General features: G+C 61.3%; 11 protein-coding genes across 18 annotated transcripts; 8 read left to right on the top strand and 3 right to left on the bottom strand.

Annotated features, from left to right (window-relative positions):
• The first annotated feature begins 1,202 nt into the window (after positions 1-1,202).
• On the top strand, positions 1,203-3,569 carry LOC137666057 (GTPase IMAP family member 1-like). The gene is made up of 2 exons (XM_068405638.1): positions 1,203-1,898; positions 3,537-3,569. The coding sequence occupies exons 1-2, from the start codon at positions 1,203-1,205 to the stop codon at positions 3,567-3,569; spliced, it is 729 nt and encodes a 242-aa protein (XP_068261739.1).
• A 1,987-nt stretch (positions 3,570-5,556) lies between these two features.
• LOC137665439 (uncharacterized) lies at positions 5,557-9,262 on the top strand. The gene is made up of 5 exons (XM_068404421.1): positions 5,557-5,635; positions 6,171-6,297; positions 6,977-7,090; positions 7,439-7,531; positions 7,715-9,262. Exons 1-5 carry the CDS (start codon positions 5,618-5,620, stop codon positions 8,923-8,925), a joined length of 1,563 nt encoding a protein of 520 aa, XP_068260522.1. The 5' UTR covers positions 5,557-5,617; the 3' UTR covers positions 8,926-9,262.
• A 10,395-nt stretch (positions 9,263-19,657) lies between these two features.
• Positions 19,658-28,556, top strand: LOC137665428 (zinc finger protein 783-like). Its single transcript, XM_068404402.1, has 7 exons — positions 19,658-19,688; positions 20,066-20,362; positions 20,707-20,833; positions 21,625-21,813; positions 22,873-23,625; positions 24,376-24,489; positions 25,441-28,556. The coding sequence occupies exons 1-7, from the start codon at positions 19,665-19,667 to the stop codon at positions 26,505-26,507; spliced, it is 2,571 nt and encodes an 856-aa protein (XP_068260503.1). The 5' UTR covers positions 19,658-19,664; the 3' UTR covers positions 26,508-28,556.
• On the bottom strand, positions 27,768-38,729 carry LOC137666056 (zinc finger protein 135-like). Its single transcript, XM_068405637.1, has 9 exons — positions 38,597-38,729; positions 37,894-38,020; positions 36,943-37,056; positions 36,533-36,661; positions 34,906-35,797; positions 33,634-34,138; positions 32,188-32,314; positions 31,632-31,748; positions 27,768-30,799 (listed from the first exon to the last, which is right to left on the bottom strand). Exons 1-9 carry the CDS (start codon positions 38,696-38,698, stop codon positions 29,742-29,744), a joined length of 3,171 nt encoding a protein of 1,056 aa, XP_068261738.1. The 5' UTR covers positions 38,699-38,729; the 3' UTR covers positions 27,768-29,741.
• Positions 38,730-39,151: 422 nt separating this feature from the next.
• Positions 39,152-55,932, top strand: LOC137665433 (zinc finger protein 777-like). Of its 8 annotated transcripts, XM_068404415.1 has the most exons (10): positions 39,158-39,184; positions 39,405-39,888; positions 40,725-40,842; positions 41,586-41,693; positions 41,878-41,982; positions 42,217-42,321; positions 50,155-50,250; positions 51,151-51,267; positions 51,446-51,559; positions 53,810-55,932. In XM_068404415.1, exons 2-10 carry the CDS (start codon positions 39,508-39,510, stop codon positions 54,841-54,843), a joined length of 2,178 nt encoding a protein of 725 aa, XP_068260516.1. In that variant the 5' UTR covers positions 39,158-39,184; positions 39,405-39,507; the 3' UTR covers positions 54,844-55,932. The 8 variants fall into 8 exon arrangements, with proteins under 8 accessions (XP_068260515.1, XP_068260516.1, XP_068260513.1 ...); XM_068404414.1 differs by lacking the exons at positions 50,155-50,250; positions 51,151-51,267; positions 51,446-51,559; positions 53,810-55,932 and adding an exon at positions 42,912-45,993 and having other exon boundaries at positions 39,152-39,184; positions 39,408-39,888; positions 40,719-40,842; XM_068404412.1 differs by lacking the exons at positions 50,155-50,250; positions 51,151-51,267; positions 51,446-51,559; positions 53,810-55,932 and adding an exon at positions 42,912-45,993.
• Positions 55,933-67,765: 11,833 nt separating this feature from the next.
• LOC137665435 (zinc finger protein 282-like) lies at positions 67,766-72,131 on the top strand. Its single transcript, XM_068404418.1, has 7 exons — positions 67,766-67,824; positions 68,832-69,233; positions 69,312-69,438; positions 69,914-70,027; positions 70,568-70,678; positions 70,797-70,916; positions 71,051-72,131. The coding sequence occupies exons 1-7, from the start codon at positions 67,801-67,803 to the stop codon at positions 71,788-71,790; spliced, it is 1,638 nt and encodes a 545-aa protein (XP_068260519.1). The 5' UTR covers positions 67,766-67,800; the 3' UTR covers positions 71,791-72,131.
• A 3,093-nt stretch (positions 72,132-75,224) lies between these two features.
• LOC137665438 (uncharacterized) lies at positions 75,225-81,197 on the bottom strand. Its single transcript, XM_068404420.1, has 4 exons — positions 81,179-81,197; positions 78,315-78,713; positions 77,163-77,366; positions 75,225-76,721 (listed from the first exon to the last, which is right to left on the bottom strand). Exons 2-4 carry the CDS (start codon positions 78,700-78,702, stop codon positions 75,703-75,705), a joined length of 1,611 nt encoding a protein of 536 aa, XP_068260521.1. The 5' UTR covers positions 78,703-78,713; positions 81,179-81,197; the 3' UTR covers positions 75,225-75,702.
• Positions 81,198-83,107: 1,910 nt separating this feature from the next.
• On the bottom strand, positions 83,108-86,175 carry LOC137665430 (tigger transposable element-derived protein 3-like). The gene is made up of 3 exons (XM_068404405.1): positions 85,960-86,175; positions 85,548-85,676; positions 83,108-85,442 (listed from the first exon to the last, which is right to left on the bottom strand). Exons 1-3 carry the CDS (start codon positions 85,991-85,993, stop codon positions 83,617-83,619), a joined length of 1,989 nt encoding a protein of 662 aa, XP_068260506.1. The 5' UTR covers positions 85,994-86,175; the 3' UTR covers positions 83,108-83,616.
• A 415-nt stretch (positions 86,176-86,590) lies between these two features.
• Positions 86,591-107,692, top strand: LOC137666055 (zinc finger protein 850-like). Its single transcript, XM_068405635.1, has 12 exons — positions 86,591-86,652; positions 86,813-87,211; positions 87,844-87,970; positions 89,679-89,792; positions 90,079-90,189; positions 92,334-93,243; positions 98,499-99,063; positions 99,877-100,269; positions 101,342-101,468; positions 102,300-102,413; positions 103,139-103,393; positions 105,430-107,692. Exons 1-12 carry the CDS (start codon positions 86,629-86,631, stop codon positions 106,521-106,523), a joined length of 4,233 nt encoding a protein of 1,410 aa, XP_068261736.1. The 5' UTR covers positions 86,591-86,628; the 3' UTR covers positions 106,524-107,692.
• A 2,107-nt stretch (positions 107,693-109,799) lies between these two features.
• Positions 109,800-115,193, top strand: LOC137665441 (E3 ubiquitin-protein ligase TRIM7-like). The gene is made up of 7 exons (XM_068404424.1): positions 109,800-110,253; positions 111,695-111,781; positions 112,121-112,351; positions 112,682-112,704; positions 113,011-113,126; positions 113,342-113,374; positions 114,497-115,193. Exons 1-7 carry the CDS (start codon positions 109,846-109,848, stop codon positions 115,006-115,008), a joined length of 1,410 nt encoding a protein of 469 aa, XP_068260525.1. The 5' UTR covers positions 109,800-109,845; the 3' UTR covers positions 115,009-115,193.
• A 1,832-nt stretch (positions 115,194-117,025) lies between these two features.
• CDC25A (cell division cycle 25A) lies at positions 117,026-129,956 on the top strand. Its single transcript, XM_068404422.1, is given in 16 exon segments — positions 117,026-117,171; positions 119,885-119,970; positions 121,638-121,692; positions 122,083-122,118; positions 122,264-122,300; positions 122,604-122,705; positions 123,262-123,378; positions 124,224-124,370; positions 125,227-125,301; positions 125,979-126,131; positions 126,423-126,515; positions 126,807-126,869; positions 127,000-127,098; positions 127,355-127,485; positions 128,381-128,492; positions 129,816-129,956. Coding segments are annotated over 16 exon segments (1,593 nt in total).
• The last annotated feature ends 2,013 nt before the right edge of the window (positions 129,957-131,969 follow it).

The raw sequence follows: 131,969 nt of genomic DNA, 5'->3' as shown, positions 1-131,969 counted from the left end.
CTCCAGGGGCCCCGGCAGTGCCCGAGGCCAAGCACGGCTCCTCTGCGGTGGGAAACGGGTCCCGTGGAGAGATGCCAGCAGCTGCCCGGCAGAGCAGTCCCCCGTCCCCTCCCACCCTGCGGGCACCGGGGCACCGAGCATCCCTCCCTTGGGGCATCAGCCCATCCCTTGGGGTACGGCTCTGGGGACAGCGGGGCTGTGCTGGCTGTGCCCAGGAGCTGCCGTGGCCCCGCTGGCACCCACGGCGGCACTTGGAGCATGGTGTGGGCACCGACAGCGGCGTGCAGAGGTACCGGGCGTGAGCCAGGGCTCCGGGGCACACCAGTCCTGCCCACCCCACATCTTTCGCTCCTGATCATCACGTCAGACGTGCGGCCGCGGGCCGGAGGTTCGTGGGCGGCGCGGGGCCACCATACGGGTTGAGGCGAGGGGCAGGAAGGAGGGGGGGGCTGTCTGGTGAGCCTTCCCCCCCGTCTGCCCTTTTAGGGCCCGTTCTCCCACAGCGTTTCGGCACCCTGTGCCCTGGGGAGGAGCTGGTGCCACGAAGGGTCTGCGTGCTGCTGCCATCACCGCGCGCGGGCACTTCCCGGTGGCTCCGACAGCCTCCGAGGGGACATGGTCTCTGCCACCCCCCAGCTCTCTGCCCGCTCGCCCAGGAAGGAGCCCGAGCCCCAGTCCTGCAGGCAGAGCAAGCCCCAGCCCGGCCTCGCTCCGTGCGCCGGCAGAGAGGCACCGGGAGAAGGGACGAGGTCTGCGGCTGCACGGGGGAACTCCTGCCTCGGCACTGGCACCAGCCAGGCAGCGCAAAGGTACCGGACTGGAGGGGCAGGGGAGGGAGATGTGTGAGGCTTTACGCTGACTGGGAGGGTTTTTGGGGGGAGGAAGGGAGTCCAGGCATGCCCAGGCAGCCAGAAGAGCCTGCACAAAGCTGGTGCTGTGCCCATTTCACAGGTGGGAAGACCTGGGTGGAGCAGGCTGTGCCAGAGAGCTTGAGGGTGCCCGGGGGGTGTTAGTGGTGTCCCCAGCTGCCCCAGCCCTCGCAGGCAGCCCCGGGGAGGGTCTCCTGGGGGGACAGCCCATGCGGACACCCAGGGCAACAAGCACCAGGGCACTGAGTTGCGTACGTCTGCTTCTGCCCGTGCAGCGTGGCCATCCAGCACGCTCCCATCCCCACACCGCCCGGGGACGACTGGGGCTCGGGGATGAGGCTCCTCGTGGTCGGGAAGAGCGGGGCCGGGAAAAGCGCCACCGGCAACACCCTCCTGGGAGAGCGTGTGTTCAAGTCCAAGTTGGCCACCGCGCCGGTGACCGCGAGCTGCGCGCAAGCACGAGGGCTCTGTGGTGGCGAGGACGTCACGGTCATCGACACGGCGGATATTTTGGACCCAAGAGCTGCTGTCACTGAGGTGTACAAAGAAATTGCTCACTGCATCAGGCTGTCCTCCCCGGGCCCCCACGCGCTGCTGCTGGTCGCTGCGCTGGGCCAGTTCACCGAGGAGGATGAGGAGGCCACGCGGAGGATGCAAGACGTTTTTGGAGCTGCTGTCTTGAGGCACACCATCGTCGTGCTCACCCACGCGGGAGTCCTGGCGGGGAGGTCGCTGCAGGATTACCTGCGGCGTTGTGGCAACGGAGCGCTCCAGGACCTGATCCTGCGCTGCGGAGGCAGGTGCTGCGGCTTCAACACCAGGGCAGTCGGTGCCCAACGGGACCAGCAGGTCGCCAGGCTGATGGGGATGGTCTGCCACGTGGTGCGGGAGAACGGGGGCAAGTGGTACAGCAACGACATGTTCCTGGAGCCCAGTTTAACGGAGGAGAGAGTGGAGGAGCACGTGAGGAGGCACAAAGCAGAGAGGAAAAGGAGGGAGCGGTCCAGAGCTATGCCGCGCAGGATAATCGTGGGGTGTGGGATAATTCTCCTTGTCCTTGCTCTGTTTTCCCTGATTTTCCTTATTTTTCCTGATTTGCTTATTTTGTGGTAGTGATGAGTCACAGAGTCGTTAGAACGTCGAGGCTGGCTGGGACCCGGCAACCAGCGCTAGGACAAGAGGACACAGCCTCAAGCTTGGCCAGGGGAGGTTCAGGTTGGACATCAGGAAGCATTTCTTCTCAGCAAGGGTCATTAGCCATTGGAAGGGGCTGCCCAGGGAGGTGGTGGAGTCACCATCTCTGGAGGGGTTTAAGAAAAGACTGGACTTGTCACCCATCCCCAGCAGCCAGTGTCCATCAGGGAGCTGCAACTGGGGTCAGCCGGGCAGGGGACACGTTCTCCTCCCCAGGTCAGTGACAATCTGACAGCCTGGGCGCCCTGACAGGGGCTTTCCATCCGCGCCTGGGGCACTGGGGCCTCTCCCTGCTGTCTTGGGGCTCTCAGCTCTGTCCTGCAGCGCTGGCCCCAGGGCTATGGGCATGGGAGGCGACAGCGGACCCCTGCCAGCTCCCCCGAGAGGGAGGATGCCCTTCCCCGGCCTGTGGCCCAGGACACCCCTCACAGCGCGGTGCCTGCTGAGCTCGCAGGGCTCCAACAGAACTATTGTCTTCTCTTCTCTTCTCTTCTCTTCTCTTCTCTTCTCTTCTCTTCTCTTCTCTTCTCTTCTCTTCTCTTCTCTTCTCTTCTCTCCTCTCCTCTCTCCTCTTCTCTTCTCTTCTCTTCTCTTCTCTTCTCTTCTCTTCTCTTCTCTTCTCTTCTCTTCTCTCCTCTCCTCTCTCTCTTCTCTTCTCTTCTCTTCTCTTCTCTTCTCTTCTCTTCTCTTCTCTTCTCTTCTCTTCTCTTCTCTTCTCTTCTTCTCTTCTCTCCTCTTTTTCTCTCCTCTCCTCTCCTCTCCTCTCCTCTCCTCTCCTCTCCTCTCCTCTCCTCTCCTCTCCTCTCCTCTCTCTCTTCTCTTCTCTTCTCTCTTCTCTTCTCTTTTCTTTCTCTTTTCTCTTCTTTCCTCTCCCCTCTCCTCCCCTCTCCCTCCCCTCCCCTCCCTTCCCCTCCGCTCTCTCACTCTATTCTAATTCTACCCTACACTATTTCTATTCTCATTTCTTTTCTGCAAAACAAGAATTAAAAAAGGCTGAAATAACCAGAAAGTGACAGACTCATGTGACAAGTTTAGAGGAAAACAGCTTTAAAAACTTCACGAGTTCAAATAAAGGAATTTCCTTCTAAAAACATCCCAGCAGCACAGAGAGAGAACTGCTTTTTCATCCCTTTGACCCGGGGATTCGTAGGGTGCAGATAACCAGGTCAGTGCTCCTGTACCACCAGCACAGAGACACTTGAAAGCCAGGAGTTCGTTAAACTCCTGTTACGGAAATGCAAACAAAAATTCCACCTCTGTCCACTTTCAGTTCTCATTTGGAAAGAAACATCGGCCAACACTCCTTATTCATGAAAATCACAACCCCAAAGCAGGTTTTACCACCTGGCTTTTTATTCTTCCCCTCTGGAATAACAGGAGCTGAATTTAAAACAATTGGCCAAAGGCACCCGTGCACTTTGTCCCGGAGTCTGAGGTTTGCAGCTTCTGCTGGTTGTGGTTTCTCTTCTCCAGGTGCAACGGCTGGAGTTCACGCGCTGCCTGTGAAGTCATTCAGCGAGAGCTGGGGGAGAGGAACCTCATGGAGTTCAACCAAGGCAAGTGTAGGGTCTGCACCTGGGGAGGAATAACCCCACGCACCAGTACAGGTTGGGGCTGATCTACTGGAGAGCAGCTCTGCAGGGAAGGACCTGGGGGTTCTGGGGGACAACAAGTTCCCCATGAGCCAACAATGTGCCCTTGGGGCCAGGAAGGCCAGTGGTGTCCTGGGGTGTGTGAGGAAGAGTGTGGGCAGCAGGTCGAGGGAGGTTCTCCTGCCCCTCTACACGGCCCTGGTGAGGCCACACCTGGAATAACTGTGTGCAGTTCTGGGCCCCCCAGTTCAAGACAGACAAGGAGCTACTGGAGAGAGTCCAGCGGAGGGGTACGGAGATGGTCAGAGGGCTGGAGCATCTCTGCTGCGAGGAGAGGCTGAGGGAGCTGGGGCTGTTCAGCTGGAGAAGAGCAGACTGAGGGGGGATCTTATCAATGCTCACAGATACCTCAGGGGGGGGTGTCAAGGGGATGGGGCCAGAGTCTTCTCAGTGGTGCCCAGCGACAGGACAAGGGGCAACGGGCACAAGCTGAAACACGGGAAGTTCCATCTGAATGTGAGGAGGAACTTCTTTGGTGTGAGGGTGCCAGAGCCCCGGCACAGGCTGCCCAGGGAAAATATCCCCTCCTCCCTGTGGGATGCGCTTCAGTGGGGTATTTCTTCCCCCCACTGCTCCAGGCCCACAGCCCAACACACCACCTCTGTCTTCCTCCTCCACACACGAGCAGGGCTGCCAACATTCCTGGCTCATCAGACTGAAGAGGCTTTTAGTAGAACAAGTTTTGGCTCCCAGGTTTCCAGGCTGGGTGGCCACACACCAACATATAAAGGCTATTCATGAAGTAGCTGCACCTCCAGTGAGGCTGGGCACTCGGAAACGCTCTCGTTTCCCAGGTGAAAACGCTGAATCCCGAGGTCCATCCAGTGGCTGCTCCCTGAATGCAGAGCTGGGGGCAATTGTGCTGTTAGGGGACTCTCCTTTCAGGCAGTTGTAGAGAGCGAGAAGGTCTCCCCTCAGCCTCCTTTTCTCCAGGCTAAACCCCCCCAGGTCCCTCAGCCGCTCCCCATCACACTTGTGCTCCAGACCCTTCCCCAGCCCCGTTGCCCTTCTCTGGACTCGCTCCAGCACCTCAAGGTCTTTCTTGTCGTGAGGGGCCCAAAACTGCACCCAGGATTCGAGGTGCGGCCTCCCCGGTGCCGAGCACAGGGGGACGATCCCTGCCCTGGTCCTGCTGGCCACACTAGTGCTGACAGAAGCCAGGATGCTGGTGGCCTTCTTGGCCACCTGGGCACACTGCTGGCTCATGTTCAGCCGCCATCGGCCAACACCCCCAGGTCCTTTTCCCCCAGGCACTTTCCAGCCCCTCTCCCCCAGCCTGTAGCGGTGCAGGGGGCTGTTGTACCCCAAGGGCAGGACCCGACACTTGGCCTGGTTGCCCCTCACACAGTGGCCTCGGCCCATGGATCCAGCCTGTCCAGACCCCTCTGCAGAGCCTCCTGCCCTCCAGCACATCAACACTCCCACCCAATCGGGAATACCCTGAGGGTGTTCACCATGAATAAATAATTAGCGCTCATTAGCACAGAACAGGGCCGCTAATCATTAGCAGTGAGGCAGAACCGTAGGGCTCTGGGCAGGGGGCGCCACGGCCGACCAGGCCGCACCGGAAGCCGCCCCCCCCCCCGCGGCCGCCCCGACGGACCAATGGCGGCGCCGCTGCCGATCACGTGAGGGGGGAGCGTTCAAAATGGCGGCGCCGACATCACCCCGCGGCGCGCGGCCCGGCCCGCGGGTCACGTGCGCACCGGCCGCACTTCCGGCCGGCGCTGACCGCTTCCGGGAGGGGGCGGGGCTACGGCCGGAAGCACGTGAGGAGGCGAAGATGGTGGCGCCGAAACCGCGCGGGGGCTTCCGGGGCGGGGCGTCGCGCGGCCTACTTCCGGTACGGAGCCTGCGGCCGGCAGGCCGCGGCCCCCCGCAGCGGGGCCCGGCCCGGGCTCCATGGCAACGTGGACGCAGGTAGGAGCCGGGCCCCAGCGGGGTGGGGGGGCTCGGTATGGCCCCCCGGGCCCTCACGGCTCTCTGGGGCCGCTCCCCCTCAGCAGCCGCCATTGCGGCGCTCGCTGGCTTCCTCCTTCCCCCGTCACGGCATCCCCCCCAGGACGCTTCTCCCCCTCCGGCCCCTCCACCACGTTGTCCCCCTCGAGCTCCCCCGTGACATTAACCACCCTCCAGCCCTCTGCACTGCTCCCCCCCGGTGACGTTGCCCCCCTCCAGCCCATCCCTGTCGACAGCCACGAGGCCGAGCGAAGCCACGACGGCCGCGATCCGTAGGGCGTCGGTGGGTGGGTGGTGCAGGGGCGCCCGCTCTGCGCTGCCCTGGACGTAGACCCGAGCTCCAGGTAAAAACGTCTCGTTGCGAGGCTGTTCTGTGAGGATCCGTAATCCCCCGCCCCGGGGTGCAAATACCGCCTGGAAATTAAAGCTTATATGAACTCTGCTCCCCCGCGGCCGTGGGCCTCCGCGCGTGACCGAGGGTGCTGTCCCGTGGCAGGAACCGGTGACCTTCGAGGACGTCGCCGTCTACCTGAGCCGCGCCGAGTGGGACGCCACCGCGGCGGGGCAGAGGGAGCTGTACCGCAGCGTCATGCTGGACAACTACCAGCTCTTGACGTCCCTGGGTAAACCTGCGGCTCTAACGCCCGGGCTCGGGTCTCGGCCTGGGGGGGCACGGCTGGGGCGGGGAGGGGTCCGTCGTGTTTGACTCCATCGCACTCCCGGGAGTTCAGTGCTGGGAAAACGCAGCGTTTGGGTCTCTCTGAGCTGATGGCGCCTCTGAAAATGGGGTGAGCTGCCTGCCCTGAGGTCAGGCAGGGACCTCCTGGGGGTCCTGGCCATGGGCCAACCACGCTGTCCCCTCCCCTGGGTGCTCAAGCTGCAGCGCGGCAGGAGCAGCACATACCAGGTGAGGTGCAGGGGAGTGCCCTGAACCAGCAAGGTCCCCTCAGAGGACTTGCCCGCTGCCACCAGGACAGGACGGAGATCTCTGATGACCTGGGAGGACATCCCACGCCCAGGAGCTGCTCCTGGGATGAGCAGCAGATAACTCCTCGCTGGGAAACCCTGTCAGCGGAGATGGGAGTCGGTTCCCGTGCTCCCATCAGGGCTCTGCCCTTGTCCTTGGCAGCAGCTCTGGTGTCTCTCTTGCTTTCTTCCATATTTCTGTGGTGTTTCTGCCTGGGCTTTTCTGGTCAGGGTGAAGCCCAGCTTGGCGTGTCACAGAGACAACCTTTATTTTCTCATGCTAACAATTTATTCCTACAGTCTGTATTAGAACACGCTCTCTGCTCCACCCCGCAGGCTACCCAGGCCCCAAACCTGATGTTTTATACAGGCTGGAGCGTGGGGAGGAGCCGTGGGTCTGCACCCCGCAGAGCCCGGTGAGGTGGGAGGGACCCGGCAGCCCCTCTCCAGGTGAGCAGGAACAATCCAACCCCTGTAGGACCACCTGCCTCGGGGACGTGGAGCGTGTTCCCAAGCTCCTCTAGCTGTGACCAGCACGTCTCTGGGCTTCCCACTTGCCCTCCTGTCCAAGTCCCTCCCCTCCTCGCTGCCTGGTTTGAGGCGTCTCCCCCATCTCCCTCTGGCCCTGCAGCTCCCCAGAGACGTTGCTGAGCTGCTGCTGCTCGTCCCTCTTGACCCATGGAGAACCCTCCCCTGTTCAGTCTCCTGAGCAGGCTCATGGCTTCCTGGTTGCTTCCTCCTCCAGAGCAGAAGGGCTTCCCCCACCAGGACGGTGACACCCGTCTGGTTTCCCTGCAGGTCAGGACGGGGACAGGAACTGGCTGGAGGAGCCTCCCTCAGGCTGGTGGCCCGGTGCTGGCGTGGAGGAGAGGACACAGACCCCCTGCCAAGGTGAGTCCTGGTCCTCCCCCTTCCTCACCACCAGCCTCTGGAGCAAAGAGGCCCCCAGGCAGCCCCTGAACTGGGGAGAGCGGGTTTTTCTTACTGGCTGTCAGCATCTCCCCATTCCTTCAGCACGGTCCCTCTCTCCCTGCCCCATGACAAGGCAAACTCTTCCCCACCCTCTCTCGGCAGGAGGACGGCGCGTGCACTGGCGGCTCCGCTCTAGACGGCTGCTGAACAAGCTCAGGTGTGTCGGGGGCAGGAGTGAGTTGCCAGCAGAGGTGGCCAGCGGAGGAGTGGGGCCAGTGGAGAGCCGAGAGCAGGCCCCGACCATCTCCTGGCTGCAGAAGGAAGGAGAAGTAGAGGATAAACAAGGGGTGAGGGCAAACGTAACCCAAAGCAGAGGGTGCCTGCTGCATCCAGCGATGGCAGAGAACAAAAAGGCAGATCCTCAGGAGCGTCTGCACGGCGGCCCCGGGGAGACGTGTGTGGGGAGCGCCCCAGAGTGCGCCTCGGGAGAACCAACGCGTGTCCAGGGAAGTCCAGAACTGTCTGTGGAGGAGCTGAACGAGACTGTGCTGAGAGAGCACTGCTACTGCGCTGAGACACAGCCCTGGCGTCCTCTGAGGGAGCACAACTACTGCAGGGAGCGCACGGCCGGCGCCTTGGCGCTCAGGGACCACAGATACTGCCACGTGCAAAGCAGCCCTTGTCAGGGCAGGGGTAATCAAGTTGTTCTCCTCTCTCGTAAGGCTCGGGCGCTGCTTCAGGGGCTGGCGAAGCGAAAATCCCAGGCAGGGAGAATCATCCAGAAAGCCAAGCTTATCGCGTGGCGTTACACGCCGTGTGTCAGCAAGAGGCTGGAGTTTCCTCAGGGTTCCTCTGGCACCGGGTGTGTGTCTGAACCTGCTGCCCCTCCTGCTGAGGCAGACGACGCCACGAAGGGAATGTGTGGGGCATTTTGTGGGGCATTTTGTGGGGCATTTTGTGGGGCATTTTGTTCTCCTGCAAAGCAGGAGGCCGTGCCCTCCCCGTCTCAGAGTGAGGGTATCTCCCACGGGGGGACATCAGAAGCACTTTGCACCCCTGTGGTGTCTGCTGAACGGGGGGCTGCGCCCCCACCCTCAAATGCAGCTGCTGAGGTGAAGAGGGAAGCGACGCACCCCGAGGAGTCTTCACCCTGTGAGGCACAGAGGGCAGAGCTGATCTGGAGCCCTGATGCTAAGCAAGATGTTGAAGGACACGAACTCGTTAATTCAAATCACGTATCGCTGCACGACGCGTATGAAATGGTGCTGCGGACTGTGGGCCACGTGCTGGGCTCCGTGTGCCACAACTTGGAGCTCGGGGGCTACTCTCAGCTGAAGGACCTCTGGCCCGTCGTCGTTCAGACAGACAGCTGATCCTCGGCGCGACGTTGAGGTGAACGGGCGGCAAAACCCCCTGAAGTGCTTTGAGGGAAGAAACGCCGTGAGAGGCGTGCGGAGGCGGATTGGTGGGTATAAAACTCGGTACGGACACTGGGATTGTCTGGGAGGCCTCGGGGAAGAGGCCAAGGGAAAGGGAATCCCAGAATCACTCAGGCTGGAAGAGCCCTCTGGGCTCATCGAGTCCAACCATTGCCCTGACACCACCATGGCAACTAGACCAGGGCACTAAGTGCCATGGCCAGGCTTTTCTTAAACCCCTCCAGAGATGGTGACTCCACCACCTCCCTGGGCAGCCCCTTCCAATGGCTAATGACCCTTGCTGAGAAGAAATGCTTCCTCATGTCCAACCTGACCCTCCCCTGGCCAAGCTTGAGGCTGTGTCCTCTTGTCCTATCGCTGGTTGCCTGGGAGAAGAGGCCGACTCCCACTGCGCTCCAACCTCCCTTCAGGTAGTTGTAGACTGCACTAAGGTCACCTCTGAGCCTCCTCTTCTCCAGGCTAAACACCCCCAGCTCCCTCAGCCGTTCCTCGCAGGTCAGACCCTCCAGACCCTTCCCCAGCTTGGTCGCCCTCCTCTGCACTCGCTCCAGCACCTCAACATCGGTGGCCGTGCAGGACGCCGGCGAGGGAAGCGGCAGCAGCTGCGGGCAGCACTGCGGGGGCAGCTGGGCATCGCTGGCGGTCAGGGGGAGCTGAACCCCTGTGGGATCTGCTCCTCAATACGCCTCGCCTCCCCCTTCGGCGTTGTCTCAGAGACCGTCCTACCCCACATGCTCGGACACCATCTTCTGGGATGAAGGACTGCCTGACCTGGAGGGCATCTCCTGAGGCGAGGAATTAGCTACGTTGTCCTATCGTTGGAAGCAATAAAGCCCAAGGTTACGTTTACCGATACCGTGCCTTGGTTGTGCTTTGTCTGAGCTTAAGGGTCTCAGATCTATTTTATTTTCAGTCAGGATTTTGGGTTTGGTTTGAATCACACCGTGTGATTCAAAGGTGGGTCCCAAGCAGGACTGACTGCGTTGGATTTAGTTGGTGTTGCTGTCAAGGGCCAAGGGCCGGGCAACTGTTGGAGCTCTGGTTTCGCTGCGGTAGGCGACAAGCTTGATTCGGAACCTGACAGGTGAGGGAAGGGGGGACTGGGGCCTTCTGGAGAGGAGAGTCTTGCCAGGCAACCAGTGCTCAGGGAACCACAACGCTCATTCACAGAATCCCAGAATCAATGAGGTTGGAAGAGCCCTCTGGGCTCATCGAGTCCAACCGTTGCCCTGACACCACCATGGCAACTAGACCAGGGCACTAAGTGCCATGGCCAGGCTTTTCTTAAACCCCTCCAGAGATGGTGACTCCACCACCTCCCTGGGCAGCCCCTTCCAATGGCTAATGACCCTTGCTGAGAAGAAATGCTTCCTGATGGCCAACATGACCCTCCACTCCAGAACATGCTGAGATTATGCTGGTGGTATCAGAAAAGCCAAATTCGGGTGTAAGCAAAACTGGGATGAATTTGTAATATTTTATATCAGCACTAGCGTGGCCAGCAGGACTAGGGCAGGGATTGTCCCCACTGGGGAGGCCGCACCTCGAATCCCATGCTCAGTTTTGGGCCCCTCAAGACAAGAAAGACCTTGAGGTGCTGGAGCGAGTCCAGAGAAGGGCAACGGGGCTGGGGAAGGGTCTGGAGCTAGGGAAAGACCCTTAAGACCATTCGAGTTCAACAATAAACCTAACATTGCCAAGGCCACCACTAACCCATGTCCCTCAGCACCACATCTACACGGCTTTTAAATCCCTCCAGGGATGGTGTCCTGGTTTCACTGGGATTTGGTTTCAGTCTGTGGCCAGCCATGGTGATCAAGGCCCTCAGCAGTTAAACCCAGGGCAGCTGGCCCAGGCTGGCCCACAGGTGTGTTCTATCTCATTGACATCAAGCTCACTATAAAAGAGAGGGTTTGCTGGGAAGAGCTGGGGCTCTCCCTCCTCTCCTCATGGTGATTGTTGGAGCAACTTGCTGGTGATCTGCAGATAAGTAAGTACACTCTTGTCTGTATTGTGTTGTCATTTATATCTATTTCTTCATTTAATTGAATCTGATTAACTTCAGCCTACAAGTCTCCCTCTTTTTTTCCAATTCCCTTCCTCACTTGGGGAAGGGACATTGGGTGAGAGAAAAACTGCTCTTGTTTAGCCCCGGGTGTGGGCTAAATGTAGACAGACGGGGACTCCACCACTGCCCTGGGCAGCCTGTGCCAGCGCTTGACAACCCTTTCCATGAAGAAATTGTCCCTGATCTCCAATCTAAACCTCCCCTGGCACAACTTGAGGCCGGTTCCTCTCGTCCCATCGCTTGTGACCTGGGAGAAGAGACCGACCCCCCCTCGCTACACCCTCCTTTCAGGCAGTTGTAGAGAGCGAGAAGGTCTCCCCTCAGCCTCCTTTTCTCCAGGCTAAACCCCCCCAGCTCCCTCAGCCGCTCCTCATGGTGATACCAGACGGTTCAGTTCAGCAATGGTTTAGCAAGAGCAGGCCTCAGAGTAGGCTCTAAAGGCCTGCTCTGTGTTACCTCGACACAGAACAAACTTTCCTGTCAATAATTTTCCTTTTAGCTGGAATAATAGAGAATAACAACAGGTTCTGAAGCAAACTGCATGTTTTGTAGATAGAGTTTGTTCATGGGGTTGATAACAAGGTTCTAGTAGACAACGATTCATGGTGTTTACGCTTAGTTTTAGAAAAACTAATTATAAAAGGTGTTGCAGCACCGCCCAATGGCAGAGCGCCCCCGGGGTCACGGGGGCCGCCGCGGGCAGGCCTGGCCGGAGGCCGCGCCGCAAAATGGCGCCGCCGATGAGAGCAGCCAATGGCGGGGGCCGGCGGGTGTCACGTGGGATGGGGCGACGCAGGGGGTTCTGGGACAGCCGTACGACTTCCGGATCACGGGAGCGTGACGAGAGAGGTGGGGCTCTCCACCGGAAGTGCGTCAGCGGATGTTTACAAGGGAGAACACGCCCCTTCCGGCGCGGTTGCCGTGGTAATGCGGGGCGCCCCCTGCTGGCGCCGCCATTAGCGGGGGGCGGGGCTTCTTCCTCCACCTTAATTAGAAATAGAAGAAGTAAATGGCTTCGCCAGCCCGTTTTATTGTCTGTATTCCCTCTGTTTTCCCCTCGGTCCGTCAGGGACCTTCCCCCACCTCTGGGCCGTCCCCTCTGCATAGAGTCACAGCCTGGTTTGGGTTGGAAGGGACCTCAAAGCCCATCCAGTCCCACCCCCCTGCCACGGGCAGGGACACCTTCCACCAGACCAGGTTGCTCCCAGCCCCATCCAACCTGGCCTTGAACACTGCCAGGGAGGGGGCAGCCACAGCTGCTCTGGGCAACCTGGGCCAGGGTCTCACCACCCTCACAGCCAAGAATTTCTTCCTCACATCTCATCTCAATCTCCCCTCTCTCAGTTTAAAACCGTTCCCCCTCGTCCCATCACTCCATGCCCTTGTCAAAAGCCCCTCTCCAGCTTTCCTGTAGCCCCTTCAGGCACTGGAAGGTGCTAGAAGGTCTCCCCGGAGCCTTCTCTTCTCCAGGCTGAACAGCCCCAGCTCTCTCAGCCTGTCTCCAGAGCAGAGGGGCTCCAGCCCTCGGAGCATCTCCGTGGCCTCCTCTGGACTCGCTCCAACAGCTCCATGTCCATGTTGGTGGCCCCAGAGCTGGACGCAGCACTGCAGGGGGGTCTCACGAGAGCGGGGCAGAGGGGCAGAATCCCCTCCCTCGCCCTGCTGGCCACGCTGCTGGGGATGCAGCCCAGGACACGGGTGGCTTTGGGCTGCCAGCGCACGTTGCCGGCTCATGGTGAGCTTCTCGTCACCCATCACCCCCAAGGCCTTCTCCTCAGGGCTGCTCTCAATCCATTCTCCACCCAGCCTGTGTTTGTGCTTGGGATTGTCTGTCTTTGCTCCTCTGCCCCTTTGTGTTCGTGGAGATCAGCCTTTAGCCACACAACCTAACGGTAAATATTTCTGGAAACCAGGAAATCTGCAGGATCAGGAGCAGCAGGCCAGGAAAGGTGCCTGCAATCACCCCGCTGCAGCTGCAAACCTCTGTGTGAGCCAAAACTCAAAGTAATAAATTCAAATGAGGTCAAGAGAGATGCAGCCAGTGCTGAAGCCTCGGTGGGTTTGCAGTGGAAGGAGGAACTGGCCACGGAGGAGGTTTTCCGGAGCGGCGATGGTTTCTTGAAGCCCCGCAGGCTCAGGCTGGAGACCCCCCCTCAGCCGGGCCCCGCGGCCACGCTCGCTTCCGCCGCGACAGGATGAGACACGTGGGCTGGGTTAGACTAGGAGTTGGGCTCAATGGACAGACTGACTCTGCTGGCATCAGTCTGCTAGACCCCAACTACGAAGAACCAAGAATAATCCTGGAAATGACTTCCTGTGCCTGAGGAAACGCTCCGACTTCTCCAGTTTGGGATTAAAACAGCACATGAGCTAGAAAATCTCCTTTTCTGAGGCAGCCGGACACGCTGCAGCCTCCTCTTTATCTAAAAGGTGGTTGGTTCTCCTGATAATCACAAAATCTGTGGTTTCTCGCTAGAAATAAGCTTAGATCTAACGCTGAGAGGCCTCCAGGCTCAGGGCTGTTTCTAACTCATGTCCCAGTTCCGCGCCGAGGCCAGTGCTCGTGTTTCCCAGCTGGTCTCTCGGCAGCTCTCTTTGCTCTGGCTTCTGTGGAAACGCTTCTCTGGGTTTCTTTGTTTTCTTTGGTAAAGACAAACTTCCTAAACTGACAGAGGGGAGACTGAGATGAGATGTGAGGAAGAAATTGTTTGCTGTGAGGGGGGTGAGAGCCTGGCCCAGGTTGCCCAGAGCAGCTGTGGCTGCCCCCTCCCTGGCAGTGTTCAAGGCCAGGTTGGATGGGGCTGGGAGCAACCTGGTCTGGTGGAAGGTGTCCCTGCCCGTGGCAGGGGGCTGGAACTGGATGGGCTTTAAGGTCCCTTCAACCCAAACCAGTCTGACTCTGTGATTCTATTCCTAAAGATCCCGTGTGGTTCCTCCATAACCGAATTCTTTTTCCCATGACGTTGTGGAGCTCTTCTCTCAGTTTACCCTCTCTTTAGTTCCTCTTGCTGGTGGTACTCGTTACTCTGCCTGTGGCATTCACATCCCAGCACCGGCAAGCTCAGAACATTGTTTTGGGGCGCTCGGGGCTCCCCTGGCACCGGGAACTGCTCCAAGACCCCGGTTGTTTGATGCCTGGGATTGCAGATGGGATGAAGAGGTGGGTAGAGGAAGAAGAGGACCCCCAAGACACCAGTTCTGGGGAGATGTTTCCTCCAACCCATCCCACCCAACCTTTGGTGTAGCAGAGGGGGCTCTGCCCTGTCCCTTGTCCACAAGTGACGGTGCTGCCCACACCGGCCCATCCCTCCGGCCCCACCGAGGTCCTTCGCTCTCCCCGGCGCCCCGCGGCCACAGCTCGCTCCGATCGACCCCGACGGCCTCCGCCGCTGACATCAGGGGCCAAGGTCCAGGCAGGGCAGCACACGGCGGCACCGGGACAGCCCGAGCCGTGCAGCCGTGCCCCCCGCGCAGCGCCATGAGGCTGTGGCTGCTCTGCGGCTTCGCTGCCGCCGTGGCCCTCGTGGCCGTGGCTGAAGCCGACCGCGGCGACTCGAAGAAGGTCGCACGGGGGAGAGAGGTGGGTTGTGTGCGGAGGGGGGTGAAGCTGGGGGAATAACGGGGCCAGGAGGGGGGGAGACTGTGTGGAAAGCACCATGGGGAGGGGGGAACGGCATGGCACCGCTCTGGCACCGCGGGAAGCAAACCTTGTCCCCGGGGGGCACCGGCTGCTCCGTCACCAGCACCCTGCGCCGAGCCCCGGTACAGAGGGAGGCCAAATCCCGGGAGAGCAGCTTTTCCAGCCTCCCTGTTCCCCGTGGGCACCGGTGGGGCTGAGGACGGGCTCGGGGCACCCTGGTCCAGCCAAGCCCTTCAGCCCCGATGCCGCGGGGGGGCTGCGCTCTGCCGGCGTGCCGGGGGCTGCGTGCTCTGCCAGGGCCCCTCCTGCAGCCACGGCGCTTGCACAACCCGCAGACATTTTATCAGGGGGTGGCGAGGGGCTGAGGGGGAGGAGGAGGGAGGCGGCGGCGGTCGCGGGGGGACGGGGGCTACGGCACGGGACGGCGGCTTCACCGCGCCGGCGGAAAGCTGGGGGTGGGGAAGGAGGGTGGGAGCGGGTTGTGTCCACAACGGCCCAACAGGGATCCAGTGCCTGAGCAGGGATGGAGCGGGGAAAGCTGGGGAGGGCCTGGGCACCACCGGGCACCAGTGGGCACGGCCACAATGCTGTCCCCATCCCGGGGCGGCAGCGAAGGCGGCTACGCGGCAGTTTACCCCTCAGCTCCTGCTCCCTGGGGTGCTCCCTGCCCGCACCTCCCTGCCCACGCTCCTGCCACCCCGCCTGGACTCGGGGGTGCTTATGCAGCGCCAAAGGGACCCCGGGTGGCAGCGGGCTCTGGCAGAGCCATAACGACCCTTCCCTCCGCAGGGGATGGGCAGCGGGGGCCGGCGCCGGCCCTACAGGCCCTGCTCGGGGTGCTTCTCCGTGCTGAGCGAGGTGAGCCGGGGGTGAGCCCCAGGGGCCGGGGGGAGCGGTGTGTGGGGAGGGGGGGAGACACGGTGCCGCCGACTCCTCGGTGTCACCCCGATGGCACCGGCCGCTCCTGCACCCGCGTCCCTCCCCGCAGGAGTCGCGGTCCTGGCGCACCAGCGAGGACGAGGAGGGTCGGCCGGGCAGGCGGGTGCGTACGGAGCCAGGGTGAAAGGGATGGAGGTGCCACAATGCACCCGCCAGTGCCAGCCCCCCGCCCTGGCACTGCCCAGGGGGTCACCGCACCGTGTCACCCGTGTCCCCCACCCCGGGCCAGGCTGGCCCCCCGCCTCCCCATCGCCCAGGGCCTGGCATGACGCTGTGCTCGCTCCCACAGGAGAGGGACAGGAGGGAGGATGAGGAACCGGCACGGCCCGCGAGACCCCACGGCAGCGTCCCGCGGCCGCCACAGGTAACGGCGGAGCCCCGGGGGGATCCCCCTTCGCTGGCAGCAGCGAGAGCCGGGGACGGGGACCCCGGCCCTCGCTGGGACCCCCCCGCAGACCCCGCTGTGTCTTGCAGGAGGCGCTGAGTGCCCGGACGGCGCGGCGAGGAGCGGTGCCAGCGGCTGGGCACAGCCCCACGCCAGGAGAGAGCCGGTGGCCTGGCCACCCCCAGGCCGTGCCATAGAGCCCACCCGCCCCCTCCCAGCCCTGAAGCAGCCAGGGGGGCCTGTGCCCCCCACCCAGGGCACAAGCGAGCCGGTGCCTGTGCCAGCTCAGCCCCACCGCCAGCCCCACGCACCCCCAAAGTGCTGCTCAGGGGCAGCTCCCCCCTCGCTTTGCCAAGCCACCAAATAAAGCCAGCGAGCCGGAGGGAGTGGGTGTGTTTGGGGGGGGGGACACGGTGGGTGACCCTCCGATGGGGTGACCCCGGCTCTGGGGATGCTGCCCAGGGTGGGGTGCCTGTCCCAGCGCCCGCTGCCCCTTGTCCCCAGCCCCCACCGTCCTGCCCAGCACCCCAAAACCAGCGGCGAGGAGGGGCAGAACAGGAGGGCACGGGGACAGCCCGGCCTCACGCGTGGCACCCAGCTGGCGGCACGCTGGCCCCGGCTGGGCGGAGGAGGACAGGGAGTCCCACATCCTGCCCAATTAGCGTTAACGAAGACAATAACCAGAAGCAAACGGGCGTAGCCATGCTGCTCTATGGGCAACGGCAGCAACCGAGTGCCGGGGGGGACACGCAGGGGCAGGGAAGTGCCGTGTGCCCTGTCCGTGTGCCCTGTCTGCATGTCTCTGGGGCACGAGCTCACCTTCGCTGCAATGGGGAAGGTGGCAGCCATGTCCCCCAGCCAGGGCAGTGACACCGGGCACCGGGCAGGGCTCCAGTGGCCAGGATGGAGGGTCCTGGCTGGGGCAATTGAGGACAGCGGCTCCTGACGTCCCTTACAGACCATACTGGGCGCTGCTGGTCTGTACTGGGCTCCTGCAGCCGGGCGGGAGGGTCCTGGCTGGGGCTGCTGGAGGCGGCAGCTCCTGACACCCCTTAGGAGCGGGCACGGGGCTGCTGGCTCCGACCCACCCTGTCCATGGCCAGCTGCAGGGCAGTGACCCCCCGGCGCAGCCCGGGAGCTGCAGCAAGTGCCAAGCGCTGAGTCTGGCACCCACCCCGTCTTGGCGGGCTCGGCACCAGCACCCCGCGTCCTGCCACCACCCCAGGGCACAGAGCACACCCCACGAGGGACATGGGGTGGTACCTGAACCCCAGCACCAGCAAGCACGGAGTCCGGGAGCAGGGAGCCAGCGGGATGCCCGGTACGGGATGCCCGCACCCCCTCGCCCCTGTGCCAGGGTCCCCGGCCCCGTGGCTCACCCACTGCACGCACCGTCCCCCGCTCCACCGCGAGGCTCCGGCAGCTCCCAGCGCAGCCCAGCTCCATGGGGGCCGGGGTCTGCTGGGGGGCTCATCCCGCGGGCAGGCTGGCACCGGGGAGACCCCTCCCCTGCAGCAACACCTGTGCCGGCGTCGGGAGAACCCCCTGCTCGGGGCTGGCTGCTCCCGGGGTGCCAGGAAGGGCAGCCCCCCGCCAGACACCGAGCTCTGCCCGACGGGGGGAGCGGGACCCCTGCGCTGTCCGCACTCCGGCTGGGACAAGCACCGTGCCAGGGCCCTGCCATGGGAAGCCAGCAGCCGGGATGTCCCCTCTGTCACCTCCTGCTCCCGCTGCCATCCCTCCAGCAGATCCCACTCCTCCGCCAAGAACCGGACTGCCATGTCCTTGAACGTCACCGGAGCCTGCGGGGACACGACCAGGGGGTCCCTGCCCAGCTCCTGCTGGGGCAGCAGAGCCAGGAACAAACCACAGGTGTCTGTGGGGCACTGGGGGACTGGGGGGGTGGCACGGGGGATCCAGCGGGCGCTGCGGGGTTGGGCTTGGGGGCATCCGGGGCTCCAGAACAGTCAATGGGGAGCTGGGGGTCGGTGGCACCGGGGGTCTGGGGGAGTCTATGGGATGGGGGGTCGGTGGCACGGGGGGGTCTGGGTGTGGGTGGCACTGGGGGGACTGAGCCAGCCAGTGGGGTGCGGGGGGTGGGTGGCACTGGGGGACTGGGGGGATGGCACGGGGCATCCAGCGGGCGCTGCGGGGTTGGGCTCGGGGGCATCGGGGGCTCCAGAACAGTCAATGGGGCGCTGGGGGTTGGTGGCACCGGGGGACTGGGGGAGTCTATGGGGCGGGGGGTCGGTGTCACGGGGGGGTCTGGGTGTGGGTGGCACCGGGGGACTGAGCCAGCCAGTGGGGTGCGGGGGGTGGGTGGCAACGGGGCTCTGGGGGGGTGGCATGGGGCATCCAGTGGGGGCTGCGGGGTTGGGCTCGGGGGCATCGGGGGCTCCAGAACAGTCAATGGGGCGCTGGGGGTTGGTGGCACCGGGGGACTGGGGGAGTCTATGGGGTGGGGGGACGGTGGCACGGGGGGGTCTGGGTGTGGGTGGCACCGGGGGACTGAGCCAGCCAGTGGGGTGCAGGGGGTGGGTGGCAACGGGGCTCTGGGGGGGTGGCATGGGGCATCCAGCAGGGGCTGCGGGGTTGGGCTCGGGGGCATCGGGGGCTCCAGAACAGTCAATGGGGTGCTGGGGGTTGGTGGCACCGGGGGTCTGGGGGAGTCTATGGGGTGGGGGGACGGTGGCACGGGGGGGTGTGGGTGGCACTGGGGGGACTGAGCCAGCCAGTGGGGTGCGGGGGGTGGGTGGCACTGGGGGACTGGGGGGGTGGCATGGGGCATCCAGTGGGGGCTGCGGGGTTGGGCTCGGGGGCATCGGGGGCTCCAGAACAGTCAATGGGGCGCTGGGGGTTGGTGGCACCGGGGGACTGGGGGAGTCTATGGGGCGGGGGGTCGGTGGCACGGGGGGGACTGAGCCAGCCAGTGGGGTGTGGGGGGTGGGTGGCACCGGGGCACTGGGGGGGTGGCACGGGGCATCCAGCGGGCGCTGCAGGGTTGGGCTCGGGGGCATCGGGGGCTCCAGAACAGTCAATGGGGCACTGGGGGTCGGTGGCACCGGGGGTCTGGGGGAGTCTATGGGGTGGGGGGTCGGTGGCACGGGGGGGTCTGGGTGTGGGTGGCACTGGGGGGACTGAGCCAGCCAGTGGGGCACTGGGGGTTGGTGGCACCGGGGGACTGGGGGGGTGGCACGGGGCATCCAGCGGGCGCTGCGGGGTTGGGCTCGGGGGCATCGGGGGCTCCAGAACAGTCAATGGGGCGCTGGGGGTCGGTGGCACCGGGGGTCTGGGGGAGTCTATGGGACGGGGGGACGGTGGCACGGGGGGGTCTGGGTGTGGGTGGCACCGGGGGACTGAGCCAGCCAGTGGGGTGCGGGGGGTGGGTGGCACCGGGGGTCTGGGACAGTCTATGGGGTGGGGGTTCGGTGGCACCGGGGGGTCTGGGGTCGGTGGCACCGGGGGGTCCGGCGGGGGGGGGTCCGGGTGTGGGTGGCACCGGGGTCACGGCCCCGCGCTGCCTCCTCCCGCCCGCCGGGGGGCGCTGCACGCTGCCCGAGGCCCCGCCCCTGCAGACGGCGCCCCCTGGCGGCCCGGCGGGCGGCGCTGCCGCAGGGCGCGCGGTGCCGGTGGCGGCGGCCATGTCCCGCCGGGGCCCCCCTCGGGTGAGGGCCGCGCCGGGCGGGGCCGGGACGGGGTACGGGCAGCGCAGCGTCCCACCGGCCGGGTCTGCCCGGGCACAGCGCCCGTAGGGGCTCCGCGGCCCGGGGGAGCCTGGGGACGGGGGTCCGCCGGGGTGCCCGTTCAGGGGGGTTCCCCAGGGGTGCCGGTGAGGGGGGGGGGTTCCCTGGGTGCCGGTCCCGGGGGCTGGGGGGGTCACCGAGGCGTCGCGGGGGGCAGCCGGGGTCTGGCGGGTCCCCTGGGGCAAGTGGGGTGTGGGGGGGTTCCCTGGGGGGGCCACAAGCGGGTCCCCAGGCCCCGACCGCGCCGTGGGCAGGGCCGGGGCCTCCCCGCGCTGCCCCTCACCTCTGCCCCCCCCCAGGACTCGGGCACCCACCGGCGCAGGGCGGTGCAGGCCATGGGCCCGCGGGCCGCGGCGGGGCAGGCGGAGGCCCAGCAGCTGCAGGAGCTGCGGAGCCGCACGGAGAGGGCCGAGCGGAGGCTGCTGGCCTGCGAGACGCTGGTCGGGGAGCTGGGCAGTAACCTGGCCGCCCTGGGCAGCATGCTGCAGGACTACGGGCACCTCCAGCAGCGGCTGGACAACGTGGAGAACCTGCTGAAGAACAGGAACTTCTGGATCCTGCGGCTGCCCCCCAGCTCCCGGGGCGAGATCCCCAAGGTAACGGCATCAGGCCTGGCCCCGGGAGGCACCGGTGCCACCGCCGCGGCTGTGGCGGGGGGTTAGGACATGCCAGAGCCACCAGAGCCATCTTAGCAGTGGGCTGGGGTGGCTGAGCGCCTGCGAGTCCTGGACTCAGAATCAACCAACCAACCAGGTTGGAAGAGACCTCTGGGATCATCGAGTAACTCGCCGCTCCCAAGCCCTTATCTGGCCCGGCACGCTTTGCTCGGTGCCCATCCTGAGCTTGGGCAACCAAAGCCAAGCGCTCACGTGCACGTGCGTGGTTTCCCGTTATTTAACCACAGCAGAAGTCACCAAGCACATGATATTTGTGGTTCCAGGTACCGGTCACGTTCGATGATATTTCGGTGTACTTCAACGAGCAGGAGTGGGAGAGACTGGACCGGTGGCAGAAGGACCTGTACAGGGCCGTGATGAGGGGGAACTACGAGACGCTGATCTCGCTGGGTAAGGCACGGGGTTGGCACCTCCAGAGGAGCTCCTCTGGCGGGTAGGCTGGGTGGCCCCAGACTGACGGGGTGGTTCGGTGGGGCTGGGCGCCTGTAGCTGGCAGAACCCCTCCTGGGCAGTCAGACCCACGCGTTTCCCTCCTTCCTGTTTGTAAGCAATGAACAATCTGTAAGAGGTATCTGTAGTGAAGAATAGTAGCGATAATAATAGAAATAATATTTATTATCAAAAAAAAATCCATGTGAAGTGCTGTTCCTAATGACTACACAAGTGGATTCCATGGTCAGGGAACAGTTGTGACCTTCCAGCACAGTTCAGGAATCACCTGGGTGAAGGCTGGTAACTGCACCTTGAACTGGTTCTTGTTTTCTGTCCATTTAACCCCTACGTGAAGTGACGGGGTCCATCTGATCCAGACATCTCTACGGAGTGGGAAGTTTTCTGTCCCTACACCAGAACAAGAGCTCAGAATTGCTCTTCCAGTAGCTGCTGCGGTTGAAATGGGAGGAAAATGTTAAAGCCAAAGCCTTGCCCTCTCCTTTGAGGTCTTAGTTCATGTTCTGTTAGATCTTCTCTGCACTCGAGCTCCAGCTGTGCTCAGGGGTGGGTCCTGCACGGGGCCAAGAAAGCAGCACCACCGTTCTGGGGAGAGCAGGGCTGAGGTGTTTGTGTCTGTCTGTACTGCCTGCGAGCGCTGGGGTCAGGGAGAGAAAGATCACTTTGAGTTTGACGAGATAAAGATGTGGTGAGGTCCTAATAAAACCCGCTGTCCTCTGCCCTGTGCACAGACTACGCCGTGTCCAAGCCTGACATCCTCTCCCGGATGGAGAGGGATGAAGAGCTGTGCATCAAACCCGGTCAGGAGCCCCCGCAGACACACATCTGGGACGGTCAGGAGCCCCCACGGGCACCAGAAGAGATGGACCAGGTGGAAGAGGCGCTGGGAGAAGATGAAGTCCCCATGGAAGCTGACTCGGGTAAGTTAGGTGGGTGCCAGGAGGGGGTGGCATTTCCTGTCTCAGCTTTATCAGGAGATCTCCCAGCAGTGTCTTTGTTAGACATGAGCTGCCCTGAGGGTCTGTTGATTGTATTGACTGTATCTCCAGGCAGTACCTTGAATCTTTCTTCCAAGAGGAACATTTATGCTTGGTCAGATGAATCCCGTGGAGAAAAACAGACAAAGCCTGTCAGGAGGGGCTGGGAGGGTGTCTGGAGCAGTGGGACAGACCTCTTGTGATCCCTTCCAGTCCTGTTTCTGTGCAATTCGGCAGTCCTTCTTCACCTGACGGCATGCACGAGCCCTAGGGCTTCCAAAACCACTCCTGCTTGCCATGGGGAGAGAAGAGACGTGGTGGGAAGGGAGGAACCTGGGGACCTGTAGTGGGAGGAGGCGGCTGAGGCAGCACTTCTGGTGCTGGGGGGAGCAGAAGCGGTGAGGAGAGCCCTGGGGCATGGCATGGGAGAGCTGGAAAAATCAATTGTTAAGAGTGTGAAGGCTGGGCAAGAAGGTGGGAGACGCTGGAAAGGGACTGGCAGACCTGACAGAGCCAGGAGGAATGTGTGGGCAGGGCTGTGGTCGAGAGCTCTTTCCTGCAGGGCTGAGGAGTTGAGGGTTAAAGAAGGCCCAGGAGAGGCCGGGTGAGCACTGGTGGGGGCAGAGGGCAGGGCAGGCTCTGTCCTTTGGGGAGTGTGACCCAGAAACGATGAGTCCTGAGTGTGTGTTTGGGAGTTGTCAAGTGCTCCTGGGAAGAGGAAAAAGATGTTACCCAGAGGCTGTCTGTCTCCTCTCAGATTATGGCTCATGTTCTGTTAGATCTTCTCTGCGCTCGAGCTCCAGCTGTGCTCAGGGGTGGGTCCTGCACGGGGCCAAGAAAGCAGCACCACCGTTCTGGGGAGAGCAGGGCTGAGGTGTTTGTGTCTGCCTGTACTGCCTGCGAGCGCTGGGGTCAGGGAGAGAAGGGTCACCTGGAGAGTTTGACAAGATAAAGATGTGGTGAGGTCCTAATACAACCCACTGTCCTCTGCCCTGTGCACAGACTACGCCGTGTCCAAGCCTGACATCCTCTCCCGGATCAAGAGGGATGAAGAGCTGTGCATCAAACCCGGTCAGGAGCCCCCACAGACACACATCGGACATGGTCAGGAGCCCCCACAGAGAAGAGTCCAAGATGGTCTGGAGTCCCCGCAGGCACACACTGGAGACAGCCAGAAGCCCCCTCAGACAGGCGCCCCAGATGGTCAGGTGTCCCTGCAGACAGATGTCCCAGATGGTGTCCCTCAGACAGGTGCCCCAGAGGGTCAGAAGCCTCCTCAGACAGGTGCCCCAGATGTTCAGGTGTCCCTGCAGACAGACATCCCAGATGGTGTCCCTCAGACAGGTGCCCCAGATGGTCAGAAGCCCCTTCAGACAGGTGCCCCAGATGATGTCCCTCAGACAGGTGCCCCAGAAGGTGAGAAGCCCCCTCAGACAGGTGCCCCAGAAGGTGAGAAGCCCCCTCAGACAGGTGCCCCAGATGGTCAGAAGCCCCCTCAGACAGGCGCCCCAGATGGTGTCCCTCAGACAGGCGCCCCAGAAGGTCAGGAGCCCCCTCAGACAGGTGCCCCAGATGGTCAGAAGCCCCCTCAGACAGGTGCCCCAGATGGTGTCCCTCAGACAGGTGCCCCAGAAGGTCAGAAGCCCCCTCAGACAGGCACCCCAGATGGTCAGAAGCCCCCTCAGACACCAGAAGATACGAACCAGAAGGAAGAATCTTTGAGAGAAGACAAAGTCCCCATGGAAGCTGCCACAGGTGAGTTACACGGGTGCCAGGAGGACTTGTTTCCCCAGGCCATTCCTGTCCCAGCTCTCTCAGAAGGTCTCGCAGTGTCTGTGGAGAGGGCATGGCAGGTCACTGCCTAAGAGGAGCATCACCAGGGAAACACAGAGCCTTGGGGTGTGTGTCAAGGTGCTGCCAGGGGAAGTGGAAGGGCTTTGAGGGCCTGAACACGGGGCGATATGGGAACACCACCTGTGGGGTTGGTGGGGAGGGTTTAGGAGGGGTGAGGTTGCTCTGCAGAGGTGACAGCACGCGGCACCGTGGTGTCTTTCCTCCCAGCCCTCCCTCTGCTTTTGTCCTTGCGTGTGGCTTCACTCCAGTTCCTGCTAACACCTCACGTGCTTTCCATAGAATCACAGAAACGTTTTGGTTGGAAAAGACCTTTTAAGATAATCCAGTCCAACCATCAACCCAACACTGCCAAGGCCACCACTAACCCATGTCCCTCAGCACCACATCTATGCATCTTTTAAATCCCTCCAGGGATGGGGACTCCACCACTGCCCTGGGCAGCCTGTGCCAGGGCTTGACAACCCTTTGGTGAAGAAACTTCTTCTAATATCCAATCTAAACCTCCCCTGGTGCATCATGTCACGGCTTCTTGAGCCGCAGCTTTCTCTGGATCTCTGCGTGCTCCCAACACACCTCCACTTACCATCGCACCAAAGCAGGAAGATGTGAGCTCTCCACGGCTGTTTAAAACTGCTCTTCTTTTCTCTGCAGAATTCCCCATCGTGGTGATGAACGTCATGTCCCTGAGTGTGCAAAAAGAGAAGCTGCACGGGGAAGATCAGCCTGAGACGGAGATGGAGGAGGACCCGGCGGAGTGTGGCACAGGTGAGGGGCCCTGCAGGCAGGAGGCAGCTCCGAGCTCGCTGACGTGCTGGAAGTGGGGAGGGAGAAGAAAGTTTCAGATCTACCCCTGAGCGAGGGCGAGGGCTGGTGTTGGGGTTTCAGCCCTCATCTCCGTGGAAAGAACAGTCCAGTTGAGATTTCTTCTGTCAGAAGTGGGGGGAGAGCGTGTGCTGGCAGTGGCAAGCGCGGCAGAAGCAATAGGACAAGAGGACACAACCTCAAGCTTGGCCAGGGGAGGGTCAGGTTGGACATGAGGAAGCATTTCTTCTCAGCAAGGGTCATTAGCCATTGGAAGGGGCTGCCCAGGGAGGTGGTGGAGTCACCATCTCTGGAGGGGTTTAAGAAAAGCCTGGACATGGCACTTAGTGCCCTGGTCTAGTTGCCATGGTGGTGTCAGGGCAATGGTTGGACTCGATGAGCCCAGAGGGCTCTTCCAACCTGGTTGATTGTGATTCTGTGAAGAGCCTGAAGCACTGCAGGCTGTCACTCTTTAGTGATCTTTTTCCTGCTACATCTTGTGGCTGTCGTCGGTGTCATGGTTTTAGAGGTGGATCCTTTGTGCCACCGGCCCTGATGGCACTGCAGCAGACCACAGCCTGGTTCACAGAATCCCAGAATCACTGAGGTTGGAAGAGCCCTCTGGGCTCATCGAGTCCAACCATTGCCCTGACACCACCATGGCAACTAGACCATGGCACCAAGTGGCACAAGGTTCTTCCTGGGAGCAAGAGATGTGGCCCCCGAGACCACGTTGGGTTGCTCAGGGCGTGCGGGCAGGACGCTGTAGTGGCACCTGCACCTTTCCAAGCTGTTCTCAGATGTGTTGGTGGCTCCTTTATTGCTAAAAGCCTGCTCAGTGCTTTGGGGACTTCACCACAGCCTGGGTTTGTCCTGGGAGTGTGGATGACCAGCGCATGTGTTCTTCTGTTTCAGAGGATGGCTTTGTGATGGAAGATGAAGTGGCAAGTGAAGGGGCTTCTCCTGAAGACATCAAGGTGAAGAAAGAGGAGCCTGAGGGGTTGCAAGAGGGTTCTGCCCCCTCTCCCAGCCCCGAGATCCAGAAGTGCCCCAAAAGCGAGCAGGCCAAGGCCAAGAGCAAGAAGAAGCCGAGCAGGTGCGAGAGCAGCAGCCTGCTGATGGGCAACTGCCGGCGCGGGTACGTGCGGGAGTGGTCGCACCCCTGCACCGAGTGCGGGAAGCGCTTCCGCCTGAAGATCAACCTCATCATCCACCAGCGGAGCCACGCCAAGGACGGGCCCTACGAGTGCTCCATGTGCGACATCAGCTTCGCCGACAAACGCCACCTGGACGTCCACCAGAGCATCCACATCAAAGACAGGGCCTTTGGGGCCAAGGTGTGGGGGAACGTCCACCCCGAGCTGCGGATCCGGCCGAGGGGGAAGCTCTGCGGGGCTTTCTGCGGAGGTACCCACGGCCTGGGCGGCGGGACGTACGCGGGGGGTGCCTGGCTGGGCCAGGCCAAGGAGGAGCCGGACAGAGGGAGCCTGTCCAGCGCGTGTTACTCCCGGCAGCAGAGCCCCAAGTCTCGTACGAAATCCGTGGTGAAATGCAGCTTTTGCAAAAAGACTCTCTCCTGCAGCACCTCCCTCCAGCGGCACCTGCAGACCCACCGGCAGGAGAGGCCGCATTGCTGCGCCACCTGCAAGAAGTGCTTCACCCGCAGGACCCACCTCTTGCGCCACGAGAAGATCCACGACCGCCAGAAAGCCCTGGCCGCGCTCCAGCAGCCCACGGCAGCCCAGCCACGGGGAGCCCCCGAGGCGCCCGCGGGCAGGAGCAGCCCTCACCCCCCAGCCCAGGCACCCGAGGGCAACGTTAGCCCCGTGGCCACCGCGGCTCCAGCAGACATGCCCCTGGTCGGTCCTGCAGAACTTGGGCCACCAGACAAGAGCCGTGACGACGCCGGGGATGGGAAAGGCACCCAGCCTGTGGTCAGACTGGGAAATAAGGCAGCGGGTGTGGGGGTGATGGAGAAATGACACCGGGAGAGACGTGAACCGCTTGTGTCGCCGGAGAGGAACCATGTGGGCGTCGATTGCACGTGGTGGGGCACTGGGGCTGTGGACCATCCGCCCGCTGGGTTTTAGGCACTTTGCTGGATTGTAGAAGGAATCAAAAGCTTGGAAACCACCACGGGGAGCAGATCACAGCGTCCCGTGATGCAGAATGCGTTACCATTCCTCAGACTCCCGTGGCTGATGCACAGAATTTTCCTGAGCCGACCTTCCTGGGCGCGCTGGGCTGCAGGAGACGGCAGCCGAGCTCCCCCGCTGCTGCTGGAGCTGATCCCTCACGTTTGGAAATACAGTGACACGGTGAAGAGGACAGAGAGAGGGGATCATGCTGGCGAGCCGGGCGGGATCCCCGAGGAGCTCTTCACTAACAAAAGTTTCTTGACCAAGACGCCGGATGAAGCGAGCGTGGCGTCTCCGAGACCCCCCCAGGGCATCCTGGCCCTGCTTAATAACCCACCCTGGTGAGGAAATGGGGTTGGGAGCACCCGAGCGTTGCGCTGCAGCTACGTAGAACAAACCAACCCACAATATTTTCTGCTGCGGGTGTTTCCGAGCTCCCGGCAGCGCTCCTTCCTTCGACGAGGCCAGCAACACCCACGAGAGTTAATTCCCTCAGGACCAGCCTGCACAGATGGAGAGTCACTTTAGAAGTACTTCAGGGGTAGGATTACCCCCGCGCTGCAGCAGCAGCTCACGCGAGGACCCCTCCGTGGGGCGCGGGAGCAAGGAGGCCCCTGCTCTCCGAACTGCCAGTCGTCTCCTCTAGTCGTGTGCGAAACCCCACCGTAACTAATCCTGTGGAGGACTAGTCCTGCTCGCTACCTCAAACGTCTCGGGAGTGAGGCCTGCCCCGAGGCAGACAGAATCCCAGAGTCCCGTGGTTGGGGTGGGAAGGGACCTCTGGAGATCACCCAGCCCACCCCCTGCCCAAGCAGGGTCACCCAGAGCACGTCGCACAGGGTCGTGTCCATGTAAAACTTTGCTGTGAGGGTGGCAGAGCCCTGGCACAGGGTGCCCAGGGCAGGGGTGGGAGTCTCCTTCTCTGGAGATACTCAAACCTGCCTGGGCAGGTAACGGGAGCCTGGCAAGCGATGGCAGCCAGCCCAGGCGTGGCTCCAGCGTCCCCAAGAACGACTCGAACCGTGCGTGTCCATGGCCACAGCCCTGCGTGTGTCACGTGTGCTGCTGGGAAGCAGAGAGGGGACATCGGTCCTGGTGGCATCTCCATGCAGACCAGACAGAGCAGCTGGTGGAGTTTAGTTTTCTCTTTGTTTATTTTTCCCTGGAGTTGTTCGATGTAATTCCTTGCCCTCACCCAGTCCCTGTCCCTCTCCGGGCTGGGAGCGTGGGGAACCAGTTTGCTTACCAGATTTTTCATTCCTGGCCACCCACGAGCTCTGATGGGCTGCAGGGGAGGCTGCTGTGGGCACCGAGGAGACGCCCAGGCTGTGTCCTGGTGTCATCCTCAGCGCTGTGGTGCCCGGCCACCTCCCTGCGCCGCGGGAGGGACAGCAGTGTCAGAGCTGCTCCTTGGGGACACACACGATGTCCCACTGCTCCTCTGGGCCAGTTTCTCACTATTCCTATGCCCCAGGACTGTAGTGCTAGCCATGAGGGGGTGATGGTGGCCCCGAAGGGCTGGTGCTGCCTCTGCCAAGCCCTGTAGGACACCGGGGTGGTTGATGCCTTATGGTCACGGGGTGATGGCTGGCAGCGAGCCATGCCCTGGCCTGGGCTCCGGCACAGCGTGGCGGCGCGGGCTGTACTGACCGAGCTGGTTATCCCTGCCCAGGTAGAGATCCCAGTGACCCCCAGTTGATCCCAGTGACATGGGATGGGTCAGCTGGTGGGATGGTATTGCTGGTGGGCAATACCTCCACGGCCAGTGCGGGTGGCGTGGAGGGGGGGGACCGACCACCCCAAGCGGGGCATTTCTTGTGAAGCTGTGGTGAGTGGGACCAGCGTTTCCTATGACCTCCCCGCTCCCTTTCTCAGGCTGTGGATCAATAAAGTATTTGTCTGTAGAGCTCCGTGGTCTGGGGGGGCCGAGCTGGCACCCTCGGGCGCTGCGGGGGAAGCAGCGACGCGGATGGGCCCGGGCAGAGCGAGGCAAAGGGCAGCTCCAGCCTGGGGGGTGCCACGGAGAGAGTGGGGCCAGGAAGGATGAGCCCTCCACAGGCAGGAGGGCAAGTGGCCAAGGGGACCTGGGAAAGGCAGGCGGCAGAGTGGCCCTGACCACCACGGGCAGGGCTGCAGGCAGGAGGGAGGCAGCACTCGGTCCCGTGGGCCCAGAGCCCGCGGAGTGGGGCCGTGCTTGGCAGCTCCACATTCCTGTGGGGCGGCTCCTGCATTCCTATGGGGCAGCTCCACATTGCCGTGGGGCAGCTCCACATTCCTGGCTCAGAAGGCAGCTGGCCCAGCCTTCTCCTCCCCGGGACGGGCGTGTGGCAGCCAGGGCCCCGCCACGCTCAGGCTCCTGGTTTGCATTAAGCAGGGCCTGACATCGCCGGGCCAAGGGCTGGGCTCTCCCCTCCCCAGAGCGAAGGGCCCCGCGCCCTCGCAGGCGATGGGAGGCAGTGGGTGATGGTGGGGACGTGGGGCAGCTGCCCACAGCATGGGCACGTGTGACTGCACCCACGGGAGAGACCTAAACTACACCTTCAGGGCCGCGTACCCAAGGGTGGAGGTGGCACAGTGCCCCCAGCCCTGCCCCTCGCCAACACCCAGAGCACAACAGGAGACCACGTCAGCCCAGTCCTTTATCCGAGGCTCTTCCCAGCTCGTCCGATGCCCCCGGCTGCTGCCCAGCCACAACAGCCCCTACCCGGGCACCGAACGCCCCCTCCACGCTGGGAGTGTTTAAATAACCCTGAGTTCGGCCGCCCCGCTGTCCCTGACAGCTGCTCCTCAGCCGACCTCCCCCTTCCACGGGGCAGCAGCACAACCCGGCTCAGCCCCGGCCGCTGAACCTCCTCCGCTGCCCCTTGGGCTGGTCTCTTCACCCCCTGCGCGTTTCCCTGCCCACGCAGCACATCAGCCTGCCTCCCTCCTCCTCCTCCTCCTCCTCCTCCTCCTCCTCCTGGAGACCCAGGCGGTGCAGAGCCCCACGGCGGTGCCACACCAGCTGCCTGGCACGTCCCGTCGTCGCAGCACCTCTGCTTAGAGAAACGCTGCCCCTTCCCTCCTCCAGCCCTCGTGCTACGGGTTATCCCGGGTCAAAGCTTCGCAGGGGCTGGTCGCCGGCGCCCGGTCGTGGTTCGGCAAGCTGACAGCAGGAGGGCTGGCAACGGCGTGGACCTTCTGGTGGTGGTTCAGAGACTGCCGGTGCCGGAAGCTCTTGCTGCAGCCGTTGCACTGGAAGGGCCGCTGCTGGGTGTGCCGGCGTTGGTGCTCCTCCAGCGACGCTTTCTGCGGGAAGCTCTCGGCGCACTCGATGCAGCGGTAGAGCCGCTCCCCGGCGGCGCTGGCCCGCGCGGGCCGGCCCGACCACCCGGCCCGCAGCTGGCCGCCGTGGATGCGCTGGTGCTTCTGGAGGTGGTGCTTCTGGATGAAGCCCTTGCCGCAGGCGGGGCAGCGGTAGGGGCGCTCCCCGGTGTGGATGCGGTAGTGCTTGTTGAGGTTGGACTTCTCGTTGAAGCTCTTGCCGCAGGCGGGGCACTGGAAGGGCCGCTCGCCCGTGTGCAGGCGCTGGTGCCGCAGCAGCGCGGCGTGGTGGGCCAGGCTCTTCCCGCAGGCCGTGCAGATGAAGGAGCCGTTGCTCTTCCTCGCTTGGCTCTGCTGCCGCGCCAGCAGGTTGCGCTTCAGCCGGGCGCTCTTCCAGCCCAGCGGCAGCGCGCGGGGCTCTTCGCCCGCGGCGCAGGGACGACGCTCCTCCGCGGCGGGCTGCGACGGGGCCGCCTCTGCGGCGGTGTCTTCTCCCAGCGGCATGCCCTGGGGCAGGGCGAACGGCTGGTCAGTCCCCACGCCCAGCACGTGCTCTGGTGGGAAGGGCAAGCCCGGGGCAGGGTGAGCTTCCACCGGCACCACCACGGGCTTGAAGTCGGGCTGGGCGGCCCCGTGTTGGCAGAAGTCCCCCAAGCCCTCTCCTGCTGCCTTCTGCTCGTCCAAGCCAGCGTGGCTCGCCCAGGGCACCGGCTGCTCCTGGCTCAGGGGAGCCTCCTCATCCAGCCTCACCGAGGGTGCCTGCGGCAGGGCCAGGAGTTCAGATCCTTCCTCCTGGGGCTGCTGCTCTTCTGTCTTGATCACGACCGTCTCACCTGCCGAGAGACAGCAATTCATTCCCAGACACGGAAGCTCCCCCGTGCCCGCAGCCCCAGCGCAGGAGCAGGAGCTGAGCTGCCCCTGCAGCACAGCAGTGAGGTGACCCAGAAATTGTGCTGTTAGAAAGGGAGCAGGAAGGTTTTACTGAGAGCAAAGGAAGGACACATGAGGTGGAGGGTGTGTGGGCACCCATTGGGGGTGTCTGGTTATCTTGTTGGACTGACAACACAATACTCGTAAAGAAGCCAAAACCAGAGGAAACGTGAAGGCAAAGTTGAGGCTGCAGAGTCCTCTGTCCTGGAAGGAACTTTCCAGGCATGGCAGAGTGTAGGTGGGTGAATCTGGGGAGCAGCATCAAAGCAAAACCCTCCAGGAGCAGGAGGGAGCGTGTGCCTGCAGGCGGACAGGCGCAGAGCCGCGCTCGCACTAAGCCTTGCCCCAGGTCTCCTTATTTTCTGCTCTTTTTTGGCAAGGCGGCTCCTCTGGGCTTAGAGATTTGGGCTTAAAAGTTTTAAGGAGGCCTCAATCACGTGGGGGCCTTCTGACCCCGTGCAAGACTGGAAACGCTCCCTGCAGGGATGGGATCAGCTCCCCTGGTCCTGTTTCCAGCAGCAGGGGCACCGCTGCGGGCAGGCTCCAAGCCCCTCGCTCTGCGGGCAGGCAGCAGCAGGGTGCGGGCAGGCAGCAGCGGGGTGCAGGCAGGCAGCAGCGGGGTGCAGGCAGGCAGCAGCGGGGTGCAGGCAGGCAGCAGCGGGGTGCAGGCAGCAGCAGAGCAGCGCACCCAGCACAGCCCCTGCCCAGCCCAGGCGTGTCAGTGCTGTGACTCACCGCTGCCGAGGTGCCCCAACACCTCTCCCTTCTCCGGCAGCCCGTGGGTCCTCGCACCCGGATCCTCCCCGGCCTCGGCTGGCGGCAGCAGAGGTTTGGAGCTGGCGTCCCCGGGCCCTGGAAGGAGGAAGCAGCGGTGTGAACGACGCTGGGGACCAGCACCAGCTCCCCTCTCACTCAGCGGGAGCTGTGGGGTGCCCCGAGGGGTCCTGGGCTCCCAGAGCACCGGCTCAGGTTTCCCAGGACCATCAGAGCAAACAGGCTGGGGTCAGCCAGACCAGGCAAATGATTTCAGGTACCCCAAGGAGTGGCTGTCAGGCACTCATCATCCTTTAAAATTTCAGCCAAAAATAATCAGTGCTAAAATTTACCACCATCTGCAGCGAACCCCTGCAGGGTGGTGGATGTACAGCCCGTGTCCTGGTGAAAAACAGTGCAGGAACAGAGGCTGCAGGACACGGCGTGTTCTCCACACACCCAAACACAAGCAGTCGTGAGCTGGATCCAGCCCAGGGGATGACAACATGTGTGACAGCGAGCAGAGACTGATCCTCACCGAGAGAGCCCACGGCCTCGTAGGTCCCCTTCACGGCGACCCTGCAGAGCTCCTGCTGCCGGCTGTCCAGGCTGCCCCACTCCTGCTCCGGCACACTGCCCACGTCATCCTCGCATGCCGCCGGCACCTGGAACCGCAGGAGGCACCGCCTTGGCGCTTCCCCACTTCAGCTGTCCCCCCCAGTGCCCACTGCTCCCCCAGGGAAGCAGACTGCAGGTACCAGTGCAGGCCCGGAGCTCCCATGGCAATGAGCTGTGTCGTGGCCCAAAGCCAGGGAACAATTTCAAGATGGCACAACGAGGCTCAGGTGTTTCCCCCAGGAACAGGGACGGGTTCACAAGCACCGCTCGTTCCCTCGATCCACACCCTGAAGCAGCCAGGTGAGCAGTAACCCCCGTGATGGCGAGCAGGACGGGTGGGAAGGCACCGTCCCACCAGTGAGGTGACCAGTAACCCCCGTGACGGCGAGCAGGACGGGTGGGAAGGCACCGTCCCACCAGTGAGGTGACCAGTGGGACCCCCCGAGGCTGAGAAGGCTCAGGGGGGCTGTGTTCTGCGCCGCTCCCTACGAGAGCCTGTGCAGCAGCTCGCTGGCCGCACGGTCGCCTGGGGCTCATCCTCATTACCTTGGGCACACGCCTGTTGGCTGGGGCTTGTCCCTCTTTGTCACCTTGGGCATGTCCCTGTTACCTGGGGCTTGTCCCTGTTACCCTGGGCGTACCCCCATTAGCTAGGGCATGTCCCCTTTACCTGGGGCACATCCCCGTTACCTTGGGCACATCCCCATTACCCTGGGCTTGTCCTCACTGCCTCGGGCACATTCCTGTTAGCTGGGGCTTGTCCCCATTTGTCACCTTGGGCACATCCCCAATACTTGGGGCTCGTCCCTGTTACCTGGGGCTTGTCCTCATTACATTCAGCACATTCCCATTAGCTGGGGCTTGTCCCCGTTTGTCACCTTGGGCACATCCCCAACACTCCGGGCTCATCCCCGTTACCTTGGGCTTGTCCCCATTACCCTGGGCTTGTCCTCATTGCCTTGGGCACGTTCCCGTTAGCTGGGGCTTGTCCCCGTTTGTCACCTTGGGCTCGTCCCCAACTCTCAGGGCTCGTCCCCGTTACCCTGGGCACGTCCTCGTTACCTTGGGCACATCCCCAACTCTCAGGGCTCGTCCCCGTTACCTTGGGCATGTCCCCGTTACCTTGGGCACATCCCCAACTCTCAGGGCTCGTCCCCGTTACCTTGGGCTCGTCCCCAACTCTCAGGGCTCATCCCTATTACCCTGGGCTTGTCCTCATTGCCTCGGGCACGTTCCCGTTAGCTGGGACTTGTCCCCGTTCGTCACCTTGGGCACATCCCCAACACTCAGGGCTCGTCCCCGTTACCTTGGGCATGTCCCCGTTACCTTGGGCACATCCCCAACACTCGGGGCTCGTCCCCGTTACCTTGGGCTCGTCCCCGCCGGGGCCCGGGCCGGGCCTGGGTGCCCAGTGCCCGCGGTGCTGGAGCTGCCGCTCGACGTGCTCCAGGCGCCGCGCGTTGTCCCGCACCAGGGCGGCCAGGGCGGCCCACCTGCGCTCCAGCCGGCTGCCCACCTCCAGCACGGCCTTCTCCAGCCCCGACACCTTCCTCTCGGCCGTCTCGGCCCTGCCCTCCAGGCTCAGCAGCCTCAGGGCCTGCGCCTCCACCTTCCTCTCCACCGCCTGCACCGCCGCCACCACCGTCCACAGCGAGATCTCGGGCACCGCCGGCGCCTTCTCGCCCCCGCCGCCGGGGGCCGGGAGCGGCTGCCAGGCCTCGGGCCCCCACTCGGGCTCCTGCTGCGGGGAGGAGAGGGGCGATGAGGGGCCGCCCCCGGGGGGGGGGGGGTCTGGGGCCCGGTGTGTGTCCCCCCCCCCGCCGGGCCCGCCCGCCACCCCCAGCGCTGCGCCGGGGCCGGTGCCCGGTGCCCTCCCGGTGGCGGTGTGTGGGGGGGGGGTGGTTCAGGGGAGCCGCCGCCGCCGCCGCCTCCCGCCCCCCCCGTACCTGAGCGGGGCCCCAACGGGCCATGGCCGCTCGCGCTGCCGCCGCCGCCGCGCCGCAGCGCCCCCTGCCGGCCCCGCGCCCGCAGCACCGCCCCCGCCGGACCCCCCCCAGCCCCATCCCCGCCCCGGCCGGACCCCCCACCCCATCCCCGCCCCGGCCCCGGCCGGACCCCCCCACCCCATCCCCACCCTGCGCCTCCTCCCCGTTATTCCACCCCGTGCCCCCCCCCCCCGCCGCTCCTCCGGCCTCGCACCCCACCGGGAGGCCCCCGCCGGTGCCCCCCGCCCGGCCGCAGCACTCCCCGGGGACCCCCAGCCAGGGCAGGGCCCCCCCCGCCCCCCCGAGCCGCATTCAGCCATGGGAAACATCCCGATTTCTACAGCATCTATTGGCGCTCGAGTCCTCCATCGCCGCAGCGCCCGGGCCCCGTACCCCACGCGCTCCCGGTGTCCCCCCACCCCCAGCCGCTCCGCCGAGGCTCGGGAACAAGGAGCGACCCGTGAGCGTCTGCACGGGCAGGAGGAGCTGGGCCACGTTGCTCGCAGCCTTCATCCGACCTGCTCACAGCCGAAGAGGGCGAGAGGAGAAGGTCCCACAGCAGCTTCCTCGACACCTCCCCGCTTCCCACCCCCAATTCCGCCACGCTTCCCGCTTCCCTCCTCCGTGTCCGCGCCTAAACGGGCGCCGCCGGCCTGGGCAGCTGGTCCCCGCAGGGGTAGGGCCTCCGCTGCCGCAGGTGGATCCGCTGGTGCACGTTGAGGTGGTAGTGCCGCTTGAAAGTCTTCTGGCAGACGCCGCACTGGTAGGGCCGCTCGCCCGTGTGGGTCTGGTGGTGGCGGACAAAGTCGGAGACCCACGTGAAGCTCCGGTTGCAGCAGGGGCAGAGGATGATGTGGTGGTTAGTGTGTCGCCGCTGGTGCAGGATGAGAAAGCTCTGGCTGGAGAAGTTCTCCATGCATTCGTTGCACGTATACATCATTTTCCCGGGCGACAGCGGGTATCTGTTGGGGCTGGGCTTCCCCCAGACCGCGTCGCAGTCCCTGCTCGGCGCTCGGGGCTGGGAGGCGGCGCACGGGGCCCGGCTGGAGCACTCCTCGCCCTCCGAGGGCTGGCAGAACCCCTTGACCGCCCGCGCCCGTAGGTGACGCCGGATCTTCTTCTTGGACATGAAGCTGCGCTCGCAGTGCGCGCAGATGTAGGGCACCCAGTTGCTGTGGCTCCGCTGGTGGATGACGAGGTTGATCTTCAGCAGGAAGTTTTTCCTGCACACGGGGCAGGAGTAGAATTTCTCCCGGGTGGAGTTGCGCTGGCACGCTGCGGTCCGGCCCATGCAGGCGCCCTCCACGGGCTCTGGCGAGGAGGCGACCGCGCGGCTGGGCTCTGCCTCTGCCGTTTCCCTGCAGATCTCTGGCATCGCCTCCTTGCCCGGCTCTTCGGGAACGTCCGCAGCCACACCCTGGCCACTGTCCCCTGAATCTTTCCCGTCCTTCTCTTCCAGACCCTTCGGGGGTGTTTCGGGCACTGCTGGCTCCTCCGCAGCAACCTCCTCCTGCGGTTCCTCCGTGGGGATCCCCACCTCGGCATCTGCTGGAAATTTTTCAGAACCCACACATCACTCTTCCATGTGGTTTTGAGGACATGGAACCCCCACGAGGGTTTTCATCCCACCTCCCACCCCCTCCCCAGCCAGCAGCCGGGACAGTCTCAGCCCCGGTCTCCTCTTCCAGCTCGGCGTCTTCATGCTCAGACCGCATCGAGGCTGGGCACAGCCACAGCTCATCGCTGCAGACACCCCAGGGGGGTCTGAGTGACAAATGTCCCCTAGGCGGGATGGGGGAAGGCTCTCAGAAACACTGAGGCTCATCTTTCGAAGCAAATCAACAGGGTAGGCTGGCTGACACCACACCATGCCTTGTCCTTCACCGTTTCAAGGCTGGCCATGGGATTTACCATCAGAACCCTTTCTTGGCCTGTCTGAACCGTGTAAAACCCTGTCCCAAAAGCCCCAGAGAACGCCCTGGGCAAACCTCCTGCTGCTCTCCGAGCGTGCAGGCACTCCTGGAGGCTGCCAAGGAGGGACGAAGGGCTCTGCCCCAGTACCTGCTGCGGGGGGAGGCGATGGAGACCCGTCCGGATCCACCGCTTCACGACTGCACGTGGAGAGAGGGCAGGAAGGGGACGGGGTTGGCTGGCTGAGATCCGCTGGGACAGCGGTGGCTTCGTGAGGGGCGCGTGCTGCGAAGGCAAGAGGAGCGATGAGCACGGTGGGTGAGATACACCCGGGATCCCTCACGTCGGCCAGGTTCGCCAGCCACTCACGTGCGCTGCAGTTCTCTGTGGCCACCAGGCTCCTGCTTTCCTCCGGGTCTTTACAGTTCTCCTCACAAGGCTCCTGTGTCTTCGTCTCCAGCAGACCATCATCGCTGGTGCAGCTTGGACGCTCCGGCTCTGGGGAGGAGGAGGACACTCGGCGTTACCGGCAGCCAGCGGGGAGCTCAGAGGAGCCAGCGCAGGGGCGGGTGTCCCCAGGCCCACAGTGCACCAGGATCTCTGCAGCTGCTGGCTCAGGGGAGGGTGTCCAGGCTATCGATGTGCCCCCGTGTCCTCGCCCAGCACAGACTGTCCGCAGCCACGGGAGACACCTCAGTCCCTGTGGCTGAGGGCAGGGACTGCCATCGTCCCAGCAAGCAGCCAGGATGCTGGCACGGAAGGAACCCAGTGTCACGCACCTGGGGCTGGCTCCGGGGACACGTCTGCTCCCTCCGGGTGTGACTCCGCCGGCGCGCACGGCTCTTCTCCTCTTTCTATCCGCAGCAAGAGCTCAGGCTTGGCTAGGGCACAGTCTGTTCAAGAGCAAGACACAAATCAGGGGCAAGAGGCGACAGCGTCTGCGCGGGGGCACCCGCAGCCTGTCCACAGAGGCAGCCTCAGCCCAGAAAAACTGGGTGCTTCTCACCAGCCAGGAGCCCAGCCGGCCCCAGGGGACAGCTTTTGCTCTGCCTCCTCGGGCTGCGCTTGCAGGGGAGTCCCACGGCAAGACGGGGTGGCCCTGGCTGGGAAGTGCAGGCCCTTGATCCATCATCTGAGCACGGGAAAGAATTAATTACGAGCACGAGGCCCTGGCTGGGCTAAGCGGGGTGTCAGAGAGAATCAATTAGGATGGAAAAGACAACTTTAAGATCATTGAGTCCAACTGGACTTTCTGGAAAGCTCATTTCCAGCTACGAGGGGCAGAAAATGCAGCCAGAAGCCCCCCAAACGCTGCCCCAGGAGATCTCCTGCCCTGCCCAGCTCTCCCCCTGCAAGGAGGGAGCGCAACCAGCCTCGGTCCCCACACCAGGACAAACGGACGGCACATCTGCCACGCTGATGGGAAACCACACAAGGATGTAGACGGATGTGGAAGAGGGAATTTCTGTGATGAAAAGAGGGAATTTCTGTGATGACAACCCAGGGAGCTCAGTGGACCTGCTTTCCACGAGGAGAAGACACCAAGCACTTCCTACCGCCTCCTGTGTGTACCTGCCAACCTCTGAGCAGTGCCAGAGGGGACAGGGAATCGAGCGGATGGTTTGAGGGCTGGAGGTCCCAGTGAAACACAAAGAGGCAGAAAAGCGACCCCGAGAGAGCTCCCCGGGGGCAGCGAGGGCAGCTGCCAAACCAGCGCGAACGGAGCCTACACAGGGACACCAGCGTCTCGTAGTTGCCCTCCATCACGGTCCGGTACAGCTCCTTCTGCCAGTCGTCCAGGCTCGCCCACTCCTGCCTGCTGAAGTGCACCGTGACGTCCTCGAAAGTCACCGGCACCTGGGAGCAGAGGGGCTGGGCTGCAGGAGGGGGCAGCTCCCCCCCAGACATCACCCCCCCAGCCCTTCAACGGCCCAAAAAGCAGCTCCCCAAAAGCCCCCAGAAGGGGTTCCACATACTCACTCCCAGCCCCCCAACAAAGACCCCCCCCCAACCTGCTCCCAGCCCCCCGTAAGCAGCCCACTGGATTCACCCAGTCTCCTAAAAGCCCCCTCAGACCCCCCCAAACACCTCCCAGCCCCTCAACGGCCCCATAAGTGACCCCCAGGTTCACTCGCAGCCCCCTCAACCTCCCAACAGCCCCCACAAGTGACCCCCCCAGGCCCACTTCCAGCCCCCCAAGCCACCCCTCAGCCCCAAAATGGCCCCACAAGTGACCCCCCAGGCCCACTTCCAGCCCCCCAAGCCACCCCTCAGCCCCAAAATGGCCCCACAAGTGACCCCCCAGGCCCACTTCCAGCCCCCCAAGCCACCCCTCAGCCCCACAATGGCCCCACATGCGACACCCCCCCCTCCCCTCCCGCCCCTCACAAGCGATCGCCAGGCCCATCCCGCGCCCCCCGGCCCGGTCCACACCTCGGGGAGCCGCAGCCCCCAGGGGGGCCCGTCCAGCAGCGCCGCCTCCGCCCGCTCCAGCCGCCGCTCCAGCGCCTCAGGGCGGGCTCGCAGCTCCGCCATGGTCCCCGCCGAGGCCGTGGCGACGGGCAGGGCCGGGCCAGGCCAGCCCGCGCCCCCGGCCCGCGCTCCCGCCGCCAAGACGAGCGCCCCCCCCCCCCGCCCGCCTCCCCGCACAGCGCCCCCTGCCGGGCGGGAGGCCCCGCGCGCTGCCCTCACCCCGGTGCCCTGCGGGGGGGGGGTCGCCGGCCGCCGCCCGGTGTCACCCCGGGACGGGCTCTCCCCGGCGGCCACCGCGAAGTCGGGGTCACCCGCGGGAAAACGCCGCCGTGGGGGACTCCGGAGGGTTTCGTCCCAGCTGGCTGCCCCCTCAAAATCAACCGCTTCTCGGTGATTGACAGCTGTCAATCACTCCCGCGGCGCGGCGCTGCGGACCGCCGGCCGGTAGGGGGCGCGCTGTGGCGAGCGGCGGCGGGAGCGTCGCCCCCTGGCGGTGAGATAAAGGCGGGCGGTTCCGGTCACGGCGTGGTGGGTTCGGAGCGGCGGCGGGTAAGGCGGCGGGGGGCGGCCCGGGGCGGCGGGGAGGGCCGGGCCCGACGGCTGCACACGGGAGGGAACGGCCGGGCCCGGTCCGGTGCGCCGGGGCCTCATGTGCGGGGAAGGGCCGGGCCCGGTGTTCCGTGGCCCCGGGCGGGAGGGGAGGCCGGGCCCGGTGTCCCGAGGGCGAGAAGGGGCGCTCCTGACCCGGCTTCTTCCCCCCCCCCCGTAGCAGCGAGCAGCCCCGGAGGACGCCCAGTGGCGGCGGGACCCAGCTGCGGCCCCGGAGGACGCCCGGTGGGCCCTGGGCTGTGTCTCCCCCCGCCGAGGCGGCGATGGAGCCCCTGCACCCCACCAGTTTCTGCTTCCCCACGGCTCCTCCGCCAGCACCGGGCAAAGCCCCGAGGCCGAGCGGCGCCAGCATCTCGCTGTGGACGGTGGTGGCGGCCGTGCAGGCGGTGGAGCGGAGCGTGGACGCCCACGCCTCGCGGCTGCTCAGCCTGGAGCGCCGGGCGGTGACCACCGAGAAGAAGTACTTGGACTGCGAGAAGGCGGTGGTGGATTTCGGGAACCAGCTGGAGAGTAAGCTGGCCGTGCTGGGCACCCTCCTCCAGGAGTACGGGCAGCTCCAGCAGCGCCTGGAGAACGTGGAGAACCTACTGAAGAACAAAAATTTCTGGATCCTGCAGCTGCCCCCCGGGGGCGAGGTCCCCAAGGTACAAAATGGCTCGTTCACAGAATCAATGAGGTTGGAAGAGCCCTCTGGGATCACCGAGTCCAACCATTGCCCTGACACCACCATGGCAACTAGACCAGGGCACTAAGTGCCATGTCCAGGCTTTTCTTAAACCCCTCCAGAGATGGTGACTCCACCACCTCCCTGGGCAGCCCCTTCCAATGGCTAATGACCCTTGCTGAGAAGAAATGCTTCCTAATGTCCAACCTGACCCTCCCCTGGCCAAGCTTGAGGCTGTGTCCTCTTGTCCTAGCGCTGGTTGCCTGGGAGAAGAGGCCAACTCAGGGCTCTGGAGGGGGCACACACAGCAGGGAGGTGGGTGGCCAGGGCCACTTCTCTCCACCAAGCCCCAAATGCACCTCACCTTCCCCTGGCAGCCATCTCCCGTGAGGCCTGAAAGGTTCAGAGAGCCCCGCAGGAACCGTGTAGCTTGTAACTGCTCGTCACCTGCCGCACGTGAGCATCAAGCAGGGAGCGATTGCTCGGATGTACATTTAGATGTGGCTGTATCTCACTGCGAAAGGACACGTGGTTCTGTTTTTACAATAAAACAGTAGGTTTTTCCCCACACAGAGGTCCACAAACTGCCTGTGTGGTGGAATCAGGCTCTGCACGGGGCGAGGCGAGAATATTGTGGAATTCACAGTTCGTTCTCCAAGAATTAGTGAAGTTTTTTAAACCTTTACTCTCCTTGTGTCAGGAGAATGCCCCAAGGCAGGGATTTTTTTTTTTCTCATTTCACTACTTGTTTTGTGGTAGTAATTTTATAGAAATGAGGATTCATTGGCTCCAGGACTGTGGCTTTTGCAGTTGCAGGTGTTGGAAAGCGACGCCGCTTGCTTGTCTGTGCAAGAGTGGGAGAACCTGGAGGAATGGCAGAGGGAGCTGTACCAAAACGTGCTGCAAGGGAAGAGCGAATCTCTCATCTCCCTGGGTAAGTGTCGTGGTTTCAGTCGGTTATTGGCGATTCCGGATTAGCTCCGGTTTGGGGACTTTTCCCCACACACGGGAGAGAAACTTGGAGAAACACGGAGAAGTCGGTGCCTGTTGCTGAGGGCACGTAGAGCGCGGCACGCATCACGTGCAGTCCCTCAGCCTCAAGCACTCGCTGCGTGTGGACGGTGGCTGCAGCCGCCTCCATGTCAGGGCCCGCTCCCTGCGGTGCCCAGCACCAGCACGGCCCACAGAATCCCAGAATCAATGAGGTTGGAAGAGCCCTCAGGGCTCATCGAGTCCAACCATTGCCCTGACACCACCATGGCAACTAGACCAGGGCACTAAGTGCCATGGCCAGGCTTTTCTTAAACCCCTCCAGAGATGGGGACTCCACCACCTCCCTGGGCAGCCCCTTCCAATGGCTAATGACCCTTGCTGAGAAGAAATGCTTCCTCATGTCCAACCTGACCCTCCCCTGGCCAAGCCTGAGGCTGTGTCCTCTTGTCCTAGCGCTGGTTGCCTGGGAGAAGAGCAGGTTTTTCCCCACTGCGGTGGGGTTGGCAGCCAGAGGTGGAAGCCAACATCCCCCCGTGGGCTGTGCAGAGGGCTCAGTGCCTGCCCAGCGGTGTGCTGAGGCCGAGGGAGCCAGTTTGGGGAGCAAACCTGAGTGTGTTGTTTCTCATGGACACAGCAGATGTTTTGAGGCAGCATGAAAACCTTAATACCTCTGTTCCTCGATAGATTGTGCGATCTCCAGATCTGACCTCCTGTCCCAGCTTCAGAGAGGGCAAGCGCCCTGCAGTGGGGGTGAGGCAGCCTCGAGAGAGAGCCCAGCGGAACCAAGTGCAGGCAAGAGATGGATTGCAGCTTTATTCTCGGGCATAATGCTTGCGTGGTGGTGTCCCTAGAGAGAGGACGTCACGAGGTGATAGTCCTGACTTGCTACGGAGGGGACCTCTCAGATCGCAGGAGGAGTGGGTGCAGGGGGAGTATTAGAAGAAAATGTAACGGGTTTGGTCTTTCTCACACGCAGAGTTTCCACTTAATGTGAGCAGCCAGGAGAGCAGAGAGGGAGCGCAGTGCCTGACGGGGCAGGAGAGCCTGGAGGGGAGAGCAGTGCTGGCTGAACCTGGACCTGGTGAGCCTTGTTCTGTAAGGGTGTGCTTGGACACAGGGGCAGGGAGGACACGCTCCTGAAGTGGCGGGTGAGGGGGAAACCGCTTCCCTGCACAGCGGAGTAAAGCTCCCAGAAACAGGGATGGGAAATGCTGGGGAGAGGTGAAAGCAGGGCAGCTGGCAGCAAACCTCCTGGGCAAAGGAGGAGCTGAGCGGTGCTGCCATCGCCAGTGAAGAGGGTTCCTCTTTGCATCAGCAGACTACGGCATTCCGGAGCCGAGCGTCGTGAAGCGAGAGGAGGAGTCGTGTGCGGAGGAGCGGGGAGCCACGGAGGATGGGGAGTTTACGGAGCTCAGTGTGGGTGAGTTGTGAGCAGCCCCGCGGTGCACTGTGCAGCTGGAGGGGTGGGGAGTCCTTGACTGTGTGACGGCGTGTGTCAGAACACGGGGAGTGAGGAGAGGCAGGCGGGGCGGTGGGGAAAGAGCAAGAGCTACGCTGAGGTTAGGGAAGGGAGCAGAAAGCGTGTGAATTGTTTTACTAGTAGGGAGATTAAAGTGCTGGGTAGGCGAGACGCTGCCGGTGAGGAGGCAGGTGTCCCTGAAATAAATCACATGGAATACAAGGAATCGTTAGGAATGAAGGCAAGAACAGAATCACAGAATCAATGAGGTTGCCAGAGCCCTCTGGGCTCATCGAGTCCAACCATTGCCCTGACACCACCATGGCAACTAGACCAGGGCACTAAGTGCCATGTCCAGGCTTTTCTTAAACCCCTCCAGAGATGGTGACTCCCCCACCTCCCTGGGCAGCCCCTTCCAGTGTCTAATAACCCTTTCTGAGAAGAAAAGACGGGCCTGTTTGATTCACGGGTGGCAGGGGAAGGAGGGGGGGGCATTTCAGAAGCCTCTTGTGTCTCACATCAGTGAATGTCCCCTTTGTTGTTCTTGTCAGTTCCAGCAGATGAGGTGATAACGTTCAAAATCGAGCAGCTGGACGCTGAGGAATGCCCCCAAAGCTCAGAGCCTCCTGTAACTGTAACCAGGGAGTCGCAGGAGCTGCTTTTCCAGGGTCCCAGCGAGGCGCTACCCTTTGATAGTCAGTCCAGCTCTCCTGTGCGGGAGCATAACCAGAGCATGAGCAGGCTGGTGCCATCCCCTCTGGGGGAAGAGGGTCTCAGCGAGACCAACGCTGTCGTGTTCTGTGGGCAGAACTGCCCCAACAAGAGACCTCGCTCGTGTACTGCATGTGGGAAGGGCTTCTGTCTGAAGAAGATGCTGAAGACTCACCAGGAGAGCCACGGCACGCAGTGCAGCAGTGAGCACGCTGGAGATGAGGAGGGCTTCCTCCATCAGCAGCACTGGCGGGCCCACGTGGAAGAGAGGGCCCACATGGAAGAGAGGACCCACATGGCCATGGAGAGGTTCAAGCAGAACCAGAATGCAGAAGCCCACACCAGCGTCCCAGCCACAGACAGGGCGTATGGCAATCCCAGGCGCGTGAAAAGCGTCGACACCAACGGCAGCAACAAGCCAAGTCCGAGGGAGCACCCCCGAGGGAGGCCTTACAGGTGCAACAAGTGTCAGGAGTGCTTCTCCCAGAAGAAAACCCTCATCATCCACCAGCGCACCCACTCAGGCCGCAGTGGAGAGGTCCGTTGGTGCTCGTACTGTGGGAAGACCTTCAGCCACCCCTCCAATCTGATCCGGCATCAAAGAATCCACACGGGGGAGAGGCCGTACCAATGCAACGAGTGCCCAAAGCGCTTCACCCAGAAGCAGCACCTCCTCCAGCACGAGAAGATCCACCTGCGTGAGAGGAACCGTGTGGTCACGCAGAGCGCGAGGAGGGCACCGCTGCACAGCTTCTACACCGTGCAGGCTCACGCAGCCCTACAGCCCCTGGAGGAGGTAGGAGAGGAGAGAGTCTGCGTTGCTCGGCGTTAAAGGCTCTCTGACAATTTATCCCAAAGATCCAAACGAAGTAGAATTAGGATCCACCTTGGCACCACTGCCCTTTTCTTCGCAGTGGTGATGGTGTGCCACAGGACCTCATAGCCTGCCCAAAAGTCTCTCAAGAACAAGTGGTTTGGGCCTCTCCGAGTTTGAGTCAGTTCTTTGAACTGCTTCCAGCGAGGTTGAGTTCTTTGAAGCAGCTGCTCTTCTTCGCCTGGAGTTTCTCTGGCTGCTGCCCTTGACAAGGTTCTGCTGTCCTCAGTTTCGTGGGCGAGTTGCATGTTCGCAGAAGACTTGGGCAACTAAACACGTGCGTAGGGCGAGGCCTCGCCGATGCCCCCTTTGCCCAGGACAGCCCGTTGGTTCCCAGCTCTCCCTGTGCCTTGGCACAGGCCAGATGACATTTTCAGTGCTGCTTCTGCTCAGGAAGCTCGCTGGGAGAGATTGGGTCAGTCCCTTCTCTCGAGCTTGAAATTGGATTTAGTTTAGAGTAAATGATGGTGATAATTTTGCGTGGCGTTCTGGTGTGCACTGGGACACGCTCCGCTGGAGAGTCTGGGTTTGCACTACAGTAACTGCAGGGAATTTGCTGCGTTGTTTGTCACTTCTGAGCACACCCAAAGGAGGTGGCGTTGCTCAGACCCCTTCTCGCACCTCTACGATACTCCCAGTGGAACTGAACGGGGAAACCACTCGTAAGCCAGAGGTGGGGCACATCTGTACTCCCAGGCTGAAGTGAGTGTTGGGGTAACTCCCTGCTGGCTGCCTGTACATTAACACTTATTTTCTTTGTATTTCATTATTGCCTTCGTCTCCCTCTCCTCCTGGTAGCTTGGGGTACGGATGGTTTTTGTTCTTGGGGATCACAGACTGGTTAAGGGTTGGAAGGGGCCGCTGGAGATCATCCAGCCCAACCCCTGCCCAAGCAGGGTCACCCACAGCACGTTGCACAGGGTCGTGTCCAGGCGGGTTTGAATATCTCCAGAGAAGGAGACTCCCCCCCTCCCTGGGCAGCCTGTGCCAGGGCTCTGGCACCCTCACACCAAAGAAGTTCCTCCTCATATTCAGATGGAACTTCCCATGTTTCAGTTTGTGCCCGTTGCCCCTTGTCCTGTCGCTGGGCACCGCTGAGAAGAGTCTGGCCCCATCCCCTTGACTTTCATCATATCCCAAACCGTTAAGAAAAAATTCCCAGCATCTGAAATGTGCTCAGCAAATTGCCCGAGTACGTAGTGCAACCTCAGGGCTGGCGTTGCTGCCTGACCTGTTTTAAACCTGCTGCTGCTTTTCCTCATCACTAACTGGGCTTTAGAAACCCCTCTGTCGCTTCCTGGTCCCAAAGCGTCTGCCAAGGGGAGGGTGCAGGTGGTTGGTTCATCCCCACAGAGAAAAAGATGTTCCTCTGGCTCCAGCTGGCTGCCGTGGCAGATGTTTTAGTCTGGAAGCTCCTTTGGCCAAGGCGTGAGGTCTCTTTCCAGGTCCTCGCTGTTCCCTGTCGCCTGCCCTGCCAGCAGCGTGAGACAGGAGCGCTCCTGTGCCTGCTTCAGCCCAGCCAGCCAGGCCAGCTCAGAGCTGGGGGCTGTTTAATCCGATTTTTGAGCACGGACTGATTTTTCTCTGCTGTTTGACACGCTGAAGGAGAGTCTCTTGGCAATTAGCAGCACGGGGCATTCGATACCCAGACAAGCAGTTTGGGTCTTGTCCAATAAACAGGTAAATTAATCAGCTCTCCAGTGGTTTCCTACTGAGTCTGGTTAAACTGCTTCTTTGTTTTACACTTTTGTTACTTAGACTGTGAGCCTTCAGGGCAGGGAACTTGTTTCTATCTGTTTGTTAAATGCCAGTTAAATTTGCAACAGTAGCTGCTTGATTTTTAATAACAACACCATTAAACCTGGATGGATTGAAGCTGTGAAGTTCTAAATGCTTCATTTTTTTGGGTCTTTTTTAGTTTTTTCAGTCATTTTACCTGCTGGTAAATGGCAGTTTGTAGTATCATACCTGACTGATGGAGAGACAAAAGTCTACCTAGAATCAGAAAGAGGAGGGAGTGGGGTTTCATTGTTGTTTTCTTTTTTAAATATGCTGGTGGAACCTGAGCAGGAGAATTGTTTTCTGTGCGCCTGCCTGCGATCTGAACAGGTCCTGAGTGGTGACAGCATCTAAAAATAGTTCTAGGAGGAGCAGGATGTGTTCTGGGATAAAGATGCTGCTGCATTCCCCTGTGACCAGCACATCCTGAATCTGAGGATCCCTTCAGCAGTGCTCGATGGTTATTCTACAAATAAACAACTTCAGGGGCCTTTTCTGAGCTGTTTCTGCATCCTACAAAAGGACAATAACAAGAAACATCGCGGTCCTGCCACGTTGCCATCTCTCCTCCCAGTTGCACTATTGTCACATATGTTCTAATGCTGCCTTCCTATACTTCATTATTAGACATTTTAGTTTTTAACATTAATTAAAGAAAAAAATAAAGAAGTTGGTGTGTTCACATCTCAGAGATGTCTCTGCAGCTACAACCGTAAAAGAATCGTCATTGGGATGGCGAAAAGGTGGATGTTTCAGGTGAGCTGGGGAGGGTTATGCCATCCCAACAGCACTCTCCTATTTTTGACTGGGAAACTTCATCTGTCAACTGCTGTCTGAGGATCAGAAGCACTTGATGTGCTCCAGATTTCATTGCTTCTTGATGCTGCCTTTGATAATACAGATGAAGCAGTATTTTGCGCAGTGAGTCATGTTTTCCCTATTCTAGCCCAGCTCCCCTGTATTTCAGAGAGGAGTATGTGTATTTATAACAAATCACGGAGCTATTTTGAGATTCGTGCTGCTTAAATTGCAAAAATTCAACCCTGAATCCAAGAAGAAATGTCAAGTGACATAGAAATGGTCTTCTAAGACCAAGAGAAAGGAGATAAATCCTCCCCATGCACAGAGTGATGCTTGGAAAGAGCAGAAGTGACAGAGGAAGGCCAGAGAAGATGTGGCGATGGCGAGGGAGGATTTTGGGAGCACAAGGTCTCCGCCACCCACCCTGAGATGCATCGTGGAGTCTCCACACCTTCCATGAACAAGCGCTGAGCTTTTGTCATCCTTGGGTAGCGCCTCTCAGCGTGCAGCTTTTCCCGACTTTCCGTTACTTGGGCTGCTGTAGCTTAGGCTGAAGTAGGACAGCAGCCTCCACTGCAAAGCCAGATGTCTAGGCTGAGATATTCTTCACAAAAGAAGGCAAAGACGTGGACAGAAGAACAGAGGAAAAAAATAAACTGACTCAAGTGCACCCAGGACAGCAACGACTTATTGGAGTCACAAGTTCCGGCAGACGCAAACTATTTTGCTTAAAAGCAGCTCAAGCTTTGCCTTGTTCATTTTCATAGAATCATAGAATTGTTAAGGTTGGAAAAGACCTAAAGGATCATCAAGTCCAACCATCGACCCAAAGCCACCACACCTGCTAAAGCATGTCCTGAAGCACCACATCTAGACGTTTTTTGAACACCTCCAGGGATGGTGGTCTCAGAGGGGATCCTGCACGCTCATGGCTCTGAGGAGATCCCAATTCCCCACGGCTCTGAGAGGAGCCCAAACCCTCACAGCTCTGAAAGGGCACAAAATCCTCATGGTTCTGAGGGGATCCTGAACCTTCGTGGCTCTGCAGGGAAGTGATCCCTCATGGCTATGAGAGGATCCCCAACCCCTCACAGCTCTGAGGGGACCCTGACCCTTCACAGATCGTAGGGGCTGCTGCACCCTCATGGCTCCGAGAGGATCTTGCACACCCATGGCTCTGTGGGGAACTGATCCCTCATGGCTCTGACAGGACGCCAGTCCTTCACAGCTCTGAGAGATATTGAGCCCTCATAGTTCTGAGGAGACGCTGGTCCCTCACAGCTCTGAGGGCACCCCTGGTGCCTCATGGATCAGAGGGGATACCAGTCCTTCACAGCTCTGCGGTGATCCTGAGCTCCCGTAGCTCTGAGGAGACACTGGTCCTTCACAGCTCTGAGAGGACCAGCTCTGAGAGGACCTCTGGTCCCTCACAGCTCTGAGAGGATCTCCAGTCCCTCATGGCTCTGAGGGGACCCCGATCCCTCATGGCTCTGAGAGGACCCCCAGTTCCTTCCAGCCCTGAGAGGATCCACGATCCCTCATGGCTCTGAGAGGATCCCCTGTCCCTCACAGCTCTGAGGGGACCCTGATCCCTCCTGGCTCTGAGGGGACTCTGATCCCTCCCGCCCGCCCCGCAGCCCCGAGCCCTCCCGCCGGGGGGCGCCGCAGCGCGGGAACGCGGGGCGGCGGCAGGGGGCGCTGCGGGGCCGGCGGCGGCGGCGGGCCGGTGTGTGGCGGCGGGGCCGGGGCCGGCGGCAGCCGCCATGGCCGGGCCGCGGATCGGGCGGGCGGAGGCGGTGGCGGTGGCGGCGCGGCTGCTGCGGCTGGAGGCCCGCCTGGCGCGGGCGGAGCGGCAGCTGCGGGCCGCGCTGGCCCTGCGCGGCCGCCTCCAGGCGCTGGAGCGGCGGCTGGAGAGCGGCGGCGGCGGCGGCGGGGCCCCTCGGGTGCCGGCGAGGCGCGGGGCGGGCGGCAGCGGCGGCCGGGAGGCAGCGCGGCCCCGGGCTCCGCGGGTGCCCGTGAACCCTGAGGACGTGTGGGTGCACTTCGGCGAGCGGGAGTGGCGGGCGCTGCGCGGCTGGCAGCGGGCCCTGCACCGCGCCGTCATGAGGAGCAACTGCCGCCCGCTGCTCCCCCCCGGTAAGGGCCTGCCGCCGCCCGTGGCCTGGAGGCGGGCGGGTGGCGAGGGGTCGGGGCGGGAGGGGGGCAGGCGGCGGGGCCCCGCCGGGCCCGGGCATGTGGCATCCTGGCGTCTATTAGGACTAGTGCAGCCAGGCGGTCTGGGGAAGGGATCGTCCCTCTGTGCTCGGCACTGGTGAGGCCGCACCTTGAATCCTGTGTCCAGTTGTGGGCCCCGCACTTCAAGAGAGATGTTGAGGTGTTGGAGCGAGTGCAGAGGAGGGCGACCAAGCTGGGGAAGGGTCTGGAGGGTCTGACCTGCGAGGAACGGCTGAGGGAGCTGGGGGTGTTTAGCCTGGAGAAGAGGAGGCTCAGAGGTGACCTTAGTGCAGTCTACAACTACCTGAAGGGAGGTTGTAGCGCAGTGGGAGTCGGCCTCTTCTCCCAGGCAACCAGCGCTAGGACAAGAGGACACAGCCTCAAGATTCACCAGAGGAGGGTCAGGTTGGACATTAGGAAGCATTTCTTCTCAGCAAGGGTCATTAGCCATTGGAAGGGGCTGCCCAGGGAGGTGGTGGAGTCCCCATCTCTGGAGGGGTTTAAGAAAAGCCTGGCCATGGCCCTTAGTGCCCTGGTCTAGTTGACATGGTGGTGTCAGGGCAATGGTTGGACTCGGTGATCCCAGAGGGCTCTTCCAACCTGGTTGATTCTGTGGCCCCCGGCTGCCTCTCACCTCCCACAGAGCCGGACGCTCCCAGACGTGATGGCCAGGCCCGGTCGGAAGATGGGAACCAGCCGTGTGCTCGGAGCTGCGAGGATGGGGACGGCAGAGGCGATCCTGCGGAGACCCGCACCGGTGAGTGGCTTCAGGACAACTGGGCTGTTAGGACATAGACCGCCAAAAACCCGGCAGCTGGGCTCTTTTTGGGACATCAGCCTCTGCACAGTGCTTGCTGTGTTGAGCGTGGTCTTCCAAACTTGGCTGTTGGGCATCTCATCCCTCCCGATCTTCCCAGAACGCTACATCAAACCACCTTTTTTCCCTCTCCCAGTTGCTGAGCTGCCTGCAGTTGCCCGTGTCCAGCCTGCTGGGCCGTGTCTGCACTGCCAGCCAAAGTGGGATGACATTTTCTGAAGGGTTAGAAGTGGTGTGCGTTTTACTGAGGGTGACTGAAAAGGGAATGGCATAACTCTGGCAGAGCCAAAATTGAAATAAAACTTGAGAACGAGAATTCACCTGGCACTCTCCTCCCCGGGGCTACGTAGAACATGTTTTCATTTACTAATGGACGTTACACTTGCATGAAAATTCTGTGTGGTTCTGAAGCTCAAACATCTGCTGGGGTTTTCTGACAAATAATTTAGGTCTCTTTAAAAGACCTTGGCCAGCGAGAACTAGAACTGAAGTGAGGTTTTCTCTAGAAGGTGAGCTAGAACAGAGCTGCTGTGCCTGGGATGAGAATTGGAATTAATTTTGTGCATGGAATTAAAATAACATTGGTTCCTATTAACAGAAGACAGCGTAATCCTTATTAAGCAAGAGGAAGAGCTGTGTGCTGCGGGTCAGCAGGAGGAGGAGGCTGGAGAAGCTCCTGAAGAGCCCTGCCCGGGTGAGTAACTGCATCCCTTGGAGGGAAAATGAAACAGAGGGATTAAATTCCAAGGGGTTTTTTTTTTCCACCTCTTCTCATGTATTCCAAATCTTTCATAAAAAGCTTTTGAACAGACTTGCCACCAGTCCTGACGGGTAAGGGTTGGTATTTCATCTTTCCCTTCTCACAGCCTTTGTGGAGTTTGCAGAGTGTGTGGCTGGTTTGTGTCCAAACAGCGCAGTGTGGAGTTGGAAATGTTTCATTCTCCCTTAAATTCCTCCCTTCGCTTCCCTCCAGTCGACAGCTCTAAGCTGGTTCGATATCCAGTGCAAAAGGGGCCATTAGTCATTTTTGGGGCTGACTGGTCAACTCGCAGGAGGCAAAACCCTGTGCCAGAGTGAGGTCTGTGGTTCGTGCCACCCGCTGCAGGGGCTGTGGAGGCTCCTCAGCTCCACGGCCCCTCAGCCTTCTCTTGCAGGGGCCGCAGTGCCTCTCCTCCTGCACATCCAGAGCCTTCAGGTTGCCTGTTCCCACCTCCCTTCTCTTCTGTGTTTTTTTGGCATACATGAGCGAGCACATCGACTCCTTGGTAGTGCTGTTGCAGGACGGGGAGCCCTCTTTCTTGCCTTCTCACTTGGTAGTACCTCTACTACAAATAAAGTATTCTGCTTTGGAGCTTGGCTGGCCTTACTCTGTACAAAGAGTAGCAGCTCTACCTGTTGGCTCCACTGTAGCTTTACTTGCCTTCCAGTGGATGTAGCAAACTGGGATTTGGAGACCTTTCCATCAGGTTTCGTTAAGAAACGGGGCTTATGTGAGCTTGGCTTGGGGGAAAGCAAAACCCAAAACCAGAGCAGGTTGCACCCGTGTGAAATCCTGACCTCACACGATACGCTTGCCTTGGATTTTCTCCTTTAGCAGAGCAAGTGTCTTGTGAGCCTGAGGCTTCAAGTCAGACCAACAAAGGCAAAGAGGGGTATGGAGGGGAGCTGCCTGGCACGGAAGGAGAGGACCTCCTGAGAGACCCCGACGCAGGTGAGGGTTCCCTGGCACAAATGCCCACTGCAGTAATTACCCCTCAGGTGGCTCTTCATGTCGTGTCTTCCCCGAGGCTTTGTCAGCACTTTTCTGATCGTTGTGAATCCCCAAATCTTCCGTGCTTTGCACCTTTCTCCGGTGTTTCTCAGTTGTGTGAATTCTCCCCCGTGAACAGGGTTTCAGGCTTATGCAACTGGTGGTTTATCGTGGATTAAACAAGAGGAGGAGCCGCGCTGCCCAGAAGGGCAAGACTTGGAGAAAGAAGAAACCTCTACAGACTCAAGTACAGGTCAGTAATGGATTTCAGCTGAAATTTCTGGGGAGATAAATCGAATTTAGAGCATTTTTTACACTCTATTAAATGTCACGACCTTACAATGTAAGCCGTGAAAGAACTGGAAGAAACCTCAGTCTGCTAGTTAATATTTGTGCACAGAAATTTCACGTTCTGAGTGGTTCAGAACCACTCAGTATAGCTCTCAAGGGGGTAACTTGCAGCCTTCCAGTGCCTGAAGGGGCTACAGGAAAGCTGGAGAGGGGCTTTTGACAAGGGCATGGAGTGACAGGACGAGGGGGAACGGTTTTAAACTGACAGAGGGGAGATTGAGATGAGATGTGAGGAAGAAATTGTTTGGTGTGAGGGTGGTGAGAGCCTGGCCCAGGTTGCCCAGAGCAGCTGTGGCTGCCCCCTCCCTGGCAGTGTTCAAGGCCAGGTTGGATGGGGCTGGGAGCAACCTGGTCTGGTGGAAGGTGTCCCTGCCCGTGGCAGGGGGTTGGAACTGGATGGGCTTTAAGGTCCCTCCCAACCCAAACCAGTCTGTGATTCTATGATTCTGTGTGAATGGTTTTGCCCCACAGAAAAAGGTCCTCTGGGGTCTTGCACTGGTGTAAGGCTGGATCAGCTCCACCTAACACCCTCCTGAGGGAGACCTGTTCCAACTGCTCTGGGAGCTCACAGGGTGGGCTCCCCAGCCGACTCTGTTCCAGACCTTCCCGTCTGCTTACGCACAACGTGGAGTTACTGAGCTGAGAGGACATGCTTAGACAATTCCTGCAGAGCAACTGGAGCCTTTTACATTCACGCTCTGGCCTGTGGTAACTTGTTTGTGAGCTGGTGTCCCAGTACACAGCCAGAGAAATAAGAGCTCGGGGTGTTTGTGCAGCGCCGATAACTTTGGACCCGGCTCGCTGACACTGCTGAGAGACCCGTGGTCCTTTGTGGTGCTCAGTGGAGTCTTTCTGTAGCAACTTGCAGGTGTTGGAAGGGTGACAGGTCTTAGGGGACAGAAAAATCAGGGAGTGTTGGAAAGCTGGGCTGAAGAACATTGGTGGAAAGAATCTGGAAAACGAAACACTGGGTATTTGTTGCAGGAAACAGTAATTACAGAAAGAGGGAATTTGCAGGTCAGCAGAATGGTTTTGTCCAATGGCAAGTGTAGAGCTGTGCCTGAGCAGCTCAGGTGCCTTTTGGGTTGGGTTATCAGGAGCTGTAAATGTTTTCCAAGGAATGCAGGAGAGGTGTCGAGGGGAGAGGCAGTCTGACTGACAGCTCCCAGCCTGGGCGTGCCTCTGCGTGGAGCCGGAGTGTGTGCCTGTCTGGGGATCACCTGGAAGGTGTGAGAGCTCCCTCCACTCAGCCCTGCTCCGGGCTCTCTGAACAAAGACATGGCCCGAGAGTGTCTCTGGCAGGAGCCCAGCCTGCAGAGGCAACAGTTCACGAGCAAGAAGGGGTGCACCCACACTGGCTCGCTGAGCTGGCCTCGGTGCCTCGGCTTGGACCCTTCTCTAGGTGCTCGGTGGAGTGTCTGGAGAGCAGCTGAGAGCGCTGAGGTGTGACAGTGTCCGCTCTGTGAGGGAACTTAGGCCTCACACTTGAAACAGCTGAAAAAGAGGGTGAAGACGAAACGTTGCATTAGTGAATTTTCATGTAGATTTCAAAAAATAATTGCAAAAAGACCTTTTGTTTTCCTGGAGTTTTTGTTTCAGTGGAGCGCTGGTACTTGCTCTCCCCCGCAGCGTTAAAACCTCCCATCTTACATACTTTGTCTGTCCACCTACGAGGAACGGCTGAGGGAGCTGGGGGTGTTTAGCCTGGAGAAGAGGAGGCTCAGAGGTGACCTTAGTGCAGTCTACAACTACCTGAAGGGAGGTTGGAGCGCAGTGGGAGTCGGCCTCTTCTCCCAGGCAACCAGCGACAGGACAAGAGGACACAGCCTCAAGCTTGGCCAGGGGAGGGTCAGGTTGGCCATCAGGAAGCATTTCTTCTCAGCAAGGGTCATTAGGCATTGGAAGGGGCTGCCCAGGGAGGTGGTGGAGTCACCATCTCTGGAGGGGTTTGAGAAAAGCCTGGACATGGCACTTAGAGCCCTGGTCTAGTTGCCATGGTGGTGTCAGGGCAATGGTTGGACTCGATGAGCCCAGAGGGCTCTTCCAACCTGATTGATTCTGAAAATTCTGAAGTTAGCATGACGTGGCTGTAGGCTTGGAGCGATGCTCTTAAGAGGCTTCTTTAATTGAAAGACTCTGAAATCTGTTTCAGTGCACGATGAAGACTCCAAGAGGGACCTTCCGGCAGATGGCTTTGAAAGCACGGCGTGTGACTCCGAGGTACCGGCAAGGGCTGGAGAGAAGTTTTCCAAGGATCCCAGCCCCGGCGTGACGTGGGACACTCAGTGGAATTCAGAAATGATGGAAACAACCACCACTGGGACCAGCCTTGGGGGTGACGCTCAGTACGACCAAGGGTTGGGTGAGCACGTGGATTTCTTTAGCGCTCAGGAGAACGGCGTCGGAAAGAGACCGTGCGCGTACAACAAGTGTGAGAGAAACTCCAGCCAGCAGGAACATCTTCAGGCTCCCCAGGGAGCCCAAGAAGGGGAGATGTTTCCAGGCCCCACGTGTGAGAAGGGTCTCAGCGAAAGGGCGTTCCGCCTGCTGCACGCACAGCCGTGCGCTTCGGATGAGAAGGACATCGGGCCGGGGGCTGCTCCTGCCTCCTGCGAGGGGCCGCAGCTGGTGGCCTGCACCGAGCGTGGACAAAACCCTGCGGGTGGAACCAGGCCTCGTGACCACGACGGTCTGGGCGGGGAGGAGCAGCCATCTGTGGAAAGCGAGGAGAACTTCCCAGCAGAAAACGTGGTGGCCAGCCCCTGCTGGGATCACCCGCAGGCCAGGTCGGAGGCCTGCACCAGGTGCAGGCAGCACGTAGCGCCCAGGGGCAGCCCGGCGAGCCAACAGCAGAGCCAGGGCCGGGGCAAGTCCTACATTTGCAGCGACTGTGGGAAAAGCTTCATTTGCCATTCGTGGCTCGTTAGACACCAGATGACTCACACGGGGGAGAGGCCCTACAAATGCTCTGAGTGTGACAAAAGCTACAGGAGAAAGGATTATCTTCTAAACCACCAGCGCCGGCACTCGGGAGAGGGGCTCTTCCAGTGCCCGCTCTGCAGGAAAAGGTTTGTGCTCCGGAGGAGTTTCATGAAGCATCAGGAAAGTCACGTGCAAGAAACACACGTGGCGTTGGGGGGCTGGCCCTGCACGGAGCTCAGGGGGTCTGTAATGCACTCCATATAGAAAACCCCGTCCAGCCGGGGGGTTTCCAGGCCCCTTTGGCTGTCACCCGTGCTGGGCAGGAGGCAGGGGCCTGGCAGGATCCCCCAGCTCTGTGCTGGACCCTGGTGGGAGGAGGCTGTCCAACAGCCGTCCTGAGCCCCCACCCGGGCACAGGGAGAAGGTTGGGGGGTTATTTTCCACAGACGGTGTTGAAATGGTCTGTGGAGCTGTGGGACAGCTTGCACCGGTGCCTGTAGCCGTTGGGGATGTGTTGGAGCTGTGTGGGATGTCTGTGGTGCTCGAGTTACTGCTGGCGGGAGAGAAATCACGTCAGCACACGGAACGATTTCTAACGCATCAGGCTGGAGGATATCTGCAATGTTATCGCTGGGCTGCTGGGAGTCCAGAGGCCAGGGACCGGGCTGAAAACGTGAGTTAAAGTTACTGATTGTCCACGAAACCAGTGAAACTGTGTCAGGAAACGCCCGCTTGTGTGAAATGCTTTGTGAAAGGACGTGTTGACCCTGTGGCTGTTTGGAAGGAGCCTCTTCAGCAAGTGGCAACGAGACAGACGGGAGCAGAGCCTGAGAGGCAGCTTGTTACCGCAGTGAAATCCCGGAGCTCGTGGGGCTCTGTGGTGCAGGACCCCGAGAGGGGATTCCTGGAGGCTGAGGGAGTTGTAAAATGACCGGGGAGCCTGGAAGATGGTTTTCATTTTGCGTAGCCTTCCAGTTGTGCTGCACTTACTTGACCCCGTTGTTACAGGCCTGTTTGATTCTCCGAATTCTGTGAAACCAGAACATTTAGGTGCTCGTTAAACATTCTCCTTCAGAAACTGTGTTTTTGCTCACAGTCGGTGTCACTCAAGGGGGAGAGCGCTGTTGAGAGTGACGCGTTGTGACACTGCAAGGACACGCTTCATTCCTTTTAGTAATTCCTTTTTAGGGGCAGCGGTTGGACTCGATGATCCCTGAGGTCTCTTCCAACCTGGCTGATTCTGTGATTCTGTGAAAAGAGTCTGGATGTATCATCCGTCACCTTGTCGATGGCGTTGAAGAAAATGGGAAGAAAATACAGAAGCAGCAGCACTGCCTGGAGCCTGTTGTGGTTCAGGGGCTCCTTCCCTGTCAGTTGTGACCAACTTCATTAAACAGCCTTTTTTACATGCGTGTTTCTGCTTAATTCTGGGAATTTCTCTTGTTGTTTTTAATTAAAATTGTTAGAGAAATGCCGTGCATCATTCTACAGGAGGAGGAGGAGAGATGAGGAAGGCTGAAGCCAGAGGAGCAGCTCGGGGTGTGTCACCCCCAAGCCCCCGCTTTCAAGGCAAGTCTTTGCTTCAGAAGAAGCGGAAATACCGGACCGGGGAGCGGGGGAAGCGCGGGGCTCTCCTCCGGCGGGGCTGCGGCTCGTCCCCGGGCTCAGCCCGCCCTCCAGGCCGGGGACGCTCCGAACGCGCCCCCACCGCCGGCCCGGGGTGGTGCAGAGCCCCCCCGTGCTCCGGGGCAGCGCACCCCGCTTCCTGCCGCCGCCCTCGGGCCCTCAGCGCCGCTCCGCCGTGAGGAGGCCCCGGGCCTGCGCCCCCCCCGGGCCCCGGCGCGGCGGGAAGCGCCTCGGGCCCGGCCCCGCTCCGGCCGCCGTCGCTATGACAACGAGAAGGCGCGGGCTCGCAATCCCCGCCTCCCTTCCCGTGAGGCCCCACGCTTGTCTTCCTCCAATCAGCGTCCTCGTTTCTTCGCGTGCTGGCCAATGGGAACGAACGCGTCTGCCCCGCCCCCTCCTCGTGGAGGCCGCGCCGCACGCCCCCGCCGTGATTGGCTTTCGCGGGGCAGCGCGCGCCAGCTGGGGGGCGGGGACAAGCGGCGCCCGGCCAATGGCGAGGGGAAACGGTCCGGCTCGCCCCGCCCGCGGGTGGCTGCGCGTGGCGGCCGGCGCCCCACCGGATTGGCTGCCGCCGGGGCGAAGGGGCGGGGCGTGGCGCCGCGGAGCACATGGCGGCGCGGCGGGGTCGGTGAGCGGAGTGGCGCGGGGGGTGCGGCCCGTCGTGGGGCTCCCGGGGCCTCCCGCCGGTGCCCCGGGGAGGCGGAGGGGGTTCCCCGGGTTACCTGAGGGGGGTCCCGCGCCCCCCCTCGGTGCTGTGGGGCGGTGGCGGGGGGGAACGGCTGCCCTGGGGGGTCCGGGCCGCGGGGGAGGCCTGTGCCCGCCCCGGGATCGGGCGGGGGGGGGCGGGTCTGTGTGCCCCTGCGGGCGCTGGGACGGGCTTTGCAGGCCACCGCCGCCCGCGGGCCGTGTCCCTGCGCACACGCTGCCCCGGGGGCCACGTGGGCTCGTCCCCAGGGGGCCCTGGCCCGGGCCTGCCCCGCGGGGCCGCGCAGCACGGGGAGGGGCGCGCCGGTACGCGCCTGCTCCCGCAGCTGTGTGGGGGTGAGGGGCAGGGACCCGCGGGGTGCGCAGGGGGTGGCAGACAGGGATACCAGATGGGTCATGAGCACAAGTGTGATGGGAGCGGCTGAGGGACCTGGGGGGGTTTAGCCTGGAGAAAAGGAGGCTGAGGGGAGACCTTCTCGCTCCCTACAACTGCCTGAAAGGAGGGTGTAGCGAGGGGGGGTCGGTCTCTTCTCCCAGGTAACAAGCGACAGGATGAGAGGAACCGGCCTCAAGTTGTGCCAGGGGAGGGTTAGGTTGGAGATCAGGGACAATTTCTTCATGGAAAGGGTTGTCAAGCGCTGGCACAGGCTGCCCAGGGCAGTGGTGGAGTCCCCACCCCTGGGGGGGTTTAAAAGCCGTGTAGATGTGGTGCTGAGGGCCATGGGTTAGTGGTGGCCTTGGCAGTGCTGGGGTGACGGTTGGACTCGATCTTAAAGGTCCTTCCCAACCAAAACAATTCTGTGCAGCGTGCTGGTGAGAGTAGCTGCTGGAGTTAGATCTGGGTTATGTTTGTTTCCAGAAACATTCCCCATGTGCTCTGCAGAGCCCTTCCTCTTCCCGGGTTCCCTTCAGGGGTGCGCACCGAAACGATTTGTATCATCCTGCTCCTCTAACTTTGCCCCTGTGTGGTTTGCTCCCCTCTTCAATGTGCCTGCCCAAAGATCTCCTCTCCATCTGACATCCCCGAGACTTGCCGCCTCCAGCGCGATGCAGAAGCCCTTGTTCAGACCCCACAGATAAACCCAAGTCTTCATTTTTTTGGAAGGTACTTGGCTGCCACCCTTGCGTTGCTGCCTTCTGAATAACTGTCACAAGCTGCGTTGTGGAGCGTGGGAGGATTCCTCATGGATATGCAAATTAATGAAGCGCATATCTCTGCGTACACAGCAGAAGTTACTTTCAATCTGCACAGTCGTGGGGCATTGAGCTGATTTTTAAAATTTTGACTTTCCAGGTTGTCACTGAGGCGGGGAAGCCGTGCGCTGTGCAAGGGGACCCAGCTGTGGACATCAGCTGTGGTGACGGCCACGTCACCGGGGGTGAAGTTCAGCGCCGTGTTTCGCTTCTTCGTGACCTCAGCTCTTCCTGTCGTTCCAAACCGTGTTTTTTCTGGACAAGTTTAGGGCCGTTTCGTACTGAAGTTGATTAGAAACTCTTGAAACCCTCCTCCTGGCACGGTGGTTTTGTGTCTCGTTTCACGATGGTTCATTGCTCGGCGCTGAACTGCCACAATGCCACCAGCGGGGTGTACAAGAACAGCGCCGTGTCTTTCTATAGCTTCCCTTTACGAAACAAACCGCTCCTGACGCAGTGGCTTCACAACATGGGCCGGGACATGCTCACACCATCCAAGCACCAGCGAGTGTGTTCGAAGCATTTTGAGGAGAATTCTTTCGAATTGGACCCCTTAAATACTCGGAAATACAGGCGGCTGCTGAGAGAAGCCGTTCCCAAAAAATTCATTTTGGGTGAAGACGGCGACTGGCTCGTTGGCACGCCGCGGAGTCCCGGTGGGGGGATGAGCAATAAAACTCGAAAACGCATCCGGAATCCTGAGCGCTCGAGGGTAATTAAGAGATTTGCTGTTGTACTTAATTCCCTTAAATTAAAGGGAGGTTTGCACGTAAAGCGCTTAAGGAAAGGGCAGCCAGTGAAACGTTGCCCGCGCCGCAGCGGCGTTTGTTTTTCTCCCTGGTACTGCAGAGCGTGGAGGTGGCACTGGGAGGTCGGTGACTGGGGAATCCTGGTGCTCTTTGTGCTCAAATTCCAATTTTGTGCCTAAATGTCAGGGGGAAAATCGGCTCTTTGTGGGAAATGCAATCCCAGTTGGTGCTGGAAAACGGATTCGCTCCCTGCAGACCTGTATTTGTCCACGACAGTCCTTGTACTGAGAGGAATTTCCTTTAGAGTGAGTCCCTGAGGTGATTTGTTCGTGGTGCAGTGCCCGCGGCGTGGGTGCTCGGCGCTGAGACAGAGGCTTAACTCCTGCTCAGCCTTCTCCCCTGCGTCTTCAGTTGGGATTGTGATCCCATCTAGCGACAAATTAATGAAACTTAATCATTTCTCTTGGCAGCCTGTTTGTACAGTGGGGGTTATAAATGGCACAAGCTGCAAAACACCTGAACCAGCGAGACGTAGGGCTTGATTTTTTGTTTGTGTTAACTGTTATTTTTAGGGCAGAAGGCTCACAGCCGACGCTGCCTCGGGGCTGATTTAAAATACACTGTTTGTCAGTGAAAGGAAGAGCCAAACTCCCTGGCGGGGCTGGGTGTCGATGGCGACCACAGATTTCTCCTACAGCTTTAATTTTTGAGCCAGGTGTTCTTAGAAAGTCATTGTTTCAGTTGAGTCACGTTATTTTTAAGTAGTTTTACTGATTGTGAGCTACACACAGAAATAACAGTAGAAAGTTGGTGTATAAAGTCCTTGGTATGGTGGTTGTATGTGACACGGACTGCTGGGAACAGCTGGCTGGTGGCCACTTGTTTAATGCTGTCTGAAGAAGGACTTTCAAGGATGTACGACCTGATGGTGGCATTGACCATTGAACGCTTTGTTTTAGGTCCCTGGGATGTCTGATAACGCTGCGGCGCGTGAGGGGAAGAACTTGGAGGACTGGCAGAAGGAGCTTTACAAGAAAGTGAAAAAGGAGAATTATGAATCTTTAACCACGTTGGGGGAAGGTTAGTTTTCCCGTTCTCGCCAAAGGCTGACAGGTCTGTGCTGTTTCTGGCCGGGCTCTTGGCTGACAGTCACTCCTCACATCCCTTGATTTCTAGTGGATTAATCCTTAGATACTTCTGAATCTTTGTGGGAGACCATAAGCTCCACAATCATAGAATCACAGACTGGTTTGGGTGGAAGGGACCTTAAAGCCCATCCAGTTCCAACCCCCTGCCACGGGCAGGGACACCTTCCACCAGACCATGTTGCTCCCAGCCCCATCCAGCCTGGCCTTGAACACTGCCAGGGAGGGGGCAGCCACAGCTTCTCTGGCCAACCTGGGCCAGGCTCTCACCACCCTCACACCAAAGAATTTCTTCTTCACATCTCATCTCAATCTCCCCTCTGTCAGTTTAAAACCGTTCCCCCTCGTCCTCTCACTCCATGCCCTTGTCAAAAGCCCCTCTCCAGCTTTCCTGTAGCCCCTTCAGGCACTGGAAGGTGCTAGAAGGTCTCCCCGGAGCCTCCTCTTCTCCAGGCTAAACACCCCCAGCTCCCTCAGCCGTTCCTCGCAGGTCAGACCCTCCAGACCCTTCCCCACCTTGGTCGCCCTCCTCTGCACTCACTCCAACACCTCAACATCTCTCTTGAAGTGCGGGGCCCAGAAGATGCGGCCAATGCTGGTTGACAAATGCTGTCTTCGGGCCTGGTCTCTGTGCACTGTATCCTTTGCATCAACACAATCAAAGCAGGTTACGAAATATCTTTGTAATGATGGGAAAAAAAATCAGAGGACAATACTAACCGTCAGTTCCATGTTGTGTTTCTCGTGCAGACTCTCCCGTTCCCAAGAGCAACATCCAGGCGAGAGCAGCGCTGCATGCCAGGGACCAGCAGGATTTTGAGGACAGGGGGGTTCCTGCAAGCCTCAGCCCAGGTGTGTGGTGGTCTGAGACGCGTCGAGAATTAAACTGGCGACACGTTGAAGCTGCACAGGCTTATAGGAGTAGAGGGAGGGGGGATTCCAGGGCATTTTTTACCCAAAACTCGTTTTGTTTGTATGGATGAAGCCGCGGTGAATCAGGAATTGTTGTTCTTTGAAGATTTATGTTATGTCACATCAGATAAAGGGAACGTTTGGAATCTTTCTGTTCCAGGTACCGTGATCAGATCCGAGCTGCAGAGTCAGGCAAAGAGCGCAGAAAATACAGAACCGTGTGGATCCTTCCCAGGAGGATCCCGAGACCTGGCTTGTCACATTTCACACCAGGGGGTGACACCTGAGAGTCACTGGGATTCAGCAGCAGATCAGGCAAATCCAACGGGACGCAGAAGAGGCAACAGCTCTCTTGAGGAAGGAGAACCTAATGAATTCAGAGAGATCCTTTTTTATCAGCAAAACCAGACGGGAGAAAGAGTGTATCTGTGTACAGAGTGTCAGAAGACTTTTAAATTGAGAATTTGGCTTCTAAAACACAAGCAGATTCACACCAAGACGAAGGAGGTGCCATCGTACATATGCACAGACTGCGGGGAGAGCTTCGGGCGCTACTTAGACGTGATTAACCACCAGAGAAACCACACGGGGGAGAGGCCCTACAAGTGCACCGAGTGTGAAAAATGCTTCAGGGAGAAAGCGAGACTCACTAATCACTTGCGAACTCATAACATATACGTGTAGTTGCTCTGCCAAGAGCTTCTCTGGGGTAGATTTTTTCCATTCAGGTATCAAAAACTCCCTCTCCATCCAGAGATGGTGGCTTATAGTCATATATTGGTTATAGGGGAAGCTTTAGGATAAGACAGTTCTCTTAAACTGAATCAAGTTCAAGCGTGGAAGGCATCTGGTTGGTGCCAGCCGACTAGTCATTGATTAGGAGCTGATTTTAATTAGCGGTTAGATGATTCATATCTGGGAGGAGGAGTTGTGTAGAGCAGCCTTGACTGTACCAAAAGCATTATTAAAAAAAAACCTTCTGGCACGTGCTAGAGAACGTCCGTGTTAATGCAGAAAAACGCTGGGGGCTCTTCAGGTGTGAGGAGACAGAAAACGTCACGAGCAGAACAGGATTGTCTGCAGAGCTGCGAGCAGGGAGTGGAGCTTCCGTGGAAGTGGAGGTGAAGGTGAAGGGTTGGGTTGGATGTAAAAATAGTAACCAAAACCAAAAGTTAGTTCAGCAGTTGCAGTCGTAGGACCGCAGCGGTGGCAGCGAAAGCGCCGTCGCGTGGAAAGAACAACCAGAATTGGTTGCTTCAAAGAGCTGTTTGCTGGGGACGAGGCACCACTTGGATTTCTGAGGTTCTGGAAAAGCCCACGGGTGTGTTCTTAACGTGTGTGCAAAGCGTCGGTGACGTGACACGCTCAAAGGGAAGCCATGGCTTCACTGCAGGGACGAGCTCAGCAGACGGGAGGGGAGTCACTGTGTTTGTGGACCACGCATCTTCCCTCCCCAGGCTGGTGATATTCAGCGTTTTTGCTTATTCCACTTGAGTGACAAAATCGTGTTGCCTCCAGTTCAAGCGCCTGCTTCGCAGCGAGCCCTGAGCGAAGTCGTCCTCAGCTCCCCGTGAGGAGCAGTAGAGCCAGAAAGGGCTGGAGTTCGATAAGTTCTGAGGGGAACTGGGAGAATGCACTCGGCCTCAAGGGCTCCCTGCCCGTCCCAAATACAGGAGTAATGTCCAGAAAACTCTTTCTTCACTAGCTTCTCATTATTTCCTTCTCATAATTGCCCTGGGGACGGCTTGTCGTCTTCTCACCTGCAGCTTTAATGCCTTAGTCGTCACCTGAGTGAAGATCAGAGAATCCCAGAACCAATGAGGTTGGAAGAGCCCTCTGGGATCATCGAGTCCAACCATTGCCCTGACACCACCATGGCAACTAGACCATGGCACTAAGTGTCATGGCCAGGCTTTTCTTAAACCCCTCCAGAGATGGTGACTCCACCACCTCCCTGGGCAGCCCCTTCCAATGGCTAATGACCCTTGCTGAGAAGAAATGCTTCCTAATGGCCAACCTGACCCTCCCCTGGCCAAGCTTGAGGCTGTGTCCTCTTGTCCTATCGGTGGTTGCCCGGGAGAAGAGGCCGACTCCCACTGCGCTACACCCTCCCTTCAGGTAGTTGTAGACTGCACTAAGGTCACCTCTGAGCCTCCTCTTCTCCAGAATGATTAAACAAAGGGTTTACACGTGGGAGCAATCGTTCCCTCCGCGTGCTGCTGTTATAAACTTCAAAAATAGTTCTTTCTGAAGCTATATTTGAACATTGTGTTTGCAGTCTCCACGGAAAAATAACACTAAAACATCAAACGTGAAAGATTTATGCCCAGTGCTGTGGGATGTGAAAAGTTAATGCACCGAGGTTACTCGAGGCATTCCTGTTCCTCCTGGATCCGAGGAGCAACTCGCAGCCCGTTCTCAGAAGACCCGAGCAGCCCGATGCCCTCCCGTGGGTCTGCTTTTACAGGTACCTTGTGCTAGGATGTGGTGTCCCCCCTTGTCGCCGTACCTAAACAACCTGCCCATGAATGTGCTGCTTAAATTTAAACCAAAAAAAGAGCAGCACAAGGTAAGTGCTGCGAGAGAAACGCTTATCCCAGCCCCAAGCTCGGGCTACGGGGGAACAACAAACTGGGGTGAAGTGGGGTGAGAATGGGGGGACCCCAGCGGTGTCTGCTGGGGCGTTGGGGAGCGATGGAGGAAGTCGCTGTTCCTTGCCTGGGTTTTCACAGGGACACACATGGGAATCACGAGGTTCTCTCCATTCCTCTCTGGGAAACTGTTTTAATTCTCCAGTAACAGGGAGAGTAAGAGTTTTTCTTAGATTATATTATTTAGTAAGAGACCTAAGCTGAGAATCTGTGTGTTCGCCTTGAGAAATAACATTTGTGCGTTGGGAAATAGAAACAACTGCATAAACTCTGGGCTTTGTGCAGCCAGAGGAAAAGCAGCCAGATCTTTAGCACGGCAGGTTTGCTTTAAAGGGAATTTCCAACGCACACCTTTATTTTATTGGGGTTTTCTAAAGCTTTAGGTCATGTTTAATGTGCACACGGCAAGCTCGCCCTGCTGCGTACCGTCTTGTCAGGAGCTGCAGTGACAGAAACACGTGGGAGAATAAAACATTTTGAGAGCCCCCGTGTTCTGTGCACGGTAGGAACAAGGTCTGGACGGAGCAGGTGAGGCTTCTGTGCCCTTTCTGTTTTAGTTACACACTCAGGGTTGCCGTCCGAAGCGTCCTCTCCCCTTCTGTTCGCTTCGGTTTGCAAACGGAGAGGTCAGGATGGATGTTGGTAAAAGATTGTTCCTTTTTAAAGTTTCTCTGTACTTGTCTCTCTCCACTTACCCCTTCGGCTGAAGGGTCTTGTCTGGCGTGTTCGGTTGGTGCAAATAAACACAAAACTAGAGAAACTGAGGCCTTGTGCAAATGCTTTCTGGGAAGAGATGCTCTGCCCTTCGCGGTGCGGGTTTTTAGTAAAGCAATCCAAAAAAGAACCCCTTTCATGGAACCACAGACTGGTTTGGGTGGAAGGGACCTTAAAGCCCATCCAGTTCCAACCCGCTGCCACGGGCAGGGACACCTTCCACCACACCAGGTTGCTCCCAGCCCCATCCAACCTGGCCTTGAACACTGCCAGGGAGGGGGCAGCCACAGCTGCTCTGGGCAACCTGGGCCAGGCTCTCACCACCCTCACAGCAAACAATTTCTTCCTCACATCTCATCTCAATCTCCCCTCTGTCAGTTTAAAACCGTTCCCCCTCGTCCTGTCACTCCATGCCCTTGTCAAAAGCCCCTCTCCAGCTTTCCTGTAGCCCCTTCAGGCACTGGAAGATGCTAGAAGGTCTCCCCGGAGCCTTCTCTTCTCCAGGCTGACCAGCCCCAGCTCTCTCAGCCTGTCTCCAGAGCAGAGGGGCTCCAGCCCTCGGAGCATCTCCGTGGCCTCCTCTGGACTCGCTCCAACAGCTCCGTGTCCTTCTGTTGGGCCCCAGAGCTGGACGCAGCACTGCAGGGGGGTCTCCCGAGAGCGGGGCAGAGGGGCAGAATCCCCTCCCTCGCCCTGCTGGCCACGCTGCTGGGGATGCAGCCCAGGACACGAGTGGTTTTCTGGGTCCTGTGGGATGCTCCCAGCTCCCAGCCTCCCTCACTCCTCCTGAGGGGGCAAAGTCTCCCCATCAGACTGTGCTTTTAATTCCCTGCTGATACACAAATCATTACTCTCCAAACCCCACCTTGCTTTCTAACTTTCCTCACCCAAGTGGGAAGCGAGGTGTGGCTGGGTAAGGAGCCCAAAAGAAAAATCAATAATGTGTCCGAAGAAAAACTCAATAATCCCAGAATCAACCAGGTTGGAAGAGACCTCTGGGCTCATCGAGTCCAACCATTGCCCTGACACCACCATGGCAACTAGACCAGGGCACTAAGTGCCATGTCCAGGCTTTTCTTAAACCCCTCCAGAGATGGGGACTCCACCACCTCCCTGGGCAGCCCCTTCCAATGGCTAATGACCCTTGCTGAGAAGAAATGCTTCCTGATGTCCAACCTGACCCTCCCCTGGCCAAGCTTGAGGCTGTGTCCTCTTGTCCTAGCGCTGGTTGCCTGGGAGAAGAGGCCGACTCCCACTGCGCTACAACCTCCCTTCAGGTAGTTGTAGACTGAAACGTGGCAGGGCAGCTCGGAGGAGCCGGACACGCACCCCCAGGGAGGGGGTTCAGCAGCCCCCAGGGACCAGCAGCAGCGACTCAGAGGGTCCTTCCTCTCCCCCATCACCCAAAGGGCTCGATTCTGTACCCTGCTCTCTGAGGGTCACCGATGCTGAGCAGCTTGGAGCAGGTTTTATGGCGACACACATGGTGACCGCGTGGGTCCCTGTTGTCACCTGTACACCAAGGTGTCGGTTCTGCACGTGTCCATCACCGTGCCTGCCCCCCCCGAGCCAGCACCGGCCGCCCAGAGCTGCTGAGAAGGTGGGAGAGTGGCCAGTCCCCGTCCCCACCCGGCTTATGTGACTGTGCTGTGTCTGTCTGCTGGTCCCCATCGCCAAACGCCGGCCCTTGGTGCCCTCCCGGTCCCCCGGAGCCCTCCCGGTTCCCCGGGGGACCAGGAGCCAGCGCCTGTGGCACCCCCGGGGCGCTGGGCCATGGGGCAGGGGCACGGGGGCGTTAGGGGGGTTCAGGATGCCACGCTGGAGGGGACACAGCCCCGGAGCCATCGCATCCTCCAGCGAAATGGCTGCTCGGGCTCCCGTGACGCCTGCTCAGCCCGTTAACCCTTCTTGTCCCACCGCCCTCTCCACCGGAGGCTGGGGCCGTCCCTGTCCGTGGCTGGCAGAGGGGACACCCCGCCATGGTGGGGGGAGCACCAGGGTGCTGGAGGAGCTTCTCCTGGGAGGTTTCCACGAGGGCAGGACCATAACGCTTGTCCCTGCTCTGGCACCAGCCCCTGGCACTGTTAGACCAAAGGGTCCCGGGGTTGGGGGGTCCCGGGGTTGGGGGGTCCCGGGGTTGGGGGGGTCCCCAAACGTGCCACATCCCTGCACGTGGCTCTGCCGTCTGTCCCTGGTCAGGACGGGGGTCCTGGTGTGGGGGGCCGGGTGCTGCCACCCCTCCCGGCCCTCCGGTGTCACCGGGTGTCTGCTGGAGGGAGAAGGGGGGTCCCAGCAGCACAGCCCAAGGTCGGGTGGGGGACACCCCCTTTTCCAGCTGTGACCCTGGGGTGCTGGCAGGGCCGCGGTGCCCGGCTCAGTGTGGCATCACGAGGGCTTTGAGGCACCCACTGGGCTCCGTGCTGGTGCTGGCACTGGGGCCGGGGCTGATGCTGACACCAGGGCTGGGGCTCGGTGCTGATACCGGTGGTGATGCTGGTGCTGGTGTTGATGCCAGTGTCAGTGCCAACACTGGTGCCGGTCCTGATGCCAATGCTGACACCAGTGCCGACACTGGCTGATGCTGATCCTGGTGCTGATGCTGATACTGGTGCTGGAGCTCAGTACTGGTGCTGGTGCCCATGCCGATGCTGGTGCCCGTGTTGACACTGTGCCAACACCTGTGCCAATGCCCATGCCAGGGCTCAGTGCCGGTCCTGATGTCCATGCCACTGCCAGCACTGGCTGATGCTGATACTGGTGGTGATGCTGATACTGGTGAGGGGGTTCGGTACCAGTGCTGGTGCGTGTGGTGATGCTGGTGGCGGCACCGATAGTGGTACCAGTACTGATGCCAATGCCTGTGCCGGTGCTCGTGTCGATACCAATGCTGGTGCCAGTGCCGGTGCTGGTGGCAGTGGCGGTGCCGAGGCAGCCGGGGCTGGCAATGCCGGTGCTGGTTGCCGGTGCCAGTGGCGGGGTGGCTGGGGTTGCCAGTGGCGGTGCTGGTGCTCGTAGCGGTGCCGGTGCCGGTGGAGCTGCTGGTGCCGGTGCCGATGCTGGTGGAGCTGGCAGTGGCGGTGCCGATGCCGGTGCCGGTGCCGATGCCGGTGGTGGTGCTGGTGCCGAAGCGGCCGGGGCTGGCAGTGCCGGTGCCGGTGCCGGTGCCGATGCCGCTGCCGATGCCGCTGTCGGTGCCGATGCCGCTGCCGGTGGCGGCGGCGGGGCGGGCGGTGCGGCCGGTGCCGGTAGGGGGCAGTACCGGGCGCTCGGCGCCGCTCCCCCCCCGCCCGCTGCCGCCGAGCCCGGAGGAGGCGGATGCGATTCCCCGGCTGCCCCTGGCTCCTCGGCGGGGCGGCGGGGCCCGGCCCGCAGCGCGCAGGCACCGACAGCGGCCCCGCTCCCGGCCCCGGCCCCGCTCCCGGCCCCGGCGCGGCGGCGGGCGGCCCCCCGGCCCCGCTCCGCTCCGCGCTCTCCCCGCCGCGGCCCGGCCCCAGCCGCCGGGGCCCGGCCCAGCACCGCGGGGCCATGGCCGAGTGGGCGCCCGCCCAGGTAAGCGCGGCCCGGCACGGCCCGGGCCACCGGCACCGGCACCGGAGGAGCGGAACGGCCCCGCCCGCCCCACCGGCCGCTCCCGCCGACGCCGCCCCGGTCCGGCCCGTGCGTCCCGGCCGGGCCCCCCCGCCCTCCCCGGCACCCCTGGCCCGCGGATCCCCGGCCACCCCCTGCGCCCTCCAGCCCCGCGCTGCCTCCGGGGACCTGACCCGGGCTGGCCCCGGTGCCCCCGGGATGGCCGCTTGCTCCCGGGATGGCCCCGATGCCCGCGGGACGCTCGGTGCAGGCTCCAGCCCCGGGATGCCCCAGGCACCCCTGAGCCGGTGTGTCCCCGGGATGGCCCCGGTGCCCCTGCTCCGGGCTGCCCCGTGCCCCGGCTGCCCCCCGCCCGCTCCCGGGGGGGTCCCTGCCCGCGTGGGCCCAGGGGAGCCCCGGTAAGGGGTGGGGGTGCCAGGGTGGGGGTCGCTGCCCCCATGGCACGGTGACCTGCCCGGTGCTGGCCGGTGTTCCACGGGGACAGTGACCGGTGCTGACCCCACGGCCACCGTGGCTGCGCTGCAAGCCCTGCCCAGCCCACCGGGGGAGCGGGACACATCCTGCCCAGCGGCACGGGCGGACCCTCCTCGTCCGCCCCTCACCGTCCCCTCAGGCCTGCTGCGTCTACCTGCCCCGTCCCCTTCTGGAGATCAAACCAGGCAGCTCCTTCCTTGCCTGGGCAGCACCAACCGCTCCAGGGACCAAATCCTGCCCGGCCGAGTCGTTGGCAGGGGATGGGCACGGTGGTGGCTGTAGGGCAGGTCCCCAGCGGTGCCCGGGGCTGGGAGGGGGCAGGTGGGTGGCGGTGGGCACGCGGGGGTCCCCGACGGGGTGCTGGGGGTGGCGGCGGGCAGTGGTGGCCAAAAGCCCCCAAGCCAGGGGGGAGCGGTGCCTGCCACGGGGCTGGGGGTCCGGCCGTGACCCGGAGGGGTGCCCACGGACCCACCCGCGCCCTCCCCACGGCCCAGGTGCAGGAGTGGAACGTGGAGGCCCCTCACCTGATGCCGCTGCAGCCGCCGCTGCTGCCGGAGCGGGCGCACGTGCGGGAGGCGCAGCTCCACTCCGCCGAGGCCTCGCTCTGGACCGTGGTGGCCACGGTGCAGGCGATGGAGAGGAAGATCGACCTCCTCGCCACCCGCCTGCTCAGCCTCGAGGGTCGCTCCGGCACGGCCGAGAAGAAGCTTCTGGACTGCGAGAAAACGGCCATGGAGTTCGGGAACCAGCTGGAGAGCAAGTGGGCCGTGCTGGGCACCCTCATCCAGGAGTACGGGCTGCTCCAGCGGCGCCTGGAGAACGTGGAGAACCTGCTGAAGAACAGGAACTTCTGGGTGCTGCGGCTGCCCCCCGGCCCCCGGGGCGAGGTCCCCAAGGTAACGGCTCCCCGGGGGGACCCTCGGCTGCCCCGGGGAGCGGGCGCCGCTGAGCCGCGGGGGGGTTTGTCCCTGCAGGTGCCGGTGACGTTTGTTGACATCGCCGTCTACTTCTCGGCGGAGGAGTGGAAGAATTTGGAGGAGTGGCAGAAGGAGCTGTACAACAACCTGGTGAAGGAGAACTACGAGTCTCTGATCTCCCTGGGTAAACAGCCCTCCTTGCCCCTCTCCTGGCACACCGGGGTGATGGCTGGGTGATGTGGGTGCCCTGGTCCCCTGTGAGTGGTCGGTGGTGGCACTCACCGTGGCCTCCTGTTCAGGAGGGAACCCTCTGTGGCTTGTGCTGTGGGGATGGGGTGATGTGCCGTGCTGTGCCGTGCCGGGGCAGCCTGTGCCACCCACTCCTGGGGAGCTGGAGCGTGTCCTCATCCCCCAAAATCGAGGGTCTGAGCACGGAGGTCCTGCCAACTTCAGGCAGCTTCTCCACCCGGAGAGATGCCGGGGCCTGGCAGCCCTGGGTGTCACCACCTCTTGGTGACAGGGAGGGTCGGGTGGGCGCAGCCAGTTCCAGCCGTGCCACCGGTGCCAGCCCCAGGGCCGGTGCCAGCCCCACCGCTGGCGCCACCCCAGGACCGGTGCCACCCCGTGGCCGGTGCCAGCCCCCCCGTCTCCCCGCGCAGACGGTGCCCTCTCCAGAAGCGAGGCGCAGCCCCGCAGCGAGCGCGGGGAGGGACCCTGCGTCCCCGAGCAGAGGGAGCTGGAGCAGAGGGAGCTGCCGCCGGACGCCTGCGCAGGTGAGGCACCGCGGGGCAGCGCCGGGTCCCCCCTGTCCCCACTGCCACCCCGCTGCTCGCCCCAGGGACGTCCCTGCTCCTTCCCCAGCAGTCCCAGCCCCGCAGGGAGCAGTTTCGAAGCCACAGCCGGACTCTGCTCCCTGCTGCGTGACCGGGGGCCACCGTGAGTGACCCTGGAAAATCCCCCGTGACTGCTGCGCCGGGGGTCTTGTGCACCCATCGCTGGGAGATCCACGTGTCCCCCACTGCCACCACGTCGTGTCAGAGCCCATGGGCTGTCCCACAGTCACCTGTCCCCATGGGCTGTCCCAAAGTGACCTGTCGCCATGTGCCGTGCCATGGTCGCCCATCCCCACAGGCCGTCCCACAGTCACCACATCTCCCCCTGCGGTGTTTGATGCCCCATAACTCCTGGGGGACGGGGACATCCTGCACAGCCGGAGCCTGGCGGGGTGGTCCCGCACCCCGAGGTGCCCTGGCTGCGGGGTCGTGGCTGCGGGGTCATGCCCTGGTGTCGGCCAAGTCTCTCCTTGTGCGCAGAGTCGCTGATCTCCACCTCCGACATCCTGTCCCGGATCAAGCAGGAGGTGGCCTTCGTGGGGGAGCAGCAGTTCGCGGAGGAGCGGGGGATGCCCGCGGACCCCTGTGCGGGTGAGCCCGGGGCTGTGCCGTGCACCCAACGCTGGCAGCACCCGCTGCCTCCCCCAGCCCGCCCGGCGCAGGATGTGGCCCCGCTCGGCTCAGTCCCCGTCCCCGTCCTTCCCTGCAGGCGCGGACGCCCTGATCACGGCACACGACTTCTTGTCGTGGATCAAGCAGGAGGAAGAGCCCTGCGTCCGCGAGCCCTGGGAGCTGCCGGAGAGGGAGATGCTGCCGGGTCCCGGCCCCGGTGAGTGATGCTGAGCCCCGTGCGACTGGGAAGGGGAGCACCCACCCAGGCTGGGCTGTGGGTGCCCCTGGCAGGGTCAGGGACGTCCCCGGTGTCCCCGGCACGCGCTGACCAAAGCCTTTCCCTCCCCGCAGCCGGCGAGGGGCTGCTGGTGAAGACAGAGGAGCGGTGCCCCCACGCCGAGCCCCCCGAGGAGGTGGGTTTGCCGGGCGGCTCCGGGGAGCTGCTCTTCCCCGGCGCAGGCTTCGGGACCCCCGAGGGACAGGCGGCGGCGGCGGGGCTGCCGGCACAGCACAGACTGGGCAAAGCCGCAGGCTCAGAGCCGGGGCCGGGGGCCGAGGCGGCGGGGGTCCCCACCGCGCCGCCCGGGGTCCCCGCCGCGGCGCCGGGGCCCGCCGAGGAGCGTCCGCACGGCTGCGCCGAGTGCGGGAAGAGCTTCAGCGGGAAGAAGAGCCTGCGGATCCACCAGCGGAGCCACGCGGCCGAGCGGCCCTACCCCTGCGCCGAGTGCGGCAAGAGCTTCAACTGCCACTCGGGGCTGGTGCGGCACCAGATGATCCACCGCGGCGAGCGGCCCTACAAGTGCTCCGAGTGCGGCAAGTGCTACAGCCGCAAGGAGCACCTGCAGAACCACCAGCGCCTGCACACGGGCGAGCGGCCCTTCGCCTGCGCCGCCTGCGGCAAGAGCTTCATCCGCAAGCAGAACCTGCTCAAGCACCAGCGCATCCACACCGGCGAGCGGCCCTACCAGTGCCCGGCCTGCGGCCGCAGCTTCCGCTACAAGGAATCCCTCAAAGATCACCAGCGGGTCCACGGGGCCGAAGCCGGGGCCCCGCCGCTGCCCCCGCCCGGCATCATGCCCCCCGGGGACTAGTGGCCACCCCGCCGCGGACTGACACCCCCTGGGATGGGGGCAAGCGCCGGCCACGCAGCTTCCTACCAAATACAGACCGGGGGGGTCCGTGCACCCGCAGGTCCCCCCGCCCCGGGGCCGGCCCCTGCCGCGGCCGGACGCTCCTCGGCCCCCACCGCTCCCCGTACCAGACAATCTCGCTGCCCAGGACGGGGAGCAGCCCCCCACCGCACGCCCCCCTCCTCCACCCCCCGCCTGCCGCTCTGCTCCCCGGCCCCCGCTGCTCATTTTTACTGCCCCCGCCCCGCGCCCGCCCGCTCTGTACAGTGCTTGGGGTGTAGTTTTGTATGGACGACGCGATACGGAATAAAGTCGTGCTGGGCTGCAGCGCTGGCGGGGTCCCCCATCTCCCCCCGGTCACAATCCTGCCCCGTCCCCGTGGGCCTGCACCCAGGAAGGCGGCGGCAGCACCCACGAGCTCAGGGATGGGGAAAGGAGGGGGGCAATGGCAGTGCCACGGAGCTGAGGGGTGCAGGGGCTGCCGCTGTCACCGGCTGCGGTGGCCTTGTGCCAGCGGGGCTGCGCAGACCCCCAGAGTGGGGGTGGCTGCAGAGGGAAGGGTGGGCAGCGATGCTCCGGGGGTGTGTGCCAGCGTGGGCGTGCGAGGGCTGTCCCATGAGGGACAACCCATGTCCCTCAGCACCACATCTACACGGCTTTTAAATCCCCCCAGCGATGGGGACTCCACCGCTGCCCTGGGCAGCCTGTGCCAGCGCTTGACAACCCTTTGCATGAAGAAATTGTCCCTGATCTCCAATCTAAACCTCCCCTGGCACAACTTGAGGCCGGTTCCTCTCGTCCCATCGCTTGTTACCTGGGAGAAGAGACCGACCCCCCTCGCTACACCCTCCTTTCAGGCAGTTGGAGAGAGCGAGAAGGTCTCCCCTCAGCCTCCTTTTCTCCAGGCTAAACCCCCCCAGCTCCCTCAGCCGCTCCCCATCACACTTGTGCTCCAGACCCTTCCCCAGCCCCGTTGCCCTTCTCTGGCCTCGCTCCAGCACCTCAAGGTCTTTCTTGTCGTGAGGGGCCCAAAACTGCACCCAGGATTCGAGGTGCGGCCTCCCCAGTGCCGAGCACAGGGGGACGATCCCTGCCCTGGTCCTGCTGGCCACACTAGTGCTGGTACAAGCCAGGGTGCTGGTGGCCTTCTTGGCCACCTGGGCAGACTGCTGGCTCATGTTCAGCCACCACCGACCAACAACCCCAGGTCCTATTTGGGTTTATAAGTTATTATCTATGTCACCCATAATTTTTTTTTAACCACATGGAAGGCTGTGCCCCTTCCCCAGGCACCCCAGGACCCCCGAGCTGGGTGTCACTGCCCCCTCCAAGGGAGATGGTCACCCTGGGAGGGCTCGAGCAGAGCCGGTGACCCAGCAAATGCTGCAGCTCGTGACACTGCCCGGCAGCTGCTGCCCCACAGCTGGCACTGGTGGTGCCACCCCATTGCCCCCTCCTGGGGCGGCTGCACCCACCTGCCCCATCCTGCCTGGGTGGCAAAGGAGCTGCCACCGAGCAGGGACATGGCCCCAGGTCCCCGCGTGCTGCTGTCACAGGGGGCATCAGCCAGTGTGGGCTTTTTAGCTGGGCTGTCACCATGATGTGGGCGTGTGGGGCTGGAGCTGCCCAGGGACCCTGCGCACTGCCTGGGGACACTCCATGCTCCTGGGGACCCTGTATGCTGTCTGGGGACCCTGCACACTGTCTGGGGACACTGCACACTTCCTGGGGATACTGTGCACTGCCTGGGGACACTGCATGCTGCTGGGGACACTGCGCACCGCTGGGGACCCTTCACACTGCTGGGAACCCTACACGCTGCCTGGGGACACTGTATGTTGACTGGGCACCTTGCACGCTGCTGGGGACACTGCACGCTGCCTGGGGACACTGCATGCTGCTGGGGACCTTGCACGTGGCCAGGGGACCCTGCACACTGTCTGGGGACACTGCGCACTGCTGGGGACACTGCGCACTGTCTGGGGACACTGCACGCTGCTGGGGACTGTGCATGCTGCCTGGGGTCACTGTACATTGACTGGGGACACTGCACACTGCTGGGGACCTTGCACGTGGCCAGGGGACCCTTCACACAGCTGGGAACCCTACACGCTGCCCGGGGACCCTGCGCACTACTTGGGGACACTGTATGTTGACTGGGGACACTGCACGCTGCCTGGGGACCTTGCAGGCTGCTGGGGATCCTTCACGCTGCCTGGGGACACTGCACGCTGCCTGGGGACACTGTATGCTGCCTGGGGACCCTGCACACTGGTTGGGGACACTGTATGTTGACTGGGGACCCTGCACATTGACTGGGGACACCATACACTGCTGGGGACCTTGCACGTGGCCAGGGGACCCTGCACACTGTCTGGGGACATTGCACGCTGCTGGGGATCCTTCACGCTGCTGGGGACATTGCACACTGCTGGGGACACTGTACGCTGCCTGGGGACACTGCACACTGCCTCAGGACCCTGCATGCTCCCTGGGGACCCTGCACACACGTTGGGGACACTGTATGTTGACTGGGGACACTGCATGCTGCCTGGGGACCTTGCACATGGCCAGGGACCCTGCATGCTGCCTGGGGACCCTGCACACTCCCTGGGGACCCTGCACACTGCTGCGGACCCTGCATGTTGCTTGGGGACACTGTATGTTGACTGGGGACACTGCACGCTGCCTGGGGACCTTGCATGCTGCTGGGGACACTGCACACTGCTGGGGACACTGTATGCTGCTTGGGGACAATGCACACTGGTTGGGGACACTGTATGTTGACTGGGGACACTGCACGCTGCCTGGGGACCTTGCATGCTGCTGGGGATCCTTCACGCTGCCTGGGGACACTGCACACTCCTTGGGGACCCTACACGCTGCCCAGGGACCCTGCACACTACCCAAGGGGTCTTGCATGATGCCAAGGACCCTGCACGCTGCCCAAGCGACCATACCCGCTGCCCTCCAGCTGTGCACGCCATCTCCCCACCCCAGAGCCACGCAGGTGGCCGAGGCTGCCACGCTCCCCCCCAGCCGTCCCGGGGCACCCCAGGAGCAGAGCGGAGCACGGCAGCACCGGGGATTCGAGCAGGGAGGAACCGTGGGCGAAGCAGCAGCACGACACAGCAGCCGAGCAGCGCTGGGGGCTCGGGGTGGTGGAGGAGGCTCGGGGACAGCCCTGAGGTTACGTGGGGAGCCGGGAGGGGACAGGACCTGTGGGAAGGGAGCAGGGCAAGGGAAGCAGTTGCCACCCCCAAGTGCCATCACCGGGCACAAGAGGGGAGTGTGGCTTCGGCAGTTGGGGCAGCAGGTCCCACTCCCCCGGGACCCTCCTCACCGAGGCCCCGACTCCACACACAGAGGCGGCTTTTCCGGTTTTTTTGGGGGATTTTTTTTTTCTTTTTTTTTTTAAAACAGAAGTTTTATGGTTATATGCAAATTAGGTCATTAAATGATTTGCATAAAATGTTCGCACATCAGCGACTAAGTGTTCCTAACTCCCCACCCCCCGAAAGGTAGTAATCCTACTCGACTAGCGCTCTCACACGGCCCCCGCTGCCACCCCGCCGCGCGCCCGGCTCGCTCGGGCGACCCCCGGCTGGCCACACTCACGGGCCATGCCCCAGGGGTGCCCGTGCCGGTGGTGGCACAGCCCTCAGCGCCAGCCACCCGTGCCCCCTTGTACCTTCCCTGCGCTCACGGGGGGGGTCCGGGCGTGCCAGGCACCGAGCTGGCTGGTGGCCGCACGCCTCCCGCGCCCCACGCACGCCCCTCTGTGTCCGTGGTCGGGCACCCACCGCGTGGCCAGAGCCCCGGGAGGGCCGCGGGCACACCATGTCCTTCGTGGGACAGCGTCCCCGCCCGTCCCTAGCTGTTGGTGAGGAAGAGCCGTCTGTGTCTGGAGGCAGAGCCGCGCGGCCGGCCCCGACGCCGGCCCCGGCCCCGGTTCCCTAAGGGGCTGCGGCTTGGCACGGTGGTCTCTGCCCAGCTGGTGGTCCCGGCTTGCGGCTCGGGGAAGCTGGGCTCGGCTTTGGGCTGCTCGAGGAGGGGGCTGGGGTCGGGCCGGGGCTCGGCCTGGCTCTGCCGGGCGCTGGCCCGTTCCTGGCGCAGGTAGCGCAGCTCGTCGCGGATGTCCGTGAGGACGCCCAGCAGGCGGAACTGGAGCTCGCGGTCGCGGGCCCTCTCCTCGCGCTGGGTGGCCCGTTCCTCCTGCCACATGGCCAGCTCCTGGTGGTACAGCTGGTCCCACTGCTCCTCCAGGTCCAGCAGGTGATGGATGTTAGTCCTCCAGCTCTCCCGGCGGTCGTCCCGCAGGCGGGAGCAGCCCAGGCCGCGCGGGGGGCCGGGGGCGGCGGGGGCGTCCCCCGGGGGGGAGGCGGAGGAGGGCAGCGACTCCTCGGTCAGGGCGCCGTGCAGCGGGGAGCGGGCCGGGGGCTCCTCCTCTGCCGTCGGCTTCTCCCAAGTGGGGCCCATCAGTACCCTGGGTAAAGCGCCCACCTCCGGGCCCGGGCCGCCCGCCTGCTCCTCGGGGTGCGAGGAGTCGAGCCCGCGGCCCAGGGGGGGCAGGTCGGACACCCCCTCGTGGCCCCAGTCCGAGTGAGCGTCCACGGGGTTGAGAGGGTCCTCGGGCAGGGAGGTGACGGAGCCCTGGGAGCTGCACCGGCGGATGAGCATGGCCTGGCGGGACAGTTTCATGTCCTCCTCCGCAGACATGGGGGCCTCGGGGCCGGGCTGCATCCCCACGGCCCCGCCATGGCCCCTCTCCCCCTCCCGGCCTTCCCGTTCCTCCTCCTCTGACATGGAAGCGTAGGACACGAGGGACTCGTTCCGCAGGGACGGGGAAATGGCTGACATGTCCGGAGTCCGCAGCTCCGGTCCCGACTCGGCTGGAAGAGAAGAGAAGCCCCTCGGTGAGCCCCAGACGCTGCCCCGGCCCCCTGCCCCTCCCTGACACACGGACATCCCTGAGGGGTGTCCCAGGGTGAACCCCAGCAACTCCCCCAGGCCCCTGTGTGACACCTCCCCTCGGATTTGCCACCTTCTCCTGCCACCCAACCACCCTCGGCGGTTACGAAGCCACGCTCCAGGCTCCCCGGTACGCACCCGCAGCCCCTCGGGACTCACGGACCATCGCACGGGCTGGGAAGGCTCAGGGAAGCGTCCCTGATCGGTGCATCCCCGCGGTGCCACCGCCAGCACCATGCCGGGGGCTGCCCCCAGCCCTGCCAGCAGCACGGTGCCGTGCCGGGACCAGCCAACCTCCACCCAGCCCCTCTGCCCTCCCTCCGCCGCCTACAGCCCCGCAGCAGCCCGTCCCGCAGCCTCACCCGAGCTGCTCTGCCCTTCCCCTCGGCTGTACTCGCAGATGACGGAGGGGTCGGGGCTCTGCACCGCCAGCCGGGGCACGGCCGAGCCCTCCACGTCCGGCAGCGACGAGGGCTGCCCGTTGGTGTCGATGTAGATGCTGGGGTGGCTGACGCCGGGCTGCAGGTGCATGAAGGACTGCTTGGTCGCGCCGGGGAAGAACAGATCTGTGGGACACAGAATCACAGAGTCACAGACTGGTTTGGGTTGGAAGGGACCTTAAAGCCCATCCAGTTCCACCCCCCTGCCATGGGCAGGGACACCTTCCACCAGACCAGGTTGCTCCCAGCCCCATCCAGCCTGGCCTTGAACACTGCCAGGGAGGGGGCAGCCACAGCTGCTCTGGGCAACCTGGGCCAGGCTCTCACCCCCCTCACAGTCCAGCCTCAGCTGCTGCGGCAACGGCACCGGCAGCTCGTGTGTCCCCACGGGAGGGTGGGTGGGGGTCCCCCGGAGCAGGTTGGCATCCCCTGGATGTCCCGCAGGACTTCATCAGCCCAGAGACCTGCTGCTCTGCACCGAGGCGGGCGCCTGCTCAGAGCCAGCCCGAGCCTGAACCGAGTGAAACGAGACCCCCAGCTGCCCCCGGGGGCGAGACGCTGCGGGAGGACAGCGTGGCCTCACGCTGCAGCAGCTTCTCCCGCTCCCTCTGACCTCAGCCAGCTGCGGGGGACACTGACCCTGAAAGGAACAGGGGAAGGAAAATCCCATCCCACCTTCTAGCAGCTGCCTTTAGACGGTGTCCAGCAGGGCCAGGCACTGGAGGAAATTCAAAAAAACAAAACCAACCCCCCAAAAAGACCCGCTCCCACAGGGCCTGAGGTGTTCCTGTTGACCCCAGGTTATTTCCACAGTGGATTTTTAACTCCAGTTTCTGGAAATGAGGTAGAAACCTCGTGGTTTGCTACCCAGGTACGACAGGACCACGGTCCTGCCGGATGCCACAATCCTGACACAAACCCCAAAGTCTCCTTCCACCATCCATGCCAATGCTCGGCAGACCCCAGGGGGACCGCGGCCTGGTGACGTTACCAGGCTGGAGGTCACTTGGAGAGCACAAGGTGGGGCCTCCGCTCCTCCAGCTCTCCTCTCCCCAGAGCACCACCACGACTGACCTGGGTCCAGGATGATCTCGGGCTCCGAGTCGTGGCTGGCCTGCAAGAAGGTGGAAGCCACCATCTTCTCGAGGGGCGTGAGGCGCGGCTTGTGGAGGGGCCCGCCGGCGCGGTTCATGGGCAGGTGCTTCTTGGAGGTGATCTTCTTCTTGACGTCCAGCCGCAGGTCGCGCCACTTGTGCTTGAGGTCGTCGATGGAGCGCTCGGTGTAGCCCAGGAAGTTGACGCGGCTTTGGATTTGGGTCCAGAGCTGCTTCCGCCGCACGGGGTGAGCCCGCAGGGCCTCGGACCCGTACAGGGCGCTGAAATGCCGCACCACATTCCAGACCAGCGTCTCGGTCTCGTCATTGGAGAAGTTGGCCTTCCTCTTCCGGCCAGACGCTGGCATCGCCTGCGAGGCTGCGGCAGAGGTGGAAGGGGCACAATTGAACCTCGGTCCCCACTCCTCTCTGTCAGCTCCTGGGGGGAACATGGGGCTGCGGGAGCCCGAGGGAGCCGCAGAGGAGGGAGCCGAAGCAAGAGCCCCCGAGGCATCCATGGCAGGGGAGGCTTGGGCCGGGGAGGATCTAAAGAGCCGCTTCGGCACGCCACGCGGCACGGGGGCACCGCATCCCCTCGCCCCGGCTCGAGAGCACCTGGGAGGGGAGAAAAGGAAAGGGCAGCGGTGGGTGGCGGCAGCGCGGGGCGACGGCGAGGGCCCCCCGGCCCTCTCCAACCAGAGGCACCCGGGGGGCCCCCAGCCAGCTACCACGGGGGCCGCACAGAGGGTCGTGGCCACGGTTGCGTGCGTTGGGGCCGCGGCAGAGGCCGCGGTGAGGGTCACGGCACGCGCCTCGGGGCCGTGGCGAGCGCCTCAGGTGCTGAGGAGCACCTCAGGGCCAGGCTGAGGGCGACGGGGAGCGCCTCAAGGCCACGGCAAGGGCCTCACGGCCACGTTGGTAGTGATGGGGAGCACCTCAGGTTGCACGGTGAGTGCCTGCAGGACACAGCCTTGGCAAGCGCTCCAGGGCCACGGCAGGAGCCACAGCGACAACTTGAGGGCCATGGCCATCATCTCTGGGCCACAGTGAGGGCCTTGGCCACGGTCAGCACCTCAGGTCCACAGCAAGGACCTCGGTGATGGCAATGGCAAGGGCCACAGCCATGGAGGAAGCATCAGGGCTGCAGCACGGAGACTCAAGACCACGGTGAAGGCCTTGGCCATAGTGAGCACTTCAGATTCCCAGCAACGGCCTCAGAGCCATGGCACAGACCTTGGCCATAGCACAGGTCTAGGGGCCATGGCAAAGGCCTTGGCCATGGTGAGACCCTCAGGTCCCCAGTGAGCACCACAGGTTCCTGGCGAGAACCTTGGGACCATGGCAAAGTCCTTGGTATGGCAAACACCTCAAGGCCATGGCAAAGACGTCAGAGAAGATCTTGGCCATGGGGAGCACCTCAAGCTCCTAGTGAGGGTCTTGGGCACATAGTGAAGACCTTGGCCATGGCAAGTACTTCAGGGCCATGACAAAGACTTTGGCAAACACCTTGGCCATGGTGAACGCCTCAAGCTCTCAGTGATGGCCCTGGGGCCATGGCAAAGACCTTGGCGAAGGCCTTGGCCATGGTGAACGCCTCAAGCTCCCAGTGATGGCCCTGGGGCCATGGTAAAGACCTTGGCGAAGGCCTTGGCTATGGTGAACTCCTCAAGCTCCCAGCGAGGGCTTCAGGGCCATGGCGAAGACTACGGCCATGGCAAGTGCTCCAAGGCCATGGCGAAAGCCTTGGTCATGGTGAACACCTCAAGCTCTCACAAGGGCCTTGTGGTCACAGCAAAGACCAAGACCATGGCAAGTACTTCAAGACCACCGCAAAGACCTTGGCGAAGGCCTTGGCCATGGTGAACTCCTCAAGCTCCCAGTGAGGGCCATGGCAAAGACCTTGGCGAAGGCCTTGGCCATGGTGAACTCCTCAAGCTCCCAGTGAGGGCCACGGCAAAGACCTTGGCGAAGGCCTTGGCCATGGTGAACTCCTCAAGCTCCCAGCGAGGGCCATGGCAAAGACCTTGGCGAAGGCCTTGGCCATGGTGAACACCTCAAGCTCCCAGTGAGGGCCATGGCAAAGACCTTGGCGAAGGCCTTGGCCATGGTGAACTCCTCAAGCTCCCAGTGAGGGCCATGGCAAAGACCTTGGCGAAGGCCTTGGCCATGGTGAACACCTCAAGCTCCCAGCGAGGGCCATGGCAAAGACCTTGGCGAAGGCCTTGGCCATGGTGAACACCTCAAGCTCCCGTCAAGTGCTCAGGGCCATGGCCAAAGCCTTGGCCCCAGCGAGTGCCTCAAGACCCCGGCAAATCCCACGGCCACGGTGCAGGTCCTGAGCCCGCGGCCAAGCCCCCAGCCACGGTGAGCACCTGCAGGCCACGTCGCGGGCCCCGGCGAGGCTCCCCGCCGTGGCGCACCCCAAGCGCCTCGGTGAGGCCCCGGCCCCGCCGACCCCCTCAGCACCACGGTAAAGCCCTGGACCGCCCTCAGCATCTCCAGGCCCCACCGAGGCCCCTCCGCCGGTTACCCCCCACCTCGGCCCAGCGCCTCAGACCCCCCACCCGCCCCCTCCCCGGGGCACCGGCCTCTCCCCCCTCAGCGCTGGGGGGTGCCTTGAGGCGGGGGGTAACCGGTCACCGGCTGCACCCCCGGGGGCAGGGCTGGGGCCTTCCGCGGGCGGCTTTTGTTCGCGCTTCCGCCGGGCACCGGGGACAAAGGGGCCGGGGCCGGTGCCTGCCCCGGGGGGGCGGGGGGCACACTCACCGGCCCCGGCCGCAGGCCTTTCCCCCGCCCCCCACACCGTCCCTTACACCCCCCCGGGGGCCGGGCGGCGGCGCCTACCTGTGCCGGGACGGGCTGTGCGGGGAGGGGGGGGGGGGGAGGAGCGGGGGGCCGCGGCGGCGGGGCCGGGCGGGGCGGGGGGCTCAGGTCCGGCGGCGGCGGCGGCGGCGGCGGCGGCGGGTAATGGCTCCCGCCTCGGCGGAACTCGCCTTCATTTCCTCCGCCTCCGAGCGGCGGCGGCGGCGCGGGGCCCCGCGCGCGCTCCCGCCCGCCCGCGCGCGCCCCCTGGCGGCCCCGCCGCGCCGCTGCGACACGCCGGGAGGTACCGGGGCGGCGGCGGGGGGGGAGAAGGCGGGAACCGCGAACACCCCCCCCCCTCACGCACCCCCGCGGCCGTGCGTCCCGGTGGGGACCCCCCGGTACAACCTGTCCCTGAACCCCCCCCGGTGCTGCGGGCAACTCCGTGATTGCGCATCCCCGTGGGGACCCCCGGTACAATCTGTCCCTGCATCCCCGCCCGGTGCTGCGGGCACCCCCGTGATTGTGCGTCCCGGTGGGGACCCCTCGGTGCACCCCGGTCCTGCATCCCCCCCCCGGGGGATCCCCGTGAACCCCCGTGACTGTGCATCCCCGTGGGGACCCCCCGGTGCACCCCGGCCCTGCATCCCTCCCCCCGGTGCTGCGGGCACCCCCGTGGGCACCTCCCTGCGCACCCCATCCCACGCGGCACCACGTGCCCCTTCCTCTGCACCCCACCGTCCCACCCGTGGGACCCGCTGTCCCCGCACCCCGTGCACCCCCCTCGCTGTGCAGCCCCGGGGGGGCCGTTGTGCCCCTGCACATCCCGGTGCCCCCCTGGCACTGGCCAGATTGATGAGCAGCACCCCAGAGCACCCTGTCCCTGTCCCCCATGGGTGCCCCCAGCACACCCCGTCCCCTGCACCCCCATGGGTAACTCCCAGGGCACCCTGCACCCCTGGGGGGGCCCTGGCACCCCCTGCCCCCAGTCGGACACATCCTGGTGCACCCCTAAGGGTGCTCAGTGCCTCATGCACCCCCGTGGGTGCCCTGGGCACCCCCTGCCCCGTGCATCCCCACGGGCACCCCCCGCACAAACACACCCAGCACCCCAACAGGTCCCCGGGTGCGCCCTGTCCCATGCAATGGGTGCCCCTTGCACCCCCCACACCCCTTCACCCCACCAGGCACCTGGGTGTCCCCTCGCACACGCCGCTCGCTGCGTCCCAACGGGCACCCCGATGGGCCCCCCACCCTGGACACCCCAACGAGCGCCTCTTGCGTGTCCTGCCCCGCTCGCACCTCCTGCCCCAACCCCTCCGTGCCCCCCTGGCCGCCACCACTCACCCTTCCCCTGCGTCCTGGCCGGGGTCCCCTCCGCGGGGACGGCTGCGAGGGCTGGGTGCCCAGCACCCCTGGGTGCCACAGTGCTGTGGGGACACACCTGTCCCCATCGCGGGCCACGGCCCAGCCTGGTGGCCTCCAGCTGCCCCTGGTTCCCCGTGCACAGGCAGGGGGTTGTCCTCATGCCCTGTGCCACCTCAGGGACTCCGGTGTGGCAGGGGACACCAGCGGTCACCATGCCAGGGACAGGGTGCCCGGGGTGCCTGTTGAGGCAGGGGGTTCCCCTTCCCCAGGGTGCTGAGCAGGGGACCCCCAGAGTACACGTGGGTGCCATCCACACCGCGTGGGACACCGGGGCTGGCACAGCCGCGACAGGGTCGTCCCTGCTGCCCACGGGTGCTGCCCACTGGCACCCAGCTGGGGACAGGGCAGGTTGGGGTGCTGCGGGGGCCCAGGAGCGGCTGCGGCGTCACCGGGCCAGGGGGTCTGTGCCTCCGCGGCAGGGAGGGGAAGGGGAGGTTTGGGGTGGCCCCGTGGCTCCTGGTAGCCCCGGGGGGGCATGGGGGCTTTGCCCAGCTCGTGGCAGGGCTCGAAGTGACAATAAAACACAACACCCAGCACCAACGGTGCGCTCTGCTGAACTCTGCCCGGTTTAATGCCTGGTGCCACCCCCGGCGGCACCCGGCCCCCCCGAACCCCCACGGGAAGGAGCCGCTACCCCCGGCATGGGGACACCCCAGCACCACCCCACGTCCCCCCCTGGCAAACACAACCACCCCACACAGGGCAAATCCCCCCCGGGGGCAGCTCCCCAACAGCTCCCGCTGCCTGCAGAAGCCGCCCCCGCGGGAGACGGTTTTGGCAGCAGGTTCGTGTCCCTGGCACGGCCACCGCCAGCCCCTGGCTCTGTCCCCATGGGTGACATCCAGAGCGTGGCAGCTCCACAGATCCCAAGCATGGTGCTCCTCGCCAAGCACCTGCTTTGCCCCCGAGCCACAGGGCCACACAGACCCACAGCAAACCCCACGGCACAACTCAGCTGGCCCCGCCGCAGGCCACGGTGGCCAGGCTGGTCCGGTGACAGCCCCGATGAGCCCCGGTCCCCAGCAGGTCCGGGCACGCGCTGGCTGCTCCGCTCACTGCTTGGGAGGAGCGTCCCCGTGGAGGGCAGGCCCGGCGCCGGCCGACACCATGTGCACCGCGTCCTCCAGCTCGTAGAAGGCCTGGAAGAGGTCCGGCGAGGTGGCCCGGCACTCCAGGTACCGCCGCAGCGTGGCCAGGCTCGCCCAGACCTCCCGCTCCGAGGGGCAGGGCTGCACCGCCGCCGGCTCTCCCGCGTCCCCATCCCCTGCCGTCCCCTCGTCCCCGTCCGCATCCACCGGCTCCCTGTTGTGCTCCAGCTCCTTGTCCATCAGCTGCTCCCGGCCGACCAGGCCAGGTGCAAGGGTGAGGGCCGGGGCCTCGGCGTCGGGTCTGAAGCCGGCGGCACGGAAGCAGCTGGCGATGAGCCCCGGGCGCACGTCGCCCCAGGCTTGCGCCAGCATGTGCAGGGCATCCAGGAGGGTCGGCTGCCCCGCGCCGCGCTCCACCGACAGCCACCGCAGCAACCGGCGCCGGTAGTGGCCCTTGAGGTCGCTGGCGATGCCGCGGTCCAGGGGCTGGGCCAGGGCAGCGGCCGGTGGGACGAAGACCATCCTGACGTTGGAGAGCTGGAGGTAGGGGTGCGCCTCGTGCTTGGCGAGGAGGAGGAGGACGCTCTTCCCCTGCTGCCGCATGCCCTCGTTGAACTCCCGCAGCCACTCAGCGAAGAGGGGGGCGGTCACGCCGGCCAGGCTGCTGGCCCGGTAGCTCCAGGGCATCTGCCCCAGGTTGACGCCGCACAGGCAGCGGGGCCGGGGGCTCTCCCCCACCGCCCGCAGCGGGGCCTTCTCCGAGCCGTCGGCGTTGGCGCAGAGCAGCAGCGTCAGCCGGTCGCCGGCGCTCTCGGCCTCGCCAGCTGGGACGAGGACCCCCGTTTCCCCGCAGACGTAGATCTCGGAGGGCGCGTAGGTGCGGAGGAGGCCGGGCAGCACCGCGCCGGCCCAGTGCTCCGCTGTGGGCTGCTCCGCGTCCCCTTTCTCCGCCGGTGGCTTCTTGAAGGCAAGGTTGTGGCGTGCCCCGAAGCGAGCCAGCCAGCCGCCGCTGGGCGCCTCGGTGAGGTGTTTGGCCTTGAGCTGGAGGAGGGGGCCGCCGGCGGGCAGCTCGGCGGCGCGGGCACCCTCCACCCAGCGCAGCAGGGCGGCCTCGAGGGCCGCGTCCTTCCCCTCCCGCTTGCGTTTGCGCTCGGGGTCTCCGCTGCGGCGCCACTCGCTCAGGATCCGCTCCTTGTTCTTGATGATGCGGCAGATCTGGGGCTGCGACACGCCGAAGCGCTTGGCCAGCTCGCTCTGCGACACCTTGGGGCCCTCCAGCATCTCCAGCACCCGCACCTTCTCCGTCAGCGACAGCTCCTTCCGCTCCTTCCGCGGGGCCGCCATCCCCGCCTCTGCCGTCCCCGGGGAGCGGCCGGCGCAGGCGGCCGGGCGGCAGGGACCGCTCGCGGTGGGGGACGCGGCCCCCAGCCCCACCGGCTCGGCGAAGCCTCTGCCGCAGTGGCCGCAGGCATAGACGCGCTCCCCGCCGCGCGCCAGCCGGTGCCGCACCAGGTCCGGCCTCTGCCCGAAGCCTCGGCCGCACTCGGTGCACTCCAGCGGCGGCTCCGCAGGCCGGCACCGGTGGCTCTCAAAGGCGGGCAGCGGCGGGGGGACGAACCCCCCGTTACTGGCACCAGGATTCGGCTCCGGCTCGGGGACGCCGCAGTAGCTGCAGCCCCGCTCCCGCGGCGGGACGGGGCAGTCGGCAGGGCCAGCGCGGCGGGTTGGGGGCGAGCCGGGCGGCGGGGACACCCCCTCCTCGCTCTTCACCTCCTTCCCCAGCCAGTCCCCTGCGGAGACAGGAGCGTGTTGGGGAGCGACCCCCGCACCGGGAACCAACCCTCCGGTTCGGCAGGATTCGGCCCGTCACCCGTCCCCGGTCCCCCCCTGCTCACCCTGGGAGGGGCCGGCGGGCCCCGTGTGCGGCGGGGGGCTCCGGTGCTGCCCAAACCGCCCCGCTGCCGCCGCCGCCTCCTCCCCGCGCTCCACCTCGGCCAGGATGTCGGGTTTGGTGACGGCGTAACCTGCCACGGAGACAAGAGGAGGGACAGCCGGTGATGCCGCCGGTGATGCCGCCGGTGATGCCACCGCACGGCACCGTAGTTGCAACAGGCCTGGGCTGGCGTTCCCCCGCCACGGCTCCCCCGTGGGGATGGGGACACCGGCAGCCCCGTGGTGACCCCACGGCCGCCTGCTCCCGCCACCCGCCAAGCAGGTGCCGCCGTCACCGTGCCACCGGCCTCGCCCGTGGCCAGGCCGTGACCGGTAGCGCCCGGGCTGGTGCCAGGCAGGACCCGCGTGCCTCACCCAGGCCGACGGCGCGCTCGCGTTCCTCCTTCATGGCACCGGCCCGGTCCTCGGGGAGATGCGGCGGGTGCTCCCGGTGAGGCCTCACCCGCGGGAGGGACGGTGGCGGTTGAACGCGGGATGACGGTGCACGGGAAGCTGGCACCGACCCCGCGGCGCGGGCAGGGGGGCTGGGGCACCGCCGGGGCCGCGGGGCCGCCTGCGGAGAGCGGCCGGTGCCGGGGCCGCCGAGTGCCGCTGGCCCGCGGTGCCGGTGCCGTAGCGGGGCCGGTCCCGTCCCCTCCCGCCCCGCGCGGCCCCGCTGCCGGGAGCGCGCGACACCGGCACGCCCCCGCGCGCGGCACGCCCCGCCCACCCCGCCCCGCTCTACGCAGCCATTGGGCCGCCGCGCGGATTGGCTGAGCCGCCGTCCAATCAGCGCGGGGCCCGGGGATGCGGCAACGGCTGCCTCGGCGCGGTCCCTCCCGCTGCTACGCGGTCCTCCCGCCGCCAGGGGCCGCCGCGGCGCCGCCCGCCGCTGCCGCCGCCGCTCCCAGCGTGCGCCGCGCTCTCGGCATGGCCGCTCTGCCCCGCCGCTGCTGAGGAGGCGCCGGGCCCGCGCCGCCGCCGCCCGCTCCGCCCCGCCGCCGCCCCCCGCCGCCGCCGCCGCCCGCCGCGCCCCGCAGGGCCATGGCCGACTGGGCCCCCGCTCAGGTAAGCGCTGCCGCCGGCCCCCCCCCCCGCCCCACCGGCCGCCATCCCCCCGGGCCTGGCCGCGTCTCCCGGGCCCGAGGGCTCTGGGCGCCGGTGCGGGCCCGTCCCGTCCCGCCGTTCACCCCGCGGACCGCACCGCCTTGTCTTGTACCCCCCGCAGGAGCTGGAGTGGGAGATGGAGTCGCAGGAGCTGGCGCTGGAGCAGCCGCTGGCCGGCCCCGAGCAGAGCCCCGGTGAGGAGGCCGAGCTCCCGGCCGCCGAGATCTCCCTGACGCTGGTGGCCGAGATCCAGGCCGTGGACAGGAAGGTGGACGCGCAGGCCGCCCAGCTGATGAACCTCGAGGGGAGGATGAGGATGGCGGAAACCAAGCTGATCGGCTGCGAGAAGACGGCGGTGGAGTTCGGGAACCAGCTGGAGAGCAAATGGACGGCGCTGGGCACCCTCATCCAGGAGTACGGGCAGCTGCAGAAGCGCCTGGAGAACATGGAGAACCTGCTGAAGAACAGGAACTTCTGGATCCTGCGGCTGCCCCCGGGGGCGAAGGGAGAGGTCCCCAAGGTAACGGTCCTCTGCTCTTTGAAACCGGGTTGTCCCGCACATACTCTGCGCTCGCAGCCCTGTTTCAGGACAGCTGCGGTGACACAGCTTCCCTGCACCCGTGGCTTTCCTTTAGCACTCAGTGAGAAGCACCAGCACAGCTCCCTTTGTGTTAATTACGCACCGCTCGTTATGGACGTGTGATCCTCGCCAAAACGCGTTGGCCGCTGTGTGCGGGGTCACAGGCTCCTCGGTGTGACTGGAGCGGTGTCTGAGCCGTGCAGAACTGCGTGGCTCAGCCCCACGTGCCTGGCGGGTTTGGTAGCATCCCCAGTTCCCCTTCAGAGGCAATTGCAGCAGAACCAGGTGAAAAATGAAGTGGGAAAAGAGTCTGTGTTGGGTGCTGAGTATGAGACGTCGCCCGCAGCACGAGGAGGCTGAGGGGGGGGAAGGTGCAGGCAGGTGACGAGGGAAAACCCCATCGTGTCCCTTGTGGGCAGGGGTGAAGCTGCCCGAGTGACGCAGTGGGAAGGAGTGGGCGTTGCTGCGTGGAACTGTCCCGTGCGGTGCTTGAGGGGTTTAAATGAGAAAATGTCCCCGGGTGTTTCCTTCAAGAGGCAAAACGTCTGAGCGTAGGCTGCTTCTAATTGCAGGTCCCTGTGGCGTTCAACGATGCTTCGTTTAACTTCTCTGAGGAGGAGTGGAAGAGCCTGAACGAGTGGCAGAAGGAGCTTTACAGGCACATCATGAAAGGCAACTACGAGGCCGTCATCTCGATGGGTAAAGACAAGCTGGGGTTTGCCCTGAGCCTTCTGGTGCAGCCGCTTTTCCCGGGGCCTGGTGGAGGAAGCACCGCCGAGCCTGGCAGGATCGGGGAGGGTGGGTGACGTGCTGGTCTGGGAGCGCCTTGTGCCGGCTTCCAGCAGCAGCCCTGGAGGTTAGGTCAGTCCTGAGCGGTTCAGTTTAGCCATGGATGGATGTCACGAGCAGCGCTGCAGTGACCGCCTCTCCCTGACGGTGTCTGTGGCCGGTAGGAGCTGAGTGAGCACCTGGGTCGTGAGGAGGAGGAGGGGGAGCGAGAGGACCCTCAAGCCAAGTAAAGATGGGGAAGAGGGGAGTTTCTTTGTCACGCAAAGGTCCACAGATCCACTGCGCTGGGTGCGTCAGCCCGCTGGCCACTTAGGGCAGTTCCTGGCAGCAGAGGGGTGCCCTGCCTCCGCGCTTCCTTCCAGCCCTTTCTGTCCTTCCAGCTGCAGAGCCTTTTGTGAGGGGGGAGAGCGAGGCTGCCTGCTGCCTTGGTGCTCTGACCCCAGCCTCCTCCTCTTGCGCAAGCCCTTGTATCTGCTCCTGTATCTCCTGAGCTGGGGAGAGGCATCAGACGAGGGCGAGCTCTGCCTCCTGCTTTCCCCTCCAGCGGCTCAGGGCAGCATGTTCATGGCCAAACAAACACTCTCTGCCTGCTCCGTCCAGTCCCGGCTGCGGGGACTCCCTCTGGGGGACACGTTGCCATCCCGAGCGCCTACGTGTGTCCTGAGAGGTGACCTTGGCTGGCGTCTGCGTGCAGTGGGTGGGAGCACAGACACAGTCCCTGGTAGACAGGCGTGTCCTCCCTGTGCTGAGGCCACTGGTGTGCAGGCTCGCTGCCATCCAGCTCGAGGTGATCCAGGCCTTTTGGCTTTTTTTTTTCCCCCTTTTTCCTTTATTTTTTTGGACAGGGTCCCTGTGTGCAAGGGCAAAAGGCAAAGGATAAATACTACCCCCCGTTCTCCTCTTTAAAAACCAATCCTGCATCCTACGCTAGAGGCGCAGGAACGTGGTGGTCCTGCTGATGGGGATCTGTGGGTCTGAGCCTGGAGCTTAGAAAAATGTATCTGTGCTTCATCTGAAGGTTTCCTTTGAGGTGTAGGGGTTTGGCCCTCGTAGAAGGCAAATGGATCCACCAGAGCCGTGGTGGAAACGAATCCCCAGAGCTCACACTTGTTTGGAAATGAGGTTTTCCGCTCTCCGCCCTGGGAGAGGTCGTGATTGTCCCCTCTCCCCCACCCAAATCCACAAGCAGCCTGTGACTCGGACGAGTAGGATGGAGCAGTCCTGGCTGGAGGGAACCGCAGGGGCAGGGCACTTCCCCTGCTGCCGCTGGCCGACAGCTCTGGCGCTGTCCCCGAGCTGAAGTCCCCATTGTAATGGCTCCGCGGACCTTAGCAGAGAGGAGACGAAGGCTGGAGGTAAGCACAGATGCATTTTCTTATTCTCCTCCTCACGCTACAGGCTGAGGCTCCTCACCTGAGCAGAGTGTGCTCCTGCAGTCCGCTCACGGTCCCAGGGCCCAGACAAGGTGAGCGGTGCAGATGTGTGAGAGCGTCTTAAGCCTCTCTTTCCGTTACCCGTCATCCCCGGCAGCGAAGGAAGGTCGGTGGGCAAAGGTTTGAGAGTCTCTCTCTCCCGTGAGGGCCAAGGAAACGTTCTGATCCTCTTTTGTCACACGCAGATGCTGCCATTTCGAAGCCTGACCTCCTGTCACGCATTGAGCAGGGAGAGGATCCCAACGCGGAGGATCCGGATGACTCTGAGGGAGGAGAAACCCCTACAGACCCCAGCACCGGTGAGCCATGAAGGTTCCTGGGGCTCTGTGGGGAGGTGAAAAGCAGACACGTGGCTGCCACCGCCTGCCTGTGCTCTTCCACTTGCTGCTGCCGTTGAGTTTTGCCAGCTCTGTCCTTGGGGACGGGGGTGACTTGGCTTTCCCAGTCGGCTCTTCCCCGGACTGGCTGGGGAAGGAGGTGAAGAGCGAGGAGGGGGTGTCCCCCCCATGGCCATCTCTCCTGAAATCCTCTGTAAAGCAGCTGGGAGAGGTGAGTGTAAACTGTTGTTCTTTCTCCTGTGCACAGAGTTTTCCTTTCCTGGTCCTGATGACTACTCGTGGAGTAAATACGAAGAGACTCTGCCTGAAAGCCACGAGGGCTCTGAAGAAGAGGAGAGCATGGAGGTCCCTGGTACATGTGAGTTAGGAGCGCAGAGCTTCGCCGGGCGCTGCGCAGAGGGGGAGGCAGGGGTGGGCTCAGGCTTTTGGCACTTGCTGGGGATGGCCCGGGGTGAGATCCTGCCTTCGCCAAGGCCTCTGGCCAGGCTTGCCTCGAGGGTCAGCACGGGAGCTGGGCGAAGCCAGGGCAGATGGACAGCACCCTGCAGACGGAGCTGTGGCACGCGGGCAGCAGCTGCGGGGTGCGGGTCGCCTGGACGGTGTCGCATCCCTCGGCGAGGTGCCGTGTTTGGTGAGCCCTGAAGCAGAGGTGAGCAGGAGCATGCGTAGCTTCGATGGTGTTAGCCACAAAGTTCTTAAAAGTCTTTTCCACGAATACATAAAGCAATATTTTTCACAGCTTTCTCTGTCAGCCCGATGTGAGGCATCTTGTGGCGCAGCAGAAGGCGTGTCCTTGTCACCGCCCCGTCGCTCTGAAGCGTGGGGACACGGGAGCCGCTGTGGGAAGCATCCCTTGTTAGGATGTGACTTTGGCTTCCTGGCCTCGTTCTTAGAAGCAGCTCAGCTCTCCTGGCTGATGCTTCTCCAGAGTTTCAGCCTGACGCAGACAGAGTGGCCCGTTCCCAAGCCGCACGTTTGGGTATCTGGCCCAGTGACAAGCAGATGAGGAGCCCTGTGACAGGGAGTGCTGGGTGATCTTCACTGGGCACAGCTTTACCTTCCTGTGCTCTGCAGAGCCCTGTGGTTTCTCAGCCCTCTTCTCCACATCCCCAGGTCCTCTGGGCTCTTCTCAGGGTCCTTGGCCATTGCTTTGAGCTACACTTTTTACCACAGGACACCCTCCAGGCCCAGGCACTGCACGAGCCCAGAAGGAAAAGAGTTTTTATTCCCCTTCCCTCAATTTTTTTTTGCATTTATCCTAAACCACATGTTCTTAAAGACCCGTTCTGCTTCACCTCCTGCTGAGGAACCTGCTTGTTCCCTCTGGCTAGATATATGTAGAGAGCTCCTCATTGTGCTGTCTGAGCTTTCCCAAGAAGTCTTTATCAATGATCTGGATGAGGTAATTGAGTGCACCCTCAGGCAGTTCGCAGACAACACCAAGCTGGGCGGGAGAGTTGATGTGCTGGAGGGTAGGAGGCTCTGCAGAGGGGTCTGGACAGGCTGGATCCATGGGCCGAGGCCACTGTGTGAGGGGCAACAAGGTCAAGTGTCGGGTCCTGCCCTTGGGGCACAACAACCCCCCGCACCGCTACAGGCTGGGGGAGAGGGGCTGGAAAGTGCCTGGGGAAAAAGGACCTGGGGGTGTTGGTTGATGGCGGCTGAACATGAGCCAGCAGTGTGCCCAGGTGGCCACGAAGGCCACCAGCATCCTGGCTTGTGTCAGCACTAGTGTGGCCAGCAGGACCAGGGCAGGGATCATCCCCCTGTGCTCGGCACTGGGGAGGCCGCACCTCGAATCCTGGGTGCAGTTTTGGGCCCCTCACGACAAGAAAGACCTTGAGGTGCTGGAGCGAGTCCAGAGAAGGGCAACGGGGCTGGGGAAGGGTCTGGAGCACAAGTGTGATGGGGAGCGGCTGAGGGAGCTGGCGGGGTTTAGCCTGGAGAAAAGGAGGCTGAGGGGAGACCTTCTCGCTCTCTACAACTGCCTGAAAGGAGGGTGTAGCGAGGGGGGGTCGGTCTCTTCTCCCAGGTCACAAGCGATGGGACGAGAGGAACCGGCCTCAAGTTGTGCCAGGGGAGGTTTAGATTGGAGATCAGGGACAATTTCTTCATGGAAAGGGTTGTCAAGCGCTGGCACAGGCTGCCCAGGGCAGTGGTGGAGTCCCCATCCGTGGGGGGATTTAAAAGCCGTGTAGATGTGGTGCTGAGGGCCGTGGGTTAGTGGTGGCCTTGGCAGTGCTGGGTTAAGGGTTGGACTCGATGATCTTAAAGGTCCTTCCCAACCAAAACGGTTCTGGGATTCTAAGTCAAAACCCTTTGGCTTGCTTTGTATTCCAGTACTGCTTCGGTACCTCCCAGACGGGACTTGCAACCCTGTGGTGCCAGGTACTGTCTGGAGGGTGCAAAGCAGAGGCCACCTCTGCCCCGAGAGAATTGCGGTGTAAATAACGAGCCAGTTCTTGTCTCAAAGAAATGACCTGAATGTCTCTGCTCTGCCAGATGAACAGCAGTGTGATGAGGAAGGTTCCGAAAGCCTTGAGCTCCCTGGGTCATTGACAGGAAAGTGGGAAGAGGTTTTCTCGAGCCCGGAGGAGGAGATGAAGGGAAGCAGCACGAGCCAGAGCGGATCGACCCCACAGCAGAGAACGGGCAACGGGCTGAGGCGTTCCTCTCGCCGCGGGAGAGAGTTGGCCAAGAAGGACGTTCCTGAGGACGTGGCCGCAGAGGAGGGGCCGTACATCTGCTGCGAGTGCGGGCAGAGCTTCCTGGACAAGCAGCTCTTCGCCACCCACCAGAAAGCGCACGCCAGCGAGGAAGCCTGCACTTCCCTGGAGCACGGCGAAAGCTTCAGGCAGAAATCCAAAGCGAGCCCCACGAAAGGCCAAGGGCCCTCCCGCTCCAGACCGTCCAAGCGCCCCGACGGGGAGAAGAGCTCTGGTTTCAAGTACGGCTTTGTCAGGCACCAGGTGAACAACATGGTGGAGAGACCCTACACCTGCTCCCAGTGCAAGGAGAGCTTCAGCCTGGAGGTCAGCCTCATCCTGCACCAGAAGCTCCACGCGGGGAAGGGCGACGGGCCGCTGACGTGCACCTACTGCGGGAAGGACTTCCGAGACCTCTCCAAAGCCATCCGCCACCAGCGCATCCACACCGGGGAGAGGCCGTACCAGTGCACCGAGTGTGGCAAGAGCTTCATCCGGCGGGACCACCTGCTCAAGCACTGGCGGGTCCACACCGGCGAGACCCCCTACCAGTGCCCCGTCTGCGGCAAGCACTTCCGCTACAAAGAGTCTCTGAATTGCCACCAGAAAATCCACTCCCGCAACCCCCGGCCCATGGAGGATTCGCAGCTCAACCTGGAGTCGGCGACTCAAACGGGCCATTTCTGCGTGAAAAAAGAAACTAAGCAGTAGCTCTAGGGCGGGAAGGGCCCGTGGTTACCGTAACGGTCTGGCAGGTGGACGTGCAGCGTGATGGGAGGTGAACTTGTATCGCAGCTAATCCATGTGGTCGTGCTACAAAGCCCGCTTAGCCCAAGCATCAAAGGAATTCCTCTTAAAAAAACTCTCATCAGACGCCCCTCGGCACCTCCTCGACCCCACGGGGGTTCCGTGGGACTTGTCCTAGTTGTCCCCTACGCAGGCCTGGATGTTGCCTGTAGAGAAGAATCCCGAGCGATTCTCCGGGGCCCGTGTTTAGCCGGTGTTTCCCCACCTATCTTTGTGCATATTCAGGAGTGAACAAGCTTTCGCTTGCTTTTTATTCCCCGCTCGTTTTCACCGCGAGGGAGGGGAGGCAGGTGCCCTTCCCAGGCAGCTGGGGCACGACGCGGCGTTCGTGGAAGGCAAAAAGGCGGCGAGGAGAAGAGCGAGGTGAGAAAAAGGAGGTGCAGGAGGAAAGGAGACGGGGCTGAGGACATTGGAGCAGGAGGAGGCGGGCAGGGCGGCGTGTGGAGGCGCGGGCGGGTGACTCCCCCGAGGAGGACACATCTGTGCTCTCGAAGGATGTTGCTGGCACCAGTTGGGCACTGGTTTCCCTCTGGCCCGAGGGTGCTGGTCCCTCGCACCAACTCCTGTCAATGAAGGCGATTTTATTATTATTTTTTAACTGGGTTTGGACTCACACTCAGGTAAGTCAGACGAGTGAAAGCGACTTCTCCTAACCCCTGTAAAGAGCTGTTTGGTTTTTAGTTAATTAGAAGTAGTATATTATTATTATTATTATTATTATTAATTATTATTATTATGATACTACAAGGAAAACGTGTGACACTATATTTCACAGTTGATCTAAAACACTTAAATGTACGAGATAACTGACCGGAGTTCTTCAGGCGTCTGTGTAAATATTGGTTGGCTTCTCGGAGCTCCTCGGTGTTGTTCCTGCCGTGGCTGTAAGTGGTGTCTCTTCCGCGGTGTAATCGTCAGCTGCTGCTTCGTGATCGTGTTTTGTAATTCCTTTTGTAACGTCCGTCAATACAGTGGTTCCGTTCTGAAGCCCGTGTCGGGTCAGTGATCGCAGGCCCCTCGCTGGCCTCTGCGTTTCTGCCTTGCTCGCCCCTCTCCCGCCGCGATGCCCGCAGCACCCTCACCCAGCTCTTATTTAGGAGCGTTTTCCAGAGCTGGTGAACCACACCAAGTCTTTTACTGGCCACACCGAGCATCCAGGGAGCCCGGTCTGGCACACGGGGCTGCTTGGCGCAGCTCTGGGGCTGCTCTCGGTGTCCAGCATTTGGGGTTCGTGTTTTTAAGCTTTTCTCTCTGCTGCCGCTGCGGTTTTATGTGAGAATGACGTCGCAGCACCGGGAGCTGGGCTGTGCCATGCACAAACTGGGCTACGGCGGTGGCTGAGGAGTGGCCGGCCACAGACCTGGGACAGTCCCGTGCCAGGAGAAGCACCGGCGTGTGCGGCTGCTGCCCCGCACCGCGGAGCCGCGACGGCGTGGACGGACCCTCCGGCACCGGCTGCGGCGCACGAGAAGGTCCAGCCGCCAGCACTGGGTTCATCTCTCACCAGAGAGGGTGGCCTGGCTCCGCAGTGGCATCTCGGTGGAGCTGGAGGGACCTTGGCACACGGGGACAGGCTCCCTCGTGCGAGCCGAGCCGAGCCGGGCCACGCTGGCTGTGCATCGCCGCTTCCTCGCTCGCACGTGCCCAAGCTCTTTGTACTGGGGCTGCCAATAAACTGTTCGTGCCCCCCAGGGACCGCAGTGCCAGCCTGGTCCTGGGGACGGGGGGCTGGCGGGGGGCAGCGGGTGCCCCACGGTGTCCCAGGAGAGTCCTGCCCTTCCCCAGCAGCGCCTCGCCCAGCGCTGTGCCCTGTCATCCCCCCCCTGCCTGGCCAAGGGGCTGTGCCCCTCTCTCCTGGGGTGCCTGCAGAGGGGAGGCGGGCACAGCCCCAGACCCCCTTGCCAGAGGCTGGGTCTGGCCCGCCTGGCACCAGCACCCGGGGCTGCTCCTGGGTTTCTGCACCCCAGCTGTCCTTGTGTCCCTTCTGCCACCTCCCTGCTCCCCGCGGTGACCTGCTCTGCAGGGTGGTGGCCACGGCTGCAGCAGACCGGTCCCAAGCCCTGGCTGGCACAAGCTCCCGTTTCCTCCCCATCCCCATGGGGGAGCGGGCACGGGGCAGCCCCCCAGCTCCGGCTCCTCTCTGCCACTGTGCCAGGGTGCCCCGGGGATGCTGCACACAAGTGCTGGGGGGGACGTTCTGCACCTCTGGGAGCTCCCCCCAGCCCAGTGTCCCCCGGGCTTGTCCCTGCGGGAGCCCGGCTGCCCTGGGTGAAGGCAGAGCCAGCGCAGGGGGACGGTCCCCTCTGCCAGCCCTGCCCGCAGAGACCCCCCCGAGCTGTGACAGGGCCCATGGGGTTGTTCTGGGGACCGTATGTGGGATGTGGGCAGGGCAGCCCGTGGGACCTGTCCTGGTGCGGGGACAGGGGTGGTGGTGGGGGTAGAAAATGGGCGACGCAGGGCACGGCTCATGGCAGGGGAACAGCACCGCGCTGGACGGGACATCCAAGCCCTGGGGCACTGACCCTCCCTATCCCAAAGCTGCCCCCAGTGTCCCCTCCCGACAGGGGCTGTGGCTCCCTGGGACCGGACAGGGGGTCCCTGCCTGCTGTGGCTCCCCAGGGTGGGTGGGGACGGGTGTTGTCCCCCCCCAAACCCCCAGCGTGGGTGCTGGTGGGCAGCCCGTGCTCCTCGCCCCGGCACCGCGGCGGTGACGGGACGCGGCCTCGTCCCCTCCCTTTTTCCGCAGTCCAAAGGGTTTCCTGCCCTTCCCCTGTTCGGTGTCACCGACTTCCCCCCATTGTCACCCCATGCCGGGGGTCCCTGAGGTCAGGACCGGGAGCGAGGCCACGTGCCAGGGGGCTGCCGCCACGCAGAGGGCCCTGCCCTGTGGGGCTGCACCGGGCGGGAGGGGACAGGGTGGGACAGGACAGGGCGGATGGGACGGGACAGGGTGGGATGGGACAAAGGTGATGATGGGATGGGATGAGACAGGGGGGATAGGATGACACGGGATGGGACAAGGTGGGATGGGGATGGCATGGGACAGGGGCAATGGGATGGAACAGGATGGGACAGGACAGTGGATAGGATGGGATGGGACAGGACAGGGGTGATGGGATGGGATGACGGGATGGGACAGGGTGGATGAGATGGGACAGGGACGATGGGATTGGATGGGGATCGGATAGGGTGGGTGGGATGGGATGGGACAGGACAGGGGTGATGGGATGGGATGGGATGGGATCGGATGAGATGGGACACGGTGGATGGGATGGGATGAAGAAGGGATGGGATGGAACAGGATGGGATGGGATAGGATGGGACAGGATGGGATGGGATAGGATGGGGTGGATGGGATGACGCGGGATGGGACAGATTGGGATGGGACAGGATGGGATGGGACAGGATTGAACTGGATGAGACGGATGGGATGGGATAGGGCAGGAGGGCATGGATGGGGCGGGATGGGGCAGGATGTGGTGGGGTGGACATGGTGGGACAGGACAGGACACGCCAGGATGGGAGGGGACGGGATGGGACAGCCCGGATGGGAGGGGACGGGAGAGGACGGGACAAGATGGGACAGGGCTGGAAGGGACGGGAGGGGACAGCGGGGGACGGGCCGGGAGGGGCCGGGGGGTCCGTCGGGGCAGCGCGGAGCCCCGGCAGCCCCCGGTGCGCACGGGGGGGGCTGGTCCCGGGCGATGGGGGGGCGGGCTGTCGGTCGCCATGGCGACGCCGCCCTCCGGCCGCCATTTCACGGGCCCGCGGGGCGCGAGGCCGCAGGGCGGGCGGGGGCCGGGGGGGCCGCCAGGGGGCGCCAGCAGCAGCCCCGCCCCCGGCCATGGCGGCGCGCGGCCACCGCCCCCCGCGCCCGACGGGGCGGGTCGGGGCAGCCCCGGCCCCCCCAGTGCCCCCAGTACCCTCCCAGTACCCCCCCCCGTACCCCCCCCACTCCCTGCCAGGACCCCGCGGCTCCCCCGTGTCACACCGGCCTCCCCCCATTTCCCACCCAGTTCCCTCCAGTCTCCCCCACTCGCCCCAGTCAGCCCAGTGCCCTGGGACCCCCCGGTGCCCCGCGTTACCCCCTGTCACCCCCAGTCCTCCCCAGTCACCCCTCAGTCTCCCCATCAGCCCAGTTAAGCCAGAAACAGCCCCAGTTCCCCCCAGTTACCTGCAGCCCCTCTCCAGTTCCCCCCAGTCTCTCCTCAGTCCTTCCTGTCAGCCCAGCTACCCTTGGGGCTGCCCCAGTTACCCCCAGTCCCTTCCCAGTTGCCCCCAGCTCGTTCCCAGCTGCTGCCAGCACCTCCCAGTCACCCCCAGTCCTTCCCCAGTCACCCCTCAGTCTCCCCATCAGCCCAGTTACACCAGGAACAGCCCCAGATCCCTCCAGTTACCTGCAGCCCCTCTCCAGTTCCCCCCAGTCTCTCCCCAGTCCTTCCAGTCACCCCAGCTACCCTTGGGGTTGCCCCAGTTACCCCCAGCCCCTTCCCAGTTGCCCCCAGCTCCTTCGCAGCTGCTGCCAGCACCTCCCCAGTCATCCCCAGTCCTTCCCCAGTCACCCATCAGTCTCCCCATCAGCCCAGTTACGCCAGGAACAGCCCCAGTTCCTCCCAGTTACCTGCAGCCCCTCTCCAGTTCCCCCCAGTCTCTCCCTGGTTCTGTCAGCCCAGTTACCCTTGAGGCTGCCTCAGTTACTCCCAGGCCCTCCCCAGTTATCCCCAGCCCCTTCCCAGTTGCCCCCAGCTCGTTCCCCAGTGACCCTTTTGTCTCCCCATCAGCCCAGTTACGCCAGGAACAGCCCCAGTTCCCCCAGTTACCCCCAGCCCCTTTCCAGTTCCCCCCAGTCATCCCTGACAGCCCAGTTACCCCTGGGGCTGCCCCAGTTACTCCCAGGCCCTCCCCAGTGACCCCCAGCTCCTTCCCAGCTGCTGCCAGCAGCTCCCCAGTTCCCCCCAGTCCTACCCCAGTTCCCCCAGCCCCTCCAGTCACACCCAGTCTCTCCCCAGTTCCCCCCAGTCCCTCCCCAGTTCCCCCAGCCCCTCCAGTCATCCCAGTCCCCCCCAGTTTCCCCCAGTCCCCCCGTTCCTCTCGCAGCCCCGCTCCGCGCGGGGGCCCCACGGGCCCGATCCCGGGGCACCCGCCGCCCCCCCAGGGCCGCCCCGATCCGTTCCCCGCACCGGGGGGGCGGTGGCGGGGCCGGGTCGGGCCGGGCGGTGCCGGCGGCGGGGGGGCGGGGGGGGCCCCGACGGTGCGCGCGGCGGCGGCTGCGCGGTGATGCCGTCGGTGCGGCAGGGGGCGCTGCGGTGGCGAAGGGCGCCCCGCTCCGCCCCGCCCGGAGCGGCCCCCGGCGCGGCCCGCGCGCGGCGGCGGCGGCCCGGCCGCCCCCTGCCGGCTCGGCGGGGCAGCGGCGGGGCCGGAGCGCCCAGCGCGGAGCGGCGGAGCCGGGACCCGGAGCCGCGCACGGTCTCTCGCCGCCGCGCCCCCTCCCTCCCGCTCCAGTCTCCCCGGTCGGGCCGGGCCGGGCCGCGCCCCGCCCCGCCGCGCCTCCCCGCCGCGCCCCCGCCCCGCCGCCGCCCCGCCGAGCTGCCCCGGGCCCAGCCCGATGCCCGGCGGCGGGCGGAGGTGAAGGAGCGAGCGGGCGCTGGATCCTCCCGGCCGCGGCCCCCGGGGCCCCGGGCAGGGAACAAAGGGCCATGGCCGAGGGGGCTCCCGCTCAGGTAAGGGCGCCCGCCGCCCCCCGCCCGCCCTCCGCCGGTCGCGGCCCGGCCCAACGCCGCTCGCCCGGCGCCCGCGGGCCGCACGTCGGGGCGGGCCGCGCCGTCGGGGCCGCGGCGGGAGGCGGCGGGGCGGGCGGCGGGGGCTGGCGACCGGCGGGGGCTGTCAGCCAGCGGGGCCGCGGCCGCCCCCCCGGGGGGACGGGCAGGGCCGGGCCGGGCCGGCGGCGGCGCGGGCAGCCCCGGGGGGGCGGCGGGGCCGCGCCGGGCCGGGCCGGGCCTCCGCGGCCGGCGGCGCCCGAGCTGCCGTCGGGGGCCGGGCCTGCCCGTCGCGCTGCCCCCCCGTTCCGCCCCGGCGGCCGGGCCCTGCGGCTCGGGGAGCGTCCCCCCCGCCCCCGCCCGGTGACAGAGCCGCCGCCCCCCGGTGACAGGCCGCCCCCCCCCTTCTCATAGCCCGGTCCCCATGGCGACGGGGCGTCCTTGCCCTGACAGCCCCGCCAGCCCCCTGGGGTGTCCCCTCACCGTGCCCATGGCAACGGGGCTCAGCTGTCCCCTGTACCCGCCCCCCCCCCAAGTGTCACCTCCCGTACCCGCGATGTCAAGTCGCCCCCCCCCCGCCGCGGCGGGTCCTGCCCGTCCCGTGGGACCCGCACGGCGGCAGCGCCGTAAGCAGCTTAGCGGGGTCAGCGCCCTGCGGGGACACGGGGACGTCCCCTCTGCCCTGGGAGCGCTGGGCTCTGCGGCAGCCCCCCCACGGGGTTCCTGTCACCCTGGGGTGTCCCCCCCGCCGTGACCCCCGCACCCCTCTGCCCGCAGGCGCCCGAGCCGGTGCTGCAGCCGCGCTGCCCCTCGCCCCTCCGGCCACCGGCCGGCCCTGAGCGCACCTCGGAGCGGGAGACGCAGACGGCCGAGCTGTCGCTGACGGTGGTGGCGGCCGTGCAGGCGGTGGAGAGGAAGGTGGACTCGCACTCCACCCGCCTGCTCGACCTGGAGGGTCGCACGGGGATGGCGGAGAAGAAGCTCATCGACTGCGAGAAGACGGCGGCGGAGCTGGGGAACCAGCTGGAGAGCAAGTGCGCGGCGCTGGGCACCCTCATCCAGGAGTACGGGCTGCTCCAGCGGCGCCTGGAGAACATGGAGAACCTGCTGAAGAACAGGAACTTCTGGATCCTGCGGCTGCCCCCGGGCAGGAAGGGGGAAGTCCCCAAGGTAACGGTGTCCTGGGGTGCCCGGGTCTGCACCCAAAGTGTTCATGGACAGTGGGGAGAGGTGGTGGGTGAGCGGGGACAGCCCTGGCACAGGTGAGCCCCTCCCACCCGGACCTGGCCAGAGCAGAGCTGTCCCTCGCAGCTTCCCGGCGTCTCCCCCGTTAGGACCCACGTGTGGTGGGAGATGGACCCGAGGGGAACGTCCCCCACACTCAGGCTGGAGGTTTCAGTTCTGCTTCACCACGCTGCGCAGCTCGGGAGCGATTTACTTTTATTTTCTTTTACCACCATTAGAGAGAAACTTTGCAGATTTGGTGCTCGTTTTTTTTCCCCACCATTTCTCTTGCCACCTTGGTGCTGCGGTGAGGGCCTCCCTGGCTGGGGAAGGAGCAAGCAGGAGCTGCTGCTGCGGGGAACGGGAACCTCTGGGATTTGGGGGAAGGCAGACGAGCTCCCTCTACTCGCAGTTGGGCTTAGCCGAGCATCGGAGCCCACCGACAGCGTTCGGTTCCTACTGCATCACTAAACCAAAGTTTGTAGGTGGGACACGGCGAAGTGAATGTCACTGGAGAGAGCGGAGGGTGTGGAAAGGGGGGTTCACACCCCAGCACCCCGTTAGCGCAGTCGGGAGCAGAAGCTGAGCACACTCTTTCCCACTGTAGAGTTTTTCCCTCGAGTTCTGGGGTAATTGAATCTGGGTTTTCACGTCAGCTCATCAATAGAGATGAGGCCCAGCCTTAACGCCCGAGTTTTATCTCCTTTGCGCTCCCCCCACGTGGGCACAAGCCTGGTCACCTCTGCAGAGTCATCCCTGCCGCTGCAGGGACTCAGAGGAGGTCGGTGTTGATTGGGGAAATCATGGTCTGGGTTCATCACCGGGAGCTGTTTGGCCGAGACCTTTAATCTCGTAGAAATATGTGTCCGGGAGTTGTTTTAAATATAAAAACCGACTCGTGGATGGCCGTGAAGTAGCTGAAGCGTGGCCGTATCTGAGCGGGAGTGAGCTGCTTGTGCCGCCAGCCCGAGATAACACCGGAGGCGGCTGCCTGAACCCGTGCTGCTTGTGGTTGCAGGTGCCGGTGACGTTTGACGACGTGTCCGTCTATTTCAACGACAAGGAGTGGGAGAAGCTGGAGGAGTGGCAGAAGGAGCTGTACAAGAACGTGATGAAGGGGAACTATGAGTCGCTGATCTCCCTGGGTAAATATGGGGTGTCCTCGCCCTGGCCAGGGTGGGTTCTCCAGGGCTCCTGGCTGCCCACAGGCTTGGGCATCTTCTGAGGCCTCCTCAGAGATCCCCTTGGATCTTCTTGAGACCCAAACGTCCCATGTTAAATGGAGACTTGAAAACGCAGGAGGATGTTTCTGGTCTTACCCTGTTGCTTCTGGTGTTGCGTGAGGCTGGGTAAGGGCGCCCCGCCAGCACCGCCCTGGTTTGTTCCCAGCTCGGGGCCAGGTGCTGTCGCAGTGGGGTGGGGGCTACCTGGAGCCCTCCTGAGGTCCCTTCCAGCCAGAGTTACTTGGTGGAAACCCAGCACCTTCCCCGTGGCTGTTGGAAGGGCTTCCCTTCATCTTTGGGGTCAGCAGCAGGTACCAGCCCACGCACCCCTTTAGAGGAAACTTTTGCAGAGTGAAAAGTTGTCTGGTGGGGTCTTGGCTATGCTCCTTTGGGGCATTTCCTACCGAAGCTGCAGGAGAAATCCCGGCTCTGCTGGGGCCAGAGGGGAAATGCTTTTGGCTTCAGGAGAGACAGGAATTTGCCTGAGAAGTTCTAAAACCCTGCCAGAAAAATGTACGGGTTGGGTTTCTTCTCAAAGGTAGTTCCTCTATCTCAGCTCCTGCCTCCGTGAAGCTCTTGTGCCCATCGAGGGAGCTTGGCCTGCCTGCAGCACCAGGCTTTTCTGCCTGCAGACCCTTTATGGCTGTTCCTGAGTGTCTTCACGTGTCCCCCCGGGCGCTGGGGAGAGGTGGAAGCCGGTATTAGGATTCCCTGTGCAGTAACCCCTCGCTCCATCCCTCTGTCTCTCCACAGACTATGCAATTTCCAAACCTGGTGTTCTGTCTCAGATCGAGCAAGGAGAGGAATCGCGGGCCAGGAACGAGCAGGATTTGGAGGAGAGTGAGATCATTACCGATGCCACCGCAGGTGAGCACGAGGGGAGCTGTAGGTTGCATTCCAAGAGCTGCTCACCCCGAGGCCGAAGCGGGTGTTGCTGAGAGCTGTGCCCCAGGAGGGTGTCGGGAGGAGCCTTGCAGGTTTGGCTGATTAGAGATGTCCAGGTACGGCTCAACATACAAACCAGGACAAGTGGAGCCTGGAGAGCTGGGCACTCAGAGCCGTCAGCGAGGGAAACATCTGCAACCAGAGCAGGTCCTCAAGGAGCGGGTGTGCCTGGCAAGACAGGAGAACTTTCTGTTAGGAAACTTTCTGAATGAGAACTTTCTCATTAGAAAAACCCCAAAAATCCTCTCCACCCTCTCTAGTTGTGTGGCTGGTGCCTGGGTTTATCCCTGGAGCATCCCCCCGGGGCAGGGAACCTGCTCCCAACCTGCACCCACCCAGGGTGCTGAGGGGTTTCTCCAAGGGCAGGGCCGGGCTGGGAGCGGGGCACCAGGGACCCCGAGTCTCGGAGCGACTCCTGCTCTGAGATAAGGGGGACTGAGAAGGAGATAAGGAGGGGTCCTACGAGAGATGGTGTCAGCTCTGCTGCTGGGCTGTGGATATGGGGTCACTCCGACCCCCCCGCCCATGCCCCTGCTCAGGAGGATGATGAAGTTAAATGGAGGCCACGGGGAAGAGAAAAATCATCAGCGGTTCCTTTGTCCTGGCTGCCGGGAATGACGGCGGGCGGGAATCTCTCTTTGCTGCAGCTGGTATAAGGGTTGTGATCAAAACGGAGGAGCTCCTTCCTGAAGACAGCCCCGAAAACCCTGAGCTGCACGGGATGTCGGGGCAGTCGGAGGGGAGCTTCCAGAGTCCGGACGAAGAGGCAGCCTGCGAGAGCCCCTACGGCTCCGTCTCCCCTCCGAGGGACCTCCCGGGAACCAGCCTGGGGGACTCGTCCGAATACGTGTCTGACTTCAACGAGATCCAGAGAGTCATCGTTCACCACGGGAGCTGCCCAGGTGAGACGCTCGGCACGTGGCTCCACAGCACGTGGCACATTGCGGGGGGCTGGAGGCCCAGGAGGGGCTGTGGTGGGTCAGGCAAAGGTGGGGAAAGGGTTGGACAAATTTCCTTCCAGTGCCTAAAGGGGCTACAGGAAAGCTGGAGAGGGGCTTTTGCCAAGGGCATGGAGTGACAGGACGAGGGGGAACGGTTTTAAACTGACAGAGGGGAGATTGAGATGAGATCTGAGGAAGAAATTCTTTGCTGTGAGGGTGGTGAGACCCTGGCCCAGGTTGCTCAGAGAAGCTGTGGCTGCCCCCTCCCTGGCAGTGTTCAAGGCCAGGTTGGATGGGGCTGGGAGCAACCTGGTCTGGTGGAAGGTGTCCCTGCCCGTGGCAGGGAGGTGAAACTGGATGATCTTTAAGGTCCCTTCCAACCCAACCCAGTCTGTGATTCTATGAAAAGAGAAGGGTTAAATCACCCCAGAACCGGCACCAGAAGGAAAGTTTGTGGCTGCAGCAGCCTCAAGAGCAGCTGCTGTCAGACCCCAGGCTGGGAGGAGGAGGCAGCACACAGAGAGGACATCAGAGCGTGGTCTCTGCGGGCACCTGACCTGCTCCAGAGCGGAGCAAGCAGTGGCTCAGTCCTCCATAGGTGGGAAAAGCCCTTGTTACACACGGAGAACAAGGGAAGCCGTGTCCTGGGCAGCGTTTCATGAGAGCCCCAGTGAGCCCCCACTGCCAAAATCCCACCGTTGCAGAGGGCAGGACGTCGGTCGAGGCCTCCTGCCCTGGTGTTAGGCGTGCGGAGGAATGGAGTAAGCTGCTCAGAGGAACGGTGTAAGCTGCTCAGGTGTTTACACACCAGGCTCTGCTGGAGGAACGTGCGGTGTCCTGCACATCGACCAGCGTGGGGGTCGCTCGGGGCAGGCCCGGAGGATGGGGAGGAGGGTGGCCAGAGGTCTGTGGTGTGCGAGCTCCCGGGAGGGAAGAGGAAGGGTGAGGTTATTTAGTGGAGACGTGAGAAGATGGCACCAGGCGCTTCAAGTGTAAAAGTCCACCGGTTGGGCAGCAGATAAGGGCCAGGTCCTACAGACGTGCTTGGAGGGTGAGAGATGGGAAAGCGGGGAGGTGGGCTGTTGGGGACGGCGGGTTCCCTGCGTTCTGATGGCTTTGCGATGGTGTGACGCAAACCAGGAAAGATAGAGTTGGGCTCTTGAGGTCCTCCTCAACTCGGTCTTGTGGATCGTGTGGTCTCCTCACGGTTTACTAAAGGAATCCAGCCAAGCCACCAGTGGCTTTGATACATCCCTCTCCCGTCGGCTGCCTCTTCTAGGGAAAGCGTGGCTGCTCTTCCTAGAAAGGTACATAGGCCTGGCTCAAAGTCCAGCGCAGGGTGACGTGCGAGGGATCCACCGCGGGCCTTTCCTCGGGGCACGCTGCCCGCGTGTGCCCTCGATCAGGCTGGTCTCGCCAAACAAAAACACCAGGGCACTTCCAGTGTCACAAGGGGGGAGCCTGACGTGGGCTGTCCATCCCATCTGGGAAGGAGGGGGTCTCACCCTGCGCCCCATCACGGGGAGGCCAAAGGAAGGGGGTGGTCCCAGGCTGGGCACGACATCTCAGGAGCGGAGCTGGAGCCCGGCACTGTTCCCTTGAGCTGGGTGTGGGGAGCGTTGTTGTAGCCCAGCGAAACAGCAGCAGATGGAGCTGCTCCGACATCGCTCGGCTGCCCGAGTCCTCGCAAACCGATGAGGCTTTTATCCCCCCATCTCGTAGCATCGTGAAACTGCGAAACCTTTTGGCAGGCAGGTCTCACCGCACCCTCCGAAGGAGCCTGTCCCAGAGGCAATTTGTCCGTCCTAGGATGTGCCCTGTCCCTGGGCGCAGGGCTCCGGGCTGGAGCCGGCTCGTGTCCGGGTCGTCAGGCAGAGCAGGCGGGTGCAAACAGCTGCAGAAGCCCGTGCAGATGTTTCTGTAGCAGCCCCCAGGTGCATCAAAGGCCACCCCGTCGCACCCGATGACCCTAACGCTGTTCGGGTTTTCCCCCGCAGAGGACGGGATCGTGATCAAGACGGAGGAGGAGGAGGAGGAGGACGACCCCGACACCCTGGAGCCGTGCGCCATGTTCTCGGGCAGGACCGAGCCGCCGGCGTTCCCCAGCCACGAGGCCGGGCTGGGCTGCGAGGCGCAGTGCAGCTCCAAAACGCAGCCCAGGAGCCTGGCGGCCGCCCGCGTGAGGAAACCCTCGCCCTGCGAGAGGGACTCCGGGGAGATGAAGCCGGCCATCGCCCAGCAGCGGAACCGGACGAGGGAGAGACCCTACATCTGCCCCGAGTGCGGGAAGAGCTTCATGCTCAAGATCAACTTCATGATCCACCAGCGCAACCACCTCAAGGAAGGGCCCTACGAGTGCCACGACTGCGACCTCAGCTTCCGCAACAAGCAGCAGTTCCTGCTGCACCAGCGCAGCCACACGCGCCGGGGCGTGGGGGTCCCCCGGCGCCCCGAGCACGGCCTCAAGCCCCAGCCGCGGCCCCCGCCCCCGGGGAAGCCCTACAAGTGCTCCGAGTGCGAGAGCAGCTTCAGCCACAAGTCGAGCCTCAGCAAACACCAGATCACCCACGTCGGGGAGCGGCCCTTCACCTGCGGCGAGTGCCGGAGGAGCTTCCGCCTGCAGATCAGCCTCATCATGCACCAGAGGATCCACGCCGGCAAGAACGAGATGGCCTTCCTCTGCCCCCAGTGCGGGAAGAACTTCACCCGGCCCTCCCACCTCCTGCGGCACCAGCGGACTCACACCGGCGAGCGGCCCTACCAGTGCAGCCAGTGCGAGAAGACCTTCAGCGAGAAGTCCAAGCTCACCAACCATTACCGCATCCACACCCGGGAGCGCCCGCACGCCTGCGCCGTCTGCGGGAAGGGTTTCATCCGCAAGCACCACCTCCTGGAGCACCAGCGCATCCACACGGGCGAGCGGCCCTACCACTGCACCGAGTGCGGCAAGAACTTCACCCAGAAGCATCACCTCCTGGAGCACCAGCGGGCGCACACCGGCGAGCGGCCCTACCCCTGCACCGAGTGCACCAAGTGCTTCCGCTACAAGCAGTCCCTCAAGTACCACCTGAGGACGCACATGGGAGAGTGAGGGGCTGCCGACGGCTTCCTCTCCCTCCCCTCCCTCCCTCCCTCCAGCCTTCCTCCTCCTCTTCCTCCTCCGCTCATCTCTCCCACCCTCCCTCCATCTCCCCTCATCCCCCCCCCAACCCCGGCTCAGGGCACGGACATCAAGGAAGCTTTGTGTGGTAGCGCCGCTGGTCTGGTGGAGACGGCTAGGCTGATTGGAAATAAATTAATTAATTAAAGCGAGCAACGCGCGCCAAAAGATTATATCTATATAAAATTAACAGAAGCAGCTGATTTAGGGGGAATCCTCACCATCAGATTCAAACAAACCAACAACAAAAGAAACCTGTACAGGGTGGTTTGCCGGAGTAGGACTCTTTAACTGCTTTTGAAATCTACTGTTTGGTTTTTTAATAAATGTGGAAGAACTTTTTATTTGATAAGCAAACTTAGGATCGCCAAGATTTTTTTTTTTTTTTTTTTTAAATGCTCTGTAGGCTGATTCTGGCACAGTCGCTTTTCTCCAAGGAGCTCTGCAGAGGCGCTGCCTCGTCCCAGCTTTGCGGGCTGGACGCGACAGCCGCTCAGCAGCGCGTGGTGACAAGGAGCTCCCGACCAGGGGGAGGTGAGTAATAAATAGATCCAGACGACGACGACGACGACGACGTTCTCCGTGTGTGTCTAGATTTGAAGGGCTGATAGGTGCCTGCCCGGCTCTCGGGGCTGTGATGCGCTCATGAATTATACAATAGAATAAAATACTAGTTGCAGTAAAAGAACCTTGTTGTGGTAGGACCCCATCAGCAAGGCTCCTCCAAACACTCATTTCTAGCGCTTAATCCTCCCGCGGCGGCAGATGCCTCCTGGGTGCCCGGCCCTCCCACCGCCACGAGAGCCACACCGAAGGCATCGCTGGCCGGCGCGGTCTGTAGGCGCGGGTCGTGCCGCGGGGTGCTGTGGGGTCACGATGTACCTGTGCACAAGACCTTGACGTGTTGAACTGCTCTTCTCTCTCTGAAACGCGCTGCGGCGAGTGGGCTGCCCTCGCCGGTAGCATCGACCGGGCGCTCCCCAGCGGCGGGAGCAGCAGGACTCCTGCCCCACATGGAGGAGCGGGTCCTGGGCTGGCGCCGAGAAAAGCCCCAGCCAGCTCGGGGCTGCCCGTGGGAGACCTCCTGGGTGCCTGCTGCCGGGGTCCCTTGCCACGTGGCTGTGGCTGTAGTCGTGGTGGGTGGGACGTGGGTCAGTCTTGCTGTTGGTTTGAGCTCCCATCTCCAGCGGCTCAGTTCTCCACGGTCCTGGCTCGTCCTCGTCGCAGCTTCCATCGCTGGGCTGGGGCTGGGTGAGATTCAGCTGGGCCGTGGCCGGAGCGGTGACACCAGCTCCGCGGTGCACACCGGGCTCCTGGCTGACGGGTGCCGTGGGGAAGGCGGTGTCGGATCTCATGTTGGACAGTGGCATCAATAAACAGAGCGATGATGAGATACGTTGTCGGGACCTGTTAATGCCTTTGCAGAACCAAAGTCCTCGGGAGGTGGTGGAGTCACCATCTCTGGAGGGGTTTAAGAAAAGACTGGCACTTAGTGCCCTGGTCTAGTTGCCATGGTGGTGTCAGGGCAATGGTCGGACTCGATGAGCCCAGAGGGCTCTTCCAACCTCATTGACTCTCTGATTCCTCGCTGCAGGACTTTGTGTATGAACCCCTCCTAAATTTGTAATTTACAGCCTCTTCCACGCTAGAAAGCGCCCGAGGGCAGCGCAGCCACATGGAGCTGCCGCGAGCCGCTGGCTGGTCACCACTGCAGAGAGAAGCATTTTGGGGCTGCCGGGGTGTTGGGGTGCTGTTGAAGCTCCCTGGGAGCAGTTTGGGCTTTCAGGTCGCAGCAGACAGCCTGACGTGGCTTAAACGTGCTGCGATGGGGCTGGTGTCCTGGGAGGGAGGTGCCGGTGTGGGACAGGGGGGCCTGGCTGCAGCCCCCAGCCTGGCCGGCTGCCCCTCGGCAGCCTCCCTGCATCCCCCTCATCAAAAACGCTTGGGGACACCCCTCGGGCCCCAGCAGGCAGCACGCTGGGGTGGCAGAGGAGCCAACGGCTGCACGTGGGGGGTCTGATTTTGGGCACCCACCGTGCGCAGGGGCTGAGCCCCCAGCAGCAGCACAGAGGGGACGTGTCCCCACAGCCTGCAGGGACGCACGAGGGGGCTCGGGGGGCTCCTGGGGGCCTTCTGGTCCCTAAGAGAGCCGGGGGCAGCCGTGGGGTGCAGGGAGGGCAGCCGGAGCCCCCCTGCCCCGGCGTGGCCGCTGGGTTCGGTGGGATTTCAAGTGCGTGGGACGGGGCCAGCGGCACGCAGCGAGGCCACCGGCCTGGGGAAGAGGCTCAGGGACAGGATTACACCGGGCTCTCGCGTGTCACAGCTGCCACACTGCCACAACCCCTTCAAGTGCGTTAACCCCCGGCCCCGGGGTGGGCAGCGGCTCCCGCGGGCACAAGGCCTCCGGAGGAGGCAGTGCTGGGGTAACGGGTGGACTCAATGATATTAGGACGAGAAGAAATGGCCTCAAGTTGTGCCAGGGGAGGTTCAGGCTGGATCTTAGGAAGAATTTCTTCACCAAAAGAGCCATGAGACATTGGAAGGGGCTGCCCAGGGAGGTGGTGGAGTCACCATCCCTGGAGGTGTTCAAAAAACGTCTAGATGTGGTGCTTCAGGACATGGTTTAGCAGGTGTGGTGGCATTGGGTCGATGGTTGGACTTGACGATCCTTTAGGTCTTTTCCAACCTTAATTCTACGGTTCGATGATCTTAAAGGTCACAGAATCACAGAATCCCAGAATCAATGAGGTTGGAAGAGCCCTCTGGGATCATCGAGTCCAACCATTGCCCTGACACCACCATGGCAACTAGACCAGGGCACTAAGTGCCATGGCCAGGCTTTTCTTAAACCCCTCCAGAGATGGTGACTCCACCACCTCCCTGGGCAGACCCTTCCAATGGCTAATGACCCTTGCTGAGAAGAAATGCTTCCTAATGGCCAACCTGACCCTCCCCTGGCCAAGCTTGAGGCTGTGTCCTCTTGTCCTATCGCTGGTTGCCCGGGAGAAGAGGCCGACTCCCACTGCGCTCCAACCTCCCTTCAGGTAGGACCTTCCCAACCAAACCGATTCTGTGGAACTACACAGAGCACGGACACACGCAGGCAGCCTTCGCGCACCCCCGCACACCCCCGCAGCCCCCCAGCCCCGCCCCGCAGCGCCCGGCACCGCCCCCCCCCCCGCCCCTCGCCCTTTCCGGGAAGCGCCGTTCCCGGTAGCCGGTGCCCGGTAGCCGGTGCCCGGTATCCCGCAGCATGGCGCGGGCCGTGCTGGAGCTGGGCGAGAGCCTGCAGGCCGAGACCACCTGTCCCGTGTGCCTGGAGCTCTTCTCCGAGCCCGTCATCACGGAGTGCGGCCACAACTTCTGCGGGCCCTGCATGGCGGCCGTGCTGGGCGCCCCGCCGCGCCCCGCCGCCTGCCCGCAGTGCCGCGCCCCGGTGGCACCGGGCTCGCTGCGGCCCAACCGCTCGCTGGGCGCCGTGGCGGGGCTGGCGGGGACCCTGGGCGACGAGGCGCGGCGGCCGCGCTGCCCCGAGCACGGCGAGGCCCTGGGGCTGTTCTGCGAGAGCTGCCGCGTCCCGCTGTGCGCCCTGTGCCGGGACGGGCCCCGGCACCGCGACCACCGCGCCCGCCCCGCTGAGGAGGCGGCCAAGGAGCTGCGGGTACGGGGGCTGCGGGGGAGCGGGGGGGCCTCGGGGCAGGGGGCACCTGGGAGTGGGCTGGGGGCTCCTCTGGGCATGGCTGGGGTCCCCTTGGGGCACAGGTCAGGGTCCCCTCCAGGCACAGGTTGGGGTCCCTTCTAGGCACAGGTCTGGGTCTCCTCCATGCATGGCCTGGGGTCCCCTCCAGGAACAGGTCGGGGTCCCCTCTGGGCACAGATCAGGGTCCCCTCCATGCAAGGCCTGGGGTCCCCTCAGGGGACAGGCTGGGGTTCCCTCCAGGAACAGGTCAGGGTCCCCTCTGGGCATGGCTGGTGTCTCCTCCATGCATGGCCTGGGGTCCCCTCCAGGAACAGGTCAGGGTTCTCTCCAGGCACAGGCTGGGGTCCCCTCCATGCATGGCCAGGGGTCCCCTTGGGGCACAGGTCAGGGTCACCTCCAGGCACAGGCTGGAGTCCCCTCCAGGAACAGGTCAGGGTCCCCTCTGGGCATGGGCTGGGGTCCCCTCCAGGCACAGATCTTGGGTCCCCTCTAGCCATGGATCTGGGTCCCCTCTGCACATGGGTCGGGGGCCTCTTTGAGCACTGGCTGGGGCACCCCTCCGTTCATGGGCTGGGGTCCCCTCGTGGCACAGGCCTGGAGCCCCTCCAGGCACAGGTTAGAGTCCCTGTCCAGCCACAGATTCGGGTCCTCATCCAGCTGCTGGCTGGAGACCCTGTCTGGGTACACGTTGGGGTCCCCATCTGGCCATGTCTTGGGGTCCCCATCTGGCCACGGGCAGGGGTCCCCTCTCCCCACCACTCCACTGGGGCTGCTGGTTCTCCCATGGCTCCCACTGCCCATTGCCTCCCTCCAGGAGTGCATGTCCTTCTCGCTGCTCACCCCTCTGTGGCCCCACAAGGTCCCTAGTGCCCCATACGTCCCCAGCCAGGGACGGGGCTGGGGCTGCAGCTAGAGGGGACACAGTCTCCCCCTGAAATGTAGGCTGGAGTCTCCCCACCAGCAGCCTGCTCTGCCGCGGGGCACAGCTTGGAGGAGCACGAGGGTTTTTTAATACTCGGGCGAATTTATGGAGTGTGTCGGAGACAGAGCGCTGCTGTCACTGCAAACCTCTTCCCACAAATCCCACTTCCAACACCAAAAGTTGTTTTTCCTAATTAAAAAAAAAAAACCCAACCCAACCCCAAACCACAAACTTCAGGGTTTCCACATGAAGCTGTTCCAGCGATGGCTCTGGCCACGCCGGCTGCACACAGGGATCTCCCCAGCCTGTAACGCGTGCTGGGTGCTGTCTCTGAGCTCGTCCCTTCCCCACAGAGCTGAGCTCCAAACCCACTCCCTGCAGAGCAGTGTTGTCCCACAGGGGCTGTTTGGTGACATCATCTCACTAACATAGCCCCAAAATCACCAAATAGGCTTTTTTTTTTATTATTTTTCCCTACAGGAGACACTCCAGAGCAACCTGGCTATTCTACAAAAAGAGAAAGAAGAATTTAAGCCCAAAGGGGAAAAGAAAAGCGATAGCCTGCTGGTATGCGCCCCTCTGCCTGCTCACCCACCCGTCTTCACGGGCACATCCCATCTTTCCCCCTATACATTGATCTCCTTTTCCATAACACTATTTTCTCTCTCCCTCTCTGCCCTTCCCATATATCCCTCTTCCACCCTGGTCTCATGCAGACTCTTCTATCATCCTGGGTCCATCAACATCCAGACCACCCTTCTCCCCCCTCCACTCTTCCAGCTTTTCCTCCCCAAAACCTCTTCTCCTTTTCCCCACGAGCCTCGCCCCCCCTCTTCGCAGCACCGTGCCCCCGTGCCCGCGCCGAGGACGGGATGGCTCAGGGGGCTCCACGTGGGTGCCTTGCAGGGGAAGGTGGCCTCGGAGCGGCAGAGGCTGCGGGACGCCTTCGCGCAGCTGCAGCAGTTCCTGCGGGAGCAGGAGGGCATCTTGCTGGCCCAGCTCGACGGGGCGCACGGGCAGCTCACCAAGGAGCGCCGCAAATACGTCTCCGGTGTTTCCGAGAGGAAAGCACTGCTGGACACGCTCATCGCGGAGATCGAGAAGAAACGTGACCAGCCGGTGGTTGAATTCCTTACGGTGAGGCTGGGTGCTGTGACCACCCCCCTCGGCGAGGCTGGGGGCACCCACCTGGCACCCTCTGCGTCCCGGTGCCCCTGCAGCCCAGGAGGGAAGGGCAGCACGGCCAGGCTGTGACACTGCCACATGCGGGGTGGCTGGTGTGAGCTGAGGGAAGGCGAGGATTTGGGTGAGCGAGTCACCGCAGAGCCCCCAGGAGAGTGGTGTGACCCCCCCCCAGGCCCCATCACCCTGCTTCATGCAGCAGGGGAGCGACTGTACCTCACTGCCCCGGGGACCGCGGCCCTTCTCGGCGGCGCCAGAGCTGACCTGGTGTTTTCTCTCTTGCAGGATGTTGGCAAAACCCTGAGCAGGTACGAAACGGGCTCGGCGTCGCTCTCCTCCCACGCGGCTCTGCTGGGCAGAGGTTTGGGAACGCTGCAGGCGGCCGAGCAGCAGCAGCCGGGGGGACGTGGCTTTGTCCTTGGGGATTTAACGTGACGTTATGTGGAACCAGAGGTCGTTGCACCCCTGTTAAAGACGAGGCTCCCGTGCCGATAGCTGGGACGCAGCTCCCCTGAGTTGTGTTGCTGTAGGGAATTTCCCCCCATTTCCCTCCTGGCTCGGGTGCTGGCTGACTGCTGGGGTCAGAGCTCCTCTCTGTGTTGTTTCCCCCTCAGCTGCGAGGTGGCGAAGGCCCCGATCCCGGAGCCGGTTTCCCCGGAGCTGTGGAGGACTGTTCAGAGCCTCTCTGAGACGAGCCAGCTGGTCATGGGTGCGTTGGCCAAATTCAAAGGTAAAGCAAAGAAGCAGCGAGTGATGCCTTGCTGTGCAGTGTCTGGGCCCCAGGCGGGCGTGCTGATGCCCTGGGGCACTGGGCACTGCTGTCCCCATGCTGTGCCTCCCCTGGGCTTGGCTGCAGTGGGAGATCCTCACTGCCCGCAGCCTCTGCCCCGGGGGAGGATGCCACAAGAGGGGAGAGACTCACGCACCTTCCTTTCCTTCCTCTAGTGAACCTGCTGAGCGAGATGGACAGAGAAAGGGGTGAGTTTCTGGAGCTGATGAGCACCAATGAGGGAGAAAAGCTTTCTGGAGTGAGTTTCCTAAAGTCCTTGGGGCTCACACCACAACATCTGAATCCAGGGTCTGTCTAAAACCGGGCCCCTTTGTTTTGACTAGGCCTGCTGTAAAAATCCAGGTCTGTCCCCACGCCAGGCAACGCCCAGCGACGCTGTCCTCTAACACCAGACGAGGGCCAGGACAGCACGAGGCCCTCAGCTTCTCCCCCTCTGGAGACGTTGTTGTCACACCGCGATGTGTGAGGCTGTGACTAGCTCAGCAGAGGGGCCGTGCGCATTTTGAGCTGGCTTTTAGGCACGGATCAGAAATGCTTTTGTGGGTGCCTGGCGTCCTGGCAGCATCGCAGGGCTCAGGTCTGGCTGGCGCCGTTTGTACTGAGGCCGGTCTCTGCCCTCTTAGTTTTCGGGGTGAGGGACCTGACACACACGAGAGGCGTGCCTCAGTTTCCCCCTGCTGTGAGCCAGGGCCCTGGAGGAGTGGGTTTAGCAGAGGGGCCTGGGGTGGTGGCACTGCACGGTGACACCTCTGTGGCCTTGTGGGATGGCCGCGGGATGGCAGCAGAACATCCCGCATGAACGGGCAGCTCCAGTTACTCCATGGTTACTCTGTGGAGCAGGATTAGGAGCTGGTTTTCCCTTTGGTGAGCGTTTGTCCCCCTTGTCACTGGAGCAGGGACTGGCCTGGCACCGCTGCTGCCTTGCGGGTGGTGCTCCCTCACACCCACGGGGATGTATTGCTGCCCCACGCCCAGCCTGGCTGCAGCCCCCTCACAATTGGAGCCAGCAATATCCAGCAGACTCAGAAGCAGGTTTAGCAAAGTCCATTGTGTCTGTCCCCGGCACGTGGGGACACTCCCTGGCTCAGTCCTGCTTCAGGGAGCATTGCTTCGCCTGTGGGTCCCAGTGGGGAGGGCAGCGGGGGTCCCATGCGCCCGAGGGGGCTGTGGGTGCTGTGTGTGCGCCCTCACAGGGCACAAGTACCTGCTGTGCTCACAGGACACGTCCCAGCCCTGAAGAAGAGGAGGGAGAGGGGCTGGCTCACTCCTTGGCGGGCAATGGACTGATGTTTCTCCCTGTCGTGCGTTAGTGAAGGTGACGCTGGACCCGGAGACAGCAAGCCCGTACCTGATCCTCTCGAAGGACCGCAAAACCGTGCACCTGGGAGACGGAGAGCAAAACCTCCCTGACACCCCCAAGAGATTCACAGGCAGCCCCAGCGTCCTGGGCTCCCAGGGGTTCACGGCCGGGAGGCATTACTGGGAGCTGGAGGTAGGGGACGGGGACAGCTGGGCCGTGGGGGTGGCTGTGGAGTCGGTGCGGAGGAAGGACTCGCTCAGCATGGCCATGGGGAAGATCTGGGCCCTGCGGCTGGACTGGAATCGCCAGTACACGGCGCTCCACATGCCCCCCGCCCCGCTGACGCTGAAGGAAGAGCCCCGGAGAATCAGGGTGCACCTGGACTATGAAGCGGGCCAAGTGACCTTCTACAACGCGGAGAACATGACGCAGATCTGGCAGTACAAGGCCTCCTTCACCGAGAAAGTCTTCCCATACTTTTGGCTCTGGTCACAAAAAAGCTACATCCAGCTGTGTGCCTGACGGGGTCGGATGCTGCCCGGTCCCGTGCCCGTGCCCTTGGCTAGCTGAACAGGCAAGAGGCGTGGGAATGATGCAGCATCGCGTTGCAAACTCACTGCAGCTCCGCCTGGGCTGGACCCCCTCTGCATGTTGCTGCATCTCCTCCTGCCAAGCCCTTTGGCGCATTAAAGATGTGTTGTCCTGCTTGGGGGTGTCTGCACGCTGGTATGCTGGCCAGATCTCCCAGTGACGGTGTCCCGCCTGTGCCTGCGGGCACTGAGGACGCACACAAATAAGCAGGAAAGAGGCAGGGAAGATGCTGTGATTGCCATGCTGGTCTTTGGCAGCGCTGCATGGCTTGGCTTTGGCTCGGGGTGAAGTGCTGTGTTGTGGGGATGCAGCCACCCCACACCCAGGAACTCGGGGTGGAGCTGCAGAGCTGCTAATAGTGGTGATAACTGCTCGTGTAAAACTGTAAAAACTTGCTTGAAAGGAAAATGTTCAGGGAGGCGACAGGGCTGACCAGAGAGCTGGAGTGAGGGCACAGCCCAAGCCTCTCCAGGCTGGAAGAGTGTCAGCGACAGGGATGGGATGGGGATCTGTGAGATGCTGGGTGGTCAGAGAGGGAGCGAGTGCCATGTTGTCTGATCCAGGAACCAGGAGCATCGCGTGCATCTGGTGGGTGGCAGGGCCCAGGCAGAGGGTTGCAGGTCATGTCCTGGAGGTGTGGGATCCCCTGACCAGGCCTTTACGTCTCTGCATCAGGCTGAGAACAGTGGACCCAGCGTGATCAGCCCTGCAGCTGGGGACAGCGATCTCTGAAACCACCATGGGGAGATTTGGCAGAGCGCATCTGCCAGGGAGTCGGGTCGACAGCAGCGATCTGCAAACCCTTACGTGAGCAGACAGACGACCTGCTGGAGCCACGCTGTGTGTCCCGAGCACCTCACTGTATCACCTTGTTTCTCCACGTGTCAAATGGGTCCGAGTGGTTTGGAGCTGGGACTTGCTCCCCCTGCATCTGCAGTGTCCACAACCGGGCAGGCCTGAGGGATGACCCACGCAAGGAGTCCCCTCCTTTCCACAGCACAACTGTCGCTGCCTCCATCCTGCTCCGTGACCGTAGGCAGGGGACAGGGCAGGGAAAAGGCAAGGTGGGGTAGTGGTTCCTCGGAAAAGCTGGGCTTGTTTCCATTTTTAAGGCAAATAGCAGCGCCTGGGTAAATATCAGAGTCTCTTGAAGGCAGAGGACAGGAGCGAGGTCTGCAGAGGTTATTTGGAGCGGCCCAATTGCTTTCTGCACCACCCCTCGCGCTGACATAAGCACGCAACACATTCAGGTGTCTCCTCTTTTATTCCAATTTCACAAGTGCCACCGCGCCTCAAACCCCATCTCAGTGCCGTACGCTGGCTTCTTTTCACGCTGTCACTGAAATGCCTCACACAACAGCAGCCGCTGATGCTGCTCGTTTATTCTAAGATCTTCTCTGAGGAGAAATGATGCGGGAAGCGTTCCTCGGCTCACCGAGGCCCGGTTATTTGCTGAGTTTATGCCCTTTTTCCCCTCATTTTTCCCAGTTTTACCCATTTCCCCTCAGGCCCGGGGCGGGTGGAGGAAAGATGGCGGCCAAGGAGGCGCCTCAGGGAGGCGGGGACTACATTTCCCAGCATGCAACGCGGAGGAGGGCAACGCGTTCCACGCGTTGCCCTCCTCCGCGTTGCATGCTGGGAAATGTAGTCCCCCCTTGGCACCTATTGAGGCACCCGACTGGATTGCTTCTCTATTGGACGGCAGCGACGTCAAACAACAGTTGGGGGCGGGGAGTGAGGCGCCCGCCGCCGTTTTTATTGGTCAGCAGGAGCGCGGTGGGCGCGTGGATTTGAGGAAGACGCGCCCTCACCCGCCCACTTTTAAACGTCACGCAAAAGGAGGGCTGTGATTGGTCGAGGGGCGGTTTGGCGCCAGCTTCGGAGCGCGCGACGGGTGGCGGCCGGGGTCAAAGCGCTGCGGGCCGCGCTGACAGGAGGGTCCGGCTCCATGGACTCCCCAGCGCCCGGCGGCTCCTACCGCCGCCGCCTCCTGCTTCTCTCCCCGACTGCACCCGCCGTGGTCAAGTCTCTCTTCCCCACCGACCTCTCGCCGGTCTCCGACCTTCGCCTCACCATGGAGCAGCTGGGACGCGGGTCAGTCAAAGCCGGGGGGGCCCCTTCTGCTGAGCGCTGCCCCCGGGGTACACCCCCCCCCCTTCCTCCTCACTGAGGGACTATTCTATGGCCCCCCCCTTCCTCCTCACTGAGGGACCCTTCTGTGCCCCCCCCACAAAAAAAGCGAGGCCTCGAGGGCCTGTTCCCCCCCTTCTTCCCTCCCGGCCCCGAAGCGAGGCCTGGGGGAGCTCCCCCCCGCCATGCGAGGCCTCGAGGGCCTCTTCCCCCCCACCCCGGCCCCGAAGCGAGGCCTGGGGGAGCTCTTCTCCTCCCCCCATTAAAAAAAAAAAAAAAGCAAGGCCTCCACGAGTTGTTCTTCTTTCTTTCCCCCACCCGCTCGCAGTGAGGCCTTGAGGAACTTTTCTCCTACCCCTTCCCCCAAAATGTGGCCTTAAGGAGATCTTCTGCCCCCCCTGCCCTTGCAAGGCTTTGAGGAACTCTTCTCCTTCCCTGCCCCCCCCATTTCCAGAAACAAGGCCTCCGGGACCTCATCTACCCTCACCCTCCCCTCCCCTCCCCCCCAAAAAAGTGAGGCCTCGTGGATCTCTTTTCTTCTTCCTTCCCCCTGCCCCAAATCAAGGCCTTGAGGAGCTCTTCTCTTAATCTCCTTCTTCCGCCACAAGTGAGGCCTTGAGGACCTGAGCCCACATTCTTTCCTTCCAAATCCCCCTCCCTTAAAACTGAGGCCTCGAGGAACTCTTCTCCTAACCCTCCCCCCCAAAAAGCGAGGCTGCAAGGAGCTGTTTCTCCCTGTCCCCCCCCGCCCCAGCCTCCATGAGGCCCCGAGGAGTTCCTCCTATCCACCACCCCCCACCCTTGCAAACCCGAGGCCCCCACCCCTCCCTTAACCCCCCCACCCGCCCTTTCCTGATGCCTCCACCCCTGCAGAGCTCTCCTCCCCCCATCCTACTGCTCGGACACATCCCCCCTCATTGCCCCCTCTCCCACCAAACATCCCCTTTCTCCCTAAGGAGCCCCAAGGTTGGGCCACCCCCCGCTCAGCCCCGCAGGAGCCTCTGCTCCCCTGCCCACGTGTGGCCACCTTCCCCCTGCGCTGTAGGCCACCTTCCCCCTGTGGTGTCCCACCACGTGCCACCATCTTCCCCTGCTTCTGCTCTGGGCCACCCCCTCACTCCTGAGCCCTTCCCTGTGCCTGGCCCCAGGACTGGGTGCTTTCCCTCCTCCCACAGATTGATGCTGGTACTTTTGTGTCCCTCCTTCCTGCCTTCCATCCCACGTTAGCTGCATCATCTCAGCTCTGTTCTTGTTCCCTCCTGCCACCCTTTGCTTGTCTCCTGCCACCCGACTCCTTTAACCCTGCCGTGCACCCTCGTTCCTGTGCACCCCTCCTCTCTTTACTGTTTCACATATGGAAAGTGCTGCAGTCTCTGGGCTCTGCTGCTCTTCTCTCCCCATAACTCCAGCCATGCAGTTACTCAATCCAATTTTGCTGCTACAAGTCTCCAACTCCTTTAATCTCATTATTCCTAAGTAACCTCTACAGTTTGTCTCTTGTATGGCTCCTGTTTTGCCCTGGCCCACTCTGGTCCTGATGGCCCTCCTGGTATTTGTCCTTTGTTTGCTGTTTTTTTTTTTTTAATATCAATCTCATTCCTGTAATCACCTGCTTGCTTTATGATCCTTCCCTCCTTCAGATTCCTGGAATTCCTGTAAACGATTCACACCAGTCCCCTCCATGCTCATTTTGTCCTTTGAGTTTGCAGCCCTAGCTTGTGCTCTGGTGCATTTTTTTAATTAACCAATGTTACGACAGAGCCACACTCAAGCAGCTTTTCCCTTATTTAAGGTAATATAGAGTAAGGCTCCATATGATATGCATATCTCTCTGTATTGAAGCTGCTGTGTGTCTGATGTGGCTCAGCAGTGGGGCAGGAGAGCTCGCCTCGAGGTTCCCCGCCCGCAGAGCAGCGTTTGGACTTGCCCAGGCGTCAGGTCAGGGGCTGGTGTTACTCAGGCTCCAGATGCCTCGAGCCCCTTCACCTGCAGAATTATTTAGACTGGTCTGGTGGTTATGTGAGCAGAGAACTTGCTTAGTTGATAAGAGAAAATTTGAGAGCGACCCTACTTATAAAAATGAGTTTGAGTTAAATGTATGGTGATTTTTCTATGCAAAACATTAATTAAGTGGCTGCCAAAGAGAGGGTTGCAGTCCTGAGGAGGATAATGGGGCTCTGCTATAGGTGTTTCTAGAGAATGGTTTGGGTGGTGCCAATGTGGCTCCAGGCACCAATAACCTATTCACACTTAAACTGGTTTTAGTCCTAAGGTTGTATTGCAAGGTCAGTGTCACTTTGTTGTGTTAGAACCTTCATCTGTGAAGGCACAAGCTCAGCACAGGCTCTAAAATATCGTTTCAAAAAACCCCTCACAGTGTGTTGTGGAGAAGAGCTTGGTAGTCTGGTGTGAGGTGACCAGAAAGGCAACCAGGATAATTGTCTTAAATGACACTCTCCCTGTCTCTGTTTTGGAAGCCTGACTTCTAATATCATCAGCACTGCATGTGCAGGTTTAAAAAAACTAAAAACTGAAGCTGAAGTCCCTGTAGGTGTTAGATCTGAGCATCTTGCAAGCGTGGTGATTCTCTGTGCTCTGTATCTACGTCCAGGCACTCCTAGATTGTATTTCTCACTTCAATGAGCATTTAAAACCAATACCTAACTTCCTTTTACAGGCAGCATGAAAACGCTGAGCAAGATGTGGGAAACAAGACTACTAATGGTTTACAAAGAACAGTGTCATCAGAATCAACAGACTCAGGTACTGCTTTCCCAATTAATAAATAGCGAGTAAGAAATTAAAAGCATCACATCTTTACATGGCTTCCACTGCAAGCTGCTTCCAGGGTTTGGATAGAGAACTCGTGCTGCCTGCCTGCAATCCCTGCAGCCACTTCTCATTCCTGTGCTCTTGAAAGGAGGGAGGGCAAGCCATCACTCTGAGCTTCTGCAGTTCATGGTTTGGGGTGTGGGTGGGTTTTTTTGCTTTAATTGTCCTGGAGTCTGTTAGCAGTAGAGCTAGCGTGGAGGCAAAACTGGTTCTGCCCCCACAGGGGGACTGTGACAGAGGTGGCTTTTTCCTTTTCTCTTAGGATGGCTGTTAAGACGTGGGTGCTGAGCTGTCATGCTTTGTGCTTTGTTTATCACTGATTGATTTCTGATTGCTGATAACTTTGAAAGCAAGTTGTCACCGTGTGGTTTCTCTCTCTAAACCCAACCCGCTCCGCTTGCTCGAATCAAGGCCATGGAGCAGGGTTTGTCTTGTGATCTGGGGTTTTTTGTGGCTTTTTGTTAACACGAGCTCATTGTTTATCTGAAACCTGGGGAGCTGCATCTTAGTGCTGATACTTGCCTAGAAGTATTTTTTTTTCAGATGAGATGCTTTATCAGTGCAAATGAAATAAGCTATTACCCCATCACTTGTAGCATCAGGGAAGCTTCTGATACTTCACTGGTCCAGCCCAGCAATGGAAATTGGTGTCTCCACCTGAATTTCTGCACCAGTCTGGCTGTGCATGGTACTTTCAGCCTTCAAAGGAACTTTATGAACTGCTAAAACACGAGTATAGCTCACAAACCACAGAGCAGGATAGAATAACCAAGCTTGCTAAATCTTCACTTTCTTCTTGTTGTTTTTTTTCTTATTTTCCTGTCTCCAAAGCAGGTCTCAAGTGCTTACAAAGCCCTCATGGTTACGGTTTCTGCTGTGCCGAGACCACTGCCTGTCATGTTAGTGAAATGAATCCTTTGTAGTCGTTTGTTTAGATCACAGCCACTGAAGTGGCAACAAGTGTTGTCGTGATGGTATAGAGTGTGTTCTGGTAAGCTGTTGGCCTGTCACTAGGGCTTCTGGATACTACCAGAATACAAAAACTCCTCGGGGAATCTGTGTTTAAGCTTTGTATTTGACCGTACTTAAATGCTATGTAGCTGTAATGTTCCCCTTGGTTTGTGCTTATGAAGTGCTTGCTGTTCCAGTGCACCAGCATCCATGAAGAAGGGCCTTTTGACTACTTTTTTTTTCTGGAATGAGCCCAAAATTTCTTCCTATGAAGAGGTGTAACTAAAAACATGGCTTAAAACCCCCTAAAGGACTAAAGTTGTTTATTCAGATGTCTGTGTGAGAGAATAGGCCAAGAGTATTCCACGTGATGTGGTAGCACTCTGTCCTAGATGACACTCTAGGCAGGGCTAGGGGTGCTTTTTTTAATTACTCCTATTTTTCCCCAAGCACTAACGCCTGATTGTCGATGGTAAAAAAACAACAGTGTGGAATATCTGTAACTGTTTGCTTCTACACTGAGATGAGGCTGCAGACTGGACATCCAACCTCAGGGTCTTTCAGAGGAAATCCAGCAGTGTCCAATACTTCACGTTTCCTAGGTGCTAAGATACTACTTGGTGGAAAACACTGTCTCTCCTCTGCAGGTTGTGCGTTGGATTCGCCCGGTCCTGCAACCTCGAAGGATATCATGGAGGAAACGTATGTAACCACATGCTGAGCCTTAACTGATGTCAAGCAGTTGCTCTGAGCTTTGCATTTCCCACTCTCAATTAGATTATGTTTTTTTTTCCTAATCTTTTGTCCCCAGGGATGGGGGACAGATGCCCTTGGTCCCTGATGTGCTGAGCTTTTCTTCCTTCCACCTAGCTTCTTGTCTAAACAATGCTGAAAAGAATTTAAGGAAAGGAGGGGGAGAAGGGGTTTCAAAAGCTATGATGGGATAAGCTGGCTATAAATAGCTTTGGAGAAAGACAAAGTGTCATCAAAAGCGTGGTGGCTTCTGCTTAGCATAACTCTTCATGACTGAAATACAAGGTTGATTTTTGGTGTACTGTGGTGCTAACTGTGGGGCATCTCACTTGCTTCTAGGTTTGAGAAGGCAATTCTTGAATCCAGCAGACTGAAGTAAGTATATTTGTATTTCATCTTCTTTGTCATTGACTGTCGTAGCTTATGGGGTTTTATTGGGGGGGAAAAAAGTGAGTCCTACTCACGTTACTGTCTTTTAAAGCCAAATGTTGAAATAAATCTTGGTTCTTTTTCATTGTAGCATGCGAATGCCTTTCAGAAGAATACATTCACTGCCAGTAAGTGAGGGTGGTATCTGTCTTGTATAAATGTTAAAGGATTTAGCGTGTTAAGTGTTGGATACATTCCATAATGTGTTAATTTTCTGGCTTCAGGAACAGCTGCTGTGGTACTTAATGAAAACTGTCAAAACTACAGCTTGTAAACTCGAAATCTCATTCAAGTTGGCATGAAATTTCAATGATGGGGCTTTGTTGCTAGAGACATTACAGTCTTTATTAACTCCCATTTTGCTTAAAATGCAGTTGTGCAAAGACTGTATTGCCCAATGCTGACCTGGTGCTTTTGTGTGACCGCTGTAGCAAAGCCTCCTGGGATCCAGCCCTGCTCTGAAGAGAAACCATTCCGACTCTCTGGACAGCGATGCTTTTCAACTGTTGGAACAAGACGAAAATAAGGAGAATGTAAGTGTTGCTTTCTGTTGCCTGCGATGATATGGTGTAAGAGGCATCCAGGGCTGGCTTTAGGTAGCTACGAGGGGTGCCTCCAGAAAACTGTTTAGATAGATCACCTCGTCTGTTTCCACTGCTGGCATGAGGAGCCCTGGTTCCTCACAGCACAAGTGTCCTTTTGCCTGCTTGGTCTGAGAGGCCTCGCTGCTGGAAAACCCATGGGTAGGACTCCGACAGGTCTCTACAGAAGGGCAGGTGTCAGGAGACAGCCTTGGCTGCCTTTAAAAGTTCTTTCCTTTGCAGAGAAGTTGACTGACAAAAGAAATAGAAAACCCTTAAGCCTGTAGGTGATATCAAGAGGATAAAAGCTTGATTATGTTGAATGAATCACTACTGTAACATCTTTAATTTAAAAACCACTCGCTTTCAGACTATTCCTGTTGGCAGCAGGGGACTTAAAGTCAAAACATCAGGTAGTTTTAAAAAAACTAAAAAGAGAAAATGATCCACGCAACTTACACAGTTTGTAATTCTGGTAAAATGATCATTTTCCTTCTTTTTAATTCAGGAATCGTTTGAGTTTAAGAAGCCAGCCAAACCAGCCTCTCGTGCTTCTGTGCACGTCCATTCCCGTGATGGAAGAGGTGTTCCTGGACCAAGGCAGGACTCATCTCCAGCTCAGACAGTAAGCACTACACTGTTCTTTGCAGCTTATTCTCGCCAAGTCCTCTGCATACCTGCTGTCTGGGAGGAACACAAATTGCACCAGGGTTCTAAGGCAGCGCTGTTAATCACCACTATTCATGTGCCAAATAGAAAAACTCTGTCTTCCAGATAAAACTCTCCTCACGTTTGGCTCATGAGATGGTCAGAAGTTTGAAGCATGGATTGTTCTCTAGTCTGTGAAAGATTAGTCAATACAGAGCGGAGGTTGTGCTGCAGTCAAGGGAGTGTGGACATGCCTGTGGAAGAGAGGAGTTTAGTTTGTAATTGTTTTCACTATCAATAAAGTAGATACTTATATTGAGGCAGATGCATTTGGAACAATGCAGCCATCTGTGTAGATACAACTGGATCTTATGTCCTGATGTGACATGCAGGAAGAAAATATTGCCTTATTCATCTGCCATTGCTTAGAAAAAGCAACTGGAAAAAACCATAATGGGCCCTTGCACAGAAACAGAGCTGGGGGCTAAGTCTTGTCTCTGCTCCTTGGATCTGGTAGTCCTTCATCTTGCTCAGTGCTCTTGTGCTTATCAACTGCAGAGTTTGTTCTTGTTCCTGCTGACACCCCCCATCTCTCTCCTTTGCACCTTCCCTGGATAGCTTCTTCCTGAGAAGAGGGTTATTGCTTAACGAGGCTAATGAAGCACTCTGCTGTTGTAGGGATCAAACAGAAGTTATGGGAACTCGGTTTGGGATTTCCTCCAAGTCAGTGTGTTCAAGGTGGTGGAATAACCACTGTGTTTTCTGTAGTGCAGTGAGAGGCTTGACATCACCCCTGTGGTTGCAGCATCCTGCAGTGAAGAGAAGGAATGTTGTTAAAACTTTTGTCTGTTTCCCATGGGTGAACAGGAACACTACAGGCCAGCTTTCCTGCAGCAGTCTTCCCTGACTTCCTCTGAAAGTGAAGATGATGATGGATTCCTAGAGCTGTTGGATGAGCAAGATTTGAAGGTATGTACGAAGGAAATATGATAGGCACTTCAAAATCAGCTCTGTCTAACCTTAATAGCCTGCCAACAACGTGTGTCCGTGGTGCACGTATGTTCTAGCAGGAGTCAGTGTGGTTAGTCAAGCTGTCAAAAGCTAGGGACTAGGGAATCCTAGAAGATAAGTTATCATCATCTTTTTCAACTCCTACATTCCAGTGTCTCTATCTTATATGTGCTCTTCCCTCGTGCAGACAGTGGGATTTACTCAGGGTGTGAACAGCAGTTAGGTTAAGAATTGCTGCTGTTCCTGTTGGCAGAGAATTGCATTACTAGAGAGAATTATTCTAACAGTTGGCATTTTTCTTTAGAAACTTGCTGAAAGAGCTAGAGGTTCTATTTAAGTGGCTCAAAAGCAAATATAAGACTGTTTCTAACTGAATTTGAAATGCTTAAAGCTTTGGAGGAACATCATTTCAGCAAGGGCCATTAGCCATTGGAAGGGGCTGCCCAGGGAGGTGGGGGAGTCACCATCTCTGGAGGGGTTTAAGAAAAGCCTGGCCATGGCACTTAGTGCCCTGGTCTAGTTGCCATGGTGGTGTCAGGGCAATGGTTGGACTCGATGAGCCCAGAGGGCTCTTCCAACCTCATTGATTCTGTGATCATTGTTAATCAATGAATGACTTGATGTAACTTATCTTCTCCAACATGTCTTGGCTCGGTTCCGTTCTCTCATTGAGTACTGCACGAGTAATTGAGTTAAATTCCTGAATTCAGATTCAACTGGAATGTTTGCCTGAGCTGTGCAGAAGCTCTAGATATTTACAGTCTCTGCCCATGCTGAAGTAGATGAGAATGAACTCTCTTTTTTTTTACCTCAGAACGATGAGGAGATGCCATCTGATGTGGCGAGCCTCTGGACTGCTCCGCTGGTCATGAGGAAAACGGACAATCGGGTGAGTGTTCTGCGAGAGCACAACAGAGCAGAGACAGGGACTTTGTTCCAGCAGCCGTTTTCACTGCTGGGACAAGCCATGGCACTGTCTCTGATCCTGTATCCCTCCTGACAACAACAAAACAAGATGTGGCATAAACCCCCTTCAGTATTCTGTTATCTCTAAAGCCTGTTGACCTGGAAGCCTTTGTCAGTGTGGAACAATGCTTATTGTGTGCATACACAGGCATTAACTTTCTTGTTACAAAAACACTTCATAAATGCAGGAAGGCCTTGACTTCCCTTATCAGGTACCTGTTGGCATATCTTGAATACATTCTGCACAGACTCACCTGGAATGCCTGTAGCCAGATCTCCTGATAACAGACTGCAAAGGGAGTTTAGACTCCAGCAAAAAGCTCCTTAGTCTGCTGATGGATTGTCTGCTAATTGGTATAAACACTCTGCTAGCACTTCATGTGGCTTATGGCGCTCCAGGCTCACCCAGTCGCCACAGCAAGAGACAAGTGTTACTGGAAATGTAGGTCCTGAATTCAGACGACCCTGTTAACATCCTGCTGTTGCAGTGGCAGTGTGTTACGTGAGGCAAAACTTGGAGTAGTCTGAAAGTCTGAGGCTTGCTTAGTTTCTAATCTAAATCTTTGCTAGACAACTCTTAACTTCTCTCCTTCCTTGTAGGCCAAGCGATGCCGGTTGTTTGGCTCTTCAACTCCTCCTAGTGCTGTAGGAAGAACCACCCAGAAAAGGATAGAGAGATCCCAGGAAGAGAATTCCCCAGGGAAAAGCAAGAAGAGGAAAAGCCTGCCTGGAACATCCTCTGAGGACTCAGCGGTTGGTGGCTTGGCATCTGGTTTTGTAATGGAGAATTGATTAGGAGAGGATCTAATATAGGTGTCTGGTTAATGAAGGTTAATGAGAGAGCTTTTGCATAGCACAGGAGATGTGGGGGAGCTGGTGCAGTAGCTGCATGCTCTTGAGCCTGAGTTTTGCCTTCATCCAAAGGGGAAGCTGAGGAGTTGTAGTTCAGGCTTCAGAGTAAACGCTGAGTTTTTTGTTACGTTATGGAGAAGGATCTCTCCGCTGTCAGTGCTCTGTGTTGATCTCTAACCTGTGTTCTTCTAGAGTCTGAAAATGGTGAAGACACAATCCTCCACAGCAGAGATCGAAAGCATTTTGGACAGCGACCAGACAGACCTTATTGGTGACTTCTCAAAGGTAATTCAAGTGATTTAGTTGGTCAAGTGTTAATTCAAGTGTTTTAATGGCCTCTCTTGGTAGAGATGTCTCAACCCAGCCCAAGTAAAAAAATCCACAAAATCCCCTTCAGTACAGGAGCCAAAAATAATTCTGTCTCTGAATTTTAGAATTCTTAGTTTTAACTCTCGAGGTTTTGCTGAAGAGATTCTTGTCAACAAAGCATCTGTGTGACAAAATTAGCTGCTGAACACTGTCGCCTACGGGGCTCACGTTGGGAATTTTCTCAGTTAAATGCTGTCTGTCTTCTAGGGTTATTTATTCCACACTGTCGACGGGAAACATCAAGATTTAAAATATATCGACTCAGAAATGGTATGTGCTCTAGGGACAGTAAGAAAAATTCTTTACTGGGGAAAAAAAAACCCCAAGCCCACAACACAAAAACATCTCAAAATAACTGAACTCTTTTGTTGTTGTTGTTTTTGTGTTTGTTTTTTCCCAGATTGTGTCTGTGCTGACTGGGAAGTTTGCAAGCTCCATCGAGGAATGCGTGATAATCGATTGTAGATACCCCTATGAGTATGAAGGAGGACACATCAAGGTATGTTGACCCTGTAAGAGCAATGTAGAGCCAACGAACCCAATGAGCCACCACCTACTAGTGTTGCAACAGGCCCAGGTCACCCAGCGTCAGCGTTAGACTCGCTGAGATGTTCTGCTTGGGTTCAAAGCTGTGTTCCCAACAGCTAGAGAGGGTTGCCAGAGCTTCTCTGGGAAATGAAGCTGAGGAGACAGCTTGCAGGGAAGTGGGGTGGGTTTGTCACTGTGTGTGCTCAGACAGGACTCTGCCTTTACAGGGTGCTGTAAACCTACATACAGAAGAGGAGGTGGAAAACTACTTGCTGAAGAAGCCAATCCAGCCATCGGGCAACAAACGAGTGATCGTAGTGTTCCACTGCGAGTTTTCTTCAGAGCGGGGTCCTCGAATGTGAGTTACCCCACGTACCCCTCGACAAGACCTTACTGCCGTGCTAGTGGAGAGCAAAGCTTTCGGGGTGGCACCAGTCACTGCTGGCTGGCTACTTCATACGCAGCTTATCGTGAGCAGGTGTTGGGTGTCACCTCTGGCAGGGATGTGACACAGCCTGTGATGCGAGTGGCCACAGAATCACAGAATGAATGAGGTTGGAAGAGCCCTGTAGGGTCATCGAGTCCAACCATTGCCCTGACACCACCATGGCAACTAGACCAGGGCACTAAGTGCCATGTCCAGGCTTTCCTTAAACCCCTCCAGAGATGGTGACTCCCCCACCTCCCTGGGCAGCCCCTTCCAATGGCTAATGACCCTTGCTCAGAAGAAATGCTTCCTCATGGCCAACCTGACCCTCCCCTGGCCAAGCTTGAGGCTGTGTCCTCTTGTCCTAGCGCTGGTTGCCTGGGAGAAGAGGCCGACTCCCACTGCGCTACAACCTCCCTTCAGGTAGTTGTAGACTGCACTAAGGTCACCTCTGAGCCTCCTCTTCTCCAGGCTAAACACCCCCAGCTCCCTCAGCCGTTCCTCGCAGGTCAGACCCTCCAGACCCTTCCCCAGCTTGGTCGCCCTCCTCTGCACTCGCTCCAACACCTCAACATCTCTCTTGAAGTGCGGGGCCCACAACTGGACACAGGATTCAGTGTTGAAGTTGGGCTGGAATGCTTAGAGAGGGAAAGGGAAGCCCAGTCAGGCAACCCCCAGCTCTGCAGCCAGCGTGGCTGGGCAGCCTGCTCCTGACAGGCAGTGTCTTGCTTCCGTAGTCCGAGGGATGGGGATTTTGGGGCGAGCGCTGGTTTCACGTGGTGTTTGTTGAATGTGAGGTTTCATGGAGGATCTTTGCCTGCCCCAGGTGCCGGTTTGTGAGAGAGCGGGACAGGCTGGGTAACGAATACCCCAACCTCCATTACCCGGAACTCTACGTCCTGAAAGGGGGTTACAGGGACTTCTTCCTAAGATGCCGTGTAAGTAATATTTTCTTAATTTAATCTTTCACACTCAGAAGAAATGATAGATAAATAATACTGATTTATTCATACTTGATCAGACTTCTCCTCGGAGCAGGGTGGGTTTTGCTGGGGCAGCTTTTCCTGCTCTGTCCCACCATGCTCTGTACAGAGAGCAGCTCCCTTGGCGGTGAGGCTCCCTAAGCCTGTTCCCCACTTCAGAGCTGTCTTGCTGCCAGAGCTGAAAGGATTTTCCACTTGTCTCAAGAGTCAAATATAAAACTGGTTTCTGCCTTTTTATAACAAGTAGGAGTTCAAATGTCACTCGGAGTAGGAATTTTAAGACTGCTCGGCCTGCAAGGACTAGGAGAGAAGAGAGGCTCGACAGTAATTGCTGTGTAACAAATGGAAACCTGAAGTCTCCTATTATACTTAAATAAAACATTGAAAAACTCCAGCTTTGAGTTTTCAGCCTCTAATTCAGAAAAGGAAACTAAAAAATGCCCAGCAGCTCTTCCCAGCGTTGTGGGGATGGTGTTTCTCCTATCACTTGGCTTCTGCTGCCTCAGCATGTTGGTGGCAGCCTCTCTTTCTCCAGCTAGTTCTCCTGCCGCTCTGACACAAACTGGGCTCTCACTGTAGTCCCTCTCAGGCCCCTGCACTTTAGGGTGTCTCTTAGATGACCTTCCTGTTCTGTGACTTGGTGCGTTTTCAGAGAGATGTGAGATATTTGACCTTCCTGTGGCCGGCTGGGTGTGCTTCCCCAGGGGGGTGTTGGGGCTCCCAGCGTTTGGGCCCCCGTGGGGGATGCCGGTGTTCACAGCAGTGGGTGCTGGCCTGGCTTTTGGCTCTCCCTGCGACCTGCTGGCTCCCCTGGGTGGTGGATGCCTGGGTTTTGTTTTGGGCCCTTGGGTCTCCTCTCCCGAGGACCGAGGGCCTCAAGGTGGCAGCATGGAACAGCTGACGGCAGCGTTGAGTGCTGTGGTGTGGAGCCGGGGGCTGGTGGGTCCCCAGGCACAAGTGTTCTTCACATCTGTGCTGTTTCAAGGTGAATACTGGCCTTAGTTTGTGTATCAAGGTCTGCCAGAACATTTGGGGTGAGAACTCTACACAGGGCTGGAAGTCCTTTGTTTAACACTGCTGCTGCAGTAGCTGTAATCTGAATATCTTGGCTTTGTTCATGGGCGTCTGGTACGAAGCTCCGGCGCAGAGCGGGGGCTCCAGCTGGGTTCATTCTGGTGGTGGTTGCTCACATGGTTGCTGCCAGGCTCTGTCGGCAAGTCTCAAAGAGCTCCTGGCTCCTGTGACACGCCGAAGTGAAAGCACCTTCTCTTTCCCCAGAGCTTCTGCGAGCCCCAGAGCTATCGCCCCATGCACCACGAGGACTTCAGAGAAGACTTGAAAAGGTTCCGCACCAAAAGCCGAACCTGGGCTGGTGAGAAGAGCAAAAGGGAACTGTACAGTCGCCTGAAGAAACTCTGAGGGCTGAACTGCCCATCGGTGACCTGCCTGTTCCTTGCTTGTGGTTGTCAGGTACCAGCTCTCTCCTCCTCGTCTGTTGTTGTCTCGCTGGGAACACTGTGGCCGCGGGCTCGAACCGAGCAACGTGGACGCTGGCTGGGAGCTGACTCTCCTGACTACTCTTGTGGCAATGGCTTCTCGTGTTCTGGGGTGTCCCCAAACTGCCCAACAGTCTGCCCAGGGAGGGGTGGGGAGAGGCTGTCGCTGCCATACGTGGGGCTCGGCTGGTACGCGGGGGAAGCAGTCAGGATATTTTAGTGCCTGTTATTGTTTTAAATGCTTTGTTTTATTTAAATACAGTCAGATGAAGCTAATAGCGCTGCAGTTGGGTGCTATGGGTTGTGCTCAAGCTTTGTTTCTGCTAAAGGGCAGCCTGTTGTTGGGGGTGGGGGGGTTAATTATTGGCTGCAGCTTTGATATTCTGTGTTTTAGTAGCGTAACGCGTCGGGGTGAAGTAAAATGGGAACCAGTTTGTTATAGCCTGAGGTCCCACGTCACCCGACTCCTGTGCTTCGTCGTGGGAAGCCTCTTGAAGATGGTCTAAAGGGAAATTTCTTGTTGTACGTAGATATGACGCTCACCTCGTTTACTTAATCTAGATTGCTTTGTTTTATAGAAATTTGAATGTAGCTGCTGCTTTAGTTCTAGAGGAGTTGGTGTTTCAAAGGAGGGAGAACTTCTGGGGGCTGAGGGACATTCACAATTAGGCTGTCTCGGGTGATCCCAGAAGGATGGGGTGGCAAAGCTGGGATCAGGGTTCAAGGCTGCATGTTTATTATCATGTAAACGTGTCCAGAAAAGAGCCTGGCTGTGAGGAATCGTGCTGGGAGGCTGCTCTGAAACGGCTCCTGCTGCTGGGGGTTTGACTTCAGCCCCTTCTCCAGCAGCAGAAGCACCTTCTGCCAGGAAAGGCAGGAAACAGAATTAATTCTTGCTGGCGTTGTACCCTGTAACTGATTTTTGGTGTCACATAAGCCCCAACTAATGAACCTCACGGTAGCCCAGTGATGTCGGGGTAAGGCCGGCTGCTTGCTGCAGCCACGCTGGGGTGATCGCTGTCACTCCTCTTCCTCACACACAATCATCTCGGTGAAACCTGGGAAACAGCCTGCGAACAGCCCCAGGGCCTGGAAGCTCTCAGCTCTGTAGCAGGAATCCACGCTCCGTGTGCCTTGGCTCGCTCCACGCGAGCTGGTCGGGCGTGCGTCGTATCTGTGTCAAAAAAATATGGAAATGGAGGTGCCTTATGTGGAATTTTAACTTGATTTTTTTAAAAAAAACTGTTTTCTTGAAACCTGCTGTTAATCCTCTTGAGAACTGCAAGGGTAAACTTTGAACTCTAACTTTCTTATTTAAAAAAAAATAAACCTGATTTCGCTGCCTTCCCTCAAAGCTGAATACCTTGTCTGGGAAAACACCGAAGGGCTAAATCAAACAGTGATGCCCAAAGCGCTGCGTGTCCCCCATCTCACCGGGGAGGTCTGAGCTCCCCGTGGAAGCCACGATGCTCTTTTCTGAGGTAGCTCAGCTGGAGCAAAACCATTCCAGCAACCTGTGGCGTTACACTTGCTCTTCCTGTGACTGCTCCTAACAAACTCGTTATCCTGAACCTCCTGCTCTCCAAGAAACCCAACGTGGGGTGGGTGCAGCGGCAGGATGGGGGTTGTGAGCTGCAGCGTGTGCTTGGAGGGGTCAGACACGCCTGTCACCCTGCTGAGATGGACACGTGTCCCCTTGCTTTACACCCCACCTCGTTGGGTGGGCGCTGGTTCCTCAGAGTCCTGGGGCTGCGCAGGAGAAGGCTGCGAGGTGGCTGTTTCCAAACAGGACCTGTGCCCTGTCAGCCCACAACTGCGGGCAAAGAGGTTAAAGTACCTAAAATCCCCAGGGTTTCTCTAACTTGTCTTGTGGCAGAAGGTGGCTGGTGAACTGCTTGGTGTCACCCTGCGGCTTGAGAAGAAACACACGTTGCTG

This window comes from Nyctibius grandis, chromosome 7 (assembly GCF_013368605.1).
Source record: "Nyctibius grandis isolate bNycGra1 chromosome 7, bNycGra1.pri, whole genome shotgun sequence".
NCBI lineage: Eukaryota > Metazoa > Chordata > Aves > Nyctibiiformes > Nyctibiidae > Nyctibius > Nyctibius grandis.
Note: the sequence above shows the minus strand (reverse complement) of the source record. Positions and strands in the feature narration are given on the sequence as shown.

Bases quoted from the DNA above. Each gene is read 5' to 3' on its own strand.
- LOC137665428 (XM_068404402.1), top strand. From the start codon at position 19,665: ATGTCCCGCCGGGGCCCCCCTCGG. The intron at 20,363-20,706 runs GTAACGGCATCA...TTGTGGTTCCAG, and splicing joins CCCGGGGCGAGATCCCCAAG to GTACCGGTCACGTTCGATGA. The intron at 21,814-22,872 runs GTAAGTTAGGTG...CCCTGTGCACAG, and splicing joins CCCCATGGAAGCTGACTCGG to ACTACGCCGTGTCCAAGCCT.
- LOC137665435 (XM_068404418.1), top strand. From the start codon at position 67,801: ATGGCCGAGTGGGCGCCCGCCCAG. The intron at 70,028-70,567 runs GTGAGGCACCGC...CCTTGTGCGCAG, and splicing joins GCCGCCGGACGCCTGCGCAG to AGTCGCTGATCTCCACCTCC. The intron at 70,917-71,050 runs GTGAGTGATGCT...CCCTCCCCGCAG, and splicing joins GCTGCCGGGTCCCGGCCCCG to CCGGCGAGGGGCTGCTGGTG.
- LOC137666056 (XM_068405637.1), bottom strand. From the start codon at position 38,698: ATGGCGGAGCTGCGAGCCCGCCCTGAGGCGCTGGAGCGGCGGCTGGAG. The intron at 36,662-36,942 runs GTGCGTGACACT...CCTCCTCCCCAG, and splicing joins GTCCCCGGAGCCAGCCCCAG to AGCCGGAGCGTCCAAGCTGC. The intron at 30,800-31,631 runs GTGAGTCACAGC...GTCTCTCGGCAG, and splicing joins GTTGGGGCACCTCGGCAGCG to GTGAGACGGTCGTGATCAAG.
- LOC137665433 (XM_068404415.1), top strand. From the start codon at position 39,508: ATGGAGCCCCTGCACCCCACCAGTTTCTGCTTCCCCACGGCTCCTCCG. The intron at 40,843-41,585 runs GTAAGTGTCGTG...GTTCCTCGATAG, and splicing joins CGAATCTCTCATCTCCCTGG to ATTGTGCGATCTCCAGATCT. The intron at 51,268-51,445 runs GTGAGGGTTCCC...CCCCGTGAACAG, and splicing joins CCTGAGAGACCCCGACGCAG to GGTTTCAGGCTTATGCAACT.
- LOC137665439 (XM_068404421.1), top strand. The intron at 7,091-7,438 runs GTGAGCAGGAAC...GTTTCCCTGCAG, and splicing joins ACCCGGCAGCCCCTCTCCAG to GTCAGGACGGGGACAGGAAC. The intron at 7,532-7,714 runs GTGAGTCCTGGT...CTCTCTCGGCAG, and splicing joins GACACAGACCCCCTGCCAAG to GAGGACGGCGCGTGCACTGG.
- LOC137665430 (XM_068404405.1), bottom strand. From the start codon at position 85,993: ATGAAGGAGGAACGCGAGCGCGCCGTCGGCCTGG. The intron at 85,677-85,959 runs GTGAGGCACGCG...TCTCCGTGGCAG, and splicing joins CGAGCGCGCCGTCGGCCTGG to GTTACGCCGTCACCAAACCC. The intron at 85,443-85,547 runs GTGAGCAGGGGG...CTGTCTCCGCAG, and splicing joins GCCCGCCGGCCCCTCCCAGG to GGGACTGGCTGGGGAAGGAG.
- LOC137665441 (XM_068404424.1), top strand. From the start codon at position 109,846: ATGGCGCGGGCCGTGCTGGAGCTGGGCGAGAGCCTGCAGGCCGAGACC. The intron at 112,705-113,010 runs GTACGAAACGGG...TTTCCCCCTCAG, and splicing joins GTTGGCAAAACCCTGAGCAG to CTGCGAGGTGGCGAAGGCCC. The intron at 113,127-113,341 runs GTAAAGCAAAGA...TCCTTCCTCTAG, and splicing joins TGCGTTGGCCAAATTCAAAG to TGAACCTGCTGAGCGAGATG.
- LOC137666057 (XM_068405638.1), top strand. From the start codon at position 1,203: ATGAGGCTCCTCGTGGTCGGGAAGAGCGGGGCCGGGAAAAGCGCCACC. The intron at 1,899-3,536 runs GTGGGGTGTGGG...TCTCTTCTCCAG, and splicing joins CTATGCCGCGCAGGATAATC to GTGCAACGGCTGGAGTTCAC.
- LOC137666055 (XM_068405635.1), top strand. From the start codon at position 86,629: ATGGCCGACTGGGCCCCCGCTCAG. The intron at 102,414-103,138 runs GTGAGCACGAGG...TCTTTGCTGCAG, and splicing joins CATTACCGATGCCACCGCAG to CTGGTATAAGGGTTGTGATC. The intron at 103,394-105,429 runs GTGAGACGCTCG...TTTCCCCCGCAG, and splicing joins TCACCACGGGAGCTGCCCAG to AGGACGGGATCGTGATCAAG.
- LOC137665438 (XM_068404420.1), bottom strand. From the start codon at position 78,702: ATGCCAGCGTCTGGCCGGAAGAGGAAGGCCAACTTCTCCAATGACGAG. The intron at 77,367-78,314 runs GTCAGTCGTGGT...TGTGTCCCACAG, and splicing joins CGAGATCATCCTGGACCCAG to ATCTGTTCTTCCCCGGCGCG. The intron at 76,722-77,162 runs GTGAGGCTGCGG...CTTCTCTTCCAG, and splicing joins GGAAGGGCAGAGCAGCTCGG to CCGAGTCGGGACCGGAGCTG.